Source organism: Anomaloglossus baeobatrachus, chromosome 2 (assembly GCF_048569485.1).
Source record: "Anomaloglossus baeobatrachus isolate aAnoBae1 chromosome 2, aAnoBae1.hap1, whole genome shotgun sequence".
NCBI classification, from domain to species: Eukaryota; Metazoa; Chordata; class Amphibia; order Anura; family Aromobatidae; genus Anomaloglossus; species Anomaloglossus baeobatrachus.
In genome coordinates, this window is record NC_134354.1 from 484,211,378 (window position 1) to 484,355,556 (window position 144,179).

The following is a 144,179-nucleotide window of genomic DNA, read 5'->3' on the forward strand; positions in this document are numbered from 1 at the left end:
AGAGATTATATCCAATGATCCCAACGTATTGTTACCCCTCTAAAAATCACTTGTAAGGCCACATCTGGAATATGGGATCCAGTTTTTGGCTCCACATTTTAAAAGGACATACAGAAGTTAGAATCAGTTCAAAGGCGGCTAACTAGACTACTACAAGGAATGGAAGGCCTCCCATATCATGAGAGGTTGAAAAGGTCAGATTTGTTTAGCTTAGAAAAAAAGACGTCTCATAGGAGATCTTATTTATATGTATAAAATACATGTGTGGTCAGTATAAAAGACTGGCACATGACTTATTTCTTCCAAAGTCAATACTAAGGACTAGGGGGCATGCACTGCAAATGGAAGAAAAGCGATTCCGGCAGCTAAATAGGAAAGGGTTCTTTACAGTTAGAGCAGTCAGACTGTGGAATGCCCTACCACAAGAGGTAGTAACGGCAGATACTATAACAGCTTTTAAAAAAGGGCTGAGTGATTTCCTCAGTACACACAACATTGTTGGTTATAAGTGACTTAGGGACAAAATGTATAACTGGTGGAGGAAGGTTGAACTAGATGGACCTAGGTCTTTTTTCACCCTATGTAACTATGTAAATTTGTAACTATGTAAAAAGGTAAAGAGGAAACTACCAACTTGTGTCATCCAGTTACTGTCGGTGTCACAGCCCTGGACCCCATTGCACCACTACAACCCTCACCATCCTCCTGGGGCCTGTTCCACCTGTGGGGAGTGATCACACCCGAGCTGCACTACCACCAGCCCCAGCAAGGAACCCTGCAGCGGCTAATCCCTGGCCGCATACTACAGGTGGCAGCATGACAAACTTACCCCAATCACCCAGCGTTCCCTTAATTTACTGCACGCCTTGGGGCAACGGAACGGAGCAAGGCCACCCGTGACATTGCCTGACCCAACTCGCAATGGCCCGGCAATGAGTAGGTTAACCACCTGCCCCCGTGGTGCGCTGCATTTACAGCGGCCGCTAACAGTATAGTAAACTGTGCTGTAAATAGTGACTAAAAAGGGACAAAATAAGTTAATGCACCACTCCAAATTTTTTTATTTCACTGCTGGTTTAGTGCTTTATATCTAAGAACCTTGCCCCTGTTCTTATACCCAACCTCTGCCTTCTTCAACTTTTTTCGGAGTCCCTCTGGTCCTGCAGCATCATCTTGTGCTCGTAACTTCTGACTCTCTGGAAGTCAGAAGTTAAGTCACCAACACTCAATGCAACTCTTTGAGAGCTAGAACGAGGCTCTCATAGAGTTGTAGGAGTTGTGACCTCATACAATTGGAGCTGCCAGCAGGTCACAAATCGTCAGAGACCAACCTTATTGGTGGTGATAGAATGTGAAGCCGCCAGAGGGTAAATATGAGGCAGGGGTCAAGGGAATTAGAATTAAAGCGCAACTCAAGTTCTGTAATAAAAAAAAAGCTGGAGTTGTGCTTTAATTTTCGCCTGGTAGCTCACTTTTAATATGGCAGATAAGCAGCTTTGGAACACTATTTACCCATAACAAATTGTTTCCAAGGCACTAGAAAGATGATTGAATCCCTTTATTCCAAAATGCATCATAAAATCAACGTTTCAGCCAACAAGTGACCTTTTTCAAGCATAAACAAAATGGCCAGTGAAGTTAACATATGTAAGGGGGTGTAGGGCTCGGCCCACCCCAGTACTGCAAATCCGTTATGTGTAGGATGTAGTATATGTTATATACTGTTGACATAGTATAATCGTGTAAGGTCTGTGTGCGGCCACTGGTGACCATATTGGGTTATCTGCTTCCCTTGGTACTTTCAGGCTTGGGAGAGTTAATATCAGGGAGGAGTTTAGGGACTAAAAAGGGTTGTAAGCCAGGAACAGGTAGGAGAGTTCCCATGGGAGAGAAACAAGTAACAGACTCCAATAATTCTAATCATACTGACCCTCTGGATCAAATCCCAGTGCCAGACACGTAGGGCTCAAGTGTGGAGTGGGCTGTGCAAACCACATCCCAGTGTGTGGGCGAAGTCCGGGCGGCCTGGATGGTGGCTACCACCGGGTAGATCCCCAGCGAACCTCCTCAATCAGCGGAAGGTCAGTGGGCTCCAACGATGGGAGTAGGTCCTGAATGAACCGGGCAGAGGAGTGCTGTCCCCGAAAGGCCTGTCTTAGCTTCCAGTTAAAAGTTCCTGTGGGTGGAATGACAGGATAACCGGAAGACTATTTGAACCTGCCCAGCTGTATGAAAATAAGTGAGAGGATAAGGGGCTTAGGAGCTCGACCGGAAGCCTGAGTACCAGGGAAGTGGCTGGACTGCAAATTAAGTGCGACTCCGGTTGCTATTGGTAACCTCGACAGGGGACTGGAGTGTACAGCTAAAGTGTTATGGAGAACAACTTGTCTGTCCCTTCTAACGGTCCAGAAGAATGAACCAGCCTTGGCCTCTAGCCTAAAAATGAGTACCACGCACCACAAATCCCAGCAAAGATCCCCTTTCACTGTGGAGGTGGCTGGGGCACGGACTGATGCTGCAGGGCTGCTCAGCAGCTGGGATTCGTTCTTGCCCGCGACTACAACTGCCCCTTGCCATCCATCCACACAGACTCAGAACCATTTGGTAACCCCGGTAGTGTAATACTCTGTACTTTTTTGGGGGTTCAATAAATGATGAGAGCATCAAATAGAGATGTGTCTGTGGTGCAGCTGCTGAGGTCTTAAAAAAGGGTCTGTGGGGGTACTCCTAATAGTTCTGTGGAGTAATTTTAAAAAAGGCTCTGTTTAGCTGCTCTGCACCAAGCTATGTGGAAGTAAGTACACTTTAAAAAAAAAAAAAGGTCTGGGAGTACTTACTGGCATTTCTGCACCAGGTTCTGCAGGGGTAGTCTTAAAAGGGGTCTGTAGGTGTAGTTTTAGTAAAGGCTCTGAGGGGGTACCCTTTAAAAAAGCACTGTCTGGCCATTATGAACCAGGCTCTGTGGGTGTACTCTTAAAAAAGGGTCTATGTGGCCTCTCTGCACCAGGCCCTGTGGGGTAGTCTTAAAAAGGGTCTGTGGGGATACCCTTAATAAGGGGTCTGTGTGGCCATTCTGCACCAGGCTCTGTGGAGGTACCCATAATATAGCATATGTTGGGGAACTCTTAAAAAAGGCTCTGTGTGGCCCCTCTGCACAAGGCCTTGTGGGAGTACTCTTAAAAAAGAGTCTGTGATGATACTCTTAAAAAAGGGTCTGTATGGCCACTCTGCACCAGGCTGTATGGAGGTACTCTTAAAATAGCATATGGGGATACTATTAAAAAAGGGTCTGTGTGGCTATTATGCACCAGGCTCTACGGAGGTACCCTTAAAATAGCATATGTGGGGGTACTCTTAAAAAAGTGTCTTTGTGGCCACTTAGCACCAGGCTTTGTGTGGGTACTCTTAAAAAGAGTCTGTGGGGTACTATTATAAAGACTCTGAAGGGGTACAATTAAAAAAAAAAAAAGGTCTGTGTGGCCACTCCGCATACAGGCAGTGTAATAATCTGCTGGGCACTATCTTTATACAGGCCGTGTAATACTCTGCAGTTTTTTGAGGTGCAAAGAATGAGAGCATCAAAAAGAGAAGTGACCGTGGTGCTGCTGCTGGTGGTAGCGATAGTGCATGGACAGAGCATGGTCAATCTGTGCCTGCTACGCTCCCAAATGAAACCCTGAGGTTCTTCCTCCTTGAGAAAGCAACAGCAGTACCTCCATGAAATGCGTGTTGGTGGTGATCCTGCATCTGATGGGTTATTTGTACTGATGTTGTGACTGCGCCCTGCTTTCCACTGTGACTGCACTTTAGGTACCTTTTTGACCTATTGTCTAAGTATGGCTATATTGGGGACCCTGCCCAGTCGTGTGCACTTGCACTTTATTGAATTATGGGGCAGATCTGTATAAATTCTTATTTGTTTCTTGTTTCCCTCCTCATCCTTTCACTCTAATCCTCAATTTTGAGGTTTAGTTCAATTTTCATTCATTTGATTTTTGGATGATTGGAGGTAAATAGGAAACTTCATATTAATTACTCTGCCTATACATCTTGTACTCCCCCTGATCTCATGGTAGTTTTTTATCTCATGATATTGTGTTATGTTGTGTGTGATCTTCATAAATAGAAGGATTTTTGTGTACTCACCGTAAAATCTCTGAGTCTTCATTGGGGGACACAGGACCAGGGTGTATGCTGCTGTGACTAGGAGGCTGACACTAAGTAGACATAAAAAAAGTTAGCTCCTTCTTAGCAGTGTACACCCTGAGCCGGAGGCGGATCTATGCCAGTTTAGAGTACAAGCAGTAGTAGGAGAAACCTGAACAACCATAACTAATTAACCCCATTACGACCGCGTTACGTTTTAAAACGGCACTAAAAAAGGGTACTTATTCCTTTCTGCCGTTTTAAAACGGCGGTCGGAAAAAAGGGTCTAGCGCCCCCCAGAGTCAGAAAATTTCCGGGGTCTCAGCTGCCTGGGGTAGCTGAGACCCTGGAGATCATGATTCGGGCCGGTTTTTCCGGTCCCCGCTCACCTGATGACCGGTATACACCGTATACCGATCATCAAGTTATAGTAAATGACCGCGCCGGTAAAAAATCATTTATCTCCCATCTGGCATGATCAAACATGCCAGATGGGAGATAAATCTTTTTCCCGGTTCCCTCCGGTCCCCTCGGTATCCCCAAAGTGCCCCCCCCGACCCCCAACCCCCTCCCGAAAATCCAAGATGGCCGCGCGCATCGGAGAGCACAGCAGCGCGCCGGCCGCATTTACAGTGTTCCTATGGTTTCTGTCGTATGTGCCATAACACATACGACAGAAACCTGCTCCCTAGGCCCTGCCGGGTCCCCCCCTACCCCCCCCCTGGTGTCCCCCGGTGTCCCCCGGTGTCATACATACCGGAGCGCTGATCCCCCGCGGCCCCCTCCTCCTTCTCTGCAGACGCCGGTCACATGTGCCGAGCAGATGACAGCTTCCTGTGTTCAGGACGCTGGCTGCTGCTCAGCACTGTGCAGCTGTGACCCGGGGAGGGTGGGTGCAGCTTTTTGCACCCACTCTCCTCAAATGGAGGGTCTGCCCTCCTAGAAAATGGGGGATACGTTCCCTGAACGTGTCCCCCATATTCTAGAAGGTCCAGAGGCGACGTGGGACGTCCAAATGGATTATAGTGGATTTTTTTTTTCTTTTCAATAAATTGGTCAATCAGGGAATGTTTTGGGGAGTGTTTTTTCAAATAAATTTTTTTTTTGTTGTCAATTTTTTTTCTTATTACTGTCAATTAGTTATGTCGGGTATCTGATAGACGCCGTGACATAACTAATTGCTGGGCTTGATGCCAGGTGACATTACACACCTGGTATCAACCCCATTCATTACCCCGTTAGCCAACGCACCAGGGCGCGGGATGAGCTGGGGCGAAGCGCCAGAATTGGCGCATCTAATGGATGCGCCACTTCTGGGGCGGCTGCGGCCTGCTATTTTTAGGCTGGGAAGAGTCCAATAACCATGGCTCTTCCCATCCTGAAAATACCAGACCCCAGCTGTCAGCTTCACCTTGGCTGGTGATCTAATTTGGGGGGACCCCACGTTTGTTTGTTTTTTTTAATTATTTATTTATAAATAATTAAAAAAAAAAAAACAGCTTGGGGAGCCCTCCAAATTGATCACCAGACAAGATGAAGCTGTCAGCTGTGGTTTGCAGGCTACAGCTGTCTGCTTTACCCTAGCTGGCTATCAAAAATAGGGGGGACCCCACGTCATTTATTTTAATTTTTTTTTTTTTTTTTGGGCTAAATACAAGGCTAGGCATCCTTTAGTGTCACATGAAAGGCACTAAAGGGCGCCAGCTTAGAATATGCAGGGGGGTGGGACGTTATATATGTTTGACATCTATCCATTCATCCACTGTAGCATTTTACGCTGTGTGCCCACAATCAGGGTTTGCAGCGTTTTGGGCGCAGAGTGTTTTCCCTGCGTCCATAACGCTGCGTTGTGCAGTAGAAGCACAGTGGCAGGATTTTTAGAAATCCCGTGCCCACTGTGTTTCTTTTCTCCGCAGCATAAACCGACCTGTGGCGCAGCTTCCCGAGCCTCAGCATGTCAATTTATGCTGCGGAGATGAGTGTTCTTTGCAGGTAGAATAAAACTAAAGTCCACAGCAGCCTGAACCCAAATCGTGGGCATGGGCAGCTGCGTTCTCCCGTGGACAACACTCACATTTCTGCAGGAGGCTGACACTGGGTACTAGACGCCGTGTCGCTGGATCATGGCCACATAGCCTAAAGGCTACTTTACACGCTGCGATATCGGTCCCGATATCGCTAGTGTGGGTACCCGCCCCCATCTGTTGTGCGACACGGGCAAATCGCTGCCCGTGCCGCACAACATCGCGCAGACGCATCACACATACTTACCTGCCCGGCGACGTCGCTGTGACCGGCGAACTGCCTCCTTTCTAAGGGGGCGGTCCGTGTGGCATCACAGTGACGTCACTGAGCGGCCGCCCAATAGAAGCGGAGGGGCGGAGATGAGTGGCCGGAACATCCCGCCCACCTTCTTCCTTCCTCATAGCGGCCGGGAGGCAGGTAAGGAGAGGTTCCTCGTTCCTGCGGCGTCACACATAGCGATGTGTGCTGCCGCAGGAGCGACGAACTACATCGTTACTGCTGCAGTAACGATAATCGAGAATGGACCCCCATGTCACCGATGAGCGATTTTGCACGTTTTTGCAACGATGCAAAATCGCTCATCGGTGTCACACGCAGCAACATCGCTAATGCGGCCGGATGTGCGTCACCAATTCCGTGACCCTAACGACTCCGCATTAGCGATGTCGCAGCGTGTAAAGCCCCCTTAACAGTGAGAAATTTGTTGCTACAGCAACATTTTTGTGAAGTACCTGTGGATTCAAAATGCTTACTATACTCCTGAATAAAATCCTTGAGGGGTCCAGTTTCCAAAATGAGGTCACTTGTGGGGGGTTTCTGATGTATAGGTACCCAAGGGGCCCTGCTAATGTGACATGGTGCGCGCAATTTACTTCAACTTTTCCAAAATTCAAATGGTGCTCCTTCCATTCCAAGCCCTCCCATTTATCCAAACAAAGGTTTTTGGCCACATGTGTGGTATCCCTGCGCTCACAAGAAATTAGATAACAACCTGTGGGGTACACGTTTTGTTGTTGCCTCTTGAAAAAGTGAAAAATGTGTCGCTAAATCAACATTTTTGTGAAAAAAATGAAAATTTCAATATGGCAACCTAAGCTTATCAAATTCTGTGAAGTATTCGTGGATTCAAAATGCTCAATATACACCTAGATTAAAGCCTTGAGGGGTCTTATTTCCAGAATGGGGTCACTTGTGGGGGACCTCCACTGCTTAGGCACCTCAGGGGCTCTCCTAATGCAACATGGCGTCCGCTATTGATTCCAGCCAATTTTGCAGTCAAACTGCACTCCTTCTCTTCTGAGCCCTGTAGTGTGCCCAAACAGTTGATTTCCACCACATACAAGATATCAACAAACTCAGGAGAAATTGCGCAATAAATTTCATGGTGATTTATTTCCTGTTACCCTTGTGAAAAAAAAAGCTACCTGGTTGAAGTAACAATTTTGTGGTAAAATTTTATTTTTTTATTTTCATGGCTCAACGTTATAAACTTCTGTAAAGCACCTGGAGGTTCAGGGTACTCACCAAACATCAAGATAAATTCCTTGAGGGGCCTAGTTTCCAATATGGGGTCACTTGTGGTGTTTTTTTGCTGTTTACGTACCTTAGGGGTCCTCCAAATGCGACATGGTGCCTGCAATCTTTTTCAGCCAAATTTCCTTTCCAAAATTCAAATATTGCTCCTTCCGTTCCAAGCCCTCCCATTTCTCCAAACAAAGGTTTCAGACCACAAGTGAGGTATCACCGCGCTCATAAAAAAGTGGGTAACAAACGTTGGGGTCAAATTTTTGGAATTACCTCTTGAAAAAGTGAAAAAATTGATGCTAAAGCAACATTTTTGAGAAAAAAATGAAAATTTTCAATGTGACAACGTAACGTTATCAAAATCTGTGAAGTACTTGTGGATCCAAAATGCTCACTATACCCCTAGATAGAAGCCTTAAGGGGTCTAGTTTCCAAAATGGTGTCACTTGTGAGGGGTTTCTGCTGTTTAGGTACCTTAGCGGACATGTAAATGCAACATGGTGCCCGCAATCTATTTCAGCCAAATTTGCTTTCCAAAATTCAAATATTGCTCCTTCTGTTCCGAGCCCTCCCATTTGTCCAAACAAAGGTTTCTGACCACATGTGGGGTATTGGCGCGCTCATAAGAAAGTGGGGAACAAGTTTTGGGGTTCATTTTGTTGTGTTATTTCTTCTAAAAGTGAATAAATTTGGGGTAGAGCAACATTTTAGGTAAAATTTTATTTTTTGCTTTTTTTCATTCCACTTTGCTTTAGTTCCTGTGAAGCACCTGAAGGGTTAATAAACTTCTTGGATGTGGTTTTGAGTACTTTGAGGGGTGCTGTTTTGAGAATGGTGTCACTTTTAGGTATTTTCTGTCACTTAAGCCTCTCAAAGTCACTTCAAATGTGATGTGGTCCCTAAAAAAATGGTTTTGTGAATTTTGTTGAAAAAATGGGAAATTGCAGATGAACTTTGACCCCTTCTAACTTCCTAACCCCAAAACATTTTGTTTCAGAAATTGCGCTAATGTAAAGTAGACATGTGGGAAATGTTATTTATTAACTGTTTTGTGTGACATAACTCTCTGGGTTAAGGGCATAAAAATTAAAAGTTTGAAAATTGCAAAATTTTCAAAATTTTCATCAAATTTCCGATTTTTTCACAAATAAAAGCAAAAAATATCGTTCTAAATTTATAACTATCATGAAGTACAATATGTCACGAAAAAACAATGTCAGAATCACCGGGATCCGTTGAAGCGTTCCAGAGTTATGACCTCATAAAGTGACACTGGTCAGAATTGCAAAAAATGGCCTGGGCATTAAGGACAAAACTGGCTTCGTCCTTAAGGGGTTAAGGTAATAACAAGAAACACACAGTATCTTATCTAAACTTATACTGTATATAAATCTATATATGTATAAGAACATAAATAAGCCGGGTACAGAAGAACGTGTTTCCATAAAGAACCAGTAACATCCGGCAACTAAGAGCAACCCAATATCCAAACAGGGTGGGTGCTGTGTCCCCCAATGAAGACTCAGAGAAAGATTTTACGGTGAGTACACAAAAATCCTTCTTTCTCTATCGCTTTCATTGGGGGACACAGGACCATGGGACGTCCAAAAGCAGTCCCTGGGTGGGTACAGGAGTAATCATACAGATTCAAAACATATCGAAAACTCTGTAAGAATGCTCGGTGCAAAAGTATATCGGCTTATCATAGGTGTGCGACGGCCGCTTTCTGTATCCTGGAAAAGGTATGAAAAGCTTGACTACGCGGCGGCTCTGTAGACTTGTTTGGCTGACGCCTGGCGTCTGATTGTCCTAGATGCCCCAATTGCACAGGTGGAAAGGCTTTTACACCCCTCGGAGAAAACCTGACTCTAATCCTGTAGGCCTCTGATATGGTCGGCCTGATCCAACTTGCAGTGGTAGCCTTGGACGCCGGCATGCCCCTCCTGGGTCCAGTAGACAGGACGAATAGGCCGTCGAAGATGCAGAGGGGTGCGGATCTCGAAACGTAACTCCTCCGAGCTCGCACTAGATCCGGTGTAAGCCGTGACCTCTCCCAGGATCGAATGGAGGCTGGACCGAAGGATGGAGCCACCATCACCTCATTCAGATACTACATCCGGCAGGAAAAAACCTGAGACGGGTCCCGAACAATCTCGTCTTGGTGAAAAAAACAAGAAAAAGTGAGAGGGCTTATAGAGCAGACCTTCCTCTGATTGAAGTGACTGCCCTCAACAAAGCCACCTTCCCGGATAGGCATGAGATTGAGGATCGAACGGGGCTAATTGAAGAGACCCTAGAGCAGTCATGGCGAACCTTTTACAGGCCGAGTGCCCAAACTGTAGCCCTAAACCCCTTTTTTTTTCCGAAGTGCCAACCAATCCTATTATATAAAGAATTGATTGTAACCTTACCTTTGCAGTCTTCTCCTTAGCAGGGGACATCACACTCATGCTTACCACACACTGAAGCTGAGCCCCTACCCTTTCCAGACACAGCAGTTGGATTGATCTTTCTGGAAAAAATTGCAGCATATTAGACAGAGATTTTAGCCTGGAATGCAATCAGATGTCACCCTGTAATCCACATCTACATTTCAAAGTCTGAACACCCTGAAATCCCATAAAGACGTACGAGTTGCCCCCTCCCCTTCATTGTGTAGTTCTGTCCCCCTTCCTTGCCACTTCCTGGTAAACATGTCCCCCATCCCCATCCTGATATATATATTTCCTACATTCTGGTATATTTGTCCCCATCATGGCCCCATCCTGGTAAATGTCCTCCACTCTGGTAAATGTACCCCATCATTGTAAATGTATCCCATCCGGGCATGTTCCCCCATGGTGTTAAATGACCCCCTCCTGGTAAATGTACCTCATCCAGGCATGTGGCCTTATCCTGGTAAATGTCCCCTTTCCTGGTAAATGTCTCCTTTCCTGGTAATTGTACCCCTTCCTGCTAAATGTACCCCATCCTGGCATTTGTCCTCATCCTGGCATGTTCATGTACCACCATCCTGGCATATTTCCCCCCATCCTGGTAAATGTACCCCTTACTGGCATGTTCCCCTTCCTGCTAAATGTACCCCATCCTGGCATGTTTCCCCCCATCCTTGCAGCCATGTTTCCCCCCATCCTTGCAGTCATGTTTCCCCCCATCCTTGCAGCCATGTTTACCCCCATCCTTGCAGCCATGTTTACCCCCATCCTTGCAGCCATGTTTACCCCCATCCTTGCAGCCATGTTTCCCCCATCCTTGCAGCCATGTTTACCCCCATCCTTGCAGCCATGTTTACCCCCATCCTTGCAGCCATGTTTCCCCCCATCCTTGCAGTCATATTTCCCCCCATCCTTGCAGCCATGTTTCCCCCATCCTTGCACGTTTCCCCCCATCTCTGCAGCCATGTATGCCCCGGGCTCTGTTTGCTTGCCCCCGTGCTCTGTCGGTTTGCCCCCGTGCTCCGTCGGTTTGCCCCCGTGCTCCTATGTTTGCCCCGTGCTGGCTCTGTCCCCTGTGTTTCCATGTTCCCCCGTTGCTGGCTCTGTCCCCTGTGCTTCCATGTTCCCCCGTGCGCTCCATGTTCCCCCGGTGCTGGCTCTGTCCCCTGTGTTTCCATGTTCCCCCGTTGCTGGCTCTGTCCCCTGTGCTTCCATGTTCCCCCGTGCGCTCCATGTTCCCCCGGTGCTGGCTCTGTCCCCTGTGCTTCCATGTTCCCCCATTGCTGGCTCTGTCCCCTGTGCTTCCATGTTCCCCCGTGCGCTCCATGTTCCCCCGGTGCTGGCTCTGTCCCCTGCTCCCCCGTGCGCTCCATGTTCCCCGGTGCTGGCTCTGTCCCCCACACCTTGGCACAGCCGCACACAGCTTAAAAATAAAAAAAAAAAAACTCACCTTGCAACACCCGCGCCATCGCTGCGTCCTCAGTTCAGTTCCCACGCGGCCACAAGACACCGGCACCGCCTACTGACGCTCCTCCGTCTCCTAGGCAACAGGCCTGCAGCCCAGGAGAGGAGGCGTGTCAGAAGGAGCAGAGATGTCCTCTGCTAAACACCAATTTGCACTGTCGGCGCGACCACACCGATAGTGTAAATTGGTGCAGTGTGGCGACAGCGCGCGTGCCAACAAAAAGGGCTCTGCGTGTCCAGTCTGGCACGCGTGCCATAGGTTCGCCATCACTGCCCTAGAGCCAGCTGGAGGTCCCATGGCTCTAGCGGGGAACGATCTAGCGGTGCCAGATGGACGACTCCTTGGATGAACGTCATGACTTGCGGCCGAGATGCAAGATTTCTCTGGAAAAGACAGAGCCGACACCTGCCCTTCGAAGGTTGCTGGCGAGAGACCCGCCTGTAAGCCTGACTGTAGGAAGGCCAGTAACACTGGGAGTGACAGATCCAGTGGAGATGAGTTGACGTTGACCTCACACTCTTGAAAGGAGGTCTTTCCGGGGCGGTAGTAGATGTTTGAAGACGGAGGCTTCTGAGTTCTGACCCTGGTCTGTAACACCTGTGGGAAAGAGCCTGCCTGGGCTAGTAGCCATGGTTCCACAGCCATGCGGTCAAATTGAGAACCCCTGAATATTGATGGAAAAGAGGACTTTTTCGACAGGAAGTTCAGACGAACTGGAAGCCACCACGGGGTGTCTGATGAGCTGCGTGAGGTCAGCGAACAATGCTTGCCTGGGTCAATCCATGGCAATGAGAGTCACTGGTATGCCCTCTGCTCTGAGTTTCTTGAGGACTCTTGTGACTTGATTGTTGAATCGAGAAGCCATCAGGTCCACATTCGGAATATCTCATCTGAGGCCGATCCATTCAAGAGCCTCTCTGTTGAGGGATCATTCGCCTGCCGCCAGACCTTGCTGATATAGTCTGCTGCCCAATTTTCCACGGCGGGGAAAATGATTGCGGACAAAATCTGGAGGGGTGAGGCTATGCCCACTGTAAGATCTTATTCATCTATGTCATCTCCATGACGCTCATTGTTCCGGCCAGGTGATGTCCGACTGGATTCTGGATGGCGATTCTTGTATGAAGGGCTGAAAAAAATCTGTAGGGCTCGGAGAAAAAACTGATTCCTAAAAAAAAAAAATTGATAGGCAGACGGCTCTCCTGGGAGGACCACCGACCGTGAGCCGTGTGTTCCGGAACACCGCTCTCCAGTCAGAAGACTGATATCGGTGATGACTGCCTGCCAGTGTACTGGTATGAAAGACATTCCATTGGACCGATGAGGGCCGCTGGTCCACCAGAAAAGTGAGCGGCGGGTTCCCGGAGTCAATTGTATCCTGCGATTCAAGGTGAATAGAGAATTGTCCCATCTGTTCGGCCAAGTCAACTGAAGGAGACGAAGGTGGAAGCGGCAAACGGAACCGCCTCTATTGCCGCCACCATCCGACTAAGGACTCTCCGGCTTGGAGTGATGGAGGATCTGGAGGTCTCTTTGGAGGGACACGCGTCCTTGGATGGTATTGAACTCCATGCCTAGACATGTAATCCTGCTGGCCAGGGTCAGAGAGGGCTCTCTTCTGAATGATGAGCTAGCTGAGTGGGGACAGGATATCGATGGTGACCTGAACACTTAGGAGACAGTCGTCAAAAAGAAGAACCCGTGATCAACAAGGCGTCCAGGTACGGAATCACCAAAAATGATCGTCTGCTATTGCGAGACGCAGGAACATCTGTGCTGTTGGCAAATTAGGTGCGACCTGAATGTCCGACGATAGACTTGCTGAAAACTCTATTATGTACCCTGAGACCAGCATCTCTCCGACCCAGGCGTCCGTGATCCAAGTCCGCCAGACGTGATTGAGATGAGACAGGGGCCCCCCCTTCACCTGGTCTGCGCCCGCGCGCAACGACCAAAGAGTCATCTAGCGAGTTAGCGCTGTGATCTGGACGTCGTCTTTGATGGCTGGCGTGGCTGAGAAACGCCAGAAAGGGCATGTATTGAAGGACAGAAACTTCCTGTTCCTCAGCGGGGGCCTGGTTTTCTTGTGTGTGTGGAATCGAAGCTCCTGTGATCTCGTCGATAATCTGATCTAGCCAGTCCCCAAACAGACGACCTCCTGTAAAGGGGAGGGCTGTAAGTGATATCCTAGAAGCCGCGTCCGCATTCCAGGCTCTGAGCCAGATCGCCCGACAGATGGCCCCCGTGCTGCTAGCCGCTTGCACTGCGCCGTAGGCTGTAACAGAGATGCGATGAGTATGTACTCACCCGCCAGAGCGATCTGTATTGCCATGTTGAGAACTCCTGATTGCTCGATCACGCGCAAAGACCGTTGTGGAGGTTAGCGGCCCAGGACATCATGGATGCTGCCAGCCAGATGGCGGCGAAGGCAGTAGGAGTACCGTGCCTGCCGTCTGAAGAAAAACTGAACGGGCAACTCTCTCGGTGTTTTGATCCGTGGCGTCTCGGAGCGATGCCCCGTGCAGGAGAGATAGTATTGGAAGATGACAGACGGAAAAAACAGAAGGGCGACCCAAGGCGAGCCTGCCCATTTCTTCCTGAGAGCCTCAGGGAAGGGGAAAAGTAAATCAAACGACTAACCATTGTTGGATATCTTGACCGGTTGTAGTCTGTGCTTGTATAGAATTTCAGCAAATTCTGGATGGTCACCGAATTGCCTGTGTGCCCGCTTAACCTGTTTGAATGGGACATGCAAACACTGGGTAGCCACAGAGTCCGACTGGAGCTTTAGCGTACGACTTACCGCTTTGACCGGACTATCCACCCTACCTCTGACATCAGCCCTCTGATCTGGAATCAGCATCGAGGCTGCATCCGACTCTTCTCCTGACAAAAGGGGTCGGCCGGTCTCGGAGACGAGGAGAGATCTCCGGGAGGGCTTGAGAGGAGGCCCAGCAGGTCCCCTTCTACGCTCCAGCAGTGGGGTCTGGATCAGACCGACTGTTGTCCAGAGCCAGCTGGACCGGGGGAGCGACTGCAACGCCTGCGCGATGGTCATAGATGCCCTTGGAAGAGAGTCCACAGACTGGGATAGGGGGTCTACCACTCTGGGTAAGGGGGCGCCGCGGAGGTCGGGTGCTGGCGGTGACAGGATGGTTTGTGGCGCAAGCCGAGCAGGGGGGCGTAGCCTGGCTTGGGAAAATTTTACCTAGCAGGCTCTGCAAGCATAAAAAGGCTATAAAGGGGCCCGGTTTGGATGGGGGGCTAGGGCTAGCCATGGTGCTTAGGAAAAAAAATTAAGAAAAATAAAAAAGGGGAAAGAAGCTATAGTCTGTTCCTAAGCAGGAGCAGCACCCACCCAGGTCCTGTGTCCCACCCAGGTCAGCAGGGGTCTCAGAAAACTGCGGGGACAGCATTACTGAGGAAAAACGCAGCTCATTTCTTTTTTTTTTTTTACAGTAGTGGGAAAAAAGCACGCGCGCGCAAACTGTGATGGCGGGGGACTGAGGCCTGAGGTATGCCGAAACAGGGGACTAGATTAGTGGGCGGCCGCCGGGAGCGCAGCGCTGAGCGCAGAGAAGTCTTACCTGCATTCTGCCGGCGTCGCTGTGATCCTCGGCCCCATCCTGCCTGCCGGAGAGTTGCCTGGGGAGATGTGGTGACCACGATCCTCTGCCTGGGCTCAGGGAAGAAGTGAACGCTGGGGAGGCCTGGAGATGGAGAGCACTCCTGCGCTGCAGCTGTGATCCTCTCCCTGGGTCCTGTGTAGTAGGGGACGCTGGGAGGAATGGGGGCGTGCTGCAGGACTGAGCTGGCTGTCTCCGGGCAGAAGAGGGGGGCGTGGCCGTAAAAGCGCGCACGCAAACAGGGGGGTGGAGCGCTCCGGCCCGAGGTAGGCCCCAAGCCGGGGACTAAATTAGTGAGCGGCGGCCGCCGGGAGCGCAGCGCTGCGCGCGGAGCAGATCTTACCTGCGTCTCTGCGCGTCGCTCAGATCCACGGGTCCCATCCTCGACTGCTGCAGCCCCCGGTGAGTGAAGTCTGCTCTGGAAGGCATCAGGGGGGGGGAAGCTGGAGCTGTGAGGGAGACTGCAGAGCGCTCCTGTGAAAGATCCTCTGCCTGGGCCCAGGGTAGAAGGACAGAACGCTGGGGGAGGCCTGGTGCTGTGAGCGCTCCTGCGCTGTAGAGTCTGCGATCCTGACACCGGTGGGATGCAGAGATTCCTCGCCGCCTCCACCAGAAGCACCCCTTGGGACGGTACCATCGGGGTCGACGGGGAGTGTGCCCTTAAAAAAATAAAAAATGTTCGACCCCAAGCAGCCCCTGGGGTGGTACCATGGGGCCGGAGGGGGATAGGGCCTGGAGTCTCGAGCCTCAGGCAACCCTGGGGATGGTACCCCGCAGGGAAGGAGAAGGCGAGGGTTCGCTCTGATGCGGGGACTTTAACCCTGCAGAAGAGACAGAAGCCTAGAAGAGATGAGAAGGCTGAGCGGCGCCGTATACGAAAAAAACTGAAAAAAAAAAAAAAAAATAGCCTAGGCTGAGGTTGGCCCACAGAGATATGGGCACACTTCAGCCTCCTACGACACTAAGCAAAAAACTGGCATAGATCCGCCTCCGGCTCAGGGTGTACACTGCTAGGGAGGAGCTAACTTTTTTTATGTCTACTTAGTGTCAGCCTCCTAGTCACAGCAGCATACACCATGGTCCTGTGTCCCCCAATGAAAGCGATAGAGAAAAAATGTTTTATAATTTGCACATTTACTCGCATTTCACCTTTGTTATGATTATGCATTTCTCCTTTGTTATGATTATTCCTGAGTAGTGCAGACACGTGGTCAGTATATTCTATACTGATAACGTGTCCACCTTTATGGCTCGTTTATTGAGAATTGTTCTCATAATATATGCTTGTATACATATTTCCATAATCTATTAGCACTATTGATTATTCTGGACCTATACACCTGTCACTTTATTTTTATATATGGTTTCTTATATGCACTTAATACACATAATTTACTACTAATGAACTAGTCTACATTCTATCACAATAGACATGCATGGTCATTGCACTGTCACTAATATATGTAAGATTACAAATTTCTATAATTCTTTACCTTCACTTATGCACTTGTCACCTTTTATTTCTATAGGGTTTCGGAATGCCTTTAATACACAATTCACTATGCACGGATTTATTTTTCATTTTTTATTTACAGTTTTCTCAATAGATGTCACTAACTTTATATTCCTTTTGTATTTTGCTCAGTGTACCCTTTATCTACATATTCCCTTGATTGTTAGGGTTGGATATAGTTTGTCTTTTAACAGTGTCCCCTTCTATATTTAATAAGGCATTGGCTGTTTATATTTTCCATTTGTGAATGAATTGTCTTTAAACTTTATATTTAATAAATATTTATATTTTGGCACAATATACTCAGTTTGTGGAGCTTGTTTCATGCCTCAGGTTATATACAGTTGAAGCCAGAAGTTTACATACACTAGCTAAAAAGATACATCTGCAGGTTTTTCTCACTATCTGATATGAAATCAGAATAAACTTTTCCCATTTTAGGTTAATTAGGAACCAGAAAGCGATGTTTAAGACATTTTTATTGCTAAAAAAAATATCTCTCATTATTCTAGCATTTGGCAAATATAATTTTGGTTCCTAATTGACCTAAAAGGGGAAAGGTTTATTCTGATTTCACGTCCGATAATGAGAAAAACATGCATGTGTGTCTTTTTAGAGAGTGTATGTAAACATCTGGTTTCAACTGTATTCTGTACTGTATATACATATTTGAACAATGCATTGAAATAGTATTCCTACCCTGTGAACTTTCAACATTTTTTCACGTCACACCCACAAAGTTAAATGTAATTTATTGGGATTTTATGTATTAGAAAAATGAAAATACAATCAGACCCAGCCCCCCAGAGTCAACTATTGCTACAAGTCATTTGAGGTACGTTTTTACCAGCTTTCTACATCTAGAAGCTGAAATGTTTGCCCATTCTTTGCACACTAGTTCTAGCTCAGTGAGATTGGATGGAGAGCATATGTGAACAAATATAATCAAATCTTGTGACATATTGAACATATACAGTGCCTTGTGAAAATATTCGGCCCCTTTGAATTTTTCAACCATTTCCCACATTTCAGGTTTCAAACATAAAGATAAACATTTTAATGTTATGGTGAAGAATCAACAACAAGTGGGACACAATTGTGAAGTTGAACGAAATTTATTGCTTATTTTAAACTTTTTAAAAAAATAAATAACTGAAAATTGGGGTGTGCAATATTATTTGGCCCTCTTAAGTTAATACTTTGTAGCGCCACCTTTTGCTGCGATTACAGCTGCAAGTCGCTTGGGGTATGTCTCTATCAGTTTTGCACATCAAGAGACTGAAATTCTTGCCCATTCTTACTTTGCAAACAACTGGAGCCTGAGCGAGGTTGGATTGAGTGTGTTTGTGAACAGCAGTTTTCAGCTCTTTCCACAGATTCTCGATTGGATTCAGGTCTGGACTTTGACTTGGCCATTCTAACACCTGTAAACGTTTATGTGAACCATTCCATTGTAGATTTGCTTTATGTTTTGGATCATTGTCTTGTTGAAAGACAAATCTCCATCTCAGTCTCAGATCTTTTGCAGACTCCAACAGGTTTTCTTCAAGAATGGTCCTGTATTTGGCGCCATCCATCTTCCCATCAATTTTAACTATCTTCCCTGTCCCTGCTGAAGAAAAGCAGGCCCAAACCTGATGTTGCCACCACGTTTGACAGTGGGGATGGTGTGTTCAGGATGATGAGCTGTGTTGCTTTTACGCCAAACATATCGTTTGGCATTGTGCCCAAATAGTTCGATTTTGGGTTCATCTGACCAGAGCACCTTCTTCCACATGTTTAGTGTCTCCTCCAGGTGGCTTGTGGCAAACTTTAAATGACACTTTTTATGGATATCTTTGAGAAATGGCTTTCTTCTTGCCACTCTTCCATAAAAGGCCAGATTTGTGCAGTGTATGACTGATTGTTGTCCTATGGACAGACTCTCCCACCTCAGTTGTAGATCTCTGCAGTTCATCCAGAGAGATCATGGGCTTCTTGGCTGCATCTCTGATCAGTCTTCTTGTTTGAGATTACATTTTTGAGGGACGGCCAAGTCTTGGTAGATTTGCAGTGGCATGATGCTCCTTCCATTTCAATATGATCGCTTGCACAGTGCTTCTTGGGATGTTTAAAGTTGTGGAAATCTTTTTGTAACCAAATCCGGCTTTAAACTTCTTTACAAGAGTATCATGGACCTGTCTGTTGTGTTCCTTGGTCTTCATAATGCTCTCTGTGCTTTAAACAGAACACAAACTATTATAGAGCAGGTGCATTTATACGGAGACTTGATTACACACAGGTGGCTTATATTTAGTATCATCATCAGTCATTTAGGACAACATTGGATCATTCAGAGATTCTCAATGAACTTCTGGAGTGAGTTTGCTGCACTGAAAGTAAAGGGGCCAAATAATATTGCACGCCCCACTTTTCAGTTCTTTTTTACCAAAAAAGTTTAAAATAAGCAATACCTTTTTTTTCAACTTCACAATTGTGTCCCACTTATTGTTTATTCTTCACCATAACATTAAAATGTTTATCTTTATGTTTGAAGCCTGAAATGTGGAAAAAGGTTAAAAAAAATTCAAGGGGGCTGAATACTTTCACAAGGCACTGTATATTTAAATCTTGTGACATATCAATGGAATTTAGGTCTGTGACTGGGCAATTCAAATGAATATGCTTTGATCTGTACCATACCTTTGTAGCTCTGGCAGTGTGTTTAGGGTCGTTGTCCTGCTAGAAAATTAACCTATACTCCAGTCTCAAGTTTTCTGCAACCTCTAAAAGGTTTTTCTCCAGGATTGAGAGAAAAATCAAAATATCTAGCGACCATGACCATGATGAAGGTGAATTTTTAATCATTGAAATGCATAGTCTGTACTACCTTGCGTCATCTATCCATGCTGTCTGGTTGCTAATGGTTGGCTCAATTTCGTGGACTTAATAAAAGTAAAATTTTAAGAAAACCTGGATTTGGTGGATTATTGCTGGATATTTTGTTTTTTCTCTCATTGTACTGTGGTGAACTTCCACTTTGTCTTCATGCGTGGTCCTGCAGAAGAAGTGAAAGATATGAGCCTACAAATAGAACAAGTCTGAGGTAAGCTGCCAAACATTTTGCTTTTTTTTGCTCCAGGATCGTCCTGTATTTAGCTCCATCCATCTTCTTATTACCTCTGACCAACTTCTCTGTCCTTCTGACGAAAAGCATCCCCACAGCGTGATACTGCCACAACCATGTTTGCAAGCTGTGTCTCCAACATGGCTTTTTGCAAACTGCAAATGGGATTTTTTTTTTTATGGCTGGCTATCCTACCAAATTTTTTATTGCAATTTTTCTATAAAAGGTTAGATTTGAGGTGTATACAACAAATAGTCATGACTGAAATTGTTGGCATCCTTGAAATTGTTCCAGAAACTGAAGTATTTTTCCCAGAAAATTATTGCAATTACACAAGTTTTGTTATACACATATTTCTCCCCCATTCATTACACAGGTCTGCGACTAAAAAGCTGTTTGATTATTTTCATCTAACTTCCATGTATTTCGGTGTGCTGAAAATGAAAAAATATTGAATAAAATCCTGGACGTCAGGATTTGCCACAAAATGCAAAATTCTCTTCAAATTTAGTAAATTTATCATAATGTCTCTTCTTTTTTTTAGGGTTTTGAAAGTCAAAATTACTATTAATTATTTCAAATCAATGCATTGAAGATATTTAATGCCAAAAAAATATAACTTTCAAAGAAAAGAACTTTGAGTGAGCTAATGAAACCAGCATCAACATTTTGCAAGCTGAATGAGCAGGCTCCGACATGCCCGCGCTTGTTTCAATTGTTTTATCTCTGTACTCGCCTGTTCACACTTTTTAATCTCAGTTTGTGTTAGCTCTTCATATTCAACCGCATTTCCCAAAATTAGCATTTTGGCTCAGCGGAAGTGTATTAATTCGCCTGACAGTTTCTGTTACATTTGTGGTGAATATACAGTGTTGAAGCAACAACTAAATATTACAGACTTTGTGAAAAAAGTATACTTTGCATATTTCGGACTAAAGCTTGGAGATCAAGGTAAAGCTTGGGCGCCTCAAAGTGTGCACACGGTGTGTTGAGGACCTGCGAAATTTGTTCAAGGGTGAGAAAAAAGCTTTCAGTTATGGGATTCCCATAGTATGGTGAGAGCAAAAGAACCATAGTGACGATTGTTACTTTTGTTCATGTGATGTGAAAGGGTATAATTAAAAATTGAAGCATTCCATTTCATACCCCAATATTCACTCAGCAATTCGTCCCATCCCCCATGGCACAGATATACCAGTACCCAAGGCCCCTGCTACCTTGGAAAAGATAACTATGTCCAATGAAAGTAGCATCATACCTGAACCAGATGAATCAAGTTCTGACTTTGAACATGATACAAGACCAAAACGGTTTTCCCAGGAGGAGATTAATGATTTGGTAAGAGACTTAAATCTTCCCAAAGATGCTGCTGAGTTACTTGGCTCAAGGCTCAAAAGCAAGAATTTATTGTTGCCAGAAGTGTCTTTTTCATGGTTCAGACATCGTGAAGACGAGTTTGTTTCTTACTTTGCCCAGGAAGATAAGTTGGCTTATTGCATCGATGTCGAAGGTTTGATGGGTCAATTCAAAATCCAATATGAATCAGCGCAATGGCGTCTTTTTATAAATTCTTCAAAAAGAAGTCTCAAAGCAGTTTTACTCTACTACGGCGGTTTTTATGCTTCCATCTCTGTAGGTCATTCTGTACACCTCAAGGAAACCTACGAGAACCTGGAATTGGTTCTTCGTAAACTTAAATATAAAGACCACGGTTGGCAAGTGTGAGGGGATTTGAAAGTCTTGTGAATGCTGCTCGGGCAACAAGCTGGGTATACCAAATACCATTGTTTTCTGTGTCTATGGGACAGTCGAGACCGATAAAATCACTGGACCAAGAAGAATTGGCAGCCCAGGGTGCTCACAATTGGTGAAAAAAAATGTCCTCCGAGAAACTTTGGCTCCTCCCCATAAAGTTCTTCTACCACCTCTCCACATCAAATTGGGATTGATGAAGCAATTCGTAAAATCACTTCCAAAAGATGGAGAATGCTTCAAATACTTGGTCGCCAAGTTTCCAGGCCTCTCGGAGGCAAAATTGAAGGAAGGTGTGTTTGTCGGACCAGACATTAGAAGGCTTATAGCTGATCAAGAGTTTATCAATACCATGACGCATCCTAAAAAAGAAGGGTGGATTGCATTTAAAGAGGTCGTAGAGAAATTTTTAGGCAATAACAAAGACCCTGACTACAAACAAATCGTCAGACGAATGCTGAAAGCATTTCAAGCTTTAGGTTGCCTGATGAGTTTGAAAGTGCATTTCCTCCATTCCCACCTTGACAACTTTCCTGAAAATTTGGGAGCTGTGAGTGAAAAGCAAGGTGAACGATTCCACCAGAACATTAAAGAGATGGAAAGAAGATACCAGGGAAGATGGAGCATTACAATGATGGCAGACTACTGTTGGACGCTTCAGAGACATTACAGATGCTTCTCACAAGTGAAATGTACCAAGAGAAGCCTAACAGGGAAGAAGTGTGTGTTAGTGAGCTCATTGCAGTTAAAAAATGATTTTCATGAAACATTAGTAAAAAATTAATTTTATGAGTCTATTTTCATTTATTTTGGAGGTATTGTCTTATTTAACATAGTTACTTAAATTGTCAGAAAACGTGATGCCCTATGACAAAACGGAGGTCATTTTCGGATTCAGCGCACTCAAAAACAAAGATTACGTGGAATAACCAAAACAGCTCTCGAAAAAAATTTTTTGCAGACCTGTGTATAAGTCCCTGGGTTGTATTTTCTTTCAAGTCCCCATCATGCTCTCTTCTATGTATTATAAAAAAAAAAATTAAAAAAAAAAAATAATTACCTACCTCTCCAAATGATCCTTTGTGCCGACAGATCCCACTTCTTCTGGCAAGGTATGTGATGAGGCGATGCAGTGGAGTCATCACTTTGGCTGAGTCAGAGAAAGCGCAAAGTAGTATAGGCTACATTGCCATCATAGTCCACCTCTAGACCCCTGTGCAACTGAAGTGGCTGCACGGGTGACATGATTCTCCAGGTCAGTGCAATTACAGTCATACATTTTATTTTTTTTATTTCAGTGGATTGAAAACCTTTTTTACATTTCTGGTGAAGGAGCTGTATGAGGGCTTTTTTTGTGTGCAGAGTTGTAGGTTTTATTAGTACACTTTTGGGTGTACATGCAATCTTTTGACCCCTTTGACTGCCATTTTGGTGAGGAGAGAGTGTAGCAAACATAAAACGACTTTTGAGCAATAACAAATATGCTTTTTTCTTTTTTGGATTTTGAAAAGGGGTAACGAACCTAGTTTTTATGTTTTTCCATGCTTTTAATATATTTTAAACTTTTTTGTATTCACTGTATTTTGTAGTCATCTTAAAGAGACTTAAACCTGTGTGTTTGTTCATTTGTATTATGCAGTGCAATAGTTCAGTATTGCAGTATATAGCAAAAATCACATCCTCAACATGAAGACCAGCCTCTGGTTGAACTTCAAAGGATGGCAGCTTTCAGTAAGTCCCTGGCTGCCACGTCAGCCCATTGGCACTCTAAATGAATGAAAAAGCCTTTGAACGGATCCCCAGAACTACACTACTTAAACGCGGCCATTCGAGATTGTTAATCATTTAAAGGGGCTGTACCACAATCTTTAATCCATGATGTGTAGAACATTTTTGAAAAAAACTTTCCAAATACAATTAATTTAAAAAAATGTACAACTGAGGATAGAAAGTGCAGATAGGGTTTTACCAGATATTTTCAGAAAGGATCATAAAAAGAAACTTATCTTGTGAGGTTGAGACAGTCCCACCCTTATGTAAGCCTGAGAAATAGCAGCTGCCGCAGCCCCTTGTGGGTTAGAATTCAATGCTGGGGAGGAGAATGTGGTTTATGCCGCGCTGTCGCCAAAAGAAAGAACTTCTAATGGCCTTTACGTTCTTTTTTTTATTAAGGTCTACGCGTTTTGGAGAACAAAGGTTTCCTTTATAGGGCCAAGAGAAGAACAACAATACAGTATATGGAACCATATATTGTCAATCTTCTCTGGTCCTGATGGAGACCTTTGTTCCCCGAACTGCGTAGACCTAAATATAAAAAGAATATACAGACAATAAACAGTTCTTTCTTTTGGTGACAGAGCGGCATTAACCACATTCTCTTCTCCAGCATTGAATTTAATAATTTTAGTCATATTCTATAGCAGACTTGCCTATATAGCCTAGTCACATGTTCTCTTATGTGCTGCTAACAATATATGTCGTCCAGCAGTAGGTCGAGCATATGAAGAGGTTTTATGTAGTAAATGTTTGTGTGTGGGTGTGTGTGTGGAGGCAAGAGAGCACACCACACATTTTGAATAGTCAAAATGGAACATTCATATGACGGAGACAATATAATTGTTATATGTGTCTGTCTGCCCCAATCTGACAGCATTGTTCTAAATAACTGTCTCGCTGTGCAGTACAAGACAAAAGCCAAAAGGAAAATATTTGCTAGCTTGTATGGACAAAATACCTCTTAGACAACAAAAAGTAATGAGCCAAAACAAAAAACAGTTTTACTTTTAAGTAACAATATAAAATCAAAAGCAAGAAAAGTTATCACTTCACTGTATACAACATCAAATATTAATACAGAAGATTACAGTGAAAACACTTAATGGGTAAAATATAATGGGATCTTTGTTCCATCAAAAGCTTTAAAAGCGGTTTTGAACTTTCAAAATAAATGTAAACATATAAAACACAATGTTTACAGCCCGCCCTGGGTCTAGTGCTGCCTCTCCGCAGCGGATCCTACTAGTTATTTGGCTGCAGCAGTTATGTCACAACTACAGCATACTGATGTAACGGAATGAGCTGCTACGCTCAATGATGGGTTGCCATGGTGATCTGCATTGCTGATGTGGCATCACTGCTGCAGCCAATGCTAAGAAAGTTTAGATATGCCAAACAGTTTGAACAGGACCCAGGGACGATGTACGGTCCTTTCTATCTAAGTCTGTACCTTTTATTTTTTGACGAGTTACTATTTATTTAGCTATTGCAATGTTTCTATGTATTGTATTTGTTCTAGGTTATATTTATACATACTTGTTATTTTACGTTTGTGATTGTTTGACACCACTTTTTTGAAAATTAAAAATATTTCTAAGTACACAATTATTGCACGAGTGCTGAAGTACTCCTGTATAGAGGAAAATAAACTGAAGTACATATAGTTTCCACAATCCATATAGAAAGTACATCGTCATTTATCATCACTATGATATATTCATTCCTCAAGAAAAAAATTGAGACAAACCCCTTTTATCTCAGCATTAATCATTGATCAATGCTGGCTGCAGGTGATAAAGCTTTGGTCTTCGCAAAACCCAAGTGGAAGAGGATGGAGTTTAGGTTAATGACAAGAAAGGCGTGATCTGGGTTCGCTGTCCTTTGCAACTCCTGGATCACTTGAGGAATGCTGAAAATTTCAAACAATTTCTTATTACTCCTGAAAAACACAGAAAAAAATTATTAAATATGTGGATGACTAATTGGGTTGTGTTCTTTTGGAGTCGTACACTGATGAGCAAAATGGTAACAATGTTTTGAATTTCAGGCTCCATATGGTATTGTATTTATTTTTAACAAGCTGGCTACCTTTGTGACAGCCCTGGGTGTTACTGCCTTTCTCCATTGAGCTGTTATACTTTACTTGCCTGGGGATTTTTGTTGATTTACCAGGATTCCCTTAGTCTTTATTAGGCTGACATTATATTTAGCTCTAACTAGCTGGTTACCCTTACTACAGCCATGGTTTTAATGCTTTCTCTTAAGGCTGCTTTACACACAACGATATCGCTAGCGATCTCATTAGCGATGTGACACGCCAGATCGCAGATACGTTTTGCAAAGATCGCAGAGGTGACCGACGCTACAAAAAACGACCTATGTGCGATCTCAGCATATCGTATCTGCGATCTGGCGTATCACATCGCTAACGAGATCGCTAGCGATATCGTTGTGTGTAAAGCAGCCTTTAACAGAGCTGCTAGACTTAGTTTACTTAGGGATTACTGTTGGTTTGCATTCTTTTCCACAGGCTCGCTATCCCTTGGGATGACCAAGATTATCATTGCCTTTCCAGCTTTATGCTTTGGCTAGTCCAGCATTTGTATTTTTTGTACATCTGGATCCCTTTGTTTCAGGGAATTTTCTATTGTATTTGTATGCACAGTTTGCTACATGCTTACTGATGTCATAATTTATTATGGGCTCTTGTCCCAAAAATTGGTTTTAATTTGTTTTTAAAAAAACTTTTTGCATCCAATAAAGATTACTTGTATTTTATTATTCAGTGGAGTGCTTTTGTATGCTGAACTCTTTCTTCCTCTTGTCTACTTCATGGTGAATGAACCAATTCTTCGCCAATCTGGACATGCATCGTAGTGTTGTCCTACTTTAACACTAGGTCATCCTTTTCATACCAATATTACTAGAGTGTACGAAGTAACTCATCTTGTAGAGTAAATACATATAGTTCAGCATTGAGACCACTATCGATCCTGGTCAAGTATCCAACGCCTTTGGCTGTGAAATACCCCCATATTATTCAGCTTCCTCCGCTGAACTTGATAGTTCCTTCAATTTCTCGATCTGTTAGCACACCTTTTCCTCTTGATCTTTCAGACCCATTTACACCCATCTGAGCCTAGTCTATTGACTTTCGACTCATTGCTCCAAGTCATCCATTTCTAATTTTCTATTGTCCATTTTTTTATATATTTTTGCAAACTTGAGCCTCTACGATATTGAAGTAGAGGCTTCTACATCAATTTTCCAGAGTTGTGTAAAGTGCGTTGCACGGTGCTTGCCGGTCTGTGATCTCAGTATTAGGAAGCATACGAGCCACCTCCACTGATATGTTCGTTACCCAAGAACTGATAGACCTTGTGACGAGCCGACTTGTTGACTCCAGTATTTTGCATGGATGTCCACTTCTTGCCTTTTGAAGGGATAGACAGACTTAATTTTGTATTGTTCCAACTGTCATGGCACTGACCTGATGCAGTTTGGTAATTTTCTTGGCTGAGAAACCGCTATGGATGAGCTGGATGACACGGTTTCTCTTTTCTTGGGAAAGCTTCCTCATGGCTGTTCCTTGATTCCACCCACTGACCTTTCGCTTGGGAATCAACCTAATAACACACTGAGCTATTAGGCAATGTAAGAACAGGTTGTAATTTTGTAGTTTACAGGAACAAAAAAAAAATTTCCACCACCAGGCGCAAAACAGTAAGAATGCAGTGACATGACATGAATCTGCCTAACTAATCATAGGCTTAATAGTTGAAAGTTAAATTTATGTATAAGATAACAAGATGATTGTCTATAAAATGAAGGTGGTCTCAAACTCAAAGATGTAATGAATGGTGAGATATGGAGCCTGAAAGTCAAAAGTTCAAAACATTGTTACCCTTTTGCTCGTCAGAGTAGATTTTGGGTGATGTATCAGAAGAAAACATGACCGATGAACAGAGCAGGTTCAGAGTTTTGTAATCAGCTTCTGTTGTAGCCTGAAAACTACCTTTTTGAACCTTGGTATGTTAACATTAAGTTTATGTCATGGGATAGGATTACATTTATGCTATAACAACACTATCAGCAAGCAGATGGACCACCAATGATCACAAAATTATGGCTTATCACTTTTGATGCTGGGAAAAACTCTAATACTTAAACACCAGACACCCTCTTTGATGACTTACCTGACTTTGGAGAGCTTCTGCAAAACAATGCTTAATTTTTCAAGTATCTGCACATCAACTTTTGGATCTTTAAGCAATGCGGCACATGTGCAAAAAAAAGACTCAGTACTGCATGACTCCAGGAATGGCTGCAAAAATCCTGCAATATACAAAAGAAAGCCATGTAAAATAATTGAAAACAATATTGAGAAAAACAGATACTGACCCACACACCAAAAGTAGGGACTTTTATAGCCTTTAACAAAAGACATTGGCTAAAATGTTTGTAGAACAGGCTACAACAAAAATTGTCACTGCAGGTGTATGCTTTCATAAAATATTAGATACACTACTGCTATTACCTTTACATTGACTAACATATGACATGTTATTTATCCCCTGGATCTCTGTGGAATAGGGATGCACCTTATAATATAGTTTGCAACTTTTTTGGTTTTAAATTTCTAAATGTGTCTAAATCCTGACAAAGTTCTAACCAATCAGAGGAGATAATTTGCTGGATATATTTTTAAGAAAAGGTAAGAGGATGGATCAAGGCAACTACCATCCGGTAAGTCTGACATCAGAGGTTTGCAAAGTTTTTGAAGGCATTTTAAGAGATGACATGCAAAAATACATCGCAGACAATAATATAACTGATAACCAGCATGGGTTCAAAAAAGATAAGTCGTGTCTAATAAACATGTTGAGGTTTTATGAGGAGGTAAGTGCAAATCAGCTGCATTACCAATATCCAGATGTGATTTATTTGGACTTTGCAAAGGCATTTGATACTGTGCCAAATAACAGTCTTGTAATGAAGCTCCAGAAACATGGACTAAGGGAAACTATATGCAAGTGAGTAAGGAATTGGCTAAAAGATAGTCAACAAAGAGTAGTTATAAATGGTACATTCTCTAAATGGGCTATAGTCAGCAGTGGGGTACCGCAGGGATCTGTGCTAGGACCAATTCTTTTTAATCTCTATTAATGACCTTGTTGATGGGATTTAGAGTAAAGTGTCAGTCTTTGCTGATGACACCAAACTATGTAGGACATTAATAACTGACCTTGATGGTACAATATTACAAAAAGATCTGGACAAGATGTCTGAACATGCAAACACTGGCCAAATGAGATTTAATGTTGATAATGTAGACTAATGCACCTAGGACAGAGTAATCTTATTGCTGCATATACATTAAGTGGAAGTAAATTCGGGACTACAGAACAGAAGTACTTGGGTATTCTGGTAACAAGTAAGCTGAGCAGCAGTATCAATGTGAAGCAGCAGCTAAAAAAGCAAACAAGATTTTAGGCTGCATAAAAAGAGATTATATCCCGTGATCCAACGTATTATTATCCCTCTATTGATCACTTGTAGGGCCATATCTAGAATATGGGATCCAGTTTAAACTACATGTTTTAAAAAGTATATTGAAAAGTTAGCGTCAGTTCAAAGGTGGGCAACTGGATTATTATAAGGGATGGGAGGCTTCCGATATGATGAGAGGTTGGAAAAGTTGGGCTTGCTTAGCTTAGAGAAAATAAGTCTTAGAGGAGATCTCATTTATATGTATAACTACATGTGGGGTCAATAGAAAGGACTGGCACATTACTTATTCCTTCCAAAGACAATACTAAGAACCAGGGGGTAATCATTATGGGTGGAAGAAAGGCAATTCCAGCAGCTAAATAGGAAAGGGTTCTTTAATGTTAGAGCAGTCGTACTGTTGAATTCCCTACCGCAAGAGGTAGTAATGGCAAACACTAGAACAGCTTTTAAAAAAAGAGAATTTTGTTTACTTACCGTAAATTCTTTTTCTTATAGTTCCGTCATGGGAGACCCAGACCATGGGTGTATAGCTACTGCCTCCGGAGGACACACAAAGTTACTACACTCAAAACGTGTAGCTCCTCCCTCCTAGCATATACACCCCCTGCTAGCCAGTCCTAGCCAGTTTAGTGCAAAAGCTGAAGGAGGACATCCACCCACAAGTAGAGATAGAGTAAAATCCGGAACAACCGGAGCCTCTGTCTACAACAACAGCCGGTGAAGACACACGGAACAAGAAACTTGCCAACAGGCAATAGGGAGGGTGCTGGGTCTCCCATGACGGAACTATAAGAAAAAGAATTTACGGTAAGTAAACAAAATTCTCTTTTTCTTTATCGTTCCTATGGGAGACCCAGACCATGGGACGTCCAAAAGCAGTCCATGGGTGGGAATAAACAGACAACTGAGAAGCAGGAAAACCCAACTTCACAGATGGGCGACAGACACCTGAAAGATGCGTCTGCCGAAGCCCGCGTCTGCCAAAGCAAGAGCATGCCTTGGATAGAGCTTCGAAAAAGTATGCAGACTAATTCGAGCTGCCGTCTGACAGACCTACTGAGCCGTAGCCTGGTGCCTGAAAGCCGAAAAGGCACCGACAGGTCTGATCAAATGTGCTCTGATCCCCAGCGGGGAAGGCACTTGAGTACACTTGTAGGCCTCGGAAATGGCCGACCTAAGCTAACGAACAAGGGTCGGCTTAGATGCAGAGAGACCGCTATGTTGACTAGCAGTCAGTACTAGAGAGAGGTGCACCGCCTAATAACGGCGGTGCGAGACACCTAGATCCGGGGCGCCCGCACCAGATCCAGGATATGCAACGCTTTCTCAAAGCGATGAACAGGAGCCGGACAAAAGGAAGGCAGGAAAATTGCCCCGGATAAGGTGGAAGCAGTAACCACCTTAGGGAAAAAAGTCCGGAGTCGGACGGAGACCACCTTGTCTTGATGCAAAAGACCAAAAAAGGGGGTGACTCAGAGAGAGTGCAGCCAGAACTCCCTGGCAGGAAATTATAGCCACTAGAAAGACTACTTTCTGTGAAAGATGAAACAAAGAAACCTCCCTAAGAAGCGCAAAGGGGGGTTTCCGGGAACCGGGAGGACCGGATTAAGGTCCCAGGGCTCCATAGACCGCCGGAAAGGCGGAATGATGTGAGACGCGCCCTTAAAGGAGCGCACCGGAGCCAGCCGGACGATACGCCGCTGGCACATACCGACAGAACGGAGACCTGTCCCTTAATGAGGGATAGTCCTAGCTGTAGACCGGACTGTGGAAGGGACAGGAGGGTCGGCAAGGCTAAAAAGGTCCAAGGACACCTTGGAGCTCGAGTCATAGCGGAGATGACTTCAGGAAGGATACCAGAAGTCGCCAAGATCCAGGACTCAATAGCTACGCCGTCAATCTGAGAATCCAGAATTCTGACGGAAAAAACGGACCTTCTGAGAAAAGGTCTGGACGGACCGGAAGATGCCATGGCAATCCAACGGACAGAAGGAGCAGGTCAGGATACGAAGCCTGCCTGGGTCAGTCTGTAAGAGAATGACCCGACGGCCCCCTTCCCTGATCTTGTGCAGGGCTCTGGGCAAGAGGTAGAGACGAAGCTGGGATCAAACATGAACCAGTGTGTCTACCGCAAAACCTGAGGATTGGACAGCTGAAATAATCTGCCCGCAGTTTTGACATCTAGGATGTGGGCTGCGGATACGGTGGACTAGGAGTCCCTTGTCCAGTGAAGAATGTTGAGGCACCAATTGCCAGGCGGCTGTCTGGAAATTGATGTAGGAAAACGCTGTAACGTTATCCGACTGAACTCGAATGTGCCTAGCCGCCAACAGATGGTGAAGGCTTAGAGAGCTAGAATACAGCTCTGATTTCTAGCCCATTGATCTAGAGGGCTGATTCGGACAGAGTCCAAGCGCCCTGCGCTCCGCGGTGGAGATATAATGCTCCCAAGGCGGAAAGACCAGCACCCTGGTGAGAATCACCTGGGACGGGGCCAGGAAGGAGCGTCCCTGAGACAGAGTGGTCGAAACCACCCCTGAAAACGAGCCCCAGGTCAGTGGCAAGCCACCACCCCGTGGAAGGAGGGAGTTCGCGTGTACAGCGGACAACATCCAGTCTCAGAGGGCACAGGAGAAACTGGGCAAGGAATCGCTTCCATTGACGCCACCGTCTGACCAGCACTTGTATTTGGTGTCTGATAGAACGACGTCGACCGCCAGCGGAGGGACTACTGATCGACTAAGAGCGGCTTCACAAGAGCCGACAGTCTCGAATTGCGTCCTTGAGAACCTCTGGTTCGAAGTCAGAGTGGACTTGAACAGAATGACAAGCCACCCGAATAGGTTAGAGTGGCGAGAGTAAGCTAAGTACTCTGCTAAGAGTCTGCACTGGATGAAGGCCTGAGAAGGCCGTCTAGGGCAAACGATCACTGTCAATCCCTAGGGGTGCAGGACCCTAATCACAGCAGCCCCAATGAGAATACTCGAGGGGCCGTGGCCAACCCCAAGGGAAGAGCCACGAATTGGACCACTCCGATGGCAAAACGCAGTCAACGCTGGTGTGAAACTGCGATTGACCGTTGCAGAAAAGCATCTCTGATGCCGAAGGCTGCGAGGGAATCTCCTTGGGTTCTTGATTGATCCGGTGAAAAAAAACACACGGAACAAGACCGAGACTCCATGTGAAAACGCCACACCTGACCATGCTTGAAAAGCTAAAGATCCAGGTCGGAAGGCACCGCCCTCTTCGGGGACTAGAAATAGATTTAAACAAAAATCTCAGAACCGTTCCCAGTCGGGATTCGGTACAATTACTCCATTAGCCTGCAAGAAATGCCACGGCTTATGAGAAGGCGGCGGCCTTGGAGCCGGGAGGAGGTAACAGAAAAAATCTGTTTGGCGGGTGGACAGAACTCCATCCTGTAGCCATGGGAGATATAATCCCGCCCCCACTGAACGGAGACGTGTTAGAACCATACGTCGCCAAGTGGAGAGAGCCTGCCACCGACTAGGAGGAGGTTGGCGTGGCTAGATAGCTCGGAGGAAGCTGACTAAGTGGCAGCATCTCCTGCGGTCTTCTGAAGACGCAGCTTCAAGCCAATTGGTTCTATGAACCTAGGCCGAGCTAGAGGACGATCAGATGGATGAACGGAAACCACCGAAACCTCAACTGATTCCTGCCCTGGACAGGTTCCCTGGTTTAGGTTTGTGGCAAGGAAGAACACTCCCCGCCAAGAGCTTCCTAAATTTCATCCAGTTGGTTCCGAAGAGACTGGTCCCACGAAAGGGGAGCCTAGCAAGGAACCTCTATAGAGGCATCCGTCTTCAATTTCCGAAGCCACAGGAGCCTGCGGATAGCGAGGAAAGTAGCGAAGACCACCGCCGTGCGGTGTCCAGCATGGCAGACCTGGCAGAGGATGAAAAGACTGAAGTCTGGAAGTTCAGGCGACCGTTTTGGGCATAGAGTCCCTGTGAGGGAATGCATCTCCTCTGAGGAGCCGTCAGCCACCGACATAACGGTCCGGGCTGAGCCACCTGAGGTGAATGAGCCCACTTCTTGACCACTATTGGTGGACAGGGGAAACACAGTCCTCAGAATCACGCTTCATGGGAAGCGACTGTCAGAGTGGACCCTGGGCTGGTCACAGGGGCCTGAAAACTGGAGTGGTTAAGGAACACATGTTGTGTTCACCCAGATAAGGTAACTCCGGCGGATTGAGGTCCAGTACAAAATTAATGTACCGTGGGATCCTTATAGAGGTGCCGTCAGCCACTGATACCACTATCCGGGCTGAAAGTCTAGACACCGGAGTGGCCACCCTTGGCAAATGAGTACACTCCTTGACCACCTTTGATGGGAGGGGGAGTCAGGCAGCAGCACCCCGCTGTGGGATCTGCAGCACAGGCTGCGGGCTTGGACGCCTGAAAACTGGAGTGGTTAAGGAACACACTCCTCGTCTTGTTAAAGGTATACTGATGCCTTTCTGCCAGCGGGGAATACTCCCCTGATACAGGCGGATGGAGGTCCAATACAAGTATAATGGACGCAATCCAATCATTCGCATCCGCGTCACCTACGGACGGATCAAAGTACCTAAAGTAGCGTCCGAGCCCCTGGTAGAGACATCTTCCTCGTCCAGTGAGTCAGCTCGTAATCAGAGCTGCGGGACGGGGAGGATAGGGGACCCTGCGTCTCCCAGTCAGGAGGACGGGGTCTGTGAGGTTTGCTGAGCGAGCAGAAAACGCCCTGAGAAGGGGGCTGCATGCTCAGCAGATGCCGGGACAGGCCGACCCCTGGAAAAAGATTCCTCCAGGGGTCAGCCACCGAAACCGGAGCGGCTGGAGGGACCATGAATGAGCCTCCAAGCAGAGGGGCCACAGTGGTGATGAGCTCGGTACAGCCTGAGACTACCAGCAGTGGATACTAAAAACCGCCTGCAGCCTCGCTCTGTGAGACATGCTGCAGAGGTGGGGGGCTATGTCTAGAATGTCTAGAATACCCGAGACAGGGGTCAGCCTGGGGAGACTCCAGGCAGAGGCACCACATAAGGACCATTACAGTGTGGGTCCGTGCCGGTTCAGGCAATATGAGTTTACATGCAGAACATGTAGTGTACAGCCTTGGAGCTTTGCTCCTAGTGTGAGACATGCTGCTGAGGAGGTTCTATAATAAAGAATTAACTCCCTCAGAATGCACTGATCGTGTATAAAAGTGACAACCAGAGGTTGTGACTTATCAGGCCGCTATTGTGAGTGCCCCCCCAGGTTCCAAGCCTGGACCCCCAGCCATATATCCACTCCCTCTGCACTGCAGAGCAGCCAGCGCCGATCAGCGTACTAAGAACGCTGAGAAAATGGCGCCAGAGTGAGGGGGGGGGCGGGGGTTAACCTAGGAGCGGGAATCGGAGGGCTAAGGCATGTACAGGGGAGGGAATCATGTCCTAAAACGGAGTGTCGTCCCCTGTGCAGAGCGGCCGGCGGGCGGCGCTGCAGTGTCCCCCTGCATGACTAACATGCAGGGGAACAAAACGAAACTAGGCCGCGGCTGAAGCCGGGGCCTAGAGTTATACATGCGGCCGAAAATCAGGCATCATCGGCGCGGTACTCAGTAAAAACTGAGAAACCGGCCGGAAAAACTGTAAAAAACAGCATTATCAACATAAATCACTGTCCCCTCAATAAAAGCTCCACATTGTAGAAGGACCCTTGAATAACGTCTCTATACTTAGCTTTGAGACGCAGGGTCCAATCCCTGGTGGGGTGGGGGTCCAGTGCTCCGTCCAGCAGGGTCCTGCCAAAGGGCTGCGGATGGAGGCCGGTCTCCTGCAAGGCAGTGAGAACCGTGTTGGCTCTAACTTCAAGCCAGAGCCCATAAGGGATGGTGAAGGAGCGCGGCATGAAGGGATTTCTGCCCTGAAGTCAACCTTAACAGCACTGCCGCCAGGGGAGTGTGAAGGGACATGCCGGGGGTCCAGTGGGCCCGCTTTTCTTCCAAATCTTTAGAAAAAATGAAAAATCAAAAAAGGATGCATGTGTGTGTGTGATCCTCCTGACACAAAGCATGAAACTGGCTAGGACTGGCTAGCAGGGGGTGTATATGCTAGGAGGGAGGAGCTACACGTTTTGAGTGTAGTACCTTTGTGTGTCCTCCGGAGGCAGTAGCTATACACCCATGGTCTGGGTCTCCCATAGGAACGATAAAGAAAAGGACTGGTAAATTTCCTCAGTAGACATAATGTCGGTTATAGGCATATGAGAGTAGGAAATGAAAAAGCACTCACCGATCTTTGCTGTGCAGTAGAAAAGTATTTATTCACTCGTGGAGGTTACATGCTGTGGCAAGCGGGGAGGGAATAGGACAGGACAGCACGTCAGATGACGGCCGTTTCGCACTCTATAGTAGTGCTTCGACGGGTCTAAAGTTTAGGTTAGACCCGACGAAGCACTACTATAGAGTGCGAAACAGCCGTCTGACGTGCTGTCCCGTCCTATTCCCAACCTGCTTGCCACAGCATGTAACCTCCACGAGTGAATAAATACTTTTCTACTGCACAGCAAAGATCGGTGAGTGCTTTTTCATTTCCTACTCTCATATGCCTTGGATTGTTCTGCTTCTTTTTGAATAAGCACCACGTAGCTGTAGCCAGTTTATTTTTCTCTGCCAAGTCTTCTCTGCCAAACCTTATTGAAGGTAGCGGTAAAACGCTAAATGTGAATTAAAGCGAACGCCAGAAAATTCTCCACGTACTGAGTAGTGCCTTGTTTTTTCCTTCTCACCACCTCAATAATGTCGGTTATAGAGGATTCAGTAACAAAAATTTATAAATTGGTGGAGTAAGCTTAAACTAGATGGACCTGCGTAGTTTTTCAACCTAACTATTGTGCAAAGGTATATGTTGCATAAATGTTAAGGATAGTGCACAACAGATTCAAGTAAAATATTCTAAAAGATGCAACTTTGTGGAGAAAATAGCACACATGGTATATAAAATAGCACACAAAAGGTATTAGAGGAAAGATGAAACTTAATCCATCCATGCTATTTCTATGGAGAGGTCGAGCAGATATTGGACATTCACCAACACCCACAAAAAAACCTTATTGGGCTATATTCTGATGGAAATTCTAATAAGAAAGTGGACTTTTCAGAATACGCTCTCCTGTATATACACGAGTACACCACATTTGGACATTATATGAATTGTAACTACAGGGTGGAAACATCCATACGCTGCACATACAGAGGAGCCGATTCTACTTCCTATATGTCTGGAACATACCCAGAGAAGCATCAGTATCCAGTAAGACATTGCCCAGCAGTACTGAACACTAAAGCTGGTGTCACACATAGCGACAGCGACAACGACATCGCTGTTACGTCACCATTTTCTGTGACGTAACAGCGACCTTGTAAGTCGCTGTTATGATCGCTGCTTAGCTGTCAAACACAGCGACGCAGCAGCGATCATAACGTCGCTACATGTGCAGAGAGCAGGGAGCCGCGCACACTGCTTAGCGCTGGCTCCTTGCTCTCCTCTAGCTACAGTACACATCGGGTTAATTAACCCGGTGTGTACTGCAGCTACATGTCACAGTGCAGAGAGCAGGGAGCCGCGCACACTGCTTAGCGCTGGCTCCTTGCTCTCCTAGCTACAGTACACATAGGGTACCCGATGCGTACTGCAGCTACATGTGCACAGAGCAGGAGCTGGCACTAGCAGCAAGAGCGGCGGAGGCTGGTAACGAAGGTAAATATCGGGTAACCAGGGAAAGGTCTTCCCTTGGTTACCCGATGTTTACAGTGGTTACAGCTTTCCGTAGCTGCCAGACGCCGGCTCCTGCTCCCTGCTCGCTTCATTTCGTCTCTCTCTGGCTGTCACACACAGCGATGTGTGCTTCACAGCGGGAGAGCGACGATGAAAAAATGAAGCAGGACATTCAGCAACGAGCAACAACCTCACAGCAGGGGCCAGCTCGTTGCTGGATGTCACACACAGCGACAGCGACGGGACATCGCTGCAACGTCACAGAAAATGGTGACGTAGCAGCGACGTCGTTGTCGTCGTCGCTGTGTGTGACACCACCTTAAGGTTGAATCTAACACTAGGTGAGATAAAACACTTACTAGAAGCAGCAATTTGTGTCTGTCTATGTCTGTGCCTCTCTTTAGCTCTGCAGATGCTTCCTTCTTACCCACTCCTCTCTAAAGAATTATATGCTCAGCAGCTTTAAAATGATCCCTTAGTGAAGTGAAAGCCTGCCTTTCCAAAGACAGATTTTAGCATGAATTTGAATTCAAAGTAAGTAATCAGTACTATATAGCAGTATTGGTGTTTTGTATTATTTTTGCCAACTAATGTCTCTTAAAGGGGGTTCTATGAGAAATGTAAAAAAAAAAATGAACACACACTTAAATATTAAACATTTTTCCAATTACCTTTATTTAACAAAAAGGTATGCTTTAACTAATGAACTCAGTCCGGATTTTAAAGATGGCAACAGCCATCAGTCACAACCTGTACTAAATTTCAGAGGACACACAGTAGGATGAGATGCGTGAACAACATCTGCTGGAGACAGAGGTCACATCAGAGCGGCATCCTGTCAGGCATTGGGAACTCACATTCCTCTTGTTCAGTCAACCATACAGAACACTGAGTGAAATAGAGTAATGGAGAAGATAAACACCTTTCTTTAGCTGACTGAGAATTAACATCCATCTCAGTCAGCCTGACAGTTTTAGTGCAATGTCCTCTGAAATTTAGGAAGGGCTGCACAATGATGAAGATGACAGTTGCAATCTATAAGATCCTGTCAGAGTGCACTAGATAAAGCATGGCTTTTCGCCAACTAAAAAGTATTCAGAAAAAAAATCTAATACTGAAATATGTATTATCAATTTAGTACATTTCATGGAGAACCACTTTAAAGTTACTTCCTTCAATCTTTATGGGAAACAGCTGTAACTTGATCCCTCAGTGAATGTAAAATAAGCCTCCTAATATGGATTTTAGCAGTGAATTCAGAATAAGTAATCTGTGTAGGAGGCAGGGAAGAGAAGGGAAGGAAAGGAATCCAAGGGCAGAAAGAAGAAACAATTTTCTGCTGTAAGATATATTATTAAGTCTATCTCCACTTCTACTAATGACTTTTTTAAAATTGTGATTGGAGGTACACTTTAAGTCAACAGAAGTGTACTGTACATAACTGGCAAAGATTTTTCTCCGTTCATGACAATGATTTATTTTGTTCACCAAAGCAGACATTGTAAAATGTGAATCTGATTTCTTCAGATGGTACATCATGTCATTTTGTAAGAGGAAACATTTGTTGCTTGGACCACTGAGAAACTGAATTGTCCAGATGTGTGAACAGATCAAGAACAAATGTAGCTGTAAAACATCAGAGAACAGTACAGGAAATCTTTACTGATGACCCATTCAAAATCCTGTCTCAGTGGGAACAATTAATAAAAAGGTAAAAGAACAGAAATCTCCTCAAACATTCACTGTCTACATTTTAGACATTTTCTCTGCCCACTATAAAATAGTCGCCAAGAGGCGATCTTTATTGAGCACTATTACACTTAGAGTCCATACGTTTTCTATATAGACACTGCCATTTATATTCCACTGGCAGCAGATCACACAAATGACTTAAAATAAAGTAAAAAAAAAAAAAATCTACCTAAAACTAATGATATGCAATTACAAAAGTCACGATGAGTTCAGTTTTCCGTAACCATTAATCTTAAGTTGATGAAAGCTATCAAGTAATAGGGGGTAAAGAGAAAGTTGGCATTCGAGCAGATGTCTGCCCTATACACTTCAAAAGAATCTCATGTTTGCTCTTAAAATAGTCAGGATGCTTTTTAATACAAAATTAAGATTACCATAAAACTAATTCCTTGGACTCATGAACTGTCATGCTCTCGTGTGTTTTATCTACTATATATTTGTCAAAAGTTGTTGTTTACAATAAAGCTGGCAAAAAAATTAAAGTTTTAAGTGAGGAGAGTGCATAAGAAAAGGAAGAGAAAAAAAAGATTGTATTAAGGCATTTTTATTACTTTCTGCAAAGTCACAAGTTTACATACACTAAGAGTACTATGCCTTTAAACAATATGGGACAACCCAAATGATGATGTCATATCTTTGGAAGCTTCTGATAGGTTTATTGGCAACATCTGAGTTAATTAGAGACACCTCTCTGGATGAGAGTTAATACACACCTGAAACACACTGCTTTGTGTAGCATCATAAGAAAGTCAAAAGAAATCAGCCAAGATATCAGGCAGAGAATTGTGGACTTGCACAAGTCTGGTTCATCCTTGGGTGCAATTTCCAGATACCTGAAGGTACCTCGTTCATCTGTATATAAACAATTATATGCAAGTACAAACAAGATGGGAATGTCCAGCCATCATACCGTTCAGGAAGGAGATGGGTCTGTGCACCAGAGATGAACGTGTTTTGGTCAGACATGTGCATATTAACCCAAGAACAAAAGAAAGACCTTGTGAAGATGCTGGCAAAAGCTTGTACAATTGTGTCCATTATATACAGTGAAAGGAGAACTCTATCAACATGGTATGAAAGGCCACTCTGCCAGGAAGAAGCCATTACTCCAAAAGAAACCTAAAAAAGCCAGATTAATGTTTGCATATGCACACAGGAACACAGACCTTAATTTTTGAAGACAAGTTCTGTGATCTGATGAAACTAAAAATGAACAGTTTGGCCATAATAAGAATTGTAACATTTGGAGGAAAAAGGTAGAAGCTTTGGAGCCTAAGAACACCACCCCAACTGTGAAACATGAGGGTGGCAGCATCATATTGCGGGAACAAAGATCTTAATTTTTGGAGACATGTCCTATGGTATGCCGAAACTAAAATTGAACTGTTTGGCCATAATGACCATCATTACAGTTGGACGGAAAATGGAGAAGCTTTAAAACCTAAGCACACCATCTTAATTGTAAAACGCTGGGGTGGCAGCATCATTTTGTGAGGTTGTTTTGCTGCAGGAGGGACTGGTGCACTTCCCAACATAGATGTCATCATGAGGAAAAAAAGATTATGTGGCAATACTGAAGCAACATCTCAAGACATCAGCCGGGAACTTAAAGGGTGGGCGGAAATGGATCTTCCAAATGGACAATGACCCGAAAAATACTGCCAAACTGGTTACAAAGTGGCTTAAAGATAACAAAGTCAATGTTTTGAAGTGGCCATCACAAAGCCCTGATATCAATCCCATTGAAAATGTATGGTCAAAGCTGAAAAGGCCGATGCAAGCAAAGTGACCCACAAACATGGCTTAGTTACACCAGTTGTGTCAGGAGAAATGGGCCCTAATTCCTACCAACTATTGTGAGATGCTTGTGGAAGAAAATCCAAAACGTTTTACCCAAGTCATACAGTTAAAGGGCAATGGTACTAAATATTAATGAAATGGATGTAAACTTTTGACTTTGCAGTATGTTATTAAAATGCCTTAAAACATTATCTCTCTCTCGTTCGTTATTCTGGCATTTGGCAAATATAAATAATTTTGGTAATTCCAATTGACCTAAAACAGGAAAGGTTTGTTCTAATTTTATTTGTGAGTGAGAAAAAAGAGAATTTTGTTACTTACCGTAAATTCTTTTTCTTATAGTTCCGACATGGGAGACCCAGACCACGGGTGTATAGCTTCTGCCTCCGGAGGACACACAAAGTACTACACTCAAACGTGTAGCTCCTCCCTCCTAGCATATACACCCCCTGGTAGCCAGTCCTAGCCAGTTTAGTGCAAAAGCTGAAGGAGGACATCCACCCATAAGTAGAGATAGAGTAAAACTCGGAAAGACCGGAACTCTGTCTACTAACAACAGCCGGTGAAACACACGGAACAAAAAACTGCCAACAGGCAACAGGGAGGGTGCTGGGTCTCCCATGTCGGAACTATAAGAAAAAGAATTTACGGTAAGTAACAAAATTCTCTTTTTCTTCATCGTTCCTTATGGGAGACCCAGACCATGGGACGTTCTAAAGCAGTCCATGGGTGGGAATAAACAGAAAAACTGAGAAGTAGGCGAAACCTAACTTCACAAATGGGCGACAGCCGCCTGAAGGATGCGTCTGCCCAAGCTCGCATCTGCCGAAGCAAGAGCATGCACGTGGTAGTGCTACGAAAAGGTATACAGACTAGTCCAAGTGGCAGTCTGACAGACCTGCTGAGCCGTAGCCTGTGCCTGAAAACCTAAGAGGCACCGACAGCTCTGGTCAAGTGTGCCTTGATCCCCGGCGGGAGAGGCACTTGAGTACACTGGTAGGTATTGGGAAAAAGACCGACCTAAACCAACGAGCCAGGGTCGGCTTAAATGCCGAAAGGCCCTTACGCTGACCAGCGGTCAGCACAAAAGAAAGGTGCACCGCCTAAGAACAGCGGTGCGAGACACATAGATCCGGAGCGCCCGCACCAGATCCAGAGTATGCAACGCCCTTTCAAAGCGATGAACAGGAGTCGGACAAAAGGAAGGCAGGGAAAATACCCCGGTTAAGGTGGCAGCAACCACCTTAGGGAGAAAGTCCGGAGTCGGACGGAGAACCACCTTGTCTTGATCAAGGGAGGACTCTGAAGAGAGTGCAGCCAAAACAGAGACTCCCTTGAGGGAAGTCATGGCCACTAGAAAGACCACTTTCTGTGAAAGACTAAACAAAGAAACCTCCCTAAGAGGCTCAAAGGGGGGTTTCCGGAAGCTGTGGGGACCGAATTAAGGTCCCAGGGCTCCAAGAGCCGCCGGTAAGGCGGAATGATGTGAGATGCGCCCTGCATGAAGGAGCGCACCTGGGCCAGCCGGGCGATACGCCGCTGGCACAACACTGACAGAGCCGAGACCTGTCCCTTAAGGAATTGAGGGATAGTCCTAGCTGCAGGCCGGACTGTAGAAGGGACAGGAGGGTCGGCAAGGCCAAAAGGCCAAAGGATACTTCCGAGCTCGAGTCATAGTGGAGATGACTTCAGGAGGATACCAGAAGTCGTCAAGATCCATGACTCAAACGCCACGCCGTCAAACTGAGAGCCGTAGGTTCTGGCGGAAGGACGGACCTCGTGAGAGAAGGTCTGGACAGTCCGGGAGATGCTATGGCACCTCTACGGACAGACGGAGCAGGTCAGGGTACCAAGCTTGCCTGGGTCAGTCTGGAGTAATGAGAATGACCCGACGGCCCTCCTTTCTGATCTTGCGCAGGACTCTGGGCAAGAACTAGAGGGTGAAACACGTAAGACAGACGAAGCTGGGACCAAACTCGAACCAGTGCGTCTGCCGCAAAAACCTGAGGATCGTGGAGCCACAGTTTGACGGCAGAACAATCTGCCTCCCAGTTTTCCACGTCTGGGATGTGGGCTGCGGATATGGTGGACTAGGAGTCCTCCGTCCACTGAAGAATGCGATGAACCTCCAACATTGCCAGGCGGCTGAGTGCCCCGCCCTGGAGGTTGATGTAGGCAACGCTGTAGCGTTGTCTGACTGGACTCGAATGTGTCTGGCCGCCAACCGATGGTGAAAAGCTTAGAGAGCTAGAAACACAGCTCTGATTTCCAGCACATTGATCCAGAGGGCTGATTCGGACAGAGTCCAAGTGCCCTGCGCTCCATGGTGGAGATATACTGCTCCCCAGCCGGATAGACTAGCATCTTGGTGAGGATCACACGGGACGGAGCCAAAAAGGAGCGTCCCTGAGACAGAGGGGACGATGCCACCATTGAAATGAGCCCCTGGTCTGTGGCAAAGCCACCGACCCGAAGAAGGAGGAAGTCCGCTTTTTCCGACAGCGGAAAACATCCAGCCGTAGAGGACGCAGATGGAACTGGGCAAGGGAATTGCTTCCATTGACACCATCATCTGATCCAGCACCTGTATTAGGTGCCTGATGGAACGACGTCGACCGCCAGCGGAGGAACTGCTGTTTGACTAAGGGCAGATTCACAAGTGCCGACAGCGTCTCGAATTGCGTCCCTGGGTCTGTGAACATCTGGGTCGAAGTCAGAGTGGACTTGGACAGAATGACAAACCACTCGAATTGGTTAGAGTGGCGAGAGTGAGCGACGCACTCCGCTAACAGTCTGCACTGGATGAAACCCAGAGCAGAAGGCTGTCCTGGTCAAAAAGATCACTGCCAACCCCTAGAGGTGCAGGACCGCAATCACAGCTGCCCCGACCTTGAGAATACTCGAGGGGCCGTGGCTAACCCAAAGGGAAGAGCCACGAATTGGACCACTCTGATTGTAACGTAGCCAACGCTGGTGTGAAACTGCGATTGGCATATGCAGATAGGCATCTCTGATGTCGATGGATGCTAGGGAATCTCCTTGGGTCAATGATTGATCGCAGAGACTCTATGCAAAACTGCCGCACCTGAACATGCTTGAGAAGCTTGAGATCCAGGTCGGAAGGCACCGCCCACCTCGGGTACTAGGAATAGATTTAAGCAGAAATCTCAGAACAGTTGCCAGACGGGAACCGGTACAATTAACCCAGAGGCCTGCAAGAATGCCACAGCCTGTGAGAAGGCGGCGGCCTTGGAGCAGAGGGGAGTTGACAGAAAAAAATCTGTTTGGCGGGCTGGATAGAATTCTATCCTGTAGCCGTGGGAGATGGTATCTCGCACCCACTGATCGGAGACGTGTTAAAATCATACGTCGCCAAGTGGGAGAGCCTGCCACCGACCAAGGACGTTGCTGGCGTGGCCAGATAGTCAGGAGGAGGCTGACTTAGTGGCAGCATGTCCTGCGGTCTTCTCGCGCGCCATTTGGGTTTATGATCCTTGGCTGAGCCAGTGGGCAAGGCCGAGGGGCTTAGAGAACGATCAGATGGAGGAACAAAAAGAACGAAACCTCGACTGATTCCTGCCCTGGACAGGTTTCCTGGTTTAGGTTTGTGGCATGGAAGAAACTCTTCCCGCCAAGAGCTTCCTTAATAATTTCATCCAGTTGTTCCCGAACAGTCTAGTCCCAGCAAAAGGGAGCCCAGCAAGGAACTTTTTTAGAAGCATCCGCCGTCCACTTCCGAAGCCACAGGAGCCTGCGGATAGCGAGAAAATTGGCCGAGGCCACCGCAGTGCGGTGAGAGTCTCCAGCATGGCAGACATGGTATAGGATGAAAAGACTGAAGTCTGGAAGTTAAGGCAACCATTTCAGGCAAGGAGTCCCTATGAGGGAATGCATTTCCTCTAGAGAAGCAGAGATGGCTTTGAAAGCCGCACTGCTGCAAATGGGGAGAACGAGGCCCCTGCCGCCTCCATACAGATTTGGCCAGAAGGACAAACTGGCGGACAGCAAAACCGTAAGTGAAGAGCCATCAGCCACTGATACAACGTCCGGGCTGAGAGTCTAAACACCGGAGGGACCACCTTTGGTGAATGAGCCCACTCCTTGACCACCGCTGGTGGAAGGGGAAAACTGTCATCAGAACCACGCTTTGGGAAGCGTTTGCCAGAGCAGACCCTGGGCTTGCTCACAGTGGCCTGAAAACTGGAGTGGTTAAGGAACACACTCCTTATTCTCTTAGGCAAGGTAATGTTGCCAGAGAAATTTGCTCCTCTGATACTGGCGGATTGAGGTCCAGTACAGAATTAATGTACAGAATTAATGTACAGTGGGATCCTTAGAGAGGTGCCGTCAGCCACTGATACAACTATCCGGGCTGAAATACTAGACACCGGAGGGACCACCCTTGGTGAATGAGCCCACTCCTTGACCACCTCTGGTGGAAGGAGGAAACAGTCATCAGAACCACGCATTGGGAGCGTCTGTCAGGACAGGCTCTGGGCTTGGTCACAGTGGGCTGAAAACTGGAGTGGTTAAGGAACACACTCCTTGTTCTCTTAAGGTATACTGATGCCTTTTCTGCCAGAGGGGGATACTCCCCTGATTCAGGCGGATTGAGGTCCAGTACAAATATAATGGACGCAATCAAATCATTAGCATCTGCGTCACCTTCGGACAGATCAATGTACATTAAGTAGCGTCCGAGCCCCCAGTAAAGACATCCTCCTCGTCCAGTGAGTCAGCTCGTGAATCAGAGCTGCGGGACGGGGAAGGACAGGGGACCCTGCGTCTCCATTTTAGGAGGACGGGGTCTGAAAACCAGATGAAGAGACCTCTAAGAGCTTGCTGAGCGAGCCGTAGCAGCAGAAGCGCCCTGAGAAGGGGGCTAATGCATGCTCAGCACCCCCGAAGCAGCTGGAGGACCACTGACGAGCCTCCAGGCTGAGGGACCACTGTGTTTATGTGCTCAGTACAGGCAGTACGAGTCTACATGCAGCATATTAAGAACAGCCTTGCAGCCTTGCTCTGATGTGAGACATGCTGCAGAGGTGGGGGCTCTGTGAGGGAATGCATCTCCAGAATGACCCCCAGCAGAGTATATAAACAGAGAATATAAGCAGCTGCACAACTGGAGGTTGTGGCTGCAAGACCGTTTAACATACATTTCTGTGCCCTCCAGTCCCCCAGCCCTGGCCCCCACTTGTCACAATGAGGTATCTCTGTGCCTATGCAGACACTGAGAACGCTGAGAAAATGGCGACCGGAGCACAGGCGAGGGGGCGGGGCCTACTGAGAGCGGGCAAATGAGGTATACAGGGGAGGGAGTCCTTCCTCAGTGAGGAGTGTCCGCTCGCTGTGCTGAACAGCCGCTGGGCGGAGCCACACTGTCCCTCTGCATGACTGACATGCAGAGGGAGTGAAACCGAAACTAGGCCTCAGGCGAAGCCGGGGCCTAGATTTAAACATGCGGCCAGCGTGCAGGCACCATCGGCGCGGTTCTCCAGTGAAAACTGGAGAACCGGCCGGAAATGTTACCCCAGTTACATAATACACTCCCCCCAATAAATAAAGTACAAGGGACCCTGGAAAGACCACTTTCAGTGGTAAAAACGTCTCATACTTAGCTTTTGAGACGCAGGTGCCAGGTCCCTGGGGGGGGGGGGTTAAATGCTCCGTCCGACAGGATCCTGAACAGGGCTGCGGATGGAGACCGGTCTCCTGCAAAGCAGTGAGAACAGAGTTGGCTCCCACTTCAGCCAGAGCCCCAGGGGATGGTGAAGGAGCGCGGCATGTGAAGGCTCCAGCCTTGTAAAGTCAACCTTAACAGCACCGCCGACACAGTGGGGTGAGAAGGGACATGCCGGGAGTCCAGACTGGACCCGCTTTTCTTCCAAATCTTTGAAATCCAAAAAAATCAAAAATCAGAGAATGCATGTGTGTGTGTGACCTCCTGAACACAAAGCATTGAACTGGCTAGGACTGGCTACCAGGGGGTGTATATGCTAGGAGGGAGGAGCTACACGTTTGAGTGTAGTACTTTGTGTGTCCTCCGGAGGCAGAAGCTATACACCCGTGATCTGGGTCTCCCATAAGGAACGATGAAGAAAACTTGCATATGTGTCTTTTTAGATAGTATATGTAAACTTCTGGTTTCAAGTGTATACAGTATATACTTATATTATATTAGTTTTCTCTTTCTTCCTGTTGATTGTCATATCTTCTAGGAAGATTTTTTTTCAGATATTTTCCCATATATATTTTATATGCGGTTCAACTTTCTTGTTTCAATCTCTCCTGCTGACTTTCCTAGACTGATATCTATGATGTGTCCTAATAACATTGAGTGAAGACTTACACTTGTGATAGTACTTACTTGTCTCCATGGAAAGCTGAAGTAAAATATCAAGGACGCTGGAAATAAGTCCCCTGTTCGACACATGTAAAAGATCGACAACTATGGGCACTGCCCGATATTCCAAGAACAGAGTTCTTCCCTCATCACTTTTCAGGTCCATGCAAAGTGAATCCAAAGCCTGAGCAAGGTAATCAACTGGAATGATTGAATGTGATAATTAGATTAAAACACACACATACATATATACATACATATATATATATATATATATATATACACACACACACACACACACCTACATACATACATACACACACACAAACCAAAAAGAGTGTACATACACATACAGTTAGGTCCAGAAATATTTGGACAGTGACACAATTTTCGCGAGTTGGGCTCTGCATGCCACCACATTGGATTTGAAATGAAACCTCTACAACAGAATTCAAGTGCAGATTGTAACGTTTAATTTGAAGGTTTGAACAAAAATATCTGATAGAAATTGTAGGAATTGTACACATTTCTTTACAAACACTCCACATTTTAGCAGGTCAAAAGTAATTGGACAAATAAACCAAACCCAAACAAAATATTTTTATTTTCAATATTTTGTTGCGAATCCTTTGGAGGCAATCACTGCCTTAAGTCTGGAACCCATGGACATCACCAAACGCTGGGTTTCCTCCTTCTTAATGCTTTGCCAGGCCTTTACAGCCGCAGCCTTCATGTCTTGCTTGTTTGTGGGTCTTTCCGTCTTAAGTCTGGATTTGAGCAACTGAAATGCATGCTCAATTGGGTTAAGATCTGGTGATTGACTTGGCCATTGCAGAATGTTCCACTTTTTTGCACTCATGAACTCCTGGGTAGCTTTGGCTGTATACTTGGGGTCATTGTCCATCTGTACTATGAAGCGCCGTCCGATCAACTTTGCGGCATTTGGCTGAATCTGGGCTGAAAGTATATCCCGGTACACTTCAGAATTCATCCGGCTACTCTTGTCTGCTGTTATGTCATCAATAAACACAAGTGACCCAGTGCCATTGAAAGCCATGCATGCCCATGCCATCACGTTGCCTCCACCATGTTTTACAGAGGATGTGGTGTGCCTTGGATCATGTGCCGTTCCCTTTCTTCTCCAAACTTTTTTCTTCCCATCATTCTGGTACAGGTTGATCTTTGTCTCATCTGTCCATAGAATACTTTTCCAGAACTGAGCTGGCTTCATGAGGTGTTTTTCAGCACATTTAACTCTGGCCTGTCTATTTTTGGAATTGATGAATGGTTTGCATCTAGATGTGAACCCTTTGTATTTACTTTCAAGGAGTCTTCTCTTTACTGTTGACTTAGAGACAGATACACCTACTTCACTGAGAGTGTTCTGGCCTTCAGTTGATGTTGTGAACGGGTTCTTCTTCACCAAAGAAAGTATGCGGTGATCATCCACCACTGTTGTCATCCGTGGACGCCCGGGCCTTTTTGAGTTCCCAAGCTCACCAGTCAATTCCTTTTTTATCAGAATGTACCCGACTGTTGATTTTGCTACTCCAAGCATGTCTGCTATCTCTCTGATGGATTTTTTCTTTTTTTTCAGCCTCAGGATGTTCTGCTTTACCTCAATTGAGAGTTCCTTAGACCGCATGTTGTCTGGTCACAGCAACAGCTTCCAAATGCAAAACCACACACCTGTAATCAACCCCAGACCTTTTATCTACTTCATTGATTACAGGTTAACGAGGGAGACGCCTTCAGAGTTAATTGCAGCCCTTAGAGTCCCTTGTCCAATTACTTTTGGTCCCTTGAAAAAAAGAGGAGGCTATGCATTACAGAGCTATGATTCCTAAACCCTTTCTCCGATTTGGATGTGAAAACTCTCATATTGCAGCTGGGAGTGTGCACTTTCAGCCCATATTATATATGTAATTGTATTTCTGAACATGTTTTTGTAAACAGCTAAAATAACAAAACTTGTGTCACTGTCCAAATATTTCTGGACCTAACTGTGTATATATATATATATATATATATATATATATATATATATATATATATATATATATATATATATATATATATATATATATATATATATATATATATATATATATATATATATATATATATATATATATATATACATACACACACACACACACACACACAACCAAAAGTGTTGCCACTCTTGAAATTGTTCCACAAAATGAACTAATTTTCCCAGAAATTTATTGCAATTACAAGCTTTGTCATACACATTTATTTCCTTGTTTGTTTGTTTTTTTTGTGTTGTTCAAATACACAAACAAAAAAAGGCAAATAAGTCATAATTTCACACAAAACTCCACAAATGGGCCAGAAAAGTGTTGACACTTTTCCAAAACTGTGGGTAAACAATTTTGTATCAAGCATGCAATGTGCATTCAAATTCATCTGTGGTAAGAAACAGGTGTGGGTAATATGAAAATCCCACCTGAAACTAGATATAAAGGGGAGAAGTTGACTATATCCTTGCATTGTGTGTATGTGTGTGTGAGAACTGTGAGGACTTGAGAACCAAAATTGTTGAAAAATATCAACAATCTCAAGGTTACAAGTCCATCTCCAGAGATCTTGATGTACCTTTGTCCACTGTGTGCAACAAAATCAAGAAGCTTACAACCCATGGTACTGTAGCTAATCTTGCTTGACATGGACGGTAGAGAAAAATTGATGAAAGGTTGCAATGCAGGATAGTCCTGATTGATAAGCAGCCCCAATCAAGTTCCAAAGAAATTCAAGCTGTCCTGCAGGCTCAGGGTGCATCTGTGTAAATGCGAACTATCAGTCAATATTTGAATGAAATGAAATGCTTTGGCAGGAGACACAGGAGGATCCAACTGCTGACACAGACATAAAAAAGCTGAACTGCAGTTTTCCAAAACGTACGCGAGTAAGCCAATATTCTTCAGGGATAACGTGGACAGATGAAACTATCATAGAACTTTTTGGTAGAGCACATTATTCTGCTGTGTAACAAAAATGGAATGAGGCCTACAAAGAAAAACACAGTACATACAGTCAAATATGGTGGAGGTTCAAAGATGTTTTGGGGTTGTTTTCCTCCTCTGTCACTGGGTGCCTTGACTGTTTGCATTTATCATGAAATCTGAAGATTAGCAAAGGATTTTGGGTGCAATGTAGTGCCCAGTATCAGAAAGCTATGTTTGCTTCATAGGTCATGGGTCTTCCAGCAGGACAATCGCAAAGAAATTTGAAAAAGTACCCAGAAATGGATGGAAATAAAGCACTGGAGAGTTCTGAAGTGGTCAGCAGAGCGCGGATCTAAATCCCATTGAACAGCAATGTTGGGAGAAGGCGCCCTTCAAATATGAGACCTGGAGCAGTATGCAAAAGAAGAGCGGTCCAAAATTCCAGTTGAGAGGTGTAAGAAGCTTGTTCATGGTTATAGGAAGCGATTGTGTGCAGTTATTTATTACAAAGGGTGTGCAACCAAATATTAAGTTGAGGGTGCCAACAATTTTGTCCAGGTCAGTCCGGGAGTTGCGTGTGACATTATGTACAATTTGCCTTTTTCCTTTGTTTTTATTAATGTTGTTGAATTACTCACAAAGGAAATAAACATCTGTATGACAAAACATGTAATTGCAATAAATTATCTGGGAGAAATACTTAATTTTAAGGATTAAAAAAAGTTTGTTTAAAAGAAGTGAGAGTCCTCAGTAGTTGATACCATCTTTTCAGTTAGCAAATAAGGTAATAATAGCAAGCTTTCGAGACTACTCATGTCTCTTCATCAGGCATGGTATAACACAAAATCTGAAGAGTCACATATTTATACACAACAGGACATAGAATAGTGCAGTAAAAAAAAACAACAAGTTATGTGAAGCAGAACTATCACTATGGCAAGGGGGCAAACGGTTGTGAGCATCTGGGGGCATCACAGCCGGGACCAGACACCCCAATCAGAGGACAATAAAACTTTCACACTGCTTATCTATGAACTACAACAATATTTATGGCCACAACAGTTTGCCCCCTTGTCATAGTGATAGTTCTGCTTCACATAACTTATTTTTTTTTTTACTGCACTATTCTGTGTCTTGTTGTGTATAAATATGTGACTCTTCAGATTTTGTGTTATAGTGAGCCTGATGAAGAGACCTGAGTAGTCTCGAAAGCTTGCTATTATTACCATCTTTTCAGTTAGCCATTAAAAGGTTATTTTAAACAAACATTTCTCTCTACTGGCTAAAATGGTACAAAGATATATTTTACCTGAAATTTTAAAGGAACAGTTTCAAGGGTTTCAATACTTTTGGCCAAAACTGTAGAACACACACACACACACACACACACACACACACACACAGAACAGGTATTCATATTATTGAGAAAAGTCAATAGTATATTTTTAGAAAAATGATTTTGTACACAAACTGGGAGGACCATGGAAAGAGTTTGGAAATTTATTTTTAATAGTACCATAACCATGATGTGTAAGCAGGGCCTCTGATTCTTCTCCTACTGTGCCCCAGCAGTAAAAACATAGTAATAACTGGGTCTCTCTATTAGGCCGGAGTTACATAAGCGTATAGCATCTCATGCGAGAGATACAGATATGATAAGTTAATGACACTCTGCTCAGACTCTGCTGTGAGTGTGAGCTGAGTGTCATACTGTGCTCCGATTCTCTTGCATGCGAGAGCACAAGTGGGAAGAAGATGGAGAGATTACTGTATTTATCCTCTATTGCTGGTCTCTGCTTATTTCGGACTGCACTTGGATGACATCTGAGTGCAGTCTGATGTTTCACACGCTCCCATAGACTTGTATGAGTGCGTATGATCGGAGACATGCTGCCAATCGCAGCATGCAGCGATTTTAACCTCTGCCAGATTATAGCTGAGAAAAAAAAAAGCTTACAGAAGAGCTGAATTAAGTGCTGCTCGCCTCTGACACAGAGGGCAGACCAAATAGAAAGTCTATGGCCCAAATTCAATAAGACTGCTATTTTGTACTCCAGTCTTTATGAGGAGCGTGCAAGTATAAGAAGTGGAAAATTCATTAAGAGGCCAATTGCCAGATATGTTACTCCAGTCAGATAATGGAGTAACATTTTTGGCATAAAAAAATGCATTAATAAATTTGATGGGTGGGCGTAGGCACACCACACCCTGGCTCCTCAGCAGCTCCTATTATTTTGGTAGAGCAGCGTATAATTGTTCTGAAAACACCAAAAGTTGCAAAATTTAAGCGCAACTCCACGTTGTGCAAAAATTTAATGATTTTTCACATTTTTTTCTGATGAAAACAGTTTAATGAATCACTACGAGGCCACTTTCAACATCAGGGGAGAGCAGCACTGAGATGAGCACTTTAGTAATTGGTGTTGATGTCTGTGCCTTCAGCCCTAGATCAAAACATCTGACAGGTTTCAATGACACGTTTGTAATGGTGACGTTATACTAACGAAATACTAACGACCCTTACCTTGCGTAACAGTTTTAAGTATGACTAGAGTAGATATAAATCTCAGCGGAAAATTGTTACTTTTAAAGAAGGCTACAGATCGAGGCTTATGTTCCATCATACTTTCTTCCCCAGGGTGATAAACTACTCCTTTAAATGTCTCCTCACCAAGACGCCTTATGGTAGAGGTCAAAGTAGACTAAGGTAATAAAAAACAAAAAGAAAAATTAAATTGATTTGGGCAATTGTCAAAGAATTGCTATGCACCAACATTAGTCAGTATATAAATCAAGCACTACAAAAAGCACAAATTAAATTGGCTCACAAGCGATACACATACAAACCATAATTCCTAACCTGTGTTCGGTTTTCAAGCTGCCTCAATGTCCAATATGAGAACCTCATGAAAGAAAAATGCAGCTTACTATTGACCAATGGCATCCACTGAAACTGCTCCACAAGAACAGGCAAAACCTACAAAAGAAATCCTTTACGTTAAAACTTACACAAGAGGCGTTTTCAGATAGTACTAATTGATAGTATATTATTGTGATGTGCCGACAGCGAAAGATTAGGTCCCAGCTGCCGGGACCATGACTGATATCCAAAAAAAGAAGCCGCAATGCTGGTTGATCACTGCTGCTCGACAGCAATGCTTGGGCCTCGCCACATGAAAGGGACTTTGTTGCAATTACTCTGCATAATAGTTGGCTAGTCGCTGTACACAGGAGGTAAACGGACCTTGATATCATTGTTCTAGTGCCTGAAGCAAGCCCCTAAAGAGTGACCCCACTGAGCTATTGTAAATTCCATTATAGCTGCAAAACTGAATGGAGATAAAATTGATATATTTCTCTGACTAGTCATTCTTGGCCTCAAAACTTTAAAAGCATAAAAACCACATGCCCCTTCTAAAGTTTCCGATTTAGCCCCTATTGTCCTATGATGCATGCTAATATGACATATGACCATGGTGGGTAATAGCTAGCCACAGCAAAAACATCACTGAAGATGCCAGGTCAGTGAATGGGGGAGTCCAAAGTGCCAGATTTATGGACGCACCTTAGTATAAGACGAACCCCAGGTTTACACAGCATAACATAGGAAAAACATATTTCCTACTAATTAAAAGTGACAGTGTACTAAGTGGAGGGGTCAATATCACTAACTGAATGCACTATGGTACAATAAGTAGGTAATTAGATGTATTATTGTTTCTTTGCAGCATGTGCCTTATAGCAGATCACCCTTCTGGAATAAGGTGCAGATAGGAGCACGGACAACTTCTATGCTCAGACGTGAGAATTTATGTCAAAGATAGGTCCAGCTTTAAGAACAAACTTTTATTTGATGTGTGCAGGAGTTCCTTCATATTGGTAACATCTACGCGTTTCAGATACTCCCTGAATCGTTAATCATGACTAAGGGTGCTACAAGCACCTGAAACGTGTTACTATAAAGGTTTTAAACTTGTCATCCATTTTAGGCTATGTTCACACACTACATCTTTTGCTGCGTTTTTGGTGCATTTTTGAGGTCACAAAGATGCACCTAAAAGCATGCATTTCCGTCTCCCAGCAAAGTGTATGAGATTTCTATTTTACTGTCCATACTGGGCATCATTTGTTGGCTGCATCTTGGCTGTGTTTTTGAAGATGCACCAAAGATGCAGCATGACAATTCTTTTTGCCAGTGTTATTGAGCCCTTCCAGTAAATAGATTTGGCTTAAACGCATTGGGCAAAATGTGGTAAAAATGCATTTGTTTTTGCCGAGGGTGCATTTATTGGGGCCAAAAACCCTGCATCTTTGTGGTTAAGAAAAGATGCAGTGTGTGAACACAGCCTTATGCTCATACATCAAATAAAGGGGTCTAAGGGATTTTTTTCTCCTTGTGGGTACTGACAAACCAATCTGGCTGCCAGTGAGGAGTCTTATAGCTGCATTGCTCCTCTGGGAAATATGCAAATTGTCTCTTCAGGGACAAAGGAGACAAACTGTAGCGCCCCCTATTGAAAGTAGCAATTCTAAAAGTCAAAAGTGACTCTCCAATGAGCCTTGTCATATGTTTTAGGATTTATGCCAGGTCAGCACCTCAACTTGCAGACACTGTGTTTTGGGGCGATTGCCACTCATCAGTGCAAAGTATGACAACTAATCTTCCTATTGATGGAGGTTCGGCAGAATGAAATGTGCATATGTATGGGGATATCTGAAGATGTAGCTAACAGCCATCTAATGTGCAGCTCGCCTTTGTGACTTGCACATATATTTAACATGGAGACCCAGCGACACATCCTCATATGTTAGCAAAATAAAGCAATTTTAGAATAAGCTAACATGAATGGTAGGAAAACGTGTAAGCCATAAAGCGTACAGGACTCAGTTCACTTTCGCCTAATTAGGCTATGTGCCCACGCTGCGGATTTACCGCGGATTTTGCCGCGGATTTCCCGAAAATCTGCAGCAGCGGCACTTCCAAGCCATTTCAATGGCATTTTGGAAATGCTGTGTCCATGCTGCGGATTTTTCCGCGGCGGATTTGCCGCGGATTTTGAGCCGGAAAAATCTGCAGCATGTCAATTATTCTTGCGGATTTTGGTGCGGATTTTGGGTATAGAATGGGGGGAAAAAAAAAAAATCCGCATCAAAATCCGCGGCAAATCCGCGAGTGCGGATTTGCCGCGAAAGTCGCGGATTTTCATGCAGAAAAATCCGCAGGTACATTCTACCGTGGACACATAGCCTTAAAGTTCTGCCGGAGACCCGTACTTTATGTTGTAACACACATACCTTGGCACACTTTTCCTGAAAACAGTTGGTGGGTAATTTATCCACGGATAACGATTTGTCTCGACTACCATTCACTTCGGATGCAGACAGCCAATCCATGAGAATAGTTACGAGCTTGTACACTTGCGTATTATTAAGAACCTGTGGGCAGCCAGATTGTTATGGGTTTCATCTGTGTTTTTTGCACATCAAAAGAACAAATTAGGCAAATTTATACAGCTGATATATGGAGCGTCGGCACACAAAGAGACGAAGAGTTGAAACTTGTTTGGGTACGCTGATTTCAATGTGAAATGTTGCCAAACAGATTGCACAGCACAAAGCTGGCAAAGGACAGAATCCTTCTATTCTTCACAATGTACATCCCGGATTAAACTTTCAGGAATTGGATATGGAGATAAGGGATCAAAGTGCCATTTGGGTGGGGGGTGGGGGATCAAGACATATGAAAGATCAGAAAAGGACTTTCACAAGTCTTACTGCTAAAACACTGTTACACAACATGGACACCTTTTTGGGCAAATGTTTTCTACTTCAGTTCATATATATTGGGCTAATCTAATGTCAATTGTGATGTGGTCTGTAGCAATAGCATGAAAGTTCAGAAAAAGGCAGGTAAGAGTTACAAACGCTGTCAAAGGGGGCTCACTAATCGTTTCTCAGTTAACGCATGTGTCGTGCAGAAAATAAATGGCTTGTAAAACCCAAATGTAGCAAAACTTCTAATGACATCTGATTGAAAAAAACATCTTTAGCCCAAAATACATACATTTAAAATTGTGTACCGACACTCTACTTTCAAGGGGAGTTGAACCAAACAGTTGTCAATACTTTTAAAAGGAAACAGTCTACAGGTTTTTGCTACCCCATCTGAAAGCAGCGTGATTTAGGAGCGGAGACCCTGATTCTAGTGATGTGTCACTTAGTGGACTGCTTACTGCAGTTTTGATACACATCACGGTTTTATCTGCTGTAGATCTACCAGTTCCTTGAATGCTGAGCACTGCATAACCTCTTCCACACCACTGATTTACAGCTTCCTATATACTATGCATAGGCAGAAAGCTGCTAATCCGTGGTGGGGGTGTGGTTACACAGAGTGCATGAATACTGAAGACTACCTGGCAGCAGATTTACTGGTCCTTTAGTGATAATCTCCTGCTGATAAAACTAATGTTATAAAAAGTGCAGTAAGCAACCCTGTAAGTTACATATCGCTTGAATCAGTTTCTCTGCCCCTACATTATGTTGCTCTGAGACTGAGTGGTAAAAACCTGGTGATAGATTCCCTCGAAACATTACCAGGACAAATTACAGAGTAACAATACAACACAAGATTCTAAGAAGAAATGTTCAGTAATTTAATAGAAAATATAGAAACACTTGTCTGGAGAAGTAACGTGTGAAATCAGGAGCCAGGAAAGGAAATCAGACAATGATCTGTCAATCAACTTAAAGAGGCGGAGAAGGCAGAGCTTTGGGAAGTGCTCTCATGCCCAGAGCACTTAACAACTCATTTGCATATGAATGAAAAGGCTGACTTCTCAGATATACAGCAACAAATAGAAGATATAAAGTTGTCATTAGACCTGGTTGCCCATATGTGAGGCTTGGGGGAGGTGAGGTTGACCTAAAGCCCGCTTTACACACTGCAATGTATCTTACAATGTGTCGGCGGGGTCACGTCGTAAGTGACACACATCCGGAATCGTAAGGTACATTGCAGTGTGTGACAGGTACGTGCGATTGAACGGTAAAACGGTCATCGCACGCACGTCGATAATTCCTCATGAATTGAACGTCAGATTGTTCATCGTACCCGGGGTAGCACACATTGCAGTGTGTGACACCCCGGGAACGATGAACAGATCTTACCTGCGTCCTGCGGCTCCCAGACGGTAATGCGGAAGGAAGGAGGTGGGCGGGATGTTTACGTCCAGCTCAGCTCCGCCCCTCCGCTTCTATTGGCCGGCTGCCGCGTGACGTCACTGACGCCGAACGTCCCTCCCACTCCAGGAAGTGGACGTTCGCCGCCCACATCGAGGTCGTATGGACGGGTAAGTACGTGTGACGGGGGGTTACTCGTATGTGCGGCACATTCAACAAATTGAACGTGCCGCACATACGATGGGGGCGGGTACGATCGCATACAATATCGTATGCTGGATCGTAAGGTGTAAAGCAGGCTTTACTGACTCCCTTTAACAGCTTGGTATTTAGTTGAAATGACATACCAGAAGTCTACAACAAAACAGGTCTCATAAACCAATATAATCATAGCATATAAGGAATACAGACTAATGACAACAGTGGACTATTAGACTTTCTGGCAATTGTACCTTCGGCTTTACAGAAGCAGGTCTCTTCTCAACATTTTGGGGTTTTGGTAACTGCACAGTTTGGTAAATATCTTTGCTTTTCTGAACTGAAAGGAAGGAGTGCTTTTTCTACGAAACAAATGTGGGATTCTAGTTAGCAAATCTCAATCTGTAAATCACCAATAACTACAACCAGTAATAAACAGATTAAGTAACTCACTTGTAGGTTTTCTAGACGAGACTGAACTTTCTTAGCTTGAGTTTCCAGTTTCTTATTTTGCTCACTTACTTCATTTAGCTGAGAAAAACACAAAGGTTTAGTCAAAAACTAGAGACCGGATCACTAGAAATTCGCCATGCATCAGCTGTATGTTTCTAGCATGTAACCATTGTTGAGGATAAAGAATTGAGTATCCAAAAATACTTAATTCAGCCATTTCGTAGACTCAGTTATATAGTTCAGTAGATGTGAACTAACACATATTTGTGAATGCTTTTGTTTCTTACTAACATGTATATATGTATATTGCATATTCAGTGTATTTTCCTTAGACACAGTATATACCAGCACATGTATTTGTAAAGATGGCTGCAATTTCCTGTTTTGCACCCAAGACAGATGGACAAAGGAAATTCCTGGAGTCTGGACTGACCAATCCAAGGAGGATGTGTAGATCTCTCTACGTCATGAAGCCCTGACCTGCGATACTTGATTGGACTAAAACTTTTGTTTACACCCCCTTACTGCTTGGTCTAGAGTTTCTTTCAAACAATAAAAAGTACACTTGGTTAAGAGCCAGTCATGGAGATAGATGTAACTGACTTAGTGTCTAGTTATTTAGTCTCTAAGTGCACTCATGACATTTTAATTAGAAACAGCAGCCGGATCCGAGAGATCCTTTGAGTCTCATCATCATCATCGTCATTTTAACTTTGACACCATAATGAAATGTCAATGCTATGCATGTAAAAACCTCTAACAATAAGAAAATTGATGTATCTCGTTTAGCAGCACACAGCTTTGCAGTCTCTTTACTTAGTTGCTGTGGGGGCAGATGCTCCTCCGACTGACAGTGCTGGTCAGTATCCTGCTGAGCATATCGGCTACTGTGAAATAGTAAGGGCTGTAGGTGGCATGTTCTGAAGTGAGCACTATGTGTTAGGCCGAGGCCACATGGGGACTAATGCGATCCTCACATGACACTCGGATCACGCTGGCAGCACAGCGGGAGCCTAGTGTCATGCGAGTGTCACTGCGACTGAGGTCCGATCATGCGATCGGACCTCAGCTGCGGGGGGCTGGCCGGCACTGTGGAGGGTCGGCCTGGCACGGAGGAGGGGAGGGATTCATCTCCCTCCCTCCTCCGTTGCCGGCTATTGCCATTCTTTCCCTGCACTCACGGAACACCGGTGTACCGCAAGTGCAGTGCGATTTTTCTCTCGCCCCATTGACTTGAATAGGTGCGAGAGAAACCAGGATCGCATTACAGTCACAGCATGCTGCGATTGTTTTCACGGTCTGATTAGGGCTGAGAAAATAATGGCTCATGGGTGCTGACACACAGGCTAATATTGGTCCGAGGGGAATGCAATGTTTTATCGCATTCCACTCGCACCGATTTTCATGCCGTGTGTCTTAGGGTACCTTCACACTTAGCGATGCAGCAGCGATCCGACCAGCGATCTGACCTGGTCAGGATCGCTGCTGCATCGCTACATGGTCGCTGGTGAGCTGTCAAACAGGCAGATCTCACCAGCGACCAGTGAACAGCCCCCAGCCAGCAGCGACGTGCAAGCGACGCTGCGCTTGCACGGAGCTGCCGTCTGGAAGCTGCGGAGACTGGTAACTAAGGTAAACATCGGGTATGGTTACCCGATGTTTACATTAGTTACCAGCGCACAGCTGTGTGTGCAGGGAGCAGGGAGCCGCGCACACTGAGCGCTGGCTCCTTGCTCTCCTACCATAGCTACAGTACACATCGGGTTAATTAACCCGATGTGTAATGCAGCTACATGTTCAGAGAGCAGGGAGCCGCGCACACTGCTTAGCGCTGGCTCCTTGCTCTCCTAGCTGCTGTACACATCGGGTTAATTAACCCGATGTGTACAGCAGCTACATGTGCAGAGAGCCGGAGCCGGCAGCACAGGCAGCGTGAGAGCTGCAGAGGCTCGTAACTAAGGTAAATATCGGGTAACCACCTTGGTTACCCGATGTTTATCTTGGATACAGCTTACCTCAGCTGTCAGATGCCGGCTCCTGCTCGCTTCATTTGTCGCTCTCTCGCTGTCACACACAGCGAGCTGTGTGTCACAGCGGGAGAGCGGCTTTGAAGAAAACGAACCAGGGCTGTGTGTAACGAGCAGCGATCTCGCAGCAGGGGCCAGATCGCTGCTCAGTGTCACACACAGCGAGATCGCTAATGAGGTCACTGCTGCGTCACAAAAAGCGTGACTCAGCAGCGATCTCGGCAGCGAGCTCGCTGTGTGTGAAGCACCCCTTAGGCCTTACCACTATGTGTGCAAATTGCGATAACAGAGCCTTTAACATGGCTGAGTGCAGTGATAAGAACTATTCTGGAAACAGCTGTCAGGGTAGGGAGGAATTGTGATTTTGCAGGACTGATAGCTGCTCTGAATCAGTAGCTGACAGGGAGTATAAGCTGCTGTCTCATTGCTGTATAGAAATCAATAGGAAGGAGAAGAGTGACTACGATTTCAGGAGTGAAGTCTACAGTCTGAAAAGTAACTGCTAGCATAGGGAAGAATCACAGCAGAGTTTAAAAAAAAAAAAAAAAACACGACAATTGCAGATTTTCTTACTTTCATGCTGTCCAACTAATAACACTAATTTCTTAACATAGATATGAATAACCCTTTAAAAGGTCATAGATGTATCTAGTGTTTACTAATTTTCAGACCAATATAAGTAATATGCAGGGCTTAAAGGAGTTTTCCCCTTTCAGCTAATGTTCATCCCTGGGCACAGTTTGGTATAAAACATTTAAAGCTTCAAACAAAGAAAAAAATGTTAAATTAATGGTGAAGATTCAACAACAAGCGGGACACAATTGTGAAGGTGAACGAAATTTATTGTTTATTTTAAACATTTTTAAAAAATAAACTGAAAATATAGGCATGCAATATTATTCATCCCTTTAACCCCTTCAGCCCCCGGGCACTTTCCGTTTTTGCGTTTTTGTTTTTTGCTCCTTTTCTTCAGAGAGCCGTAACTTTTTTATTATTCCGTCAATCTTGCCATATGAGGGCTTGTTTTTTGCGGGACGAGTTGTACTTTTAAATGAAACCATAGGTTTTACCATATATTGTACTGGAAAAAAGCAAAAAAAATTCCAAGTGTGGAAAAACTGCAAAAAAAGTGTGATCACAATAGTTTTTGGGATGTTTTATTCACCGTGTTCACTATATGATAAAACTGATGTATCTATGTGGTGCCTCAGGTCGGTGCGAGTTTGTAGACACCAAACATGTATAGGTTTACATGTATCTAAGGGGTTAAAAAAAATTCACAAGTTTGTCCAATAAAAGTGGTGCACGTATTGCGCCATTTTCCGAAACACGTAGCGTTCTTATTTTTTGGGATCTATGGCTCAGTGATGGCTTATTTTTTGCGTCTCGAGCTGACGTTTCTAATGGTACCATTTTTGCGCAGATGCTACATTTTGATCGCCTGTTATTGCATTTTGCGTAAAACTTGCGGCGACCAAAAAACTTAATTTTGGCGTTTGGAATTTTTTTGCCACTGCGCCGTTTACCAATCAGATTAACTGATTTTATATTTTGATAGATCGGGCATTTCTGAACGCGGCGATACCAAATGTGTATATTTATTTATTTTTAAACCCTTTAATTTTCAATGGGGGGAAAGGGGTGGTGATTTGAACTTTTAGGTTTGTTTTTTTTTTTATTTTTTAAAACTTTTTTTTTTACTTTTTTTTTTTATTTTACTAGTGGGGCTATAGCGATCAGCAATCCGATCGCTATTATCTATCTGCTGATCACAGCAATGCAGCTGTAAACAGCAGATTCAGTCACTTTGTTTTTCCCTCTGCTCTCGGCCGAGGGAAAACGAAAGTGAAACTTCGTAGCTGCAGGCGTCATCACATGACCCTGTGCTACGATGGCAACCACCGATAGTCACGTGATAACACACGTGACTTCCGGTGGGGGCGGCGGTAAGTAAAAAAACATGGCCGTGCGCATTTAGATCTTGCTGCCAGACTTTGGCAGCAAGATTTAAGGGGTTAATGGCCGCGGGTGGAAGCGATTCCACCCGCGGCTAGCAGGCACACATTTCAGCTGTTGAAAACAGCTGATGTGTGTGCCGATCCACGCCGCCCGAGAGACTGAAATTCTGGCACTGGCACATCGAGAGACTGAAATTCTTGACCATTCTTTCTTTGCAAGTAGCTTGAGCTGAGTGAGGTTGGATGGAGAGCGTTTGTAAATAGCAGTTTTTAGATCTTTCCACAGATTCTCGATTGGATTCAGGTTTGGACTTTGACTTGGCCATTCTAACACCTGGATACGTTTGTGAACCATTCCATTGTAGATTTTGCTTTATGTTTGGGATCATTATCTTGGTGAAAGACAAATCTCCGTCCCAGTCTCAGGTCTTTTGCAGACTCCAACAGGTTTTCTTCAAGAATGGTCCTGTATTTGGCTCCATCTATCTTCCCATCAATTTTAACCATCTTTCCTATCCCTGCTGAAGAAAAGCAGGCCCAAACCATGATGCTGACACCACCATGTTTGACAGTGGGGATGGTGTGTTCAGGGTGATGAGCTGTGTTGCTTTTATGCCAAACATCTCGTTTGGCATTGTGCCCAAAAAGTTCGATTTTGGTTTCATCTGACCAGAGTACCTTCTTCCACATGTTTGGTGTGTCTCCCAGGTGGCTTGTGGCAAACTGTAAACGACACTTTTTATGGATATCTTGAGAAATGGCTTTCTTCTTGCCACTCTTCCATAAAGGCCAGATTTGTACAGTGTATGACTAATTGTTGTCATATGGACACACTCTCCCACCTCAGCTGTAGATCTCTGGAGTTCATCCAGAGTGATCATGGGCCTCTTGGCTGCATCTCTGATTAGTCTTCTTGTTAGAGATGAAAGTTTTGAGGGACGGCCAGGTCTTGGTAGATTTGCAGTGGTATGATACTCCTTCCATTTCAATATGATCGCTTGCACAGTGCTTCTTGGGATGTTTAAAGTTTTGGAAATCTTTTTGTAACCAAATCCAACTTTAAACTTTACAACAGTATCACGGACCAGCCTGTTGTGTTCCTTGGTCTTCGTGATGCTCTCTGTGCTTTAAACAGAACACAGACTATCACAGAGCAGGTGCATTTATACGGAGACTTGATTACACACAGGTGGATTATATTTATCAGTCATTTAGGACAACATTGGATCATTCAGAAATCCTCAATGAACTACTGGAGTGAGTTTCTGCACTGAAAGTAAAGGGGACGAATAAAATTGCACGTCCCCCTTTTCAGTTTTTTATTTTTAAAAAAGTTTTAAAATAAGCAAAACATTTCGTTCAACTTCACAATTGTGTCCCACTTCTTGTTGATTCTTCACCATTAATTTATTTTTTTTATCTTTATGTTTGAAGCCTGAAATGTGGGTAAAGGTTGACAAATTCAAGGGGGCCGAATACTTTTGCAAGGCACTGTATAGCTCCACAGACACAAACTATCACTATAAGTGTCTGAATGCTGGGGGTCCTGCCGCTATATAAGTGTATAATCAGAAAGATTGATCTTGCCTGCTTTTTAAGGGTGTCATTCATTTCCTTTAAGGTATCAAAAGATGACTTCAATCTTTTGTTCTCCTTGGCCTTTTCTTTGAGGCCATCTGACAGCTGTTTTACTTCCATATCGTGCTGCTGCAAGGAAAACAATACACTTTGAGAAAACATTGGATACTTCACAGTAATGTTTGAATAGCAAAATTTCCACATAAAAGGTTCACAAAAATATGATAAAAGAATAAAAATGAGATTGCCTATCCACTCAACTACAATGAACAAAAAGAATACTACCAGATGAAACAAGAGTAAAAATGCTGAAAGATACAATTATTAAAGAAAGACAATTCAGCACTACTTAGGGGCTCTCTGGTTTGGTGTCTTGAGTCCATATAGACCTTTAAGATTGCAATCCCCAATAGGTGGCAATAAAGCTCAAGTCATCATTCTCTCTAAAGAGGCTGTTAGTATACATAACCTCTCAGAGGAGCATCACAAGGCTTATAAGTCTCCTTACACAGACATAGAACTTTCCACAAGTAGAAACATTATCCCCTATACAACCAGTCAGTGGTAAATTTCCTGCTTTGCCCTGTTGAGGGGCATACACCCCAAAACACATGCAAAATGAGTGTCTGATGTGGCTTCATACCGTAAATCATGTGACAAGTCTTGCTAAAGAGTTGATACAGACTTTTCAGTTAGGTGGCACTAGAGATAAAGGGGTTGTCCACTACTAAGACAACCCCTTCTGATTCCACGTGTCCCCCATGTGAAATAATAAAGACTATTCTCACCTCCTGTAACAGCGCCCTTCCAGCTGTGCCTCAGCTCGCGGTGCTGGGGCTCATGTGACATCACACGAGCCCCATAACCAATCAGCACTGGCTTCTGTCTCCTTGCCGAACAAAACAAACAATCACAGGAAGTGAGCGAAGTTGCAGTGCTCATTTCCTGTTGATTAACAGAAGCTGGTGGTGATTGGCGCGGGATGTCACAACGCCATGTCAGCTGCGGCACAGCTGGAAGGGCGGAGGTCCGGTAGTGGAGTAGTAGTGATGGGAAAGCATGCTTGCCAAAGCTCGTTACTTGATTGAGCCTCAACCATTGGAGTCTAAAATTGCTCCAGTTTCTCATTGACTTCCATTATACTCAGTACTCTAGTTGCTTCGAAGCGACCCGATGCTCAATCGAGTAAGAAAAAGTGGCAAACACGCTTGCCCATCACTAGAGGTGAATATAGACTTTATTTTACCTGGGGGAAACGTGGAATCAGAAGGGGTTTTCTTAGTAGTGGACAACCACTTTAAAGTCCTCTTATTCTGTGAAGAAGCTATTTGCATATTTAATTTCCCAGAGAAGCATCGCATGACCTTACATCACCTTTGCATTCTCTACAAGGTGAAACATTCCCCCTCAGACCTAATGAAAGATAATAAACTGTTCAGAAGTGATTCACAAAGCAAAAATTGTGGCTCAAATACACTACTCCCAAAAATACGTAATTACTTACCGGTAATGTATTTTTTCCGAACCCATGACGGCACCACGAGAGAGGATCCGCCCATCCAGGATAGGAAACCTTCAGGTTAAAAAGGGGCGGTCCTCTCGCCGCTTCAGTTTGATTACAGAGCATGAGAGGACCTCCAAAAAAAACCCAAAAAACAACAGGTAAGTAGTAGGCCACCACCAGAGAAAATTGTGGAAGAAGGAAGAAAGGAAGGTGAACCAACCAACAATCCCCAGTGCAGGGTGGGAATATAAGGGTGCCGCCATGGGTTCGGAAAAAACACATTACCGGTAAGTAATTACGTATTTTTCCCTCACCCTATAACGGCACCACGAGAGCATTACAGCGAAAGAAAAATTAGGGAGGGATCACAGCCTGTAGAACACGCCTCCCAAAGGTGAGGTCGGAGAAGGAAAGAGCCAACCTATAATGCTTATAAAAGGTCGAGGGTGATGACCATGTGGCAGCTTTAGAAATTTGAGCAATGGAAACATCCGCCCGTTCTGCCCAAGATGATGCTACAGCTCGCGTGGAATGTGCCTTCACACCCAACCGGAACAGCAGCACCCCTAGCCGTGTAAGCTAACTCAATGGCGTCCCTAATCCACCTGGCCAGCGTGGATTTGGAACACTTAACCCCCTTTTGAGGCCCCTGGAAAGAGACAAACAGACTTGTCCCTCCTCCAGGAACTGGTGACCAGAAGATACTGGATGAGACAACGACGTACATCCAGACAACGCCAACGCTTTTCCTCCGCACGCGTCAGGTTAGTGCAAAATGATGGCAATACAATCTCCTGGGACGTATGAAACCGAGAAACAACCTTGGGGAGGTACGCAGGGTCAGGGCGCAAAACTACCCTATCGTCCAGTATTTGAGTGTAAGGCGGGTCAATAGAAAGGGCCTGAATGTCGCTAATCCTACGGGCCGAGGTCAGGGCTACCAGGAGGACCGTCTTAAGGGAAAGATATTTAACATATGGAGTCAAGGGGCTCGAACGGAGGATCCGTTAGGGCCCCCAAAACCAGGTTAAGGTCCCAAGGGGGGAGGGTGACTACCCGTCTAGGACGCTGGCGCGAACAAGCCCTGATAAACCGAGCCACCCAAGGGTTCCCTGCGACATCATAATTGTAGAGTGCCGCTAACGTGGAGATCTGGACCTTGAGTGTGCTAACCGCCAACCCCTTGTCCAACCCGCACTGTAGGAACTCCAGGATGGGACCGATGGGAACCTCCCCAGTTACACTAGCCCCCGAGGAAGATAAGAACTTTTTCCAAGTCCTACAGTAGATCTTTGTCGTCACAGGCTTCCTACAACCTAACAGTGTGGAAACTAAATTGGGGGAAAACCCTTTACTGATCAGTAACGCCCTCTCAAATTCCATGCCGTCAGGTGCAACTTGACAGTCGGAGGATGGCACACAGGTCCCTGGGACAGGAGATTCGGAAGTTCTGGGAGGAGCCACGGGTCGGTCAGAGACATCCGAACCAGCCAAAAAAAACATGGTCGCTTTGGCCAGAAGGGAGCAATCAGAAGGACTCTGGCCCCGTCGTCCCTGATTTTTTTCAGGACTGCGGGGAGAAGGACCAGTGGGGGAAATGCATAGGCTAGGGGAAAGTCCCACGGGATTCACAGGGCGTCCACAGCATACGGTCGTTCCTTGGGATTGAGAGAGCAGAACTGAGGAACCTTCCTGTTCTGCTTGGTGGAAAAAAGGTCGATGGCCGGAACCCCCTACCTGACCGTGACGAGGTTGAAGACAGACGGGTTGAGCTCCCACTCCCCCTCGCGCAGGCGAGTGCAACTCAGAAAATCCGCCGCTAGGTTGTCTTTCCCCCTGATGTGAACAGCAGTGAGGGACAGAAGGTGAGTTCCTGCCAGTAGCAGAATCCTGTCGGCTATCAACATAAGAAACCTGGATCTCGTGCCCCCCTGATGGTTCAGATAAGCCACCGTCCCCTGATTGTCTGACAACACCCGGGTATGGTGACCAGTCAGTGAAGGGAGAAGTCCAGTCAGGCCCGTTCCACAGCCAGCAGCTCTCTGATATTGGAGGAGGAAGCCGCCTCCCTGGGCGACCAGAGACCCTGAATCGGACGGTCCAGCAGGTGAGCCCCCCATCCGGACACACTGGCATCCGTGGTCACAATTCGGGACACCGGGACAGACCATGGGACTCCCCGTGTGTGGTGCGCAGGAACCAGCCACCAGTGAAGGGAGGCAATGGAGCTGGAGCTCAGAGTAATCCAAGTGTTCAACCTGTCCCCCAGAAACGACTGATGTCCCAAAATGTCCCACTGGAGGGCTCTGGTATGGCCTTGAGCCCACAACACTGCAGGGAGAGTAGAGGTCAGGGAGCCCAGAAGAGACATAGCCCGTCGCAGGGACATGTGCGGAACCGCCACCGCCTGCTGCACTAGAGAGCGAATCTTCTCCACTTTGGAAGGCGGTAGACGACATTCTTGGAGGAGAGAGTCCAAAGTAAGCCCCAAAAAGACTTGCACCGTGGCCGGAAGCAACCGTGACTTCTCCCTGTTCAAAATCCAGCCGAGACTTTCCAGCTTTGAGCATACAGTCTGAAGCACGACAGTACAATGACTCGCTGAATCCCCTACCACGAGAAAGTCGTCGAGATACGGGATAATGAGAATTCTGTCTTCCCGCAGGTGGGCAGTGATTTCCAGGACGAGCTTCGTGAAGATACGGGGCGCAATTGCCAGGCCGAATGGTAAGGCCCTGAACTGCAGATGACGCACTGACCCCTCGAGCATCACTGCCACCCTGAGATATTTCTGGAAGGGAGGAGCGATGGGAACATGATAATACGCGTCCTTCAGATCCAGGACAGCCATATGACAATTCGGGTAGAGAGACTTGATTGTGGACTTCATTGATTCCATCTTGAAGGACAAGATCTGCAGGTGGCTGTTCAGGCCTTTGAGGTTTATGATGACCCGAAAGGAGCCGTCCGGTTTCCCGACCAAAAAGAGAGGGGAGTAAAACCCCTCTCCCCTTTCCGCCAATGGGACGTCCGTCAGGACCGCCCGGCGCAATAGGGACGTCACTTCCCCCTCCAAGGCATGTTGTTCGCTCGGGGACGTCCTCGGGGATGTCAGGAGAAAGCGCCTGGGAGGAACACTGCGAAATGGAAATGTCAGACCTGTGCGGACGATATTGAGAATCCACGGGCTCGAAGAAATACGTTCCCAGGCCGGAAGAAAGTAGGTCAATCTCCCACCCACCTGGGGAAGGGAGTCATTGGGAAGACTTCTTGGATTGGGAAGGGCCCTTGAACAAGAATCCCTTATCCTTCTTACGGTCCGACCAGGTACTTCTATTCCTGGGGGTGAACTTGCGGGTGAACTGCTTCTTACGAAAGGACCGCTTGAAGGAGGGGAAGGACGGGGCTGGAAAGTTCTTTTTTTCTGTCCCCAGCCTTCTCAAGGACATCATCCAGAACAGATCCAAAAAGAAACTCGCCCTGACAGGGAATGGAACACAGCCTAGACTTAACCTGCAGATCCCCCGGGCAACATTTCAACCATACGGCCCAACGAGCCGCATTAGAAAGGGCCGCGGTCTTAGCAGCCAGCCGAGTGGAATCTGCCGATGCATCTGAGATGAAAGCCGCTGCTCCCCGCAGTCTGGGTAGAGAAGACAGAATCTCGTCCCGAGGAACTTTAGCCCTCAGCTTCTCCTCTAATTCGGATAACTACAGCGCCAGAGACCGTGCCGTACATGTAGCTGCAATGGCCGGCTGGAGAGCACCTGCGGAGGACTCCCATGCGGTTTTAAGGAAGACATCCGCCTTCCGATCCATAGGGTCCTTCCAGAATCCCATGTCCTCAAAGGGAATGGAAAACGTCTTTGATGCTTTAGCCACTGCCACATCCAATTTGGGTGCCCTATCCCAGTGGGAACAGGTTGCGTCCTCAAAGGGATATTTGCGCTTGAAGCCGCCTGGAAGAGAACCTCGCTTATTCGCTTTCTTCCATTCCCTGGAGATCAATGCCTGTATCTTGTCTACGACCAGGAAGGTCCTGCGCTTTCTATGCTCCAGACCCTTAAACATCACATCTTGGACTGAAGGCTGCAATTTCTCCTCAGTAATGCCCATAGTGTCCCGGACAGATTTAATAAATTTGCTCGTGCCTTCTACTGGGAAGCACTGGAGGGCGTCAGCCTCACTGTCAGAGGAAGAAGACTCAGAGCCAGAAGACCCACACTCTCCCTCAGATCGACTGGATGGCGAAGCCGGGGAGGCCTGTCTATGCCGTTTACGAGAAGGCTCTTTCAGGGACTGCAGAAAACTCTGAACTTCGGACCAGATGATGGCACGGAGATCACTAGCAAACCCAGGAGTCTCATCAGAAATGGTCTGCTGGATACAGTCCTTGCAGAGCCGTTTGGACCAGGACGGAGCCAGATCCCGGTTACAGAGCGCGCATTCCCTGTTATTCGATTTGGCAGCACATTTCCGTGGTTTTTTAACCTATGCATGACAGGGACGGAGGGGAGACAACACCAGGAAAACAATGAACAACATGTACACATGCCCGAAGATCACTCACCCATAGGAGATGAAGGGTCAGTACCGGTTCTGGGGAAGGAGCTTTCATCAAAGTCTTCCCTCTGGAGGCGCCTTTGCCGTCAGCCGCATCTGGGGTCTGTTTAGTGGCCCGGGGGCCACGTTTGCTGGATAAACTGGCATCTGAGCCAGAGTCGCTTCTGCGACGCTCCGGTGGTTTCACCGCTTTCTTGCCAGCAGGAGGGGAGGAGGACTCACGCACCGAGTGCCGATCCTCCTCACGGTGCCCATCTTTGTCCATATTCCTAACCCTGCTGTCAGAGCAACAAAACACCTCTGTTCTGCAGGAGGACTGGAGCACTTTCCCCCAGCTCCGAGCGCCGTTTTTCAAACTGAGCGCTGTTTTCCCGCGCCTCCGGACCCACTTCCTGGGTCAGACGTCATCACCAACGTCAGCGCATGTCAGGTACGGCCACCGCGCATGCGCAGCACCCGCACACAAAACTCGCCTCCAAGATGGCGGCGGCATGCAGCACACGCGGCCGCAAGCAGCCCCGCCGCCCAGGAAGAACCGGCTGGCTGCTGTACTCACCTACCGCCTGATGCATCACTCCCGCTCATGGACGCAACCCCCGGGGGTCCACCATGGCGCCTCCAGGCACCCGAACGGAGCGAGGCAGGACCCGTGCCGCCACCAGAGCCGCCCGTCGGGACCGGGTAAGATTGTACAGAAGATCCACGGCCCTCCAGGGCCGCATCCTGAGGTATCCATCCAGGACAGGAAACCAAACTGAAGCGGCGAGAGGACCGCCCCTTTTTAACCTGAAGGTTTCCTGTCCTGGATGGGCGGATCCTCTCTCGTGGTGCCGTCATAGGGTGAGGGAAAAAGTTATGTATATTTTGCTTCCAGGGGAAATTGCAGGATGATCCTAAAATGCACTCTAAACTTTTCAGTCAATCTTAATGTAACTTTCTCTAAACTTTTGAATGCACATGTTCAACTGTTCAATGTTTCTGAACCTTTTGCACAACTTTCTGTTCTCTAACAAGGAGCTTAATGGCAAAATTCACAACAGGTGTTTGATCCATGAATTTCCCAATAAATTTCAGGGCTCAATTAGAATTGGTATTTAAACAGTCCTCCTCATCATGCTGTTCAAATTTTGACATCATGAGACCAAGACACCTAACAATTGATCAACAGTATCTCACCATTGCGAGGCTTCAAGCAGGATGTTCTCATACGGAAGTGGCCACTGAGCTTAGTGCCATCAGCAGGTTGCAACAAAGATACAGCAAGACTTTAACCCCTTAACGACCGCGGGCAGTAATAGTACGTCCTAGCGGTTATAGTGTTACTGTACACGGTCTGCTGCCGGCAGCTTGCCACGATCGCCACACATCTCAGCTGATTTTCACAGCTGAGATGTGTGCCTGCCAGGCTCGAGTAGAATCGTTATCTGCTCGTGCAGTTTAACCCCTTAAATGGCGCTGTCAATATGTGACAGCGCCATTATAACGGCATCGGCGGTAAACATTTACTTACCGGCCGATACTGGAAGTCACGTGACGTGATCACATGACTTCCGATGGTTGTCATGGTAGCACAGGGTCATGTGATGACTCCTGTAGCTCACATGAATTACTTTCGGTTTCACCCGGCCTGGAGCTGAGTGAGGCAAAAAATTAGCATATCTGCTGTTTACAGCTGTATAGCTGTGATCAGCAGATATGGCAGAGCGATCGGATTGTTGATCCATATAGCCCCCTAGGGGGACTAGTAAAATAAAAAAAAAAAAAAAAAGTAAAAAAAATTAAAAAAGTTCAAATCACCCACCTTTCGCCCCAATGAAAATTAAAGGGTTAAAAAGGGAACCTGTCAGATTTTTCCCTATTTAACTAAAAGAATCACCTTCTGCAGCTCCTGGGCTGTATTCTATGAAGGTGCACCTTGGCCCTGACTACCCTTCCAGACCCCAAAAATAACTTTATAAAACATGGCCCTTAAGTATGCTAACTACCTTGGTTGGCCAGATGAGTGGGCTCATTTTCTGCTCCTTTCCTCCCCTCCTAACGCTGATCGCCTTCCTCGTTGACTGACGGGATGACGCCTCCATGATCCTCCTCGTCATATTTTCAAATCTCGCGCCTGTGCAGTTCGGTCTGCTCGCGCAGGCACAGTTCGCGCTGCCATATCGCAGCCAGAGCAGAAAACTGCTGCCCGGTGAGCTAAACGAGCAGGCGCAAGATTATTGGCAGGTACGAGCATGGCGTTTGTGAGGTCGCGCTGTGCATGACCTCACCAGTGCCATGCTCGTACCCGCCCATAATCTCGTGCCTGCGCATTTAGCCCACTGGGGCGAGCGAGGGCAGCAGTTTTCTGCTCTGCCCGCGATATGGCAGAGCGAACTGCGCCTGCGCAAGCTGACCTGACTACACAGTCGCGAGATTTGAAAATGCGACGAGGAGGAAGGCGATCAGCGTCAGGCGTTTTAGTTTAATAGGGAAAAATCTGATGACAGGTTCCCTTTAATGTTTAAAGGGGTGGTTCACCCATATTTTTTATTGTCTAGTTCGATATTATATTGAGAAACAATGTTTCTCTCAAATACCTTGTTTTGGCAATAGTGCCTGTGAGAGGCACTATTGCAGACCGCTGTTCCCCGCTCTTGTGACGTCAGTCAAGTGCCGCACACGTCACATCCGTGTGGCCGGCTACAGTATTCCTGACTCACTGAGCTGTGAGCGGTGGGTTTTTTTTTCAGATCCTCAGAGAATTCTTTGCCATGAGGAGCCATGTTGAATTTCCAGTGACCAGTATGAGAGTGTGTGTTATCGATAACACAAAATTTAACACACCTGCTCCCCAATCATACCTGAAACATTGTAAATAGAGAGTAGTGGACCCGTGGAAGGTAGCTTCTGCAGGTTTAGCTGGACTTTATCTTAAGTTTTGTTTGGGACCTGGACTTGACCTGAACCCCAATGGAAGTCTCTAATTAGGCAGTTCAGGTCTTCACCCACATGCAGCCAGCCATAAACAAATCACTCTCGGGTATGGGGCTTTTCCTTTTTTTTGGGTACAGACTACATCTGATCATGCCGTTGTTAACCTCATTGTGAGCTGATCAAACACTCCAAGCGGCTCACACTGGGCTGAGCACCAAGCGTACTTGACCACAGCGTTTTTTTTTGTAAAGTCTGTGTTCGGTACACTGAACATCGAACTTCAGGTTCGCTCATCTCTACTTGTAACACTAATGAGTCACATGACACCAGAGAGGTAAAATGGCCAATTGGGCCCAATTTGGCCACTTTTACTTAGGAATTTATTCACTTTTATTGCCAGCGGTTTTGACATTAAAGGCTGTGTGTTGGGTTACTTAGAGGGCACACCAAATATACACTGTTATACAAGCTGTACACTGACTACTTTACATTGTGTCATATCAGTGTTGCCCCATGAAAAGATAATAAAATATTTACAAAATGTGAGGGGTGAACTCACTTGTGATATACTATAAATTAAAGCAAACTATGTACAGTTGATAACATGATTATAATTCAACCAATATTTCAATTGTAAATCTACTTCGGCACCCCACTGTATTTACAATATTGAGCATTATTTTACAAGAATTCTCCCTGGCATTCTGGATATCAGCTTCAGGGACAAATTCTGACTGATAACAACCCATTGTAAGGCTATGTTCACACATTGAGTTTTTGCTGCATTTTTTTTCAGCAGCCAAAACAATCATAAAAAGCAGTAAAAAAAATAAACTGCTTCCAAAACGCAACATTTTCAGGATTCCAAAGTTCGGCATTTGCTTCCAACTTGCAAGCATAAACAATACAAGGTGTTAGACCACCAACGCAAGGCGTATTTGAAACAATATATCATGGTAATTGATTTTTGACCACGCAAGTAGCTATAAAAATCAGAACCACTGAGATTCTGAAGCTTTGAGGTCAGTGTGCGCACATGATTTAATGACATTGCTCTAAAACCTCTTTTTTCTTTTAATTAGGTAGTGAACATGCATGCCCCAGAAGATGCGTGCATTACACAAAATCATCAGCTAATAACACACACATCCTAAGCCTAATGGACCAATGTGGAACTGGTTAAAGATCTGTACCGCTTGATTTATTTTCCCAAATTGGTTCCATCTGTTTGAACTGGAAAATGACATACCTTTTATTTTGGGACATGTGGTATTAGAATGCTGTTTGATGTGCCCTGTATGAGATGTGTTACCCAAGTTGTTAGTCACACTACGGAAACTATGCCATGTTCAAAAGAAATCTGTTAGAAGGTTATAAAAAGCGATGAACGCATAAAAACAAAGCTAGAAACATGAGAAACATTTAGATTACATAACGCAAGACTAAATGCTTTGATTAACCACAGTGTTGATGACATTGCCGGTGTGTGCAAATGTGGCTACCCATGCATTCTGCAGGCTTCTTTCATAACTATGCATATAACATTATCAGTTTCCATAGCTATATACACAATTAAAAATGAAATGAACAAATATATACATATATAGCATTGTACATGTTTAAGTCAACCACGATGTGGTGGAGACGCGATATTGCGAAAGGGCACAGTATTTCAATCGGCTGTTGAGCCGTAAAACTGTATGGCCGCTACCAAAGTGAAATGCGTCAGCACATTTTACAGCTGCCCAACAGCATCTAGCTCCCTGGCTCTTTACATGTACAGTTATGTCTATGCACGTATCTCGCTAGAAATAATCACATTTCATTTGTATAAGGAGGACCGACATTTGTAAACCATTTGTATAATTAGAACATGGAATCCCAGAATAGGAGCTAGAACAGTAAAATTACCTCTTTCATTATTTGGAATTTCTGGTGCACGATCTCTTCCACATCCTTTATCTTGCTCAACGTGGCCTGGTGTTTTTGAAGCATTTCCTCCTTTTCTAATAACCTCTGCTCTCGCCTTTTCAGCTGAAGGGAATATTCTTGTTGAGAAGTTCTCTCTTGCTACACAAAGCACACAAGGACGTTACGACCAGTTAGTGGTTCTATGTGTTTCGTGTGGTCCTGGTTCTGTCCTGCTTTCAGTTCCTACCTGCAGTTTCTGATAGATTTCTGATAGCTCTTCATATATGTCATGGATCTCGCAAGGCAAAACATTTGGGCTTTTTAATAAAGTGTTTTGTGGCTTCCTCATATTCTGTTTAGAGCCAGCATGCCCGCTCATTAGAAAGGAAGGTTCAGAGTACGTGTTGGCCAACAAGTGAGACGGCAAAGTAACATCTATAAAGAAATAAATCGGTCACACTGGCACAATAAATCAACTTATTGCTGTCAGATGTGTATTGTTAGGCCTTATTACCTGTTTCTGTATACAAGTGGGTATTGGAATCCAAAACCGGGCACACCTCATCATCTATGTGTTCATCTGTGACCTCTAGTTGGCTTAAATCATACAAGACATGAGAGATACTTATTGCGTGGTACTCGTTCTACAACTAGTGTAAGATTAAAACTACAAACACAACATACACTTATGTGCCTTTAGCCACAATTCCTTTACAATACACATCTACTAATCTGGTGCGAAGATGACTAACCACAGATATAAGTATTTCTAAATGGCCATAAAGAAAGATCAGAAAGTTTATCTGTGTACCAATAGCGTAACCACTAGGGGGGCAGAGGGGGCCGTTGCCACAGTCGCCACACTCAGAGAGGCCACTGTTAACTACATCGTTGCACACAGGTGCCGATACAGTTAATCTTCGCTATACAGCAGTGAGGCACGATCTCCCTGCACTGCCACTCTGTAGAACGCAGGGCTCTTTAAGGCCCTGTGCGCACTAGATGTTTTTGCTGTGTCTTTTGTGGCGCTTTTAACCGCGGTTTTGTGCTGAAAACGCTGTGACATTGCTTCCCCAGCAATGTCTATGGGTTTTCAGAAGTGCTGTCCGCACACAGCGTTTTTTGTAGCTGCGTTTTGTGGTGACCACAAAAAATGCAGCATGTCAATTATTTCTGTATTTTTCACAGCGTTTTTCACTCATTGAATGAAGTGCACAAAAACGCAGCCAAAAACGCGGTAAAAACGCGTGTGCAGTTTTTTTGGCGTTTTTGTGTGTTTTTTTGCGGACAAAAACGCACAAAAAAAACACAGCGTGAAAAATAACACCTAGTGCGCACATAGCCTAAGCATGCAGTCTACAGAACAGCGGGATGAGAGCACCGGCGCATGCACAGGATGTCCCAGCGCGATCACGTTGTGCTTCTGGTGGACTCTGATGTCCTGTGCGTGCAATGACAAAGTGAAGATTTGCCCATGCTGGACAAATCAGGATCCTGGATTAAGCGAGCATATGATGTTTTTACTTTTCTTAAAAAGTATGGTAGGACTGTGTGGGGGGGGGGGGGGGGGGTAATAAAATATGGAAGACCCTAATACATTGCAAAGAGTACTGTGGGGGCCCTTATATAATGTGGAGGCCCTTATATATTGCAGAATCTAATGTGGGGGACATTAACAGCATGGGAGCTAATGTGGGGCCCATTATACAGTATGGGAGTTAATGCGAGAGTCATAATAAAGTATGGGAGCTAATGTAGGGTCCATTTTACAGCGTGGCGATAATGAGGGGGCCATTATACAGTGTGGGGCTATTATGGGGCTCATTAAAGCGTGTGTTGACTATTGTGGGTGCTACTATACAATGTTGAGGCCATTACGCTGTGTTCTGAGTGAGCTCTGGGTCCCATCATACTGCAAAGAGGAAAGCTGTGGGCTCATACTAATGCTGTGTATAGGGTAGCTGTGGGTTCACAATACTGTGTACAGGGAAGGTGAGGGCCCATTATACTGTGTAGACGGGAGCTGTGGCCTCACCATATTGTGTGTAAGGGAGTTGTGGGCCCATGATACTATGTATGGGGTAACTGTGGGTCCACCATACTGTGTATAGGAGAGCTATGGGCCGACTATACGATTTATAGGGGAGCTGTAGGTGCCTCATACGGTGTATAGGAGAGCTATGGTTCCATTATACTGTGTATAGGGTAGCTGTGGGCCCATCATACTGTGTATAGGGAGGTTTAGGGGCATCATACTTTGTAAAGGGGAGCGGTACATTGGGGGACTTAGGGAATACTATTAAATGTTAATTGAACACTTAATAACCATTATTGCTATAGGGTCACTCAGGGTGTTGTAGCAGTGAAAAGGTGCATAGGGGGCATTACAACTTTCTGGGGACAATCTGTGGACACTTTTCTAGAGCAGTTGCACAGGGCCTTAACTTGATCAATGAAGCAATTTTACCATCTAGAGTGCATAAAGGAGGCATTTTATTATGTAAGGGGCACAGTGCTGGCATTATTAAGTGGGATAGTACGACTAGCACTGTTTTTGTACCACACAGCCGTAGCAGTAATATGGACAAATTTTAGCAGCAGCGCTCAGCATTGGAGTGTCTCTAGGATGACGAGTTTATACAGGTTGGGAATAGATGGGGCAGGAAATAGTCAAAAAGGTCTTTGTTTTAATCTCTTCAGTGTAAGAGGAGAAAAAGGGGTTAAACCCGCGCAATCCGCCAAATAAGATGTAGAGATGTTGATAGATTAATCACTCTTATTCCATAGGTCTATGCGTTTCAAGGTACAGAGACCTCTTCCTCAGGACCAGAAAATCAACATATTGATTTTTTGGTCCTGAGGAAGAGGTCTCTGTACCTTGAAACACGTAGACCTATGGAATAAAAGAGTGATTAATCTATCAACATCTCTACATCTTATTTGGCTGATTGCGCGGGTTTAACCCCTTTTTCTCTTCTTACACTGAAGACTTCTGAACGTGGGGCCGCGGCAGCCGTCATTATCCTATGCTATCTATGGTGGTTGTGACCCTTCACAACCATTTTGGGTGAGTGTATTAATTTACATTACTAACCTGTTATTTATTGGGTAAAACCCTATTAGCGCTTCTTTCTTCTAGCACTACTACTTTGTTTTAATCTCTGCAGATGAATGGTGGCTGGAAAAAGTTGTCATGTCAGTCTGAGCCAGATGGAAAAGACGGTGAAAGTGGACGAATTCATCACAAAGAAAGTCAGCTCTAAGTCACCACTGCACTGTAATCTCTTATATGCTCTGCAGCACTGGTATCTACCACCATATGGTCATTGTATGGCGGTAATATCAATGTTGTTCTTTGTGTAGTATTGTTATTTTCAGGAACATCACAGTCACCTGCTGAGGTTCCCCTATACCCATGATAAGACTGCGCAACTGTAGTTGTATTCTTTGTTAAGTTGTTAGGATCACACTCAGATTTTTTGACCCTCACCCCCACCCCTCCTCCCCCCAAGCTGAACTCCTAGTTAAGTCTCTGCTATGTATTAACAGAGTATTGATGTGAATGTAAACCCTTTATTCAACATTTGATTTATGGGTCCCACATCCTCTGCTTATCAACTTCTTAAAGCCCCACTCCAACAGTTTTTGGGGGTTTTTTTCCACTGCTGGAGTGGTTAAGGTCTATAAAGGGACCAGAGATTTAAACCATCACTCCAGTGATGAAAAAATGTTGAAGAGGGGCTTTAAGGAGTACCTAATTTTTTTTTTCAACTAGGTACTACTCTAAGGCAATCTAGCAGTGGATGCATGCTGCCAGATCCATTAAGCACTTGCTGTATGATTTAAGCCAGGTATGTTTGAATCCAAAATTTCCACAGCAGAGAAAAACTTGCTTTAAAAGTCACTTGGGACCAAGTCAGATGAGTGAATAGTCTGTAAGCCAGGTCCCCGCTGGCTTCTTCCCACCCGCCGTCAATGACTGACAACATCTCTCCTATACATGCATGAAGGGAGAGAACAATTACTCATGGGGAGAAGGTGGGAGAAGCTGCTGGGGGATCAGTCTTTTTGACCAGTCCTCCAAGCAGACTGGTACCTGGAAGGCTTCTAAGACATGTTTTATCCTGAAATGCTGCAGCTTTTTAGAGTTAAATCCATATGGCTGGAATCATACATTAAGCGGCTGATACATGCTGCCCGTGGTTCGATCTGCTGTCAAATTCCCTTTAACATATCCTGTAGATTAATGGGAATCCAGATCCTGATACCCTTAATAATCAACCAAAATGCAGCTCTTAAACACTCTGTGTCTGCCTTAGTCCATGTGCAGAAAGTCAATGTGTCTGTATAAAAAGTATGGGTTCATAGATGTTCAATTTGCAGCAAAAGAATACATTTTCCCACCTGATCACAAATTAATGGATAAACAATGTTTTACATTTGCGTGTGAATCTATTTATTAAATAAATTAAAAAAAAGTTTAAGTTCAAATTTATCTAAACTTATATATGTCAGCAGCCATAGTGAAATTCAGGCTCCACCACTGATGGGTAAGTATCCAATGCAACCGATATAATATATATTTTATGTGCAACATATTTGACCGGTGTATACATTCCTTTAGTTCAGGTTTATGAAGTTTTTTTTCAGGGGTCAAAACTACAGGTTTCCAGTACAAATCACTTTACGATGGGGTATGTATACAGAGGATTTTTCAGGCAGAATACACCTGGATTCCACCTTAAGGCTAAGGACACACGGGCATTTAGCGTCCGATGCGAGTGTATCGGATGTCATATGCTAATGATCCCCAGCTCCCGCTCTGCTGTGAGTGTAACCCGAGTGTCATGCCACTGTGCTGCGACCTGCGATCAGACCACAGCTGCAGAGGAGGGACTAATCTCCCTATCACCTCCATTATCAGCCTGTGCGTATATCGTGAGTGCAGTGCGATGTTTTTCTTGAACCCATAGACTTCTATGGGTGTGAGTGAAAACAAATCTGATTCCACCCGCAGCATGCTGCAATTGTTTTCTCGGTCTGATTAGGGCTGAGAAAAAAAAAAAAAAAAAAATCGCTCACGGGAGTGGCCCCATAGAGTAACATTGGTCAGAGTGGAATGCGATTTTTTTTTATCGCATGCCACTCGCTCCGTTTTACTTGCCGTGAGTCCTTAGCCTAAAGAGCGGCCTCCAGAGCTTATTTTAAATAAAATGGAGAGTTACCAATGTGAGACATGTAGATCAGGAGAGCAGACTGTCATTACAGGTCTCACCTTGGTAATCCTCCCTTTTTAAAAAGCTTGTAAAAGTCAAATGGCACATTTTCCATAAAACTCAACTGCAAACATTATTTTTAGCACAAAATACATTTAAGAAAAAAAAAAAAATACCCCTGAAGGTGTCCATGTTTAACTTTAGGTCTGAAATGTTTAAACCCTAAGCATATTTGAAAAGGAAATTCATTATCACGGCACCCAATGTATGGTCATAACCAGTAACAGTACCACCTAAATTACGTGGAGTGGTTGGATGTCATGATAAACATACTTGTTAGAAAAAAATAATGTGATGTGACTTGTGTAGGTATTATATGCTTTACCTGTTGCAATCACGAATCCTCCTCAGTAAATCTCGAAGTGCTTTATTATAATGCCTCTTGTCAAGGTGGGTTACAGAAGGGGATGCTGACTGCAAAGCCATTCTGGAGTCTGCCATCTAGTGATCAAGATGAATTGTAAAAAACATTACGAGTAACAAAGAAGAATATACATATTGTAGTTTAAAGTGATTATCCTTTTAAAATGTAACTCCTATTCCAAGGATGAGAGAAGCAAGAAATTAAATACATTAAAAAACACATTCAATTATTTAGTAACTCAGCACTCCACCTATGAAAAGCCCCTATGCTGGTGTACTGCTATTAATTAATTACCCCGCAATGTGTCAGAACACCTTCAATAGCTTTCCGGCAAAGTATGTTTTGACCACCCCATACACTTTTCACTCAAGCGTGCATGTATCCTCAACTGGGTGTAGGGAATAAGTAACTGCCAAAAAAGAAGAATTAGCGTTAAAAGGGGTTATCTGGTCACGAAATAGGGATGATCTAACTATAGGTTAGATGAGCAATTTTTCTCACGCAACCCTGATCCATGGTCCTGGTGAGTGCTCTCTCACCGTGCGTGTACAAATTTTCTGAGCTCCCAAATTCCCTGGAGCAGCATTTAATTCATGAAGTCTTGCCAGCCGGCTAATCATAAGCCTGTAATCCCAAAGGGTAAAGGAAATTCACGCAGTCACTGTCCACGGCATGGGAGCACTGACCTGGACAGTGCACTGGGGTTGCGCCAAGTTATCTGCTGATCTCTAGTTAGCAATATCCGATCGGTGGTGGTTCAACCCCCAACACGTCCACCGACCATATTATTAGCTACAATCGAATGAAAACATAATGCGCAGGGGTACAGTACACAGTCACATTCAATGTGTGGCATCTGCTGTCGGCTCCTATTAAATGGAACAGGAGCTGCTCTACAGAACGCGGCAGCGGCTACAGAAGTCTTGTGCCGTACTACTGGCATCACCATTGAAGCTTCATGTGATGATCATGGGTATACAAAGACAGGGAGCACCACTGTAGGGTCAGTGATAGATCACCACGGGTATGGCCAGAGTATTGCTAAATTAGTTTTCTCCATAATACCCACAGCCATTTGTAAAAATTATTTCATAGCCTTTTTAAGAAATGGCTTCCGTTGAGTTTGGAGCATAAAAGAACATGTTGTGTATTTGATTAAATCCCAACAGAATCCTGAAAATGTGACCTTATTGCTAGATGGACTCCTACATGTGAATGGATTACAGGCTCTCCCCACTAATGAAACTATAATGCAATCTTTCATTTTCTTCCAGTGCCATTTCATGGGCAATATTTTATAAACTGATATTTTGGTTCACTCACAGCCAAATCTCACGCAACCTGATATTTCATATCATTAAATCACTCACCACACATTTTATATGTATATTTAAAAAAAAAAACAAAAACGGTTTTTAAGCATTTTTTGATTTTTACACACCCAGTAGTGCCGATCAGCCTTTTTTGATCAGTTTTTCAAGTTTCTTTCACAGCACAAGCTGTAAGGTTTAGCTATCTCAAATGATGCTTCACTGACCATTGGTGGGTTCGAGTTCTCCTTGGTGTTTCCAGACAAAGAATTTTTAGTTTCCAATTTTTTTTTTCTTTTAACATTTTTTTTTCTCTTTTTTTGTAGTTTTTTCAGTCTTTCTTTATGCTTTTTTGTTATTTGTTTATCTTATATTGAAAAATGTATTTTTATTTGTATTAGACAATGTACATCCTTAGCGCCTCCTTTAACCCTTTGAACTCTGGCTCACAGTCATGTGTTTCCTTTGGCGCTCTTTTTGAATTACCAGCAGCTATTAATAGACTGCACTCCTGTTGTTGTCTGTCATACTGGTGGATTTACTGATGAAGAAGTGGGGTACACTTTGATACGCGCTGAATTAAACCACCTTGAATTATACCTCTCCTGGATGTGTGTGATATCTCCAGCAGCGCAGTAAGGCCTAAGCCACACAGCGACAAAAACGGTACGAGTGAAGTGGAATAAAACATCGCATTCCACTCGGACCAATATTAGCCTGTGTGTCAGCACACATGAGCGATTATTTTCTCAGTCCTAATCGGACCGAGAAAACAATCGCTGCATCCTGATATTGTAATGCGAGACTCTTTTCTCTCGCACCCATTCAAGTGTATGGGGCGAGAGAAAAATCGCACTGCACTCGTGGTACACGTGTGCCCACAAGTGCAGGGCAAGAATGGCAATAGCCGGCTACGGAGGAGAGAGGGAGAGAAATCCCTCCCTCCCCTCCGCAGCGCTGGCCCGCCCCTCCACAGAGCCAGCCCCTCCCCCGCAGCTGAGGTCCGCTCGCACAGTCGGACCTCAGTCGCAGGGACACTCGCATGAGTCTCGGCTCCTGCTGTGCTGCCAGCATGAGCTGAGTGTCATGCGAGGATCGCACTAGTGCCCCGTATGGCCCCGGGGCACATTTACAGTGTTCCTGAGTGATTTTTGATTTCACGGGCAATGACTCATTACATAGGTTACCACTGGTAGTATGAACAATACAAAATTATATTATGGTACTGTATTAGCCAGATAAATCTATGTAAATACTTAAAGGGAACCTGTCATCAGAAATTTGGCTTTCAACCTTAATGTTTCCCCCTCTGCAGCTCGTGGGCTGCATTCTAGTAAGGTTTCTATACTTTTTGTGCCCCCTTTTAAACCAAAATAAATACTTTATAAAACTGTACCTTTCGGTTTGAAAATCTTGTAAATTCTCCATGGGGGCGGGCCGTGTGGCGTCCGTTGCTGTATTTAACGTCGTCCCCCATGCTCCAAATCATCCCTCAGAACGCCGCCGACTGCGCCCGAGGTCCCGTGCACGCTGGGACACTTGGTGACGTGGTCGCAGGCACGAGGTTATGGGCGGCGCTGTGATTGCATCGCAAGTGCCCGCCCATACTCTCGTGCCCGCCCTTTCCCCACTGCCTCCAGCGTTCTGCGCCGGCCCGACGTCACCTCCTTCCCATCGTACCCTGCAGCAGGAAATAGATGGGAGGAGCGGAGCAGGCCACTACAGGAGAAGCGGAGGATCTGAGCGACGTACAGAGGGGAGAGCGCGCCCACGAAAGTATGGGCGGGCACTTGCGATGCAATCACAGCGCCGCCCATACTCTTATGCCTGCGACCATGTCACTAGGTGTCCTGGTGTGCACGGGACCTCGGGCGCAGTGGGCGGCGTCCTGAGGGATGATTTGGAGCATGGGGGACGGCGTAAGATACAGCAACGGACGCCACACGGCCCGCCCCCATGGAGAATTTACAAGATTTTCAAACCGAAAGGTACAGTTTTATAAAGTATTTATTTTGGTTTAAAAGGGGGCACAAAAAGTATAGAAACCTTACTAGAATGCAGCCCACGAGCTGCAGAGAGGGAAACATTTAGGTTGAAAGCCAAATTTCTGATGACAGGTTCCCTTTAAGCCCCAAAAGTGATACACTCCTAAAATACTTTAGTCATTTTTCGGGCTTAAGCATTTAAATCAATAAATTACCACTGTAATCAATTATAATGTACAGACACACAGGGTACTAACAGTGAGAGGGGTCTCTTCAATACGCCCAATAAGTCCAATGATTATAAATGAAGAAGCTTTTGTACAACTAGACTCACTATAAATCACGGGGGTCTTCTAGAACTTCCAAAAATGGCCTGGGGTCTGAGAAAAAAAAAATAATACTATTAAACTCTGATAACATTTTAAAAGGCAACTGTCAGTAGGTACACAAGGAAGTAGTGGCATGATGTATACATGATTATCCTCTATGAAAATGATATAAGCCAGTCATAAGAAATCTGGTGTAGAAGCCATATGTAACTTCGGATGGAAGGGCATTGGGGTGGGACAGTGGACTTAGAAGAAGCAACCTAAGTGCACGAACAGACCACCACCAAGGCACAGTTAGCAACATTTATCTATGGCCTCTACACTACATTTCTCATGACTAGTACAGCGGCTACAAAGAAAAAAGAAGTTAACATTTTTAGTGGTACAAGCATCTATACAGCCGAAATACTATGGTACTTACATACACAAAAACATACACACATGGCTTTTGGTGCAGTTTTCTATTATCTTTAGCTTGTCTCAAACATGATGCTTTATTTTGCTGTAATTAGTTATATCTCAATACAAAAGATGACTTATTAATACAGATGAAAATTATACATCAGGTTCTACACATACACATACACAGATAGGTAGACACAGCCCAACTTATTAGTTTATGTATATGAGAATGTTCTGACTCGGACAGAAAGCATTTCCAGTTTCAACATTTGTTCCTGCAGAAGATAGCCTTAAGGCTATGTGCGCACGTTGCGTAATTGCATGCAGTTACGCTGCAATCTGCACTGCAGCGTAACTGCATGCGTCCTGCACAATCTATGTGGCGTCTTAGAGCGCTGCGCTTCGGCTGTTACCCGAAGCGCGAGTTCTAAGAAGTGACATGTCACTTCTTTCCTGCGCTCTGCCTGCATCCCCCCGCTCTGTCTATGGGAGGGGCTGCACACAGAGCGCATGGAATCGGCTTTTTTTTTTTTTCCATTACGGACTGTTTCTGCAGCGATCTGAAGCGCACGTGTGCTGTTCAAATCGCTGCAGAAATTTCTGCAGGGACAGTACGCAACGTGCGCACATAGCCTTAGGGAGAAAATGCAGTTATATCTCCTCTTCAGTCACTGGCTTACAGTCAAGGGGGGAGCACTGCACATCACAGCCCAGCATCTCGCACGCTCTCTCCTTCGCTGCAGAGCGCCGCAAGCAGGAGCGGGTGAAACTCCACACACAGCCAAGTCACTCAGGGAGACTGGGGACCATCTCGGTGATATCGGGTCAACTGGAAGTTGATGTGACATCACCGGATCTCAGAGGTCACGGAGCTCGGGGGTCACGTGATGGGGATGAGTGAACTGCAATAGCACCGCTCAGAGGCACAATTGACTAAACAAGGTATCTGAAAAAACAAGGTTTACATTGATGTGTGGCCACTATGCTGAGTAGTAAACCACCACTTTAAAGGGAAATGTATTTACTTGCAGCCATAATGCTAATCTGCAGGTAAATACCAATTTAAATATATGCAAGTGTCTATGTGGATGCTTGGCTGCTGGGTGAAAATTAAGTTCTTTTTTCCCTGCAGCCACTCATCGGAGCTGTGATCAGTCAGCACTTACTACACTGTGCTGTAATCAGTCCTCCGGTCCTTGAGCGACATCCTGCAGCGGAGTGTGTATACTGAGCACTATGTTATTTAGCGGTGGGTGTGATTTCAGCATGACCACTGTGTGGGGAGCGCTGACTATTCGCATCCCGGTGCTCTCCTCTTTATTGGAAGCCAGTGGCTGGAGATACATCTGAATTTTCTCCCTGACGCCGAACCACCACTTAGGTTGCCACATACGTTTCAAACAATAAATATCTGCAGATTACTATGGCTGTAAGGAAACCCCATTTTCTTTAATCATGGGTACACATTCTGGTTGGGGGAAGCTTTGAAGTGCTCTGTGGAGCTCTTGATAATAGGAATTAACTATTAAACTAAAGCTGCACATTGAAGACATGCTGGATTTGGCATTATAGAATTGCTTTTATAAGTGCACAATGTCTGAATTACAGCCTATTAGTGATGCCCATATTAATAGATCAGGCGGGCTGCACAGCAATATACATGCCTCAGAAAAAGTCAGGGATATATGGCTTTTGGGTGAAATTTCAGGATGATCCTAAAATGCACTCTAATTTTTTCAGGTGACCTTAATATGACCGACCTCTAAACGTTTGAATGCACATGTCCAATTGTTCAATGTTTCAGTATTTTTTGCACAACTTGCTGTTCTCTAAGGCCACGTGCCCACGATCAGAGTTCACAGCGTTTTAGATGCAGGATGCTTCAGCTGCATCCAAAAAGAGTTGTACAGTACAAGCACAGTGGATGGGATTTCTAGAAATCCCATGCCCACTGTGTGTGTACTGCAACATAACCTGATCTGGGGTGCGGCTTTCCGAGCAGCAATCATGTCAAATCTTTGCTGCGGAGTCACAAGCGTTCTCCGCAGGGAGAACAGAAGAGAGACCACAACTGCCCGAGCCCTGATCACTGGCACGTACCTTAACAAGGAGCTTAATGGCAAAAAATTCACAACAGGCGTTTAATCCATGAATCACCCAATAAATTTAAGGGTTCAATTAAAATTGGTATTTCAACAGTCCTTCTCCTCATTCTGTCCACATTTTGACATCATGAGGCCAATACGACACCTCGCAATTGCAAGGCTTCAAGAAAGGTGTTCTCAGACAGAAGTAGCCACTGAGCTAAGAGTGTCATCAGCAAGTTGCAATAGATATACAGAGAGACTGGAGGAGTCATAGAAAGGCATAGACAAGGAAGTCCTTTGCCAGATCTCACAATGATGACCGCTTGATTGTGAAAAATGCCCTTTGGAGCCAGATGATTAATGCCACACAAGTCGAGGCACATTTAAGGCATAGGCACCCAAGTTTCACATCAGACACTTATCAGTGATAAGCGAGTACTCCATACTTGAGTGCTTAGTACTCATAACATGCATTTTGAGGCTCAGACAAGCTTGTCTGGGGAACTTCAGCGTTTTTCTGAAAGATCTAAAGAGCACCTGAGAATGATAGTGCTCACTCATAACTAGTCAGACCATTCAAAAGAGTTTACATCAACATGGTCTAGGTGCAAGACAACTTGCAAGGGTACCTGACCACACCACCAGACTTCATCTGGCTGGATGAGGGACCAGTGGGCCTCAGTGCTGTTCACTGATGAAAGGCAATTTACACTAAGCAGAAATGATAGTCGTCAACGATGTTGGAGATGTCAAGGAGAGCGCTATGCATCAGCCACTGTTGTCACCAGACGAACCTTTGGTGGTGGTGTTATTACAGTGTGGGCAGATGTGTTTAGTCAATACAGAAGTGCCCTACACTTTGTGATTGGTACAGAGACAAGCCCCGACTACTTGGATTAGGGCTAAGACACACGGCATGAAAATCGGACCGAGTGTAATGTGATAAAACATTCCAATCAGACCAATATTAACCTATGTGTCACCACCCATGAGCGATTATTTTCTTGGCCCCAATCGGACCGAGCAAACAATCGCAGCATGCTGCGATAATAATGCGAGACTCTTTCTCTCGCACCCATTCAAGTCTATGGGGCGAGAGAAAGATCGCACTGCTCTCGAAGTACACTGGTGTACCGCGAGTGCAGGGCAAGAATGGCAATAGCCGGCTACGAAGGAGAGGGAGATAAATCAGGCCCATCCCCTGCAGCTGAGGTCCGATCGCATGATCGGACCTCAGTCGCAGTGACACTTGCATGACACTCAGCTCCTGCTGTGCTGCCAGCGTGAGCTGAGTGTCATGCGAGGATCGCATTAGTCCCCGTGTGGCCCCGGCCTAACTTCATTAATCCAGTCATTGTGCCTCTGTATGAGCAACACAGGCCTAAGTTCATCTTCATGGACGACAATGCTCCAAGCTCATCTAGGTTGCATCATTACAGAATGGCTGCTGGAGACTGGGGTAGCTACAATGGATTGGCCTGCACTTTTTCCAGAGCCAAATCCCATAGAAAACCTATGGGATCAGCGGAATCAAAGTGCAGAAGCTCGTAACTCTGTACCCCAGAATCTAAATGACCTGGGGGCCATCCTTCAAGAAGAGTGGGACGCCATGCCTCAACAGACAATAACTCCACTTGTGAACACCATAAGATGTCATTGTCAAGCTGCAATTAATGCTCAGGGCCACATGACAAGTTATCGAGACATGAGATATTTTGGGGGGGGGGGTATACACACCACTGTTGGCTTTTTTTCAATATTGTTTGAGATGAGGAAATAACAAATGCATGCTTCTACTTAAATGCCACAATTTCATGATAAAATATCCCTATAGCATCTTACATAAATTTCACCTAAAAGCCAAATATCCCTAACACCTCAATTTAACCAACCAACACTAAAGGGCCCAGCTGCATCCTGCACAGAAATGAAAAAATGACCCAAAAAGGCTATGTTCACAAACACTGCATCTTTTGTCTGAATGCATCTTGAGTGCATGTTGACTGCATCTTTTTCCTCTGGTCTCAGAAAATGCAGCTTGTGGCCCAAAAAATGCATGACGTTTTGCAGCATTTTTTAAGGGCTCATGCGCACGTAACTGCTGAACAGCACAAGTGCGCTTCAAGTCGCTGCAGAAACACTGCATAATGGATGAAGTTTTTCTGTACAAAAAAAAGCTGATTTCATGCGCTATGGCTGCTGCCCCCACCATACACAGAGTGGGAGCTGCATCCATAGCGCACGGAATAATTGACATGCTCATTTTATGTACGCACGGATTTGGGTCAAAATTTTAGCACCCAAATTCGCTGCGTTCATAAAAGCAACGTGCACACATATCATGCACAATCTACATAGATTGTGCAGCGGACGCAGGACGCATGCATTTACGCTGCAGTGCAATACACAGCGTAAATGCATGCTATTATGCAATGTGCACACGAGCCCTTAATGTATTTTTTAAAGGATAATTGATAGAGAGTTAGAATAGATAGAGAATACATCGATAAATAGATAATAGATAAATACATAGAACATATAGAATAGATAATAAGAAAGAACAGATAGAAAGAAATAACAGAGTAGCTTGATAGAGGGATAGCTAGCTTGTACAGCTGTTTTTTTAAATTTTTTTTTGTTACAAAAATGACATGGGGTTCGCCCCGTTTTTCATATCCAGCACAGGAATAGCAGCAGTTGCAGGCTGCAACCCTCAGCTGTCTGCTGTACCTTGGCTGGTTATGAAAAATAGAGGGGATCTCATGCTTTTTTTTTTTTTTATTTGATTTAAGAAAAGAAAAAAAAACCTGACGTGGGTTCCCCCACATTTTTCTAAAACCAGCCAAGCCAAAGTACAGCAGACAACTGGGGGCTGATATTATTAGGGTGGTTAGGGCCATCGCTATTTGGACCTTTCCAGCCTAAAAATAGCAGCCCACAGCCGCCCCAGAAGTGGCGCATCCAAAAGATTCTGTCGCTGGGCCCGACTCTTCTCGCTACCCTAGTTTGGTGGCAATCAGGGTAATAAGGGGTTAATAACAGCCCACAATCCTGTTCTATGGCGCTCGCTGTGAGCTTCAGATATGTAGCTGTGCTGGAAGTGTTGTGGAACCTCATGTGGATTATGTCGGACCTGGAGGGTTGTGTAGGGGTTAATAAAGTGGTGAAAGAGGGTGCTTATTTCGTCTTTTATTAGAAATAAAGTATTATTTCGGAGTTTGTGTTTATTTCATTTCACTTACAGATTAGTGATGGGGGGGTGTCTCGGGTAGATGCCTGCCATTACTAATCTAGGACATAGTGTCACCTGTGGGTTGTTATTAACTCCTTATTACCCCGATTGCCACTGCACCAGGGCAATGCGGGAAGAGTCGGGTAAAGTGCTGAGACTGTTGCATCTAATGGATGCAGCAATTCCGGGCAGCTGCTGGCAGATATTTTTAGGCTGAGGGGTGATTCGGTAAGTATGAAGCGCTTGCTCCTTCCCCTTTGTGACAGATTCTGATCCCCATTGACTTTATGGGAACCAGCATCTAACCAGATTCCAGGGATCAATCCCCCACCGACCCAGAGTTAGCGTAGGATTGATCTGCCAGTCCTCCTAAACGCAGGGACAAGGCGCAAAAAGAATTGACATTCTGCATCTTGGCTGAGTCTTCAAAAACACAGCCAAAAAAAGATGAACTGTGTAGACAGCAAAATAGAAATCTCATAGACTTCGCTGGAAGAAGGAAATGCATGCATTTAGGTGCATCTTTGTGACGTCAAAAATGCACCAAAAACGCAGTAAATTATGCAGTGTGTGAACATAGCCTAAAAATGAAAAATATGTATAAAATGCATGAGATATTGGTCAATATTTTGGCCAAAATATGGAAGCTTGCAATCCACATCAAAGGTCCTCACTGTCTTATCAGTACATAAAAAAAAAAGTAAAAACCATGGTGATAATTGCGATATAATGGTATTACATGATTGCAATAAAGGTCCTGCTACATTTGTATATCATGGTGTGAATGAGGCTGCTTTGTCACTTTTCAATGGTGAAAATGGATCTGCTATTGTGGTAAATGATGGCTCTAAATGCGCAGCTATGGAGGTATATAATGGTGGCTATAGTTGCATATGATGTCGCTGCTATGGATGTACTTGATGGTTAGAATGGCGCTGTCATGGTGGTATATGATGGCAAGAATGGTGCCGCTATGGCAGTATATGATGGTGAGAATTGCGACCCCATGGAAGTATACGACGATGATGGTGCCAATAGGTGGCAGACGACGATGATGGTGCATCCATTGCAGTATACAGTGGCTATGATGGTGCTCACATGGCGATATACGATAGTGATCACAGCATACAATGGCGCTTACATGGCGGTATACGATGACGCTGATGGTACTTACATATGATGGTACTTATACATAGTAGTATACGGTGGTGATGATGGTGCTTACATGGCGGTATACAGTGGTGATGATGGTGCTTGCATGGTGGTATACAGTGGTGATTATGGTACTTGCATGGCTGTATATGGTGGCGATGATGGTGCTCATATGGCGGTATATGATGGCGATGATTCAACTTACATGGCGCTATATTATGGCGATGTTCTGCTTACATGGCAGTATGTGATAATGATGGCGCTTACATCACGGTATGTGATGGCGATGATGGTGCTCATATGACGGCGATGATTGTGGTTATGTGGCAGTATATGACGGTACTTATATGGCGGTATACGTTGGCGACAATGGCACTTGTATGATGGCGATGATGGTACTTATATGGCAGTACACAATGGCGATGATTGTGCTTATATGGCGGTAAATGATGGCGTTCTATCATGGCACAGTCCATGTCACAAGAGGTAAGGGCTGGTGTGACTGGCACAAGTGGATGATGGAGATTCGGGCACACACTGGTCAGCAATGCTCTTTAAGTCTTCATAATCAATAGTCTTTGTAATGAAATCACACTACACAACGTCCATTCCTGTCACCAGTCTGCTAAGCTGTCACTCCGTGCTTACAGGAGGCATAGAATGGAGGAACATAGGCAGGAGGCTGCAGCCACCGGGACAGAAGCCAATACCTTCACGGAGCAGCAAGGACGGTCTGGCACAATTACCTCTGCCCCCAGCAGTACGTTTCTCCGCCGCCTTCCCGTTATACACGTCTGGGCGCCCGCTCATCTGCTCCGGTTTATAACGTATACACGTGACGTCATCAGCACGTTAACAGCGACAGGAAGTGCTGCAGACAGCCCCTCCCAGACGCCCGGTATCCATAGCAACTACCTGCCTGTGCGCTGAGGCGCCCGCCTCATAAAGCGCTGACCGTGTGGCAGCGGGTATATAAGGCACCTGGTCACGGGGGAGCAGAGGGCAAACAGTGGTGAAGGAAGCCCGGGAGAAGGCGCCTGAATAAGAAAGAAATGGCGGCATGAGGCCGCGCTGCTGCCATGGCGGGCGTGACACAGCTGGGTAGGGGCTTGCTGGTCTGTTCCTATGTGCTAGGGTTAGCTTCTCTTCAGTGGCATTATATCCATTTCAAAGAGCCTGCAGATTATACTAGAATAAGGCTGCTTTCACACATCCGGTTTTTGCTGAGCGGCACCATACGGCGCTTTGCAGAAAAAACGCAACTTTTTTTTGCCGCCGGTTGCGTTATTCCCGCATAGACTTGCATTAGTGCCATATTGTGCCGCATGGACTTGCGTTGTGTCCGGTTTTTGCCGCACGCGGCAGATTTAGCCCATGCGACGGCTGGATGGAACGTTGCCTGGCACGATTTTTTGTGCAGCGAAAAAAACGCATTGCACCGGATTCGGCGCGATTTACAATACAAGCCTATGGATGCCGGATGCGGCGTCCTGCGGCAAAAACCGTATCCGGCCGCGGTTTTTTGCATTGCGCATGCTCAGTATCAAGCCGCATCCGTCAAAAAACGGATGGGCTGCATGGAAAATTTAAGCAACGTATCTGTTTTTCCGTTGCATAGGTTTTTAAGCCACACTGCAAAAACCGGATGTGTGAAAGCAGCCTATAGCTATGTGCGCACGTTGCGTACTAGCCCTGCAGAAATTTCTGCAGCGATCTGAAGAGCACATGTGCGCTTTAAATCGCTGCAGAAATGTCCGTAGTGAAGAAAAAAAAAGCCGATTCCATGCACTCTGCCTGCAGCTCCTCCCATAGACAGAGCAGGAGCTGCCGGCAAAGCGCACGGAAGAAGTGACATGTCACTTCTTAGAACGCAGCGCTTCAGCAGAAGCCGAAGCGCTGCGCTCTAAAATGCCACGTGCGCACGGCCCCTGCACAATCTCCATAGACTGTGCAGGGGACGCATGCAGTTACGCTGCGCTACAAAGCGCAGCGTAACTGCATGTATTTACGCAACGTGCGCACATAGCCTAAGTGTGAGGTGAATGGTGCTGTACGGAGGGCTCGTATGCGTCAGAGGACGGGGTCTCATCCCGGGAGCTGTAGATATAGGGCACGTGATCACTAGTGCGACTATGCAATAGTCCCCAGGCGTATTCTGCATTCACTCAGGCACTTTTCATGCCCCTCCCTCTATACTGAAGTCACACAGGGCAGGTTTTTTTTAGTATGGTTTTTGCCTTGGTTTTATACAAATTCATGCTGATACGCTTCTCCACAGTCCCAGCAAAGCCTATGAGATTCCGGAAATCTCATACACAAAACACCAAGTTTGTTTTTGTTTTTTTTTTCTGACTGTTTTGTCAACCACTTTGGTTTTTACTCCGTTTCTGAAGAGTGAGCATGTCAATTGTTTGCAAAACCTCATAAAAAATGCAGGTTACACAGGTCTGCGACTAAAAAGCTTTGATTATTTTTATCTAATTTCCATTTATTTTGGTGTGCTGAAAATGAAAAAAATATTGAAAAAAATCCTGGACGTCAGGATTTGCCACAAAATGCAAAATTCTATTCAAATTTAGTAAATTTTTCATAATTTTTTTTTGGGGGGTTTTGAAAGTCAAAATTAGTATTAATTAATTCACATCAATGCATTGAAGATATATGATGCCAAAAAAATATAAAACTTTCAAAGAAAAGAACTTTGAGTGAGCTAATGAAATCAGCATCAACATTTTGCAAGCTGAATGAGCGGGCTCTGACATGCCCAGGCTTGTTTCAATTGTTTTTAGTGATGAGCGAGTACTAAAAAGCTCGGGTGCTCGAGGCTCGGGCCGAGCATCCCAAGATACTCGTGTACTCGGCCCGAGCACCGAGCCCAATGTTATCCTATGGGAGACCCGAGTATTTTTCTGAAATGACCCCCGGCAGCATGTAGAAACCCTAAAAATGTCACAAAAGTCTCAGAAGAGTGCTCAAATGACATGGCAACAGCATGGGGAAGACCCCTTGAAGCATTTATCACTCAAAAGTCACAGCTGTGAACAATTTTGTCTGCGTTTTACGCCATTTTTACGGACTCACCAGAAAACCTTCCAAAATGACACCAAAATGAATTTTCATGGCGGAAATGTTAAGGGCACATACCCAATAGTGAGATAGAGCTGGTGTATGTTACTTTTTGAGATTAATACATGAAAGATTTTACGTAAAACATTGTGTGGCACTCCGATGTCCAAAACGCACGTTTTGTGCTTTTTACTAGCGATGTCGGTCATTTTTTTTTTTCATTCTATCTCCCGTCGGTCGGTCTCGCTCTGTCGGTCTCTCTCTGTCTTGTCTGTCCCCCTCTCAGTCTGTCGGTCATTCTCCCCCCTCTCTCACTTACCGTTCCCCGATCACTGCCGCGGCGCTGCACAGCTGTGTTCACTAAACTCCGGTGGCTTTTCCTCTTTTGAAAAAGCCGGAGATTAAACAATCTCTTATTCCCTGCTTTCCTGCTTTTCGGCGCCTATGATTGGTTGCAGTGAGACACGCCCCCACGCTGAGTGACAGGTGTCTCACTGCACCCAAACACAGCAGCCGGTGTGTGTGTGTATACTGTGCAGTGAAATAAATAATTAAATAATTAAAAAAAACGGCGTGCGGTCCCCCCAATTTTAATACCAGCCAGATAAAGCCATACGGCTGAAGGCTGGTATTCTCAGGATGGGGAGCTCCACGTTAGGGGGAGCCCCACAGCCTAACAATATCAGTCAGCAGCCGCCCAGAATTGCCGCATACATTAGATGCGACAGTTCTGGGACTGTACCCGGCTCTTCCCGATTTACCCTAGTGCGTTGGCAAATCGGGGTAATAAAGAGTTAATGGCAGCCCATAGCTGCCACTAAATCCTAGATTAATCATGTCAGGCGTCTCCCCGAGATTCCTTCCATGATTAATCTGTAAATTACAGTTAAAAAACACACACACCCGAAAAATCCTTTATTAGAAATAAAAAACACTAACAAAGTCCCTCATCACCAATTTATTAACCCCGACAAACCCTCCATGTCCGGCGTAATCCACGGACCTCCAGCGTCGCGTCCAGCTGTGCTGCATGAAGGTGACAGGAGCTGCAGAATACACCGCCGCTCCGGTCAGCTTCACACAGCAACTGAGGTGAATATAGCGATCAGCTGAGCTGTCACTGAGGTTACCTGGATCCAGCGGTGGATGCAGCGGTGGCCGCGGGTAACCTCAGTGACAGCTCAGCTGATCGCGCTACTCACCGCCGCTCCGGTCAGCTCCATGCAGCAATTGAGGTGAGTATAGCGATCAGCTGCTGTCACTGAGGTTAATCGCGGCACCGCTGGATCCAGCGGTGGCCGTGAGTTACCTGACTGACAGCAGCTGATCGCGCTACTCACCTCAGTTGCTGTGTGAAGCTGACCGGAGCGGCGGTGTATTCTGCAGCTCCTGTCACCTGAATGTAGCAGAGCTGGATGCGACGCTGGAGGACTGTGGAGTACGCCGGACATGGAGGGTTTGTCGGGGTTAATAAATTGGTGATGAGGGACTTTGTTAGTGTTTTTTATTTCTAATAAAGGATTTTTCGGGTGTGTGTTTTTTAACTGTAATTTACAGATTAATCATGGAAGGAATCTCGGGGAGACGCCTGACATGATTAATCTAGGATTTAGTGGCAGCTATGGGCTGCCATTAACTCCTTATTACCCCGATTTGCCAACACACTAGGGTAAATCGGGAAGAGCCGGGTACAGTCCCAGAACTGTCGCATCTAATGTATGTGGCAATTATGGGCGGCTGCTGACTGATATTGTTAGGGTTGGGGGCTCCCCATAACGTGGGGCTCCCCATCCTGAGAATACCAGCCTTCAGCTGTATGGCTTTATCTGGCTGGTATTAAAATTGGGGGGACCGCACGCCGGTTTTTTTAATTATTTATTTATTTATTTTACTGCACAGTATAGACACGCCCACCGGCTGCTGTGATTGGGTGCAGTGAGACACCTGTCACTCAGCGTGGGGGCGTGTCTCACTGCAACCAATCATAGGCGCCTGTGGGCGTGGAAAGCATGGAATATGAGATGGCTGTGTGCAGAGCACAGCGCGCCCGCCGGTATAAAGGCTCGGTCACGCTGTGCCGGCCGGCCAATCACTGCAATTCCACAACTAACAGGGTTGTGGCATTGCAGTGGTCTGCCAGCCAATCCCTGCATGAGGGCTGGCTCTCAAAAGAGCGCCAACATGCAGGGATGAAGACCACGAGTACAGCACAAGTATCGCGAAATTACTCGGTACCCGCCGAGTAGCCCGAGTACAGTGATACTCGTGCGAGTACCGAGTAGTAACAAGCATACTCGCTCATCACTAATTGTTTTATCTTTGTTCTCGCCTGTTCACACTTTTTAATCTCAGTTCGTGTTAGCTCTTCATATTCAACAGTGTTTCCCAAAATTAGCATTTTGGCTCAGCGGAAGTGTATTCGCCTGACAGTTTGTTACATTTGTGAATATACAGTGTTGAAGCAACAGCTGAATATTACAGACTTTGTGAAAAAAGTATACTTCACATATTTCTGACTAAAGCTTGGGCGCCTCAAAGTGTGCAAACTGTGTGTTGAGGACCTCCAAAATTGGTTCAAGGGTAAGAAAAAAAGCTTTCTGTTATGGGATTCCTATGGTATGGCAAGAGCAAAAGAACCATAGTGACAATTGTTACTTTTGTTCATGTGATGTGAAAGGGTATATTTCAAAATGGAAGCATTCCATTTCATACCCCAATATTCACCCAGCAATTCGTCCCATCCCCCATGGAACAGATATACCAGTACCCAAGGCCCCTGCTACCTTGGAAGACATAACTATGTCCGATGAAGGTGGAGTCATACCTGAACCAGATGAATTAAGTTCTGACTTTTGAAGATGATACAAAACCAAAATAGTTTTCCCAGGAGGAGATGATTTGGTAAGAGACTTAAATCTTCCCAAAGATGCCGCTTAGTTACTCGGCTCAAGGCTCAAAAGCAAGAATTTATTGTTGCCAGGAGTGTCTTTTTCATGGTTCAGACATCGTGAAGATGAGTTTGTTCCTTACTTTGCCCAGTAAGATAAGTTGGTTTATTGCATCGATGTCAAAGGCTTGATGGGTAAATTCAAAATCCAATATGATTTCAGCGCAATGGCGTCTTTTTATAAATTCTTCAAAAAGAAGTCTCAAAGCAGTTTTACTCCACAACGGCGGTTTTTATGCTTCCATCCCTGTAGGTCATTCTGTACATCTAAAGGAAATCTACGAGAACTTGGAATTGGTTCTTTTTAAACTTAAATATGAAGACCATGGTTGGCAAGTGTGCGGGGATTTGAAAGTCTGGTGCATGCTGCTCGGGCAATAAGCTGGGTATACCAAATACCCTTGTTTTCTGTGTCTATGGGACACTCGAGACCGACAAAATCACTGGACCAAGAAGAATTGGTAGCCGAGGGTACTCACAGTTGGTGAAAAAAATGTCCTCCGAGAAACTTTGGTTCCTCCCCATAAAGTTCTTCTACCACCTCTCCACATCAAATTGGGATTGATGAAGCAATTCGTAAAATCACTTCCAAAAGATGGAGAATGCTTCAAATACTTGGTCGCCAAGTTTCCAGACCCCTCTGAGGCAAAATTGAAGGAAGGTGTGTTTGTTGGACCAGACATTAGAAGGCTTATAGCTGATCAAGAGTTTATCAATACCATGACGCATCCTCAAAAAGAAGGGTGGATTGCATTTAAAGAGGTCGTAGAGAAATTTTTAGGCAATAACAAAGACCCTGACTACAAACAAATCGTCGGACGAATGCTGAAAGCATTTCAAGCTTTAGGTTGCCTGATGAGTTTGAAAGTGCATTTCCTCCATTCCCACCTTGACAACTTTCCTGAAAATTTGGGAGCTGTGAGTGAAAAGCAAGGTGAACGATTCCACTAGGACATTAAAGAGATGGCAAGAAGATACCAGGGAAGATCGAATATTACAATGATGGCAGACTACTGTTGGACGCTTAAGAGAGACATTACAGATGCTACTCACAAGCGTAAATGTACAAAGAGAAGCCTCACAGGGAAGAAAAATCGATTTTAGTGTGTGTTAGTGAGCTCATTGCAGTTAAAAAAATGATTTTCATGAAACCTTTGTAATCAAAATAAATGAAAATTATTTTTAGGTATTGTCTTTATTTAACATAGGTACTTAAATTGTCAGAAAACGTGATGTCCTATGACAAAACGGAGGTCATTTTCGGATTCAGCGCACTCAAAAACAAAGATTACGTAGAATAACCAAAACGGCTCTCGAAAAAAAAATTTTTTTGCAGACCGGTGTTATTTTCTGGCAAAAGATGAGGTTTTGCTTCAGAAAAATACCTGACCAAAAACTCCCTGTGTGAACATAGCCAAGAATTCATTTCAGGCGGATCTGCTCTAAGGCTATGTGCGCACGTTGCGTACATTCACTGCAGAAATTTCTGCAGCGATCTGAAGAGCACACGTGCGCTTTAAATCGCTGCCGAAATGTCTGTAGTGAAAAAAAAAAAAAAAGCCGATTCCATGCGCTCTGCCTGCAGCTCCTCCCATAGACAGAGCAAGGGCTGCCGGCAAAGCGCACGGAAGTAGTGCACTTTGAAAAATAAGAAAAGATTGTGCACCGCACTGCTTACCTATACTGGAGGTAGTGTGGTATGTCTGTCCCAAACACAGTTCAGTATGGAGTTGCCTTGATTATATCCATTAGATTTTCAGATGTCACAGAAAAACATTTTTTCTCATCTTGATGGATCCAACAAAGTCCATTACCGAGGTGCTATTGCCCAGTTTAAACAAGTATATCCATAGAACAATGAGAGACAGGGCAGCACTCACCGATAAACTAGGACTATTTTATTTTTTAATGCTGACAGGTGAGACGGACATGAGGGAATGCAGGGAGGGAAGCACGAGGACTCGTGCTTCCCTCCCTGCATTCCCTCATGTCCGTCTCACCTGTCAGCATTAAAGGGAACCTGTCATCAGAAATTTAGCTATAAAGCTAAAAGTTCCCCCCTCTGCAGCTCCTGGGCTGCATTCTAGGAAGCTTCCTATAGATTTTGTGTCACCTTTTATCCCAAAATAAACACTTTATAAACTGGTACCTTTTCGTATGTAAATTTCTTAATTTTCCATGTGGGCGGGCTGTCTGATGTACGTTGCTGTTCCTCCATCATATTGACGCCGCCCCCGAACGCTGAATTTGAAAGTTCAGGACACCGCCCCTGGGTGCCCGTGGTCCAGCGCATGCGCTGTACCACTGTAGCGGTGCCGTGCACTGTGTGCACGTGCGACCGCTGTGACGCTTTGCGCGGGCACGAGGTTATGGGCGGCGCTGTTAGTGTCATCAGTAAGTGCCGCCCATAACCTCGTGACCGCACTTTCCCCTATTCCTCCAGCGTTATGCGCAAGCGCTGGAGGAATGATGGCCGGACGTCCCCTCCTTCCCATCATGCTCAGCACGAGGTCACGAGGTTATGGGCGGCACTTACTGATGACACTAACAGCGCCGCCCATAACCTCGTGCCCGCGCAAAGCGTCACAGCGGTCGCACGTGCACACAGTGCACGGCACCGCTACAGTGGAACAGCGCATGCGCTGGACCACGGGCACCCAGGGGCGGTGTCCTGAACTTTCAAATTCAGCGTTCGGGGGCGGCGTCAATATGATGGAACAGCAACGTACATCAGACAGCCCGCCCACATGGAAAATTAAGAAATTTACATACGAAAAGGTACCAGTTTATAAAGTGTTTATTTTGGGATAAAAGGTGACACAAAATCTATAGGAAGCTTCCTAGAATGCAGCCCAGGAGCTGCAGAGGGGGGAACTTTTAGCTTTATAGCTAAATTTCTGATGACAGGTTCCCTTTAAAAAATAAAATAGTCGTAGTTTATCGGTGAGTGCTGCCCCGTCTCTCATTGTTCTACGCACGGAAGAAGTGACATGTCACTTCTTAGAACGCAGCGCTTCGGCAGTAGCCGAAGCGCTGCGCTCTAAAACGCCACGTGCGCACGGCCCCTGCACAATCTCCATAGACTGTGCAGGGAACGCAGGACGCATGCAGTTACGCTGCGCTACAAAGCGCAGCGTAACTGCATGTATTTACGCAACGTGCGCACATAGCCTTACTCTCATGGGGAAAAAAAACGCTAAAGGCTAAAAAGAATGAATATCTGCACTTGCTGTTCTTAGGCTGGTTTCAGACATGTGTGACATCAGTTTTTAACAAGGATGTCACACGTACCCATGTTACCCTATTGTGTACTCACACGGCCGTGTTTTCACACAGACCGTGTGGCCCGCTATTTCACATGGAGACGTGTCCGTTTTTTCTCCAGCAGCACGGGTGTCACACTGACCACACACTGTGATCCGTGTGACATCAGTGTGACATGGACTGGCGAAAACACGTGTTTTTAAATAAAAAGATTTTCTATATTTACCTGTATCCACCGATGCTGTCTCTGTTGCCTCCCGCTCCTGACCCCCGCTCATTATTTTCATTGATTATTCACTGCAGTGAGCAGCTGGAAGCAGGGACATTGCAGTTACAGTGCTGGAGACAGCACCGCCGAGGACAGCATCGCTGGAGACATCGCTACTGACAGGTGAATATCCTGCCAGCAGTGTGTGTGCAGGGACGTCCAGGAGGTCATCGGATTTCTCAATGAACTCTGATGACACCCCTGTGACAACTGCACTACAGCTAGTGTCACGATGGTGACTTCCAGGGGTTCATGAGAGTTCATTGGGAACTTCAATGACCCCCAGGATGTCACTGCACAAACTGCTTTATACTCACCTGTCACCGGCGCTGTCCTCGCGATGCTTCACCTTCCAAATACTCGGGCAGTGAATAATCAATGAAAATAATGAGCGGGGGTTAGGAGCGGGAGACAGCAGAGCAGAAAACAGCATCACTGGATACAAGTAAATATAGAACATCTTTTCATTGCAGAGACACGTGTTTTACCCGGTATGTGTCACACGTATGCAAACACTGATATCACACGTGTCACACGTATGACACACATGTGACCATAACCATGCGTGTGACTGGTACCTGATTAAACACGTCTGAAATCGGCCTTATTTTCAGTCTCTTGCGCTTCTTTTAACCATTTCAAGATTTCAAAGACACAGGTTAAAAGAAGTGACCTGGCCATTCTTTGGGCAGCTTCCTCATGGAGCCGACTCGCTAGTATTTAGTCCAAATTAAATTTAAAAAAAAAAAAAAAAAGTATGTCGGTAAAAATAACTGAAAAGTAAACATGAAAAAAGTATCTTCAGGACAAAAAGATAAACAGTAGTGCAGAGGTCTCAAAAACGTGGCCCGCCGCCAGCATGCGGCCCCTGAGGCAGCTTTTTGCAGCCCGTAAGACCCCGTGATGATCACAGCTGTATGTCGGGAGCCGGCAGGCACAGTACAGTTGAATAATTTGCAGTTCCGCGCAGAGCAGCTGTCTGCACTACACCAATGGATGACGCGGCCAATCAGATGCAAGGAGGTGATGTCGCTGTATGATGTCACCTCCTTGCATCTGATTGGCCATTGGTGTAGTGCTCAGAGCTCCTCTGCGCGGCACCACATATTCAACTGTAACTGCCGGCTCCCGGCATAGAGCTGCAATCGTCACAGGGTCTGCAGGCCGCAAACAGCAGGTATGTGCCCTCGATCAGGACCCGCTGTGTCTTGGACCCGGCGGGTCCTGACTGCGGGGGTGCGAGTCTCCTCCGTAGGAGAATACAGGAGACCGCAGCTGCTCATATCCACTATCAGGGTGCGGGCCACTGCGGTCTCCTCGCTGTATTCTCAGTACGGAGGACACTTGCGACCCTGAAAGCTGCACCGCAGGTCAGTGTTTGCTGCGGCCCGCACATGCACAGTGGATGGGATTTCTAGAAATCCCATCCACTCTGCTTGTACTGTACAACCCAGCGCTTTGGACGCAGCTGAAAGATGCTGCATCCAAAACGCTGCAAACACTGATCAGCACGCAGCTGAGGAGGTTTTTTTTTTGTTTGCGTCTGTGAAGAGTGGCATAATGGGGGACAAGGATGGGCACAATACTACAAGGATGGGCACAATACTACAAGGATGGGCACAATACTACAAGGATGGGCACAATACTACAAGGATGGGCACAATACTACAAGGATGGGCACAATACTACAAGGATAGGCATGAGGATAGACACAATACTACAAGGATCGGCATATTACTACAAGGCACAAGAATAGACAATAATACAAGGATGGGGACAATACTAGAAGGATGGGTGGGCACAATACTACAGGGCACAAGTATGGAAGACATTGCTACAGGGTACAAGGATGGGTACATTACTACAGGGCACAAGGAAGAGGCACATTAATAAAGGGCACAAGGATGGGAAACATTACTACAGGCGACAAGATGGGGACATTTACTACAGAGGACAAGGATGGGGACATTGCTACAGTATAGGGGACATAACTACAGGGCACAAGGATGTGCATATTATACAGGACACAAGGGGGACATTACTACAAGATGTTGGCTAAGATGACTGTATAATGCTGCTAATTGTCAAACAATATTAGAAGGGGATAAAATATTCAAAATAAAGCATTACTTTTTTACCATTAAAAATGATTTTATATACTGTATATATAAACTAAACAAAAAAGTGCAGATTTGTTATAATCAAGCAAAAAATGTTCAAAATAGTGATCCAAAGGTGTATAGAAAAAAACATGGGATCATTAAAAATGTAATTTTGTCCTGTAAGGAATGCGGCCCCCCTCAAATTTTTTTTCTATGTGCGGTCCATACACCCAGCTGAATTTGAAACTCCTGCAGTAGTGTGTCCTGAAGCATCTTCCGTCTGAAACGCTTGGAGGGTTCATAGACATCTAAAAGATGTTGTTTTCACATTCCCTAACAGAACAAATACCCTTTAGGGTATGTGCACACAATCAGGACCCACTGCGTCCTGGACATAGCGGGGGCGTGAGTCTCCTCCGGAGGAGATCGCAGCTGCTCGTGCCTGCAATCTGGGCTCTGGTAGTTGCAGTCTTTTTCTTCTGTTCTTCCTGCGGAGAACGCTTGCAACTCTGCAGCACAGAATTGACATACGTGCAGCTCGGAAAGACACACCGCAGGTCAGTTTGTGTTGCATGCAGTACACGCACAGTGGGCATATGATTTCTAGAAATCCCATCCACTGTGCTTATACACATGGGCACGCAGCCTTAGGCTCTGTTCACACTAGAAAAAGGATTTTTCTCAAGAAATTTCTTTAATCTGAAAGATTAGTGCTTTTGCTGTCAAAAAACACACCGAAAACTGCATGCGTTTTTGGTGCGTTTTTTTCAGCAGCTAGGTCCCTGCGGTTTTTAACAATTATCTATGGCAAAAACCGCAGGTACCTGCAGAAAAGAAGTGACATGCACATTCTTTTTCTCAAATTCTGCAGAAAGGATGTTGTTGAGAAAAAAAAAAACGCAGTGTGCACATAGCTATTTTTTTTTTCCATAGGTTTTGCTGGGGAATGCCTGCAGAAAGGTTACAACCATTTTGTCAAATTTCTGCAGCAAAAAAAAGCGGGTAAAAACGCAGTGTGTGAACAAGGCCTTAGAAGTTAAGGTCCCCATATACAGTAGACTAAAGTTGTCCAAACCCGGAAATATCAACAAGTTCAGCCAACAATCTATCAGTACTCCTGACTGATATTTGTTAGGAGAGATAAGGATGCAGCATGTTGGATAATATTGTACTTTAAGGCTATGTTCACATTTCCGTTGTTTAGGATCAGTCACAATCCGCTGCTCTGATAAACAACGCAATCTGTTTAGCGGATTCCGTTGTTCCCATACTTGTATGAGCGGCGGATTGCGACTGATGCCCTTGTGTTGCATCTGCCGCCCGACTGATCAGTCGTGGAACGACTGACCGTCGGGCGGCAGGAACGCAGCATGTAACGTTTTTTGAGCAGCGGAATCCTTTTGTTATCACTGTGCATGCTCAGATCTTGTGTTTAATCATTCAAATCAATTTCTCTCTCTCTCGGCGGTCAAATGATCAGCTGATCGCCCGGCTTCTGTGAGCGATCAGCTGATCGCCTGGTGGCCGGCTATTGTGAACGATCGCTCTCATAAAAGCCAGCTGCTGGGAGATCAGCTGATTGCTCTCAAAAGCCGGCCGCCGGGAGATCAGCTGATCGCTCTCAAAAGCCGGCCGCTGGGAGATCAGCTGATCGCTCTCAAAAGCCGGCCGCCGGGAGATCAGCTGATCGTTCACAATAGTCGGCTCTCGTTTTTTATACTGAAAGCATTTCACCAACGGAATCTGCTTTCTCATGACAATTCTTGTCACCCGTTGTACAACGCATCAGTCACAAGCGTCAAACAACGCAGGTGACTGATGCAAAAAAAGGGAAATGTGAACATAGCCTAACTCCTCCACCCCTGGCGATTTTTCTATTTAGTTTTTTCCTTGCCTTCTCCCAAGAGCCATAACTTTTTTTTCGTTTATGTCAATATAGTCATATGAGGGCTTGTTTTTTGCGGGACAAGTTGTACTATTCAATAACACTATTCATTCTGCCCCATATTGTACTGGAAAATGGGGAAAAAAAGTGCATTGTAATTGCAAAGAAAAGTGCTATTGCACTATAGTTTTTGGAGGTTTTTTTTTATTTACAGTGTGATTCCTCAGGTCAGTACGAGTTGGTCGGTACCAAATATGTATAGTTATACTTTTAGGCTAGTTTCACACATCCGGCTTTTCGCTGGTTTGCCATATTCAGCGCATGACAGTAAAGTGTATACAGTACAGTGGCAGCGCTGTAACTTCCGGGTCACATGCTCCGGTCACATGACAGCATGTGACCGGAGCTTGCCGCACTGCCACTGTACTGTATACACTGTACTGGCGTGCGCCGAATCCGGCAAACTGGCAAAAAGCCGTATGTGTGAAATTAGCATTATCTATGTGTTGAAAAAAAATTCACGTTTGTTAAAAAAAAATTGCACTTTTGTCACCATCTAATTTTTCGGGATCTGGGGCTATGGGAGGGCTTATTTTTTTGTATCCTGAGCTGACAGTTTTAGTTATATCATCTTTGGATAGATATGACGCATTTTAATATAATGCTGCAGCGACCAAAAAAATTCAATTCTGGCGTTTTAACTTTTTTTCTCGCTATGACCTTTACCAATCAGATTTATTTTTTTATTGAACGGTTAGGGTTTTTTTTTTTTTATTTTCTCATTGTTTTTAAACCTTTTAACTTTTTTTTTTTTTATTAATTTTGCTAGTGCCCTTAGGGGATTTTATGCCTGTACTATCTGATCGCTAAGCTAAAATGCCCTGCACACGAGGTAGGAGACATGGCTATATCAAGAGAACAATACTACATTTCTAATTGAAGGTATTTGCTATTATTATTACGCGGCACCTACTACATATTGGTATAGGTTCTTGAAGAGGGGAATGCCACTTTAAGTGCACAGCAGATAGAAGTAAGGACCTGTCCCTATCACACACAGATATTGATACAGTGGAACCTTGGTTAACGAGAACAATCTGTTCTAGGAGTGGGCTTGTTAACTAAGTTACTCGTCTAACAAAGCAAGATTTCCATAGGAAATCATTGTAATGCAGACAATTTGTTCCAAATGTCCCATCCTGGTCCCCTATTGTGCCATTCCACACACTCACAAACACGCACACACAGATATTATGCTCATCTTACCTTCCGTTCTATCGCCAGCCTCCTGGATCTTGCAGTTCGCCGGTACAGGATGTGTATCGGGTAACCATTGCGACGAGGGAGGAACGTCCGCTGCCAGAGCGCTGACGGCAAACGCAGGAGCCGCTTGCCCCTGATTGGTCAGCGCGCTGCCTTTGAGTAGCAGCTGACAGCGTACTTTCCTCCCTCTTCGCGATGGTTACCGATACACATCTTGTAGCGGCGAACTACAAGAAACGTGAGGCCGGCGATGGAACGGAAGGTAAGGTGAGCATAATGTCTGCGTGTTTGTGTGGACTGTAAGAGCGAGTCAGAGTGCGGTGGATGTACGGAACTGGAAGTGTGTGCAGTATTTTCCTCGTACGGCAAAGCTTGCTCGTAAAGGGAGTTACAAATTTACAGCAAGCTTTGCTCGTTAAGCGGAATACTCGCTAACTGGGTTACTCGTTAACCGAGGTTCCACTGTATTAGGTATACCAATGTTTACTTATGGAATAGGAAAAGATAACAGCACCGTATGTGACAAGAGTGTATCCGCCCCCAGGAACAGGAAACCTTTCTGAAAATAAAAGGGGCGGCACCTCTCCAAAACCCCAGTGCTTTTTCCTGTTCCTCGAAGAGGATACCTGTTACCTGAGGAATTTCTCCAAATGATCGGGGGTTGGGAGGTTTCCCTGATCCTGGTATTACGGGCCGTGATGGTAACATATGCGGCCCCTTCCTCCATGCTCAGCATCTCACATTCCGGGAATTCCCTGGGCACCCATTGGGCAATGGAGTCGCGGGTTGCCTGCGAGGCTGAGGTCCCGGCCGGGGCTTGCTCCTCCATGTGGGTGGCTGGAGCAGTGACACCGCAGCCACTTCCGGAGATTGGGAGGGCAGAGCCGCAGGCACAGTCACGTGCCGGAGGAAGCACACGGCCGTGTGCGCAGGTGTGAGCCCAGTTACCACTTCCAGAGAAGTGAGGGTTCATGGGAGCGGATGTGACGGTGCATGCCAGGAATGGCATCACAGGCCACTTCCTAGATCGGAGGCGTGGCCTGTCATTCAAAAACAGAGACGAGAAAGGAAGATACCCATGTTCCTGTGGCACTATTGGTGAAGTGGCCTTCAAGATGGATGCTCCCACATCACCCAGCATTGCTGCAGAAGACTGCAAATCTGCTCCTACCGTGGTAGCTGCCGGGCTAAGGATGGGTAAGTGTGATAGGGACGGTAGTGTCGGTGTGTGTGCGGTGATGATGGGGGCGCTGGTGCCTGCGTGTGTGCGGTGATGATGGGATCTCTCTCTCTCGACATGAAAAAGAGAAATAAAAAAACAAATCTGTTTTTGCTGGATCCGTTGCATCAGTTTTTACACACTCTGCGACGGATCCATTGCATCAGGCACAAGCTGGAATGTGCCTGATGCCAAAAAACTGATGTGTGAAAGTAGCCTAAAGGCCCCGTCACACACACACAGATAAATCTTTGGCAGATCTGTGGTTGCAGTGAAATCATGGACATATTGTTCCATTTGTACACAGCCACAAACCTGGCACTGAGTGTCCACAATTTCACTGCAACCACAGCTCTGCCGCAGATTTATCTGTATGTGACAGGGCCTTAAAGGGAATCTGTCAGCAGAAATTTTGCAATAAACCTAAAAGATTCCCTATCTGCAGCTCCTGGGCTGCATTTTAGCAAGGATCCTGTTGTTATTGTGCCCCCTTTGAGACCAAAATAAATACTTTATAAAATCTTACCTTTTTGTATGCTAATTATTTTTTATGTACACGGGGCGGGCTCTCTTGCGTCCGTTAGTCGCCCTCCTGACGCTTTACGCTGTCCCCCATCGCTCATTTCCATAACTGAGGACACCGCCCAGTGCTCCCGAGGTCTTGCGCATGCGCCGTGACACTCTCAGGGGACTGAGCACTGTGCACAGTGTGACTGCTGGTGACGTGATTGCGCAAGCGTGAGATTATGGGTGGCGCTGTGATTGTCATCAGCAAGTACCCGCCCATAATCTCATGCCCGCACTTTCCCCTCTGCCTCCACCGTTCTGCGCAAGCGCTGGCCAGATGAACCCACGTCGCCTGTTACCCATCTTTTTCTGGAGCAGGGAGGGGAGGAGCGGAGCAGCATAACGGTGGAGGCAGAGTGAAAAGTGCGGGCACGAGATTATGGGCGGGTACTTGCTGATGACTATTCACAGCGCCGCCCATAATCACGCCTGCACAATCACGTCACCAGCGGTCACACTGCACAGTGCTTACTCCCGCGAGAGTGGCACTAGGCATGCGCGAGACCTCGGGAGCACTGGGCAGTGTCCTTAGTTATGGAAATGAGCGATGGGGGACGGCGTAAAGCAGCAGGACGACGACTAACGGACGCAAGAGAGGCCGCCCCCTTGTACAAAAAAAAAAGATTAGCATACAAAAAGGTAAGACTTTATAAAGTATTTATTTTGGTCTCAAAGGGGGCACAATAACAACAGGAACCTTGCTAGAATGCAGCCCAGGAGCTGCAGAGGGGGATGTGCTGTTTCTATTTGTCTTAGTTAAAACTGTTATTTAATGTTTTTCATGCTTGTCTCTGCTGCCATCTACTGGTCAGACCTTTCGGCTCCTCTGTTTCTTTTGTCCAGCCCATGGGAGTGTCTGATGACCCTCTTGCATCCCATCCTGGTATGTTCATTCCAAACCAGAGTTTGTGAGAACAACATCCCTTATTGGAGCTGCTAGAAGCAAAGTCTTCTGACCGTAGTAGCTTCAGAGACAAGCAGCACAGGAGAACTACAATGTCAAGTACTTGGACCGCTGTACTTCTGCATGCCCTTAACCTTTGGAGAAAATAAACCACCATTGTTTCATCTCAGCATGTGCATGTTTAACTCTGGAGCGCTCTGGTCCTGTCTGCCTCACCTATAGGAAAAACGAAGGTAAGATTCTCACAACCTCTCACAACTATGCGCCTTCAATCGCCTTTAAGTGGGGACAGAACAGTCAGAAGACTGCTTAATAGTCCAAAGCAAAAACTTCCTGGAGACCCCAAATCAGTTAGAAGACTGCTTAACAGCTCAATACCCCGGCTACAGATCCCTAAGAACCCTGTAACTTCACTTGTAATCTGCCTAGCAACAAGCCTTGTGCACTAGTCTGCCTGCAACAGTGCATGCCTGGACAAGCCTAAGGGGAAGCTCTCCCATCTGCCACGTCCTGTATCACCTCTGCTTGCATTGTAAAGGGACAGTTTATGCACCTGCTGTTTCTCTCTTGCTATACCCCTTCTATAGACTTGCAGTACATTATAACTCATTAATGCACATTGCTGGACTGCGAACCCCAAGTTTTGCTAAAGACACCTTGGGAATTTCTTCAGGGAGTCCTTGCATAGCTGCACAACAATTTTCGGGCCCCTATTCAAAAGTCAAGTTTCTTAAAGAGACAGTACACCTTAAATCAAAATGGCCGAAAAAGACCTCGGACAGTTCCCCACTGCTGAAACAGAGCAAATACAATCTGATACTGTCCATTATGAAGCCCAGGAGGCAGATCCCAAGCTTCCAGCAGACCAAGTTGTCCGACCGAAGCGCTCTTCCAAACCCACGATAAAGGCCTCTGAAAACTATCACACTGTGAAAGATGAGCTATGTGAACACCTGGAAGAACAGTGGGAACGAGTCACCTATTACATGTCAAGACTTAAATCCTCATCAGGTGATGCCGCATGCTTACTAGCCGCTATGGAACGGCTGAACACAGCTCATGAAAGATACAAGAGACTGTCAACAAGGTGCATTACCTTTCTAAAAGACTCTAAACTTGATGAAGCTTTTTCAGACCTGAGCAAGGCAGAAGAGGTGGACAAGGAAAGAGATGCCAAGGTGCAAGATGCCATAGACAAGGCCGAACACCGTATCTCTCACCAGCAAGAAACTAGATCACACCGATCAACTTCATCTAGACGTTCCTCTCGGTCATCCGGGTCATCATCCTCAAGAAGCTCCGCCCTGAGCGACAGGATACTAGAAGCCCGCATTAGAGCAGAGGAATCCAAGGTGAGACGTTCCTTCACAGAAAGAGAAGTAGAGGAAGAAGCCAAAAGGGCAGAAGCCAAAAGGGCAGAAGCCAAAAGATCAGAAGCAGAAGCCCTTGCAAAAGCAGAAGCCAAAAGGGCAGAAGCAGAAGCCCTTGCAAAAGCAGAAGCCAAAAGGGCAGAAGCGGAGGCTCAGATAAAGATTCTTCGGTCACAGATCGAAGAGGAAGTTGCGCTAGCTAAAGTGAGACTACTTGAGCAAGCATTGATCCAAGGTCCTGATCCAGCTCACTCGCTACCACTGGAAGCAGACAATCCAGTTGATCGCACAAGAGACTATGTACTGAATCAGTTACATGTAGCAACCCCGGTTTGCAGTACCGTCCAAGCCGACAACACCGAAACCTCCAACTTACCTCTACCAGTGCCAGTACCACCTAAAGCACCTGAGCAAATTAATAACAGTCACTAAGAGGTGCCCTCTCAAACACAGTCACCACGGCAAGATGGCAACCAAGTGTTTCCTGACCCACTTCCACAGCTCAAGCAGCGGTCATCAGAATCAACAGAGGCTAAACCACAGCTCAACCCTGCAGCAACGTCATTCTACCTGAGAACATCTCATCCATTCACGCCAGGCAGCCCATACGCCGCAGAGGCATCACGAGTCGTCGTGGCAACAAGTGGTGAGAAATCAGATATGTCGTAGTTTGCCAGGTTCATGGTGAGCAGAGAGCTAATCAACACTAGTCTCACGAAATTCGATGATCGTGCAGAGAGCTACAGGGCCTGGAAAGCAACTTTCAAGGCAGCCATCGCCAATCTCAACTTAACTGCAGAACAGGAGCTCGACCTCCTGATCAAGTGGTTGGGCCCAGGCTCTACAAACCGTATCAAGAGCCTCAGAACCGTCTATGTGGGACAAGCAGAAGCAGGTCTCGCTGCTGCATGGCAAAGACTGGAATGCACCTTTGGCAGCGCAGAAGCAATAGAGAAAGCCCTATTCAAGAGACTGCAGGACATCCCAAAGATCAACCTTAAAGAAGTCCACAAGCTTCAAGACCTAAGTGATCTGCTCATGGAGCTGGAGCTCGCCAAAAGAGATCCTCGTCTGTCTGGGCTATGCTACCTGGATACAGCCCATGGAGTGAACCCAATCGTGGTGAAGCTGCCATACAGTCTGCAGGAGAAATGGGCAACGTCAGTCTCAAGGTACAAAAGAGTGCATGACGTCACCTTTCCCCCATTTATTCACTTCTGCAAGTTCATCGACGAGCAGGCCCAGATGAGGAACGACCCCAGCCTCGACTTCCTAGAGTTCAACACTTCGGCAGCTGCAACAACATTATCATCAAGGTATGAAGGTGCCATACACAAACGCAGAGACATTAAGAACACTAAGTGTCAGGAAGACTGAGCTACTATCACCTGCAGCACCCACAGATAAACCGTACACCATCTCATCACGAGATAAGTCTTTAAATCAAGAATGTTCCATCCATAAAAAAACGCATTCACTGAACAAGTGCAGAGGGTTTAGATCCAAAACCCTACAGGAGCGCAAGAAAGTCCTCACAGAGCTTGGGATCTGTTTCAAATGCTGCGCATCACTTGAGCACATGGCCAAGGACTGTAAATCCATCGTCAAGTGTGAGGAGTGTCATAGTGAAAAACACGTTTCAGCCATGCACCCAACCCAGCTAGCTAGAGACACACCGGCTGTAGTCACCACCACTCCAAGTCATGGCGGGGAGTCCAAGAATCAGACTGACACCACCACAGCCGTCTCCTGCTCATGCTCAGAGGTAGGTGGAGAGGGCCAAACGCAGAAATGTTGTGCCCAAATATGCCTCATCAAGGTTTATCCCGAGGGAAATCCAGAAAAGGCAATGAAGGTGTATGCCATCATAGACGACCAAAGCAACCGGTCCCTGGCAGGAACCAAATTCTTTGAAGCCTTCGGAATTAATGGACCATCAGAACCCTACACCTTGAACACCTGCTCGGGTCGCATAGAGACTAGCGGCAGAAGAGCCCAGGGATTCATTGCTTCTCCTATCAATGGGAAGACTGAAATACCTCTACCAACGCTCGTTGAATGTGACCAAATACCCAGCCACAGGAATCAAATTCCTACCCCAGAAGCTGCATTTCATCAACTACACCTAAGACACCTCGCTAGTGTTATCCCACCTTTGGACAACAACGCAGAGATTCTACTCCTGCTCGGCAGAGACAATCTAAGGGTACACAAGGTGCAACAGCAGTGTAATGGGCCTGACTATGCACCATACGCCCAGAGACTGGACTTGGGATGGGTAGTCATAAGAAATGTGTGCATTGATCGATCAGAAATTGATTCCTTCAAGACTTATGTGCATGGAGATGGGCGCACAACCTGCCTAAAGCCATGTCCTCATCACTATGGAGTGAAAGAGAAGTCTCCAGACACAATACAGCTACCTGACATCGCTTCTTCTCTGCATATCGACAACTTGGGAAGATCAGTCTTTCTCACAACCAAGGACGACGATAAAGTAGCCTTGTCAGTAGAGGACAGAGAATTCATCGGAATAATGGACTGTGAGTTTTCTAAAGACAAAACCAACCACTGGGTCTCTCCATTACCCTTCCGATCTACCAGGGTAAGATTCCCAAACAACCGAGCTCAAGCTCAGACCAGATTTAACTCTCTTCAGCGTTCTATGAACAGCAAGCCTGCAATGAGAGAACACAGCATCGCCTTTATGGACAAGGAAGTCTGCAACAACCTAGCAGAACCTGTACCAGCCAAACTGAATCCAGCAGATCACGCAGCTAGACCTACGTCTATAATTTATTTTGCTAACTCTTCTTGGCTTACAGGTCCAGAGTTCCTGCTGAGACCGTCAGAAGAAGGTGTCCAGGAAGCCTTCAGCATCCTAGGTCCAGACAATGATCCAGAAGTCTGAGCTGAAGTAAATACCCTGGCCACCAGTGCAGAAAAAACTTCCAACCTCAGTTGCCAATGTTTTGAACGTTTCTCCAGCTGGATGAGGCTCGCCAGGACCGTCGCTAGGTTAGTGCATATCGCCAGATGCTATCGTACAGACCTTAAAAACAAAGATTGTCATCGCTGGCATGTCTGCCACAAACCCCTTTCTGCTGAGGACATCTCCCATAGCGAGTTCCTCGTAATACGCCACCTCCAACAGAGTGAATTCGCCATAGAAGGGAAGTGTTTATACAACAAACAGCAGATTCCATTAAGAAGCCCTCTCGCCAATTTAAACCCAGTCATCGACAGTTTTGGCTTACTGAGAGTTGGCGGTCGTTTAAATCAGGCTCAACTTGGAGTTGCAGAACAAAATCCTCTCATCATTCCCAACAAACACCATGTTAGTGTTTTGCTGAACATCAACACCAACCCTATCCTAGATCAGCTGGCAGAGAAAAGTTGCACCTGGATCTTCAATCTCCCTCACAGTTCTCACATGCGAGGCTCCTGGGAGAGGATGATCGGGATTTCACGCAACATCTTGAACTCCATGCTAATGGACGTCAATTCCTCAAGACTCACACATGAGACTCTAGTCACTCTCTTTTAGCTGAAGTTTCAGCCATTATCAATTCAAGACCCCTTGTGCCAGTGACCATGGATCCAGAAACACCAACCATATTGACTCCTACTATTCTTATTACCCAAAAAACTGACAACGCGGTAATGCCCAGCGGAGAGTTCACCCATGCGACCGCTTATCAAAAACACTGGAAATGGGTTCAATACTTGGCTGACTACTTCTGGAACCGATAGAGGAAGGAATACCTCACCATTCTTCAAGGAAGAAAGAAGTGGCGACATCCCAAGGCGAACCTCAAAGGAGACCTAGTCCTCATGAAAGACTAGACCCACAGAAAGGACTGACTGGCCTATGGGACTGATTACAATGATACTGCCTAGCCAGGACGGAAATGTTCGGAAGGTAGAGCTAAAGGTCATCAGGAAAGGTGAGACGAAGACCTTTGCAAGTCCAATCCACGAACTTGTTTTGCTGTTGCCCATAGAGAGCGTCCCTACGGGATGAACGCTACCGGACCTGAACTTTGAGCCATCCTCCTTGTTTGGACTCAATTGATCTTGTTTTTGCATTTAACATGCCTTTCCTTTCAGGTTGTATTATGGACTCAATAGTGAAATCCCCAAAGTGAATTTCAGACTGGGAGTGTGCTGTTTCTATTTGTCTTAGTTAAAACTGTTATTTAATGTTTTTCATGCTTGTCTCTGCTGCCATCTACTGGTCAGACCTTTCGGCTCCTCTGTTTCTTTTGTCCAGCCCATGGGAGTGTCTGATGACCCCCTTGCATCCCATCCTGGTATGTTCATTCCAAACCAGAGTTTGTGAGAACAACATCCCTTATTGGAGCTGCTAGAAGCAAAGTCTTCTGACTGTAGTAGCTTCAGAGACTAGCATCACAGGAGAACTACAATGCCAAGTACTTGGACCGCTGTACTTCTGCATGTCCTTAACCTTTGGAGAAAATAAACCACCATTGTTTCATCTCAGCATGTGCATGTTTAACTCTGGAGCGCTATGGTCCTGTCTGCCTTACCTATAGGAAAAACGAAGGTAAGATTCTCAACTTCTCACAACTACGCGCCTTCAATCGCCTTTAAGTGGGGACAGAACAGGGGAATCTTTTAGGTTTATTGCAAAATTTCTGCTGACAGGTTCCCTTTAAGGGGTTCAGACAACATCGTAGCCAACTACCTGAGGCGTCACAAGTTGAGCCAAACAGAATGAACTTTGAACCAAGAGGTTTTTCATCAGATCTGCCGACTCTGGGGTACACTAAAAATAGATTTAGTCGCAAATCAAGGGATTATGCAGTTAGGCTGCAGGCACATTAGTGTATGGCATCCGATCCTAGACCAACGGATGCGATATGCTAATGACCCCCGGCTCAGGCTCTGCTGCGAGCCTATGTCGAGTGTCATCGGGTCACAGTTGCGAAGCTGAGGGCGGGCGCTTTGGGGGAGAGGGAGCGTATATAGCACTGCACTGGGATAACATCCAAGTGCAGTCCGATGTTTCGCACCCGTTCACTTGAATGGGTGCGAGTGATATGGCTCTCGCAGAGACATCACTGACGCCGAACATCCCTCCCCCTTCAGAAAGAGGATGTTCGCCGCCCACAGCGACGTCGTCCGGGAGGTAAGTGCGTGCGACGGGGTTAACGACTTTGTGCGCCACGGGCAACTAATTGCCCGTGACGCACAAACGACGGGGGCGGGTACGATCGCCCGATAGATTAAGGCCGGCGTCAGACGGGACAATGTCCACGCTCCTCCGTAGCAGGAAACAAGTAACCTCTACCAAATATGCTGTAATGGGGGAGAAATTCCTTTAATTCTCAGGGCGTAGGTTGTCTGGGCAACAGCAACAGGTCCCGCTGGCAGAGGTGTTAGAATTTCTGCAAAAATGCCTTGAAAGGGGTCTGTTAAGCAGTACACTAAGGCTATGTGCCCACGCTGCGGATTTACAGCGGATTTTGCCGCGGATTTACCGCGGATTTCCCGAAAATCTGCAGCAGCGGCACTTCCAAGCCATTTCAATGGCATTTTGGAAATGCTGTGTCCATGCTGCGGATTTTTCCGCGGCGGATTTGCCGCGGATTTTGATCCGGAAAAATCTGCAGCATGTCAATTATTGTTGCGGATTTTGGTGCGGATTTTGGGTATAGAATGGGGGAAAAAAAAAAATCCGCATCAAAATCTGCGGATTTGCCGCGAAAGTTGCGGATTTTCATGCAGAAAAATCCGCAGGTACATTCTACCGTGGACACATAGCCTAAAAGTGTAAGTGGCAGCATTAGAAATACTCTTTGACAGGAAAATTGCCAACCATCCATGGGTGCGCAGGTTCATCAGTGCCTCCTTTACATCTAGGCCGCTAGCAGGTCCTAAGCTAACCCCTTGGGATCTGAATGCCCTCACAAGACCCCCTTTGAACCCATCACTTCGGCCTTCATCAAATCCCTCACCCTTAAGGTAGCTTTATTGGTGGCATTAACATCAGCCAGGCATATTTGTGAATTGCAATCCATTTCCATTACCCCTCTATTTACCACTATTCTGGACGATCGGTTAATATTTAAGCCAGACCCAGCCTTCATGCCCAAGGTCCATTCCAAATGTCATAGGGGGCAGGAAATTGTTTTACCTTCCTTCTGTGAAAATCCTAGCCCACAAGGGGAGCAGGCCTTCCATTCCTTAGCGGTCAGGAGAAGCATCGTCAGGTATTTGGAAGTAACTAAGCCCTGGCAAAAATCTTCCGTCATGATCATTCTTTGGCGATCCAAATAAAGGGAGACTGGCCACCAGGTCCACTATTGCTAGATAGGTAAGAGAAGGCCATTAGTTCGGCATACTCAGTCAGGACAGCCCCCCCCCACCTCAGGTGATTAGGACCCATTCTACTAGGGCTATATTTACTTTCTGGGCGGAAAGGGGCGAATGCCGCAGTGGAACAGATCTGTAAGGCCGCAGTGTGGTCATCACCCTATACCTTTTTTTTCAGGCACTACCATTTGGATTTTGGGCTTTCAGATCTGTCCTTTGAAAGAAAGGTGCTTTCTGCGGTGGTCCCACCCTAGCATGCTTCTATTTTATTCTCTCACGTACCGTGCTGTCATGGGATAGGAAAAGATGATAATTACTTACTGGTAATTGGATTTTCCAGAGCCATGACAGCACCGTGCTAGTTCCCTCCCTGCTTTCATGATGTATGCTAAAAAAATCAAACACATTTATTATAGACTCGCATTGTATGAACTATGTACACCACAATGGGGTTTCTCCCTTTTGGTGATGGATATGTCTATTAACCATAGAACGCGCAACCATAGAAAACAAGTAACCTAGCAGGCATGTGAGGGCCCAGGTATGCGTTCTAGGGTTAATAAGGGAATTACCTCTACAGTTCTATAAACACACTGGTGTTTTGGAGAGGTGCCGCCCCTTTTATTTTCAGAAAGGTTTCCTGTTCCTGGGGTCAGATACACTCTCTCACGTACGGTGCTGTCATGGCTCTGAAAAATCCAATTACCGGTAAGTAATTATCATCTTTATATCATTAGCCTCAATGCATTTCTCTAAGTGGTTCCTCCAAAAGGTCTATTCTTATTCATGATGACATAGTGGCAAGATGTCCAGAATGATGTGGTGATGAATGGAAACATATCAATATCTGCCCTATATCTAATCTGGTGTATCTGCCTAGGAGTTCCTGTTATATTTTGCACTTTATTATCACTTTATTTGTTTTAGGCACTTATTGCACTTTATTCTCCATGTGCTCTGAAAGGTGAAGTAGGACAACTAAGGGATAGACTATGAGGAGTAGGAGCGCCATTATCATAAATTGGGGTTCTAACCTGCGCAGGGCACAGGAGGGAGAATGAGTGATAGGGACATGTTCTTCCTTCTATCTCCTGTGCGTTGATGTGTTAAGGTTTCCAGTATTACCCTGTTTTAATGTATAGTTTCTATGTATATCGCACAGTCAGTGTTTGTTATGTGATGTATACAGCAGTCCAGTGCCTTCAATGTGTATAGCAGGCTGTTCTTCCTACATGATGTATACAGCAGAGTCTCAGTGTATTCTGTATGATGCATATTCAAGAGTCTCAAGGTACCCTATGTGATGTACAGTCATATGAAAAAGTTTGGGCACCCCTATTAATGTTTAACCTTTTTTTCTTTACAACAATTTGGGTTTTTGCAACAGCTATTTCAGTTTCATATATCTAATAACTGATGGACTCAGTAATATTTCTGGATTGAAATGAGGTTTATTGTACTAACAGAAAATGTGCAATCCGCATTTAAACAAAATTTGACTGGTGCAAAAGTATGGGCACCTCAACATAAAAGTCACATTAATATTTTGTAGATCCTCCTTTTGCAAAAATAACAGCCTCTAGTCGCTTCCTGTAGCTTTTAATGAGTTCCTGGATGAAGGTATATTTGACCATTCCTGTTTACAAAACAATTCCAGTTAAGTTTGATGGTCGCCGAGCATGGACAGCACGCTTCAAATCATCGCACAGATTTTCAATGATATTTAGGTCTGGGGACTGGGATGGCCATTCCAGAACATTGTTATTGTTCCTCTGCCTGAATGCCTGAGTAGCGTTGGAGCGGTGTTTTGGATCATTGTCTTGCTGAAATATCCATCCCCTGCGTAACTTCAACTTTGTCACTGATTCTTACACATTATTGTCAAGAATCTGCTGATACTGAGTTGAATCCATGCGACCCTCAACCTTAACAAGATTCCCGGTGCCAGCATTGGCCACACAGACCCAAAGCATGATAAAACCAAATTTTACTGTGGGTAGCAAGTGCTTTTCTGGGAATGCCGTGTTTTTTTGCCTCCATGCATAACGCCTTTTTGTATGACCAAACAACTCAATCTTTGTTTCATCAGTCCACAGGACCTTCTTCCAAAATCTAACTGGCTTGTCCAAATGTGCTTTTGCATACCTCAGGTGACTCTGTTTGTGGCGTGCTTGCAGAAAATCTTTTTCAGATCATTTAAGAGTTGTTTTGAGGAGCCCATGATGCCACTCTTCATAGGAGATTCAAATAGGAGAACAACTTGCAAGTGGCCACCTTAAATACCTTTTCTCATGATTGGATACACCTGCCTATGAAGTTCAAAGCTCAATGAGGTTCAAAACCAATTTAGTGCTTTAGTAAGTCAGTAAAAAGTAGTTAGGTGTGTTCAAATCAAGAAATTGATAAGGGTGCCCATACTTTTGCACCGGTCAAATTTTGTTTAAATGCGGATTGCACATTTTCTGTTAGTACAATTAACCTCATTTCAATCCAAAAATATTACTCAGTCCATCAGTTATTAGATATATGAAACTGAAATAGCTGTTGCAAAAACCCAAATTGTTATAAAGAAAAAAGGTTAACATTAGTAGGGGTGCCCAAACTTTTTCATATGACTATCTAAAACAGTCTGTACATCCTATATTGTGTATCTATAGCAGCGTCAGTTTCTTCTATGTGATGTATTCGTCAGAGTCTCAGTGTACCGTATTTTTCGGACTATAAGACGCATCCTGGTTTTAGAGAAGAAAAATAAAATTTTAAGCAAAAAATGTGGTCATGACCCACTGTTATGGGGCGAGGATCTGCTGCTGACACTGTTATGGGGGTAATGTCCCCAAATTCTTTACTAAGATACCCCCTCCTGGTAATGATCCTCCTGTCTTGTATATGATCCCCATGCTTGTATAAATATGTCCCTCATCCTGGTATAGCCCTCATCCTGCTATATACTGCCATCCTGGTACATTCTCCCATCCTGCTATATACCACTTCCTGGCATATGGCCGCATCCTGCTATATACCCCCATTCTGGCGTATGGCCGCATCCTGCTATATACCCCCATCCTGGCGTATGGCCGCATCCTGCTATATACCCCCATCCTGCTATATACCCCCATCCTGGCATATGGCCGCATCCTGCTATATACCCTCATCCTGGCGTATGGCCGCATCCTGCTATATACCCTCATCCTGGCGTATGGCTGCATCCTGCTATATACCCCCATCCTGGCGTATGGCCGCATCCTGCTATATACCCCCATCCTCGCGTATGGCCGCATCCTGCTATACAGTATGCCCCCATTTTTCTATATACCCCCATCCTTCCATATGCCCCCATCCTGATATGGCCTGCATCCTGTGGCACACAAAAAAAAAATCTTTATACTCACCTTTCCTCACTCTCTGCAGCATTGCTCCTCCTCCCGTCTGTGCCAGCAGCAGCGCCGCTGAGTAGAGCCAGCCACGATCCCTGCAGCATCGCAATGTCCTCCTGTCTGTACCGGCTGCGGCTGTGTGTGGATATGTGAGCACAGCGATTACGTCATTGCTGTGCGCAGTCTCCACACACAGCCACAGCCAGCAGACAGGAGGATGGGTCGATGCTGCAGGGATCATGGCAGGTGAGTATACTGATTCACTGCACTCCGTGCTGATGATGATGCGCGGGGGGCAGTGAATACAGCTGCACATGATCACTCCAGGCTGTAGTTGCCATGGGGTGATTATGCGGGCCGACTGTTTACTATGCGCGCATCCCCCGCCCATCGTCCCGCCCACCTGTCAGTGCCGGATTCAGCGCTGAGAGATGATAGGCGGGATCATGGGCATGCATGTTAAATGAGCAGCCTGCTCGTGCCCCCGATGACCCGCACCACTGCAGTACCCTCATTCCCTGCAGCCATGTCCTATATTCAGACTATAAGAAACACCCCCCACTTTCCCCCAACATTTGGGGGAAAAAGAGTGCGTCTTATAGTACGAAAAATACGGTATTCTATGTAATTTATATAGAAGAGTCTGTGTATATTTTATGATGTATACAGCAATCTCAGTGTATCATCTGTAGTTCATCTTCAGCCGGAACCATCTACAATATCACTGCTGTCCTAAAATAAAGTCCAAATAAACTTCCAAAGTTGTTAATCTAAAATGAAATCTGTATTTGCTACCCAAAGAAACCGCTGTGCAGCTTTAATTTTTCAAGAGCCAAAAATAAAATGAAAGGCGTTCAATGACTGGTCTTACCGATCTTTAGTTGAAAAAGGGGGTTGTACAGAGTTGCTGCCAGGGGGAATTTCGTAAATGTCATCTTGTAGTTTACAGAAAGTTAAGAGACTGAAATCCTGAGTAGGCTTTAGCACATGCATTGGACTGTTTGTCAGCCTGTAAATTACATGACCCAATGTCCTACAATGAATATATAGTTGAATATATAATGTATGGAGATGTAACTGAGATGGGATAAAATAAATTAAAATGTTAGAATAATGATAGTAAAAATTATATTTCAGTCTTCTACCATAAAACTGTCTCGTATAGGTTTGGCCCTGGTCTCCAGAGATTTTTTTTCCAGTGATATCTTATATCAAACTTGTACAATGTATTTCTGATCATTCAGCTATAGTACTTACTGTTATGGTTGGCGTGGGCCCACGGTAGAAGCTATGGAGATTACACCCTGCTTAAATGCAGTCAGCCTTGATAAAAAAAAAAGGGTTAATATTTTTAATTGTTTCATATTTGGTCTAATATTTTTCCAATGTTTTGAGAAACTGTGTTATAGTTAGGACACTGGGAGAGGCATTATAAAGTTATTATGACCATAAACAATAAAGGACAGGACAACAGGACAATAAACAGAACTCACGACCTATGTGCATTCTCTTCTACAAGTGATTTTTATTAAGATGGCCTACTCAGCAGAAAAGGGCAACAATCAGGGCCGGCGTCAGCACGCGGCATACCTGGGCAAATGCCGGGGCCCTGGAGAGCCGGGGGGGGCCCACTCGGCCTCGTCAGTTCTGGTGCCCCTTGGCCGGGGCCCCCTCGCCTTAGTTCTGCTGCCCCCAGGCCGAGTTCCGCAGTCCTCGGCAGGAATCTGCAGCGCCGTCCCTTTAAGGCGCGCAGACTTCCTGGTTTGAACTTCATCTGTGGGCGGAGCTACCGACCGGCCTGCTCAGTCCCACAGATGAAGGAGTTGCAGTGCCAGCCAGCGACCCCCAGCACAGCTCTTCTCTCCGGCGCTGTGTGGGCCCCCTCTCCGGCGCTGTGTGGGCCCCCTCTCCGGCGCTGTGTGGGCCCCCTCTCCGGCGCTGTGTGGGCCCCCTCTCCGGCGCTGTGTGGGCCCCCTCTCCGGCGCTGTGTGGGCCCCCTCTCCACCGTGACCTGAGAGGTATGTGCCCTCCCCGCCCCCGATTTATGGGCCCTGGGGAGCTGTATGGGCTTCTCCCCCCTTAGGTGTATGCCCCGCCCCCCGGTGCTGTATGTGCTGGCCCCTGGAGCTGTGTGTGTGGGCCCCACAGAGCTACGTGTGTGTCTGTATGTATGTAGCAGAGCTATGTGTGTATGTAGCAGAGCTATGTGTGTATGTATGTAGCAGAGCTATGTCTGTATGTATGTAGCAGAGCTATGTGTGTATGTATGTAGCAGAGCTGTGTATGTATGTAGCAGAGCTATGTGTATGTATGTGTGTAGCAGAGCTATGTGTGTATGTATGCAGCAGAGCTATGTGTGTATGTATGTAGCAGAGCTATGTGTGTATGTATGTAGCAGATTCATGTATGTATGTAGCAGAGCTATGTGTGTATGTATGTAGCAGAGCTATGTGTGTATGTATGTAGCAGAGCTATGTGTGTATGTATGTAGCAGAGCTATGTGTGTATGTATGTAGCAGAGCTATGTGTGTATGTATGTAGCAGAGCTATGTGTGTATGTATCCAGCAGAGCTGTGTATGTATGTAGCAGAGCTATGTGTGTATGTATGTAGCAGAGCTATGTGTGTATGTATGTAGCAGAGCTATGTGTGTATGTATGTAGCAGAGCTATGTGTGTATGTATGTAGCAGAGCTATGTGTGTATGTATGTAGCAGAGCTATGTGTGTATGTATGTAGCAGAGCTATGTGTGTATGTATCCAGCAGAGCTATGTGTGTATGTATCCAGCAGAGCTGTGTGTATGTAGCAGAGCTATGTGTGTATGTATGTAGCAGAGCTATGTGTGTATGTATCCAGCAGAGCTGTGTGTGTATGTAGCAGAGCTATGAGTGTATGTAGCAGAGCTATGTGTGTATGTATGTAGCAGAGCTATGTGTGTATGTATCCAGCAGAGCTGTGTGTGTCTGTATGTATGTATCTAGCAGAGTTGTGTTGTGTGTGTCTGTATGCATGTATGATGTGTATCTATGTATGTCAGTGTATATGACTGTATAGATATGTCAGTTCTATATGTATTTTTGTGAGTTTGTCTTTAAATATGTATATGTATGTGTACGTATGTGTGTGTCTGCGTGTGGATGGGGCCCACCGGGACTCTTCCGCCCAGGGCCCACAAAAACCTGGAGCCGGCCCTGGCAACAATATTTACCTCCTAGGTTGCAGAAATTAATGCACTAGCTGTCATGCTAAGTACAGGGAAGTTCCAAGCAAACAGCTAAAGGGAAGGGAAGGGAAACCCTGTGACTAGGGAAGGAAGATGGTGACCCCTGACCAAACTTACCACTGGTCCCTCCCTTCCCTCACCACTTAAGATCTGTTCCGCACCTATGTGCCAAGTCTATGCGGATATCTGGCCTTGGCCGACCCTGAAATAGGCCCTAGGTGGAGAATGGATGGGATGAGTGCTTAATCAACCCCACAAAGCTCTAAAGAGCACACAGGGAATACACACAGGGGAAAGTTAACAAATAACTTATCTCCAGATGACTCTAGGAGAGGAACTGCAACAACAAAGTTCCTCCAAATGAACACAAGCAGACTGCTTGCACTGATGACTTATTAAGGGTATTATACCTATCACCAGCACAAAGTAAGGAAAAATGAGGGTATTTAAAGACACAAAGGGAAGTACTAAAGATTAACAGCTAATAAGGTGAGTAACTTTGCAGGGTCCTAAAGGGAAAGTCAGACAGCAGCTTGTGTAGCCAAATGCTGCGACCTCCTACAGCCAGAAACTACAGGATTGTCTGTCAAAAGTGACACACCTGTGACAGTAGCATGATGCAGCAGCCCTCCTTGATTAAGACTGAGGCAAAACAGGTGCAAAATACTGGAGAGAGAACTGCTCTCTTACAGCCTATTAGTAACGCCTATGGATTAAGCAGGCTGTCCAGCACTCTATAATTGCACCACACCGGAACAGATACTCTAGTTTGCAAGGCCAACATAGATGGGCTTGGCTGCATCTAGCATAAAAATAAAGTGCAATAAAAATTAAGAAAAATATACGGTATTAGTCAGTATTTTGGCCAAAATAATCACGCTCGCAACCCACATCAAGGGCCCTCAGTGTTTTGTGAGTCTCTTTACTAAAATTAAAAGCCAAAGAAAAAGGAATTAAAATTCCTTAAATATTAACTCTGCAAAAAAGGTAACGGTATTTACCTCCCCGGGTCACAGAAGTTAATGAATTTTTAGCTGAATACCAGTAGGAGTGCTTAAGATAAAGAACTCTGTGTAAAGCAGTCAGATTATTTCAAAACTCTTAGGAACTGGATATCTGAAACTCTAAGTGGAAATGATTTGTCGCATACCATATTGTGAAAAGTGCCAAGGTATTTTGACTGTAAAGCCCCAAGAGACTAAGCCCTAAACGATATTCCTATGGATAACTCCCATAAGGCCTAAGCCACACAGCATGAAAATCGGTGCGAGTGGAGTGCGATAAAAAAATCGCATTCCACTCAGACCAATATTAGCCTTTGTGTCAGTACCCATGAGCGATTATTTTCTCAGCCCTAATCGGACCGAGAAAGCAATCGCAGCATGCTGCGACTGCAATGCGATCCTTTTTTTCTCTCGCACCCATTCAAATCTATGGGGCAAGAGAAAAATCGCACTGCACTGCAGGGCAAGAATGGCAATAGCCGGCTACGGAGGAGAGAGGGAGATAAATCCCTCTGTCCCCTCAGCGCCGGCCCGCCCCCCGCAGCTGAGGTCCGCACGCACGATCGGACATCAGTCGCAGGGACACTCGCATGACACTCTGCTCTGCTGTACTGCCAGCGTGAGCCGAGTGTCATGTGAGGGGATCGCAATAATCCCCATGTGGCCCCAGCCTAAGGACTTTCCTCTACAATACAAATCAGTCAGGTACATTCTAGATATTTTAATCTACACCTTAGAATATCAGATGATACCTCACCCTTGCAAGGTGTAGTGTTACAGAAGTTCCTGAATCTAGATAAGCAGGAGCTACCTGGTTGGGATAAGTCAGTGATTTGTCGATATACTATGGTACCTTTTGGGTCTTTCATCCTCAAGGGGAGGACAAACAATTTGTGGAATATTAAGTTACATATAAAAACTGACTAGTCTGCTGCAGTATTAAGCTGTGGGTTGTGTGGTCTTAATCTGCCACTTAGTTTCTGTTAAATAATGTTCAAAGAGGACATGATGCGTGCAATCTTTGTATTAGGCCTCATTCACATGTCAGTATTTTTTAATCAGTATTTGTGGCCAAAACCAGGACAGTCTCCAAAACACAGAACATACGTCTTTTTTTTAATCCAATCAATTTTTATTGTAGGAAGTTAAATTACAAAAAGGAGAAATTCAGGTATCATTGGCAATAATACACAAAGAGAACAACGCTGTAACATGTGGTAGTATCACCTTTGATTATGATTCACATTTCCTGTCACACCACCAACAATCATGTCTGATGCAAGTTGCAACTTTTTTTTAGGTTAATCAATACCCAATACGTATAGAGTCAACCTACCAATTTACTCTTTAACCCCTTAACGACCTTTGACGTACTGGGTACGTCATGGTGACATGGTGCTAAACGACCCATGACGTACCCAGTACGTCATGGCTAAATCGGGGTCCCGGAGCCCCGGGGAGTGAAATTTGTTTAATTAAACGGTAGATTCGAGAAGGAGGGGACCTCTGCCTGACCCCTCAGGAGGGGTGGTGCCTCCTCCCCGAACCTACAGAGGCTGTGATTGGCTGACGAACGCCGCTCAGCCAATTACAGTCACTGTAATGTTCCAGCCATTGAAAATGGCTGGAACATTGAAATCCAGCCCTGGCCATTGGCTGGAGCTGGTTGATCGATGCTTCACCCGCCCCCAGCTCTGATTGGAGAGACCGGTCTTGTGACCGCTCTCTCCAATCAATGTGGATCTGCGGCCTGTGACCGTCCCTGGAAGCCGAGGAGAGCGGTAAGTTGCTGCCCCCGCCGCCCGCCCCTGTCCCTGATCGCCCCGCCGCTGTCTCCGATCGCCCCGCCGCTCCTCCCGATCCACCGCTGTCCCCGCCGCTGTCTCCGATCGCCCCGCCGCTGCTCCCGATCCACCACTGTCCCCGCCGCTGTCTCCGATCGCCCCGCCGCTGCTCCCGATCCACCGCTGTCCCTGCCGCCACGCTCGCCACTGTCCCCGGCGCCACGCTCCCGAACCACCGCTGTCCCCGGCGCCACGCTACCGATCCACCGCTGTCCCTGGGCGCCACGCTTCCGATCCACCGCTGTCCCCGGCGCCACGCTCCCGCTCCACCGCTGTCCCCGGCGCCACGCTCCCGCTCCACCGCTGTCCCCGGCGCCACGCTCCCGCTCCACCGCTGTCCCCGCCGCCACGCTCCCGATCCACCGCTGTCCCCGCCGCCACGCTCCCGATCCACCGCTGTCCCCGCCGCCACGCTCCCGATCCACCGCTGTCCCCGCCGCCACGCTCGCCACTGTCCCCGCCGCCGTCGCACCCACCTTTTTCAGCCGCTGCTGCCCCCGAATCGGCCCCCACTGTTCCCGATCGGCGGCTGCCGCCTCCATCGGCTGCCCCTTCTCCATCGCCACACCTCCTATCCCTCCATGTGCTGCAAGCCACCCTCCCCCCACGTGGGGGGAGGGTGGCTGGCTTGCAGCACATGTGGGGGGAGGGTGGCTGGCTTGCAGCACATGTGGGGGGGAGGGTGGCTGGCTTGCAGCACATGTGGGGGGGAGGGTGGCTGGCTTGCAGCACATGTGGGGGGAGGGTGGCTGGCTTGCAGCACATGTGGGGGGAGGGTGGCTGGCTTGCAGCACATGTGGGGGGAGGGTGGCTGGCTTGCAGCACATGTGGGGGGAGGGTGGCTGGCTTGCAGCACATGTGGGGGGAGGGTGGCTTGCAGCACATGTGGGGGGAGGGTGGCTTGCAGCACATGTGGGGGGAGGGTGGCTGGCTTGCAGCACATGTGGGGGGAGGGTGGCTGGCTTGCAGCACATGTGGGGGGAGGGTGGCTGGCTTGCAGCACATGTAGGGGGAGAGTGGCTGGCTTGCAGCACATGTGGGGGGAGGGTGGCTGGCTTGCAGCACATGTGCTGCAAGCCACCCTCCCCCCACATGTGCTGCAAGCCACCCTCCCCCCGGGGCCCCCCCTCCTCCATGTGCCATCTCTCTCTCCCATCAGACTCTGCCCCCCTCCCCGATCTGCTGCCTGCTCTCTCCCATTTTCCATCTACTGCCCCCTCTCACCCTCCTCAATCTGTTGTCTCCATCTGCTGCCTCTTCTGTCTGCTGTGATCCTGCTGCCTAGATCCATCCTGTAAGGTAGGTATCCCCATCTCACCTCCCCCCCCATCCTCTGCCGCTCCTCCATCCGCTGCGCCATTTCCCATCATCCATCCGCTGCGCCATTTCCCATCATCCATCCGCTGCGCCCTTTCCCATCCTCTGCCGCTCCTCCACCCGCTGCGCCCTTTCCCATCTTCCATCCGCTGCGCCCTTTCTCATCTGCCGCCCCGCCCTCTCGCATCGCATTATCCAGCGCAGTTGCTCGCTTCCAGACTGCAGTGGATGATGCAATGCGAGACTCGTGCATTGCTCTCACGTTTGGCACTGGTCTTAGTGGCAGGCGCTCATTTTTTTTTTTTTTTTTTTCTGATGTCTGTATTTTTTATTTCGCCAAACTAATTTTTTTTGTATGGGGGGGGGTTTAGTTTCCAAAATGGGATCACATGTGGGGGAGCTCCATTGTTTAGGCACCTCAGGGGGTCTCCAAATGAAACATGGCGTCTGCTAATAATTCCAATCAATTTTACTGTGAAATGGCGCTCCTTCTCTTCTGAGCCCCGCCGTACGCCCAAACAATTGATTTCCACCACATATGAGGTATCTGTGTACTCAGGAGAAATTGCACAATACATTTTATGGTGCATTTTTTCCTGATACCCTTGTGGAAAAAAAAGCTACCTGTTTGAAAAAACTATTTTGTGGTAAAAAAAAGAATAAAATATTTTCACGGCTGAACATTACAAACGTTTGTGAAGCCTCCAGGGGTTCAAAGTGCTCACTAAACAGCTAGATAAATTCCATGAGGGGTCTAGTTTCCAAAATGGGGTCAATTTTGGGAGAGCTCCATTGTTTAGGCACTTCAGGGGGGTCTCCAAACGCAACATGGCGTCCGCTAATAATTCCAACCAATTTTGCTGTGAAATGGCGCTCCTTGCCTTCCGAGTCCTGCCGTGCGCCCAAACATTTGATTTCCACCACATATGGAGTATCTGCGTACTCAGGAGAAAATGCACAATACATTTTATGGTGCATTTTTTTCCTGATACCCTTGTGATAAAAAAAGCTACCTGGTTGAAGCAACAGTTTTGTGGTTAAAAAAAAATGTTTTTCTTTTCACGGCTCAACGTTATAAACTTCTGTGAAGCCCCCAGGGGTTCAAAGTGCACATCAAACATCTAGAAAAAATATTTGAGGGCTCTAGTTTCCAAAATGGGGTCACTTATGGGGGAGCTCCATTGTTTAGGCACCTCAGGGAGTCTTCAAACCCGACATGGTGTCCGCTAATGAGTGCAGCTAATTTTGCACTCAAAAATTCAAATGGCGCTCCTTGCCTTCCGAGTCCTGCCGTGCGCCCAAACATTTGATTTCCACCACATATGAGGTATCTGCGTACTCAGGAGAAAATGCACGATACATTTTATGATGCATTTTTCCTGATACCTTTGTGAAAATACTAATTTTTATGGCTAAAGTAACATTTTTGTGTTAAAGTAAAATTTTCATTTTTTCGTCTACATTGCTTTGGTTGCTGTGAAGCTCCTAAAGGGTTAATAAACTTCTTGGACGTGGTTTTGAGCAGAGTGAGGGGTGCAGATTTTAGAATGGGGTCACTTTTGGGTATTTTCTGTCGCCTAGGTTTCTCAAATCACTCCAAATGTGATGTGGTACCTAAAAAATTTTTTTTTGTAAATTTTGTTGGAAAAATGAGAAATTGGTGATGAACTTTGAACCCTTCTAACTTCCTAACGGAATTTTTTTTTTTTTTCAAAAATTGCGCTGGTGTAAAGCAGACAAGTGGGAAATGTTATTTAGTAACTATTTTGTGTGACATATCTCTCAGATTTATGGGCATAAAATTTCAAATTTTGAAAATTGCAAAATTTTCAAAATGTTCGCCAAATTTCCGAAATTTTCACAAATAAACGCAAAACATATCGGCCTAAATTTACCACTGACATGAAGTACAATATGTCACGAAAAAACAATCTCAGAATCGCCAGGATCCGTTGAAGTGTTCCAGAGTTATAACCTGTCAAAGTGACACTGGTCAAAATTGCAAAAAATGGCCGGGTCTTTAAGGTGAAAACAGGCTGGGGGCTGAAGGGGTTAATCCTCAAAACGAGGGTTCCAAACAACCAGAACCAGAGAGTAAGAAAGGAAGATAAGAAAAGGGAGGGGAGAGAGAGGTGGGGGAGAGGGGGAGAACCATGGATGGTTGCAAGGAGGCAACCAGGGAGGGGGAGGGGGGAGGGAGGGAATTGGATGGCGTTTCGGGGTAGCCCGAGCAGTAACAACAACAGAGATTTAAACACCTTGAATATTGACATGTGGTATGGGTGAACTCCCTGCGTAACACTCTCTTTGACCCTATTTGACTCATTTTTAATTATCAACAGTTTGCCCTGGAAACAGATGCCTGACAGGGGATGCATATACAGAGTTTAGCCACGTGTCCCAAATCTGAAGTATTTTGTTTTTGGCGTGGATGGAGTGAGCCAGACAGAACTCTTATTGGCATTGGAGATTAATTCGGTTATATAGTTCAACTAATGTAGGCGTCTTTGGGGATTTCCAGTGCAAACTTATGCAGTATCTGGCAGCTACTAGAATGTGAACTAATAAACCCCTGGATTCCCAAGAGAACTCCTCTATACCCACGTTTAGCACTGCCAGACCTGGATTCGGATTAATAGGATTGCCTGTCAGCTCACCCATCAGGCCAAACACCTCCAACCAGAACGAGAAAACCTTGGGACAAGCCCACCAGCAGTGACCAAGAGTACCCCTTTGGAGGCAGCCCTTCCAACAATGTGGCGAATAATTTGGGAGGAACTGTGCTAAGTTGGCTGGGGACCGATACCATCGCAGGTGTACTTTTTTCAGTTGCTCCAGATGATTTATACACTTGGAATATTTTTGGATATTTGCTGATGCCGTGTGCCAGTTTGAAGGAGAGGTAGAGACACTCAACTCCACGTCCCATTTATTCATATAAGGAGATTTTTGCTCTTCGGGGGGGTTATTGAGCCATTTGTATGTCGAGGAGATACCTTTGGATTTAATTATCTTTTTAAATACCAAAGCCTTTGTTGTAGGTAACAGAGGATTTGACTTTGGAGGAAATTTAGAGGCCAGAAAATGACTAATTTGGATGTGTTGATAGAAACAGCCCTTTAAAGAGGGGTGTTCCCGTACTATTTCATTAAAGGGGTTAACACCCAAATCAGAGTATAGATGAACCAGCACTGTAATGCCCGATCCCTCCCACCTGGCCAGATTCAAAAAGGGGATTTGAGATTCCAACGACTTGAGGGAAATCTCTGAAAGAGGAATCTGAATCTTATGAATCAAGTCATTTCGCCAGACCTCCAGGGAGGCTGACATGGTGGGAACACACGGGGAGAACCGTGAACGGCTCAAATATTCTGCTTCCATCATTCTTCTGACCGAGCCCTGGCGGGACAGGAAATTTTCAATCTGAGCCCATCTATGTGAATTACCTGGACGCCACCATTCCTTTAGTGATTCAATTAGTAAGGCTTTATAATATGCCGATATGCTTGGGGTGCCCAATCCCCCTAAGTCATATGGGGGGTATAACACTTTACCTGCGACCCTAGTCCTTTTATTACCCCAGACAAATTTGTTAGTCAACGATTGAAGTTTCATCACGGTTTTGTGAGAAATTTTGATGGGAAGGCATCTGAGCACATACAATATTTTGGGTAAGAAAACCATTTTAAAGGACTGTATCCTGGCCATCCAGGACAATCATATTTTTTCATACCTTCCCAATTCCTTTTCTAAATTTTGGATCAGAGGTTCCAAATTTTCTTTAATTAACATCTGCGATGGTGTCAGCTTAATACCCAAATAAGGTATCCTCCTGTCGCACCATTTGAATTGAAAGGCCCCCTCCAGCGCACTCCTGGCCTCCACCGGTACATTAAACGGCAGTATCAAAGACTTTGCCGCATTAAGCTTATAATACGACACTTTAGAAAAGTTCGATAATGTGTTCACCACTGCTGGAATCGACACTGCAAGGTTAGAACAGGAAATTATCACATCGTCTGTGTATAAACCAAGTTTATGTTCAAATTCCCCAACTCTTATACCAGAAATGGCTATGTTTTTTCGTATAGGTTCCGCCAGAGGTTCTACCACTAAAGCAAAAATAGCGGGAGACAATGGACACCCCTGGCGGGTGCCATTACTTATTTGAAATTTAGATGACAGAAACCCCGATGCCAACACTGACGCATTTGGGTAAGAGTAGAGGGCTAGAATGGATGACTTGATTTTCCCCAAGAACCCGAATTTTGTTAGAACTCTCTCCAGGTATCCCCAGTGCACCCTGTCAAAGGCTTTTTCAGCATCAAGAGACAGGAATGCACTGGGTTCACCCGATATCTCCACCAGTCCAATCAAGTCAAGCATCCGTCTGGTGCCATCCTTAGATTGCCTGCCTGTCACAAACTCAACTTGGTCTGGAGCCACTAAGGTCGGGATCACTTTATGAAGTCTATCTGCCACTAGTTTGGCATAAATTTTAACATCACAATTTAGGAGTGAAATGGGCCTAAAATTACCTGGGGTGTCTGCAGGTTTCCCTGGCTTGGGTAGCGTGATAATAATCGCTTCTAAGTTGTCTGGGGAAATTGACCCTTTATTTTGCCAAAAATTGAAGGTTTTTGACATAAAGGGGGACAGAGTGGATGTAAATTGTTTGTAATATTCGTATGGCAGCCCATCGGGGCCCGGGGCGGAGTTAGACTTAGTCATTTTGATGGCACCTAGGATTTCATGTGTAGTAAAGGGAAGATTAAGTTCCTCTAATTGCTCATCTGAGACCCGGGGAAGATCCAGGGTGTCTAGGAAACCCTGTATATCCACTTGAGTCGGCTGTGACGTATTGGAATCATATTTTAGATTATACAGGGCCTCATAGTATTTCGCAAATGCTTCTGCTATTTCAATGGGATGTCTAGTGATTGTTCCGTTTGGGTCCCTCAGGAATTCTATTTTAGATTGAATCTCACGTTTTTTCGTCCTTCTTGCCAATAAGGACCCCGCTCTATCCCACATAGCATAAAATGTCGATCTATTTTTTTTAAGATTATGTTCGTATTTTTGCAGGAGTAGGGATCTTAGTTGGAATCTATGGGTTACAATTTCTTTAGTCAAGTTAGGGGTTGCTTTGGCTTTATTCAGGGATTCAAGGTGATGAATACGGGTTAATATATATTTGCGTCTTTTTGCCTTTTTTGGATGGAGGCTATTTTTATGAGCTGCCCTCTGACTACTGCTTTATGAGCAGCCCACAGGGTCTCGTCAGAAATTTCCCCATTATTATTAAGTTTAAAATATTCTGTTAACACTGACTCTACTTCATCATGTACCTTCTGCCTACCAAGCAAGCTGGTATTCAGTCTCCACCTAGGGGAATTTTGAACATTAAAGCTACCCTGAACAGACAAAGATCGGCGCATGATCTGTCCAAGTAATTAAACAAATATCAGCTGCCACACAATTACTTATAGATTTGCTGTCGACCAAAAAAAAAAAAATCAATTCTACTGTATGAGCGATGCCTGGAAGAGAAGAATGTATAGTCTCTTTCTGATGTGTGCAAATATCTCCAGATGTCATGAAAATGGAATTCATTGATGAGATGCTTAAGTTCCTTAGCATGTGGGAGGCTGATGTTGGAGCAATCCATGGAGCGTATAACAGGTATATTAAAGTCTCCACAGATGATTTCCGCCCCTGTGGCAGTATCTTTGAATGCTTGGAAAAATTTCCTAGCAAAGGTCAATTGTGATGAATTTGGGGAGTAGACCGTTAAGGTATAAGGGATGCTGTTGATATAACAAGACAAAATAATATATCTTCCATCCGCTCCATAACTGACATTTATCAATTTAAAGGCCACTGAGTTCTTTATTAAAATGGCCACTCCTCCTCTTTTTTTTTGAGTCATTAGCAAAAAAGGTGTGTTGGAACCTTGGATGAAGTAGCCGTTTATTATCTGTGGAAAGAAGGTGGGTCTCCTGAATGCACGCTATCACAGATGCCTTCACCTCTCTCCACATCATTGACCTTTTTGCTGGGGAGTTGAGTCCGTTCACATTAATAGACAATATCTTAATTCTCATATTGGAGCCGCAGGGGGGTTTGAATTCCTAGGAATGCCATCAGGGATGAGAGGGGCTAGACCAGCAAGGAATTGAGAGAAATTTCCCCCAAAAATTAAGGAACATTTGTGAGAAGAGGAACAAAAACAAAAAAATTCCAACAACACCGGTTTGCCCCGAGTAGGGTGCCTGGTGTATAACCGCTCGCCATAGGCGAGAACATCAGGGGGGCTACGTGACATCCCGTGTCACAGGAGCAGGGACAGCAGGTGCCATAAGCAGGAAGGAGTCCCAGCTAAGCTACTGACCATTCAGGGTTAATCCTGTCTGGAGGGCCTCTTTGATTCTCCCGCTCACTAGGGTTTGGTGGGTGGGCTATTCCCCAGTCATCCAGCAATTTGCCCAGCTGAGTATGACATATGTGAGTGCCTCCATCTTTGAAAATTATCATCTTCACCGGAAAACCACACTTGTACTTGATGTCTTGATCTCTAAGGAGTTTAGAAAGGTGGGCAAATTCTCTTCTTTTATTAAGAGTTGCAGCAGAAAGATCTGGGAAGATTTTTAGTCCCATGAAAGTGTCTGGCAGGGCTGGATTTCTCCTCAGTGTGTGAAGCACAGCTTCTTTTGTTTTATAGAAATGAAGTCTAGCCAGGACATGGAGAGCTGGATCTATGCCTTTGGATTTAGGGACTCTATGAATCCTGTCCACTATCAGGTCTCTGGTGTCCCATCCAGGGAGTATAAGCGGCAGAAACTTGTGGAAGTATTCCTGGAGGTCTTTATCTGCTACTGATGAGGGAATCCCTCTGATTTTTAGGTTATTTCTTCGGGATCTGTCCTCTATATCACTGATTTTAAGTTTTGGTGCCTCCACCTCCTTTTCCAAAGCTGTGCTAGCATCTATCAGATTGTTATGTGATGTTGCAAATTCAGCCATTTTAGTTTCTACATGCTCTGTGCGATCACCCAGAGACCTGATCTCTTCCTTCAGCTCTCTTACTATTTCTCTGAGATCAGCCTGCAGGGAAGCCCTCAGCGTTTTCAGCAGAGATTGCATTGTTTCCGCTGTCAGAGGAATGCCGGTGCTGCCTCTGTATCTCCTTGCGAGGAGTGGGAAGAAGCTGAGTGGGAAGCCAGAGCCATCTTGCTTGGTGAGGAGAGATCCCTATCCCGGGGGTAGAAGTCTGTCAGTTTGGCTGGAGTGCCAGTTTTTTTAGGTCTCCTCTTAGGCATCTCTGGGGGCTGGGGTTACTCACACCTCCTGTAGCTGGTAATCCTGTTATCTGTGAGCTGATAAGAGCCAGTTTAGGCTGCTTTCACACTATGTTTTTTTAACATGTGTCATGAACGTTTTTTTGCTGTAAAAGCGGATCCTGCTTTTACAGCAATAAACGCATGCTAACGCATGTGTTATTTTGCAAGATCCTGTCACTGGATGTTTAGGGGCGGGCATTGGAGTCATGTGATCGGGAGTGAGGGGAACTAAACGTGCCAGACTGGGAGCCGGCTTCTTACAACTGCGGAGGTTCGTAACCAAGGTAAACATCGGGTAACTTGCTTGGATACCCGATATTTATCTTGGTTACGAGTGTCTGTACACGTAACCAAAACATCGGGTAACTAAGAGAAGTGGTTACCCGATATTTACCTTGGTTACGAGTGTCCGCAGCTCTCAGGTGGGAGAGAGAGACAGGAGAGGGAGGGGGAGAGACAGAGAGAGGGAGGAATGAGAGGGTGGAGGGAGAGGGTGAGAGAGGGACTGATCACGCGAGGCTGGTTCTGGGCATGCTCAGTAGAGCAAGCAGGATCCTGTCAATCAGCATGCCAGCGTTCACCTGCGTTTGCATGCTGTTTAGTCAGGATCCAGCAATTTGCAGTATTTGGACGCAGCTCAAAAACGCTACAAGTAGCGTTTTTGAAAAATGTTAAACTGCAAGTCGCTGGATCCTCACTATAACGCACGCAAACGCAGGTGAACGCATGTTAACGCGAGTCCATTGCAAATGCATTGAAATGCAAACGCATTTGCACTGGATCCGCTTTTGCGTTAAAAAAACGTTCATGACGGATGTTAAAAAAACTGTGTGAAAGCAGCCTTATCCTGCTTCAGCACAGAGCTCTCCTTTCAAGCAGCCGTTGCCATCAGCGTGCAGGCCACGCCCCCCAGAACATATGTCAATCATTCATTTATAGCTTTTCTCTGTAAGTTCCTCTCATGGCTTTGGCATGCAAACACCAATGCAAAAATACTGCCATGTGAATGAGGACTTGGGGAGAGTGGAAGAGAAGTCCATGTTTTGGCAAACACTCTTCCCTGCCACTGCCCAAGAGATGTGCCTGCTGGCTTTGCTGTGAATACAAAGATCTGAATTTTGTCCGCACCAAACCTCTCTGCACTCCCTTGTATTTTTGCAAAGGGACAATGTTGTGCAAAAATACTGGACACCATTAGGCGTACCCTGAGCACAACACATGTAGACAGTCCTGAAAGAAACTGAAAGTGGTACTGTGACAACTTATGGAAAATTTGAAGGTTATGGGCAACTTTTTCAGTGTGCAGTCTGGATTCCCAGGTTGAACCCTTCACCCCTTAGCCCTCTTTCACCTTAATGACCAGGCCTTTTTTTTTTTTTTCAATTCTGACCAGTGTTTGTGTATTTAATGTAATAACTCTGAAACACTTCAATGGATCTTGGTGATTCTGAAAATGTTTTCTAGCCAAATCCGATCTCATACATTGCACTGATGAGAGGCAATACTCCAAAACACAGTGTTTGCAAATTTAGATTCTGGTTTGGCTTATATCATGTCATATGGCAAGACTCATTAGAGGGTCAATATTGACATTTAAAATTGCTACTTCCAATACACACTATGGCACTAGAGTTTAAGGCTGTGTGCGCACGTTGCGTTTTTTCCTGCGTTAACGCTGTGTTTTAAATTGCAGCGTTTCAGTGCCAAATTGCATGTGTTCTGCTTCCCCAGCAAAGTCTGAGAAGTCCGAAAATTCAGTGCGCATGCTGCGTTTTTAAACGTAGCATTTTGGATGCCAAAAATCGCTGCAGAAAAAAAAGCAGCAGGTCACTTCTTTTGTGCGTTGTAGCTGCGTTCTCCACCCATTGACATCAATGATGGGGGTCAAAATGCACTTGGACTGCATTTTTGTTTCATTCCGCATGCTTTTTTGGCATACAGAACGCATGCATTTTGACCTGGAAGTGAGGTGAAGAGGTTTCCTGTTGACCTCACTTTCTGGCAAAGTACAGGAAATTCCTGTTTTTTGGGAGAGAGAGGATTTTTGTTTTTGCTGGCCAGGTTTGGTGCGAGCGAGGAATCTTCTCAGTGCCATGGCATGGTACAACCGATTAAAGATCGATGTACCGAAGCTCATTAGTCTGGTGAGTATAGTGTTTTGTTTTGTTTTTTTGTTAAATATTTTTTATTTCTCCCATTTTTTTGGGTTAAATGGTGTTTGGCTCCGCCACTTTTGATTTTCAGCACAATAAAGCCGACAGATGCAGGCTGGTATTATCAGGGTGTGGAGACCTAAACTTCTTGGGTCCCTACAGCCTAAACAGTATCAGTCCACATCTGTCCTGCAATTGTCGCATCCATGATGCGACAACTATAGCACAATACTGGGCTCTTCTCGATTGCCCTGTAGCGGTGGCAATTGGGGTAATATTTGAGGCTTGGTACCAGCTCCGAACAGAAAGATGGTATCAAGCCCCGGTATTAACGTTGAGATGTCTATTAGATACCTCATTACTAATACCCTATATAAATCCAGTATATTTGGTCCCGTTTTCTGGTGCTGGCTTGTCCACTAATGCCCAGTCTCTGAGTGCAGGTCTGACCCGTACTGCCCAGTCTCCTGCTGCTGGCCCATCCCGTGGTGCGGTTCCAATCTGGTGTTCTTCCCCGTCCGCTCCTGCACTCCCGTCCTCTTTTAGTTCAATGTGGCTTTCTCCTGAACTGAGGTGACTTCACCCCAGCCGTGGGAAATGACCACTAGTCACCTGGCTTAAGCATAGAGCAATGCTCACACCGTGTGCTTGTGAAATATAATTAAAATAAAACATGGTCTTATCTTCTCTATCTATTCTTTGCATCTATCTTTGTATTTATCCGTCCTTCTATACATTACTGTTCCATCTATTTATCGATCCTATGTTTCTTTTCTTTTTACTTATCCATCCTTCTATGCATTTCTTTTCTATTTATCCATCCTTCTATGTGTTACTTTTCTATCTATTCATCCATCCATCCTTCTATGCATTTCTTTTCTTTCTATTTATCCATCCTTCTATGCTTTTTTTTTTTCTTTCTATATATTTATCCATCCTATTATTTTTTTATTTTTTTTTTGGTTTAGAATCATGTCCTTATTTTCGGCTTATTAGGTGGAGTCTATGCCTTGCGTGTGGGATATGGCCTCGCCAGAGTACACACAGAAAAGGGAAAACAGCTGGATCTCTATCTGCCGGGAGCTTTACCCCCAGTGGCATGAGACCGATGCCAGGCTTCAGATGCAAATTGGTAATGTGAAATGATGCTTCCTTCCATGTAAAAAAATATTTTTGACAAAAGGTGTTGTATTTGTATTTTTTTTTTTTTTAAAGCAAGACGTTCGCAAACGTTGGAGATCAGTGAAGGACCGGTTCAACAAATGTCTGTCTAACAGAAGCAAACCAAAGTGGCGCTTCTCCTTCGAAAATGCGAGTCACATATCAGGAGGAGTTGCGATTTCTGTGCAACGGCAGTTTTACGTCCGTAAGTTAAATAGTTACTCACAAACAAGAAAGTTGTTTAATTCAAGATTAAAATATCCATTTTGTTATGTATTCACAGGACAGAAGGAAATATCACTCGTCCAGAGGAGCATGCAGTGGAGAGTTCAATTCACAACGAAGATCTGTTGACAGAACAGCCTAGCCAGGCCTCTGAAGACTTGTCGATAGCAAGAAGTGAAGACCCTCTAAGTCCCACCCAAGCGGGTCTTCTGCCGCAAATTCTGTCACTGACATTCGTCAAGAGTTTCAACTAGCGAAAAAAAAAACAAAACCCACAACACTAAATGACACAAATAGTGACCCCCCTAACCAACCAAACCTTGCAATTACTTAAAAATTCCCCAGAGGAGGATCAGTTTGACACATTTGGAGCGAGTATTGCAAATCGATTGCGGCAACTGAATAATAAATCTAAACAATCAGCCTGCATGTCTGCCTTTTGTGGTTTACTTGCTGGGTTTGAAAAAGATGGGCCCTTCCCTACTGGAGGTGAAGTTGTGAGTAGTATGGAACAAAGTTTTAACCTCAAACGCCAGCCAACACTACCAACTGGTATCGTACCGCAACCATCAGCTGGCCCACATGCAAGCCGTCCACCCCCCTACCCAGAGTATCCTGCTGCACATGTTTTGACACCTGCCACTACATATTTTCACCAACAAGTGAGGCAGGAGGTCAGACAAACACTAGTAGAGCAAGGTGACCATAAAATGTCAGGCCCATCACAAGGCTCGGAAGCCATGGGCAGGTACTATTTCCAAGATTTAGTTCACCTTTAAATTTTTCTGTTCCTTACAATGTTAAATAAAAATATTGGTTTTGTCAAGAAAATTCTATTAAAAAAAATGGTCACAGTATTTTCTTTGTTTTATTTTTTAAACTTTTTTGCACAAAAAGAACATCATTCTTCAAACAAAACATTTTTTATTTCAAACAACACGAACATGCGGTACTGTAGGCACAAAGTTGGGCAGGCTAAGGTGTCCAATTCAATTGACTGGGGAAAAATTCTTGTAATATCCACATGCCGTACTCTAGGCGCAAAGTTGGGCGGCCAAGGTGTCCAAATCAATTGACCGGGGCAAAATTCATATACATCTTGCCTTTCAAGCGGGATCCTGTCTTCTCTGCTGATCCAGCTGCACAACACCAACACTGGAGTATTGCCAGTGCACGGCACCTTCAGGACTCAAAGTAGTCAGTGAAGGTATCTCGCACAGAGACACCAGAGTTACTTGGCCAACCAGAAACTGTTAATACTGGCATAAAGCTTAGCGCATGTGCTCCTTCAAGTACATCAGTGGTGTACTGACAACCAAATTGTTGTGTAGAGCACAGCATGCTTTTATGACAGCATCAATCGTGTTTGGTTTTAACTGGATGGCTGTGTCTAATAGACTTTCGCATCACAGTGTCCTTGTATGTTGTCACTTTTGACAATGGATAGCAGATGATCAAAAGCTTGGATTGGTAGCCGACAGGAAGATATGAATTTGTCTGGATACCTGGGGAAAAAAAAATTAAAAGAAACATAGGCAGTAACAAACAGAAGCAGACATCACATGTTAACTGAGTAGATAATCCTTTAATGATTTGAGGTACGTATACATTAATGCATAAAACATATGGATGACAACGGTTAGTTTAAAGAAAATGAAGATACAGATTGTATACGTCAACAGATACGTTATTAGTAAAATTAAAGGGGTTATCCGGCTTATTTTGCTTTTTATTATTTACACTATTGGGCTACATTGGGGCAGGTAAGTAGATAGTGAGCACTTACCTGACCTGCTGTCAGCCCCTCTCCCCAGGCTCAGAGGGGCCATGTGACTGCTCCTGCTGTGATTTTGCTACTTCCGGTCATTTCATGTCAACATGGGCTGGACCATGTTGACATGCAAATCTGCCACTGCATGTTGCCGCCCTGCTGGGCGGGTACAGTGCGATGAGCCCTGCCCCCTCCCTGTGTGCTGCTATCTGTGCCCTGTATGTGCTGGACAAACACAGGGTTGCCCTCTCTGTCTAGGACACCGTGAGCGCTGTTTGCCCAACAGTGTCCTCAGCTCATTATGTTGTATGGTGCCCGGGCAACTGTGACCCCCCTCCCCCGTGCGCTGTCTCTCTCCTCGCTCTGTGATGAATGCAGCCTCCCGTGCTCCTTGCTTCTGAATACAGTCAGAAGCAGGGATGTCACCTGACACCAGCGAACAACAGCACTGAGCTCTGTATAGCTCAGCTGTAAGAACACTGCAATCATCACAGCACGGAGAAGAGAGCATGCTGCACGGGTGAGAAGGGAGAGCGAGGGGGGGGCAGAGAAGAGCGTGCACGGCTGACAGAGTGGGGGGCTAGAGAAGAGAGTTCATGGGTGACACAGCAGGGGGGCAGAGACGAGACTTCATGGGGGTGAGAGACAGGGGAGTGCTGGGGGGCAGAGGAGACAGTGCAGTGGGAGAGAAGGGAGTGCATGAGGGTGGATTATGTATATTATATAACTCTAGGTGTGTGTGTGTGTGTGTGTGTGTGTGTGTGTGCGCGCGCGCATGTGTATATCCATCCTATAGACTCACATTAGGGGCTATATATAATTTTCATTACATAGTACTCATTTATCTCTCAGGTGCTGGGGCAGAGAATACTGACAGGAAATGTGTGTGTGCAGAGGGCAAGCAGAGGGTGTGGTGGACACTGAGGCCGGGGGCGGTGCCAGCTGTGACTGTGGGTTTGGCAGTCAAACATGTCATGTTAGGTTGTGCTGAATGTAAACAAAGAGCTGCAGAGAATAAAGTGAAAAATCAAGAGAAACAAAAGTTAGAAAACAAAAAAATAATGTAGGGGATGTTTTATATGACAATACAGCACAGATAAACTTAATTTTTTTTTGGAGTTTATGTCGGACAACTCCTTTAAACAAAAAAAAAAAGAAGGGAAAATAGAGAAATATGGTTTTACAGAGACATATACATATGTAGTAAACTAAAAGATTAGGTTTTGCTCACCACCTTAAATCGCTATACAATAAGGTGAAATGGCCCTTCTCCTCACATGCCATAACTATAGGATGGACCCACATCTTTTTTTTTTTTTCTTCATGGCCTACAACATATTGTATTGAGTAATTGCAGGGCTGTGGAGTCAGTAAGCCAAACCTTCGACTCAGACTCCGACTCCTCAATTTCCCTTGCACCGACTCAGACTCCACGAATCCGACTCCCACATATATTGCTTAAAGTTAAGTGAAAAATTTATTGTAGTACAATGTGAACAGACATTTAATCATTTTTATGATACAATAATCAAGATATTTAGAACATAAAAAATATTTATTGGAATACTTTAGAACACAACTGTAATAAATTGCAAATATGTAATACACTATGTAATACACAGTAGATCACATATATATATCTTGTGTGTTTGTGTGTATATACTGTGTGTATATATATTATATATATAGTATTACATATTTACAATTTATTAGTTTTTTTGTGTTCTAAAGTTGTATTCCAATAAATATATTTTATGTTCTATCTAAATATCTTGATTATTGCATCATAAGAATAATTAAATGTCTGATGTTCACATTGCACTACAATAATTTTTTTCACTTAAATACAAGCAATATACTAAATGTTATTATTTAGTATGTTTTTGTTGAAAACTTTTTTTGTCACTTACATTGTGTATTACATAGTGTTATACATAACACTATGTAATACACTATGTAATACACTATGTAAGTGGCAAAAAAAAAAACAGTTTTCAACAAAAACATAGTAAACAACATTTGTGCAGTCTATGAATTTGTTCTAAGAAATAGAATTGCTTTCATCAGATCCTCCTTCGCAGAGGACCTCAAATCTGACCTAAGAATTTTAAGGCTAGAGAACAACCTCTCTACAGTAACTTGGGTTGGAGGCAAAGTCGTAACCACATGGGCAACATCTCTAACAATTTCCGGGTATAAAGGAATTGCCTCAGTTTTGATGAATGGTTGAATTTTTCTATTTCTTTGAGAGCAAGTGAAAAACTTTACTGAAATCTGGTAAATCTGCTTGCTGTAGGAGACGGAGTGAAATCTTTTTCCTTCCAGCAATGCTTTGCCTGCTCCACGTCATCCAAATACTTGTCAAAGTTAAACTCATCTGATGAGGATGAAGATATGGCAGCAGTAGCACTGTCAGGCCCTAAGTCCTCTTCCACCTGGCAGTCCTGCAGCCGCTCATCCTGACTGCTACCTCACTAAAAGCTTCTTTCCCTTTAGTAAGCTGTTGATCATCAACCAGTATACGATGACTTGGGTCCACATAAACAGCTGCCAGAATAATTTTATTTTCCAATAGCTGTGTCTCTCTCAGTTTCATTGAAGTAGAAATGCCATCTGGGATTAAACCTCCTCTTTGGGACAGGCAAAATACCAAGTTCTTCCACTCCCTTATGAAAATGCCAGGAGTTAAATCCTCAGCTTGTAATTTTTTAGTCACAGTAACGGTAAATGGGTGATTAAGCAATTCCTTCAATTCAGCCACCTGTGTCCATTGACCTTCATTTAAGGTTACTTGAGGGTTCACCATTTCTATAAGAAATGATTTTAGTTCAAGCAATCACTCAGTCATTAAATAAGTGCTGCCTCACCGAGTGGCTTGATCAACAATTGCCCCTTTCCCAGCACGTCTCTTCAAGATGGAATCCATTTTAGGGGTTCTGGCAGCAATAACCAATTTCCTCACTTTTCCAATCAGATTTCCAGCATGTCCACCCAGTTTCACACATCCGGCTTTTCGCCGATTTCGCGGATGCGGCGCACACGCCAGTACAGTACGATACAGTAGACGGGCAGTGCCGCAACTTCCGGGTCACATGACAGCATGTGACCGGCGTTTGTCGCGCTGCCTCTGTTCTGTATACACTGTACTGGAGTGCGCCGCATCCGCCAAACCGGCGAAAATCTGGATGTGTGAAATTGGGGTCCCTCTTGCAGAATCTCTCTTATTGCCAGCTGCAGCGTGTGTACAACACAGCGCATGTGATGAATATGAAAGTGTTTTGAAGCAGCTTTAACAAGATCATCTAATCCTAAAGTATCATTTTGCTGTTCTTCTGTTTTAATATCTGTTTGTTCCTCAGTTACATGAACAGCGCTGTGGCCTTCCATCTCAAACATACTGAATCCTAAATTTTCTTCTAGATGTTGTTCATTACTCTCATTCATCAGTTTAATTGTTATGTTTGAAGCATTGTCCGCTACAATAGCAAGAACCTGTTCTTTTTTGAGTTTGTAATCTTGCAGAACGTTTTCCACTAAGGCCTGGAGAAACTGGCTGCTGTGATGAGCTTTAGTATCTTTTACTGCCAGTGTCTTGCTAACAATTTCTTTCTTGTCACAAACATATCGAACATTGATGGCAAAATAATTCAGTGAAATGCAGTGACTCTGGCATCCAGCAAAGGCAATGGGTGAAAAGATAGGACATTCAGACACAGCGTTTTGTGAGGATCCGTTTTTGTGCTAAAAAACGGATCCTCACAAAGAATGAGCATGTAAGTTTGTGGCGGTTTTCTAATCTGCTTTTGCTATTGAAAGCATTATTTTGAGCTCAACAGCCTTTTAGGTGATGTGGTTTTTTAAAAAGCTGATCTGCTTTTGCAGCTGACAAATGTATCCTCAAAAAACGCAGCAAAAATGCTGTGTGAAGGTAGCCTTAGATCAGGAATAGAACAGCCATTTATAGGACATTTCATAACTTTCCCAAATTCCTATGAAAAAATATTCAGCACATTCTGCATTGCACTACTGTCCCCAATTTATTATATATTTTAGGAGTCTGAGTTGGTGCATTTTATACAGACTCCGACTCCACCAAAATTATCTCCGACTCCACAGCCCTGGTTAATTGCGCACAACACAGAAAACAAACATTACTAAATTTTAGAAAAAAATTACCTGGCATCTCCGACGACGAAGTAATAACAATAAAATAATCAGCAGCCGACTTCGCTGTGCCCTCCGTAGGCATATTTGGCCTGTGTGGTGTGGCATTTTAACAGCAAAGATTCTCGGTTTCCACAATGGAGAATGTGGAGAAGAAGGAAATGACAGATTTTGGGTTTTTTTCCCCAAGGTCTGGGTTCAACAAGCTTAATTTTACACTGACAACGTATTCAAAAACGCACTGAAGAGAACGCATGGAAAACGCATGAAAAACATATCATAACGCATGCGTTTTGGATGCGTTTTTTGCCAAACGCAGTGTTTACAGTTGTCCATTCTGCTAGAGGGTGTGTTTTTTCTGCACTGCACAGAACCCAGCGTGCACACATACCTCAAGTCCTCTTTTTCTCTGAAGAACCAATTTGCACACTAAAAAGATGTAACGTTTTGAATTAAGCTACTTTGTTACTGTTGGATCCAAAAGGGGGAGTTTATCACCTCTACTAACCATTGAAAAATTCACTTGAAGTTAAATTTGATGGAACAGAAAACAACAGGATTTTCTCAAGTTACTGATCAACTAATTGCAAATACATATTTTAAGTTCTTTGTAGTTGGCTCGAGATACTACCTGCATATTTGATTCTACATGGGATTTGCAGTAGTATCCACTCATGAGGTATTCCAACTTAAGCCACTCCCTTCTCATATCAGTACAGGAGGCACAGCTGAAGGCACACTGATACATGTAGACCGAGAAAAAGGTAAATCTCTTAAACAATAAGTGGTCGAACAAAAAATGGAGGCTTTCCAAGTTAAGATTGGCATAATCAAGATGAAAACACACAAAAGATGATGCCTTGGAGGTAAAGAGCAAAATAATGGCGTATAAGACTGCTAAAAGCACGTTGAGGCAGCCTCGGGAACAGAGAATGGTGACAGGGAGTCAGCAAGTTCCAGCGATGGTGAGCCTAGATATCCTAGAATCCTTTCAGCAACAGACTGCCCACTCAGGGATGCAACACTGAAGGAAAATGGAAGCTGAGCTGAATTGGAATGGAGTATGCAAAGGTAAAGATAAGCTGTGTTTACCAAGGTCTTTGTTCCCCATGGTGGTTCAGGTAACCCATAACCCCTCTCACATCTAAAAAAAAAAAAAAAAAAGTCACGTGTAACATGGGAAATGTCTTCTAGATCACTCCTTGTTTCAGTTATGTAGCCTTCAAACCTTTATGCCTTATCTGTGCACAACACAACCCAGGCATGACAGTAATAGTCCCTAAGAACGCAACTAGAGATGAGTGAATCTATTCGATAAAGGTTCGCCAATTTCAAATTTGGTATGAGCCTTAAGGCCCCGTCACACACAGAGATCAATCTTTGGCAGATCTGTGGTTTCAGTGAAATCATGGACATATTGTTCCATTTGTACACAGCCACAAACCTGCCACTGATTGTCCACAATTTCACT

At 45.3% G+C, this 144,179-nt stretch overlaps 1 protein-coding gene across 4 annotated transcripts; it reads right to left on the reverse strand.

Moving 5' to 3' along the window:
- Nucleotides 1-24,344: 24,344 nt before the first annotated feature.
- Nucleotides 24,345-90,804, reverse strand: CCDC138 (coiled-coil domain containing 138). 4 transcript variants are annotated; one of them, XM_075336436.1, is made up of 15 exons: nt 90,682-90,803; nt 83,068-83,113; nt 79,400-79,515; nt 74,313-74,395; nt 74,046-74,233; nt 73,799-73,957; nt 62,917-63,036; nt 57,345-57,422; nt 57,146-57,253; nt 54,807-54,947; nt 52,372-52,488; nt 52,036-52,213; nt 46,567-46,743; nt 27,565-27,703; nt 24,345-25,307 (listed from the first exon to the last, which is right to left on the reverse strand). In XM_075336436.1, exons 3-15 carry the CDS (start codon nt 79,513-79,515, stop codon nt 25,136-25,138), a joined length of 1,776 nt encoding a protein of 591 aa, XP_075192551.1. In that variant the 5' UTR covers nt 83,068-83,113; nt 90,682-90,803; the 3' UTR covers nt 24,345-25,135. The 4 variants fall into 4 exon arrangements, with proteins under 4 accessions (XP_075192551.1, XP_075192552.1, XP_075192553.1 ...); XM_075336437.1 differs by having other exon boundaries at nt 90,646-90,803; XM_075336438.1 differs by lacking the exon at nt 83,068-83,113 and having other exon boundaries at nt 90,682-90,804.
- Between the last annotated feature and the right edge of the window lie 53,375 nt (nt 90,805-144,179).

Coding starts and splice junctions, on each gene's coding strand:
- CCDC138 (XM_075336438.1), bottom strand. CDS start 79,515: ATGGCAGACTCCAGAATGGCTTTGCAGTCAGCATCCCCTTCTGTAACC. Junction 74,396..79,399: donor AGGATTCGTGATTGCAACAG/GTAAAGCATATA, acceptor GTATGATTTAAG/CCAACTAGAGGTCACAGATG. Junction 57,423..62,916: donor ATGACACCCTTAAAAAGCAG/GCAAGATCAATC, acceptor TGTTTTTCTCAG/CTAAATGAAGTAAGTGAGCA.